We start from the raw sequence: 144,179 nt of genomic DNA, 5'->3' as shown, positions 1-144,179 counted from the left end.
TTGTTTGGCCCCCTGCAGCCTACAAAATTGTATTGATTGATCTATATAAAATTGATTTGTATAAAACATTTTATATATCACTGCTTATAATTGTTTGGCCCCTGCAGCCTACAAAATTGTATATATTTATATATATAAAATTGTTTTTTATAAAAAATTTTATAGACCACTGCTTAGAATTGTTTGGCCCCTGCAGCCTAAAAATTGTATAGATTGATCTATATAAAATTGATTTGTTCGAAAATTGTATAGATCAATGCTTACAATTGTTTGGCCCCTGCAGCCTACAAAATTGTATAGATTAATCTATATAAAATTGATTTGTAGAAAAAATTTTATAGACCACTGCTTAGAATTGTTTGGCCCCTGCAGCCTAAAAATTGTATAAATTGATCTATATAAAATCGATTTATACGAAAATTGTATAGATCACTGCTTAGAATTGTTTGGCCCCTGCAGCCTAAAAAATTTTTTATATTTATCTATATAAAATTGATTTTTATAAAAAATTTTATAGATCACTGCTTAGAAGTGTTTGTCCCCATCAGACTACATATATGTGTAGATTGATATGTATAAAATGGTTTTTTTTAAAAATTTTTATAGACCCCTGATTATAATTGTTTTGCACAAGCAGCATAAAAAATGTATTGATTGATCTATATAAAATCGATTTATACGAAAATTGTATAGATAACTGCTTAAAATTTTTTGGCCCCTGCAGCCTACAAAATTGTATAGATTGATCTATATAAAATTGATTTCTAGAAAATTTTTTATAGATCACTCCTTAGTATTATTTGGCCCCTGCAGCCTACAAAATTGTGTAGATTGATCTATATAAAATTGATTTTTAGAAAAAAATTTATAGATCACTGCTTAGAATTGTGTTGCCCCCGGAGCCTACAAAATTGTATAGTTGATCTATTTAAAATTGATTTGTAGAAAAATTTTTATAGATCACTGCTTAGAATTGTTTGGCCCCTGCAGCCTACAAATTGTATAGAGTGATCTAGATAAAATTGATTTATACGAAAATTGTATAGATCACTGCTTAGAATTGTTTGGCCCCTGCAGCCTACAAAATTGTGTAGATTGATCTATATAAAATTGTTTTTTAGAAAAATTTTTATAGATCACTGCTTATAATTGTTTGGCCCCTGCAGCCTAAAAATTGTATAGATGGATCTATATAAAATTGATTTATAGGAAAATTGTATAGATCACTGCTTACAATTGTTTGGCCCCTGCATCCTACAAAATTGTATAGATTGATCTATATAAAATTGATTTGTAGACAAAATTTTATAGATCACTGCTTAGAATTGTTTGGCCCCTGCAGCCTACAAAATTGTGTAGATTGATCTATATAAAATTGATTTTTAGAAAAATTTTTATAGATCACTGCTTAGAATTGTTTTGCCCCCGGAGCCTACAAAATTGTATAGTTGATCTATATAAAATTGATTTGTAGAAAAAATTTTATAGATCACTGCTTATAATTGTTTGGCCCCTGCAGCTTAAAAATTGTATAGATTGACCTATATAAAATTGATTTGTACGAAAATTATATAGATCACTGCTTAAAATTGTTTGGCCCCTGCAGCCTACAAAATTGTGTAGATTGATCTATATAAAATTGATTTGTAGAAAAAATTTTATATATAACTGATTAGAATTGTTTGGCCCCTGCAGCCTAAAAAATTGTAAAGATTTATATATTTAAATTTGATTTTTAGATAAAATTTTATAGATCACTGCTTAGAATTGTTTGGCCCCTGCAGCCTAAAAATTGTATAGATTGATCTATATAAAATTGATTTATACGAAAATTGTATAGATAACTGCTTACAATTGTTTGGCCCCTGCAGCCTACAAAATTGTATAGATTTATATATATAAAATTGATTTGTAGAAAACATTTTATAGATCATTGCTTAGAATTGTTTGGCCCCTGCAGCTTACTAAATTGTTTAGATTGATCTATATAAAATTGATTTGTAGAAAAAATTTTATAGATCACTGCTTAGAATTGTTTTGCCCCTGGAGCCTACAAAATTGTATAGTTGATCTATATAAAATTGATTTGTAGAAAAATTTTATAGATCACTGCTTATAATTGTTTGGCCCCTGCAGCCTACAAAATTGTATAGATTGATATATATAAAATTGATTTATACGAAAATTGTATAGATCACTGCTTACAATTGTTTGGCCCCTGCAGCCTACAAAATTGTATAGATTGATCTATATAAAATTGATTTGTAGAAAAAATTTTATAGATCACTGCTTAGAATTGTTTGGCCCCTGCAGCCTACAAAATTGTATAGATTGATCTATATAAAATTGATTTGTTGAAAAAATTTTATAGATCACTGATTATAATTGTTTGGCCCGTGCAGCCTAAAAATTGTATAGATTGATCTATATAAAATTGATTTATACTTAATTTGTTTATATCACTTCATAGATTTGTTTTTCCCCTTCATCGTGAAAAATTGTGTGGAGTTATCTATATTAAATTGATTTTTAGAACCATATTTATTTATAAATGCTTAGAAGTGTTTGGCCACAGAAGCCTACAAAGTTTATCGATTTTTCTATATAAAATTGATTTGTAAGAAAATTTTATAGATCACTGCTTACAATTGTTTGGCCCCTGCAGCCTACAAAATTGTATAGATTGATCTATATAAAATTGATTTGTAGAAAAAATTTTATAGATCACTGCTTAGAAATGTTTGGCCCCTGCAGCCTACAAAATTGTATAGATTGATCTATATAAAATTGATTTGTAGAAAAAATTTTATAGATCACTGCTTAGAATTGTTTGGCCCCTGCAGCCTAAAAATTGTATAGATTGATCTATATAAAATTGATTTGTACGAAAATTGTATAGATCACTGCTTACAATTGTTTGGCCTGCAGCCTACAAAATTGTATAGATTGATCTATATAAAATTGATTTGTAGAAAAAATTTTATAGATCACTGCTTAAATTGTTTGGCCCTGCAGCCTAAAAATTGTATAAATTGATCTATATAAAATCGATTTATACGAAAATTGTATAGATCACTGCTTACAATTGTTTGGCCCCTGCAGCCTAAAAAATTGTATAGATTGATCTATATAAAATTGATTTGTAGAAAATTTTTTATAGATCACTGCTTATAATTGTTTGCCCCCTGCAGCCTACAAAATTGTATAGATTAATCTATATAAAATTGATTTGTAGAAAAATTTTTATAGATCGCGGCTTAGAATTGTTTGCCCCCTGCAGCCTAAAAATTGTATAGATTGATCTATATAAAATTGATTTATACGAAAATTGTATAGATCACTGCTTAGAATTGTTTGGCCCCTGCAGCCTACAAAATTGTATAGATTGATCTATATAAAATTGATTTGTAGAAATATTTTTATAGATCACTGCTTAGAATTGTTTGGCCCCTGCAGCCTACAAAATTGTGTAGATTGATCTATATAAAATTGATTTTTAGAAAAAATTTTATAGATCACTGCTTAGAATTGTTTTGCCCCCGGAGCCTACAAAATTGTATAGTTGATCTATATAAAATTGATTTGTAGAAAAATTTTATAGATCACTGCTTAGAATTGTTTGGCCCCTGCAGCCTAAAAATTGTATAGATTGATCTATATAAAATTGATTTATACGAAAATTGTATAGATCACTGCTTACAATTGTTTGGCCCCTGCAGCCTACAAAATTGTATAGATTGATCTATATAAAATTGATTTGTAGAAAATTTTTTATAGATCGCTGCTTAGAATTGTTTGCCCCCTGCAGCCTAAAAATTGTATAGATTGATCTATATAAAATTGATTTATACGAAAATTGTATAGATAACTGCTTACAATTGTTTGGCCCCTGCATCCTACAAAATTGTATAGATTGATCTATATAAAATTGATTTGTAGAAAAATTTTATAGATCACTGCTTAGAATTGTTTGGCCCCTGCAGCCTACAAAATTGTGTAGATTGATCTATATAAAATTGATTTTTAGAAAAAATTTTATAGATCACTGCTTAGAATTGTTTTGCCCCCGGAGCCTACAAAATTTTATAGTTTATCTATATAAAATTGATTTGTAGAAAAAATTTTATAGATCACTGATTATAATTGTTTGGCCCCTGCAGCCTAAAAATTGTATAGATTGATCTATATAAAATTGATTTATACGAAAATTGTATAGATCACTGCTTAGAATTGTTTGGCCCCTGCAGCCTACAAAATTGTTTAGATTGATCTATATAAAATTGATTTGTAGAAAAATTTTTATAGATCACTGCTTACAATTGTTTGGCCCCTGCAGCCTACAAAATTGTATAGATTGATCTATATAAAATTGATTTGTATAAAAATTTTTATATATCACTGCTTAGAATTGTTTGCCCCCTGCAGCCTAAAAATTGTATAGATTGATCTATATAAAATTGATTTATACGAAAATTGTATAGATCACTGCTTAAAATTGTTTGGCCCCTGCAGCCTACAAAATTGTATAGATTGATCTATATAAAATTGATTTGTAGAAAAAATTTTATAGATCACTGCTTAGAATTGTTTGGCCCCTGCAGCCTACAAAATTGTGTAGATTGATCTATATAAAATTGATTTTTAGAAACAATTTTATAGATCACTGCTTAGAATTGTTTTGCCCCGGAGCCTACAAAATTGTATAGTTGATCTATATAAAATTGATTTGTAGAAAAAATTTTATAGATCACTGCTTAGAATTGTTTGGCCCCTGCAGCATAAAAATTTTATTGTTTTATATACATAAAATCTATTTGTAATAAAATTATAGAGCTCACTGCTTTAAATTGTTTGGCCCCTGCATCCGACAAAATTGTATTTATTGATATATATAAAATTGTTTTTTATAACAATATTCATTTATAACTGCTTACAATTGTTTGGCCCCTGCAGCCTACAAAATTTTGTAGATTGATCTGTATAAAATTGATTTGTAGAAAAATTTTATAGATCACTGCTTAGAATTGTTTGGCCCCTGCAGCCTAAAATTTGTATAGATTGATCTATATAAAATCGATTTATACGAAAATTGTATAGATCACTGCTTAGAATTGTTTGGCCCCTGCAGCCTACAAAATTGTGTAGATTGATCTATATAAAATTGATTTTTAGAAAAAATTTTATAGATCACTGCTTAGAATTGTTTGGCTCCTGCAGCCTAAACATTGTATAGATTGATCTATATAAAATTGATTTACACGAAAATTGTATAGATCACTGCTTACAATTGTTTGGCCCCTGCAGCCTACAAAATTGTATGGATTGATCTATATAAAATTGATTTATACTAAAATTGTATATATCACTGCTTAAAATTGTTTTGCCCCTGCAGCCTACAAAATTGTATAGATCGATCTATATAAAATTGATTTATACTAAAATTGTATAGATCAATGCTTACAATTGTTTGGCCCCTGCAGCCTAAAAATTGTATAGATTGATCTATATAAAATCTATTTGTACTAAAATTTTATAGATCAATGCTTAAAATTGTTTGACCCCAGCAGCCTACAAAATTGTATCGATTGATCTATATAAAATTTAGTTGTAGAAAAATTTTTATATATCACTGCTTATAGTTGTTTGGCCCCTGCAGCCAAAAAATTGTATAGATTGATATATATAAAATCGATTTGTACGAAAATTTGTATAGATCACTGCTTACAATTGTTTGGCCCCTGCAGCCTACAAAATTGTATAGATTGATCTATATAAAATTGATTTGTAGAAAAAATTTTATAGATCACTGCTTAGAATTGTTTGGCCCCTGCAGCCTACAAAATTGTATAGATTGATCTATATAAAATTGATTTGTAGAAAAATTTTTATAGATCACTGCTTAGAATTGTTTGGCCCCTGCAGCCTAAAAATTGTATAGATTGATCTATATAAAATTGATTTATACGAAAAATTGTATAGATCACTGCTTACAATTGTTTGGCCCCTGCAGCCTACAAAATTGTATAGATTGATCTATATAAAATTGATTTGTAGAAAAAATTTTATAGATCACTGCTTAGAATTGTTTGGCCCCTGCAGCCTAAAAATTGTATAGATTGATCTATATAAAATTGATTTGTAGAAAAAATTTTATAGATCACTGCTTAGAATTGTTTGGCCCCTGCAGCCTAAAAATTGTATAGATTGATCTATATAAAATTGATTTGTAGAAAAATTTTATAGATCACTGCTTAGAATTGTTTGGCCCCTGCAGCCTACAAAATTGTATAGATTGATCTATATAAAATTAATTTATACGAAAATTGTATAGATCACTGCTTAAAATTGTTTGGCCCCTGCAGCCTACAACATTGTATAGATTGATCTATATAAAATTTATTTATACTAAAATTGTATAGATCACTGCTTAAAATTGTTTGGCCCCGGCAGCCTACAAAATTGTATAGATTGATCTATATAAAATTGATTTGTAGAAAAAATTGTATAGATCACTGCTTACAATTGTTTGGCCCCTGCAGCCTACAAAATTGTATAGATTGATCTATATAAAATTGATTTATACGAAAATTGTATAGATCACTGCTTACAATTGTTTGGCCCCTGCAGCCTACAAAATTGTATAGATTGATCTATATAAAATTGATTTGTAGAAAATTTTATAGATCACTGCTTACAATTGTTTGGCCCCTGCAGCCTACAAAATTGTATAGATTGATCTATATAAAATTGATTTATACGAAAATTGTATAGATCACTGCTTACAATTGTTTGGCCCCTGCAGCCTACAAAATTGTATAAAATTGATTTGTAGAAAATTTTTTATAGATTACTGCTTAGAATTGTTTGGCCACTGCAGCCTACAAAATTGTATACATTGATCTATATAAAATTGATTTGTAGAAAAATTTTTATAGATCACTGCTTAGAATTGTTTGGCCCCTGCAGCCTAAAAATTGTATAGGATGATCTATATAAAATTGATTTATACGAAAATTGTATAGATCACTGATTACAATTGTTTGGCCCCTGCAGCCTACAAAATTGTGTAGGTTGATCTATATAAAATTGATTTGTAGAAAAATTTTTATAGATCACTGCTTATAATTGTTTGGCCCCTGCAGCCTAAAAATTGTATAGATTGATATATATAAAATTGATTTATACGAAAATTGTATAGATCACTGCTTACAATTGTTTGGCCCCTGCAGCCTACAAAATTGTTTAGATTGATCCATATAAAATTGATTTGTAGAAAAAATTTTATAGATCACTGCTTAGAATTGTTTGGCCCATGCAGCCTAAAAATTGTATAGATTGATCTATATAAAATTGATTTATACGACAATTGTATAGATCACTGCTTACAATTGTTTGGCCCCTGCAGCCTACAAAATTGTATAGATTGATCTATATAAAATTGATTTGTAGAAAAAATTGTATAGATCACTGCTTACAATTGTTTCGCCCCTGCAGCCTAAAAAATTGTATAGATTGATCTATATAAAATCGATTTGTAGAAATTTTTTTATAGATCACTGCTTAGAATTGTTTGGCCCCTGCAGCCTAAAAATTGTATAGATTGATCTATATAAAATTGATTTATACGAAAATTGTATAGATCACTGCTTACAATTGTTTTGCCCCCGGAGCCTACAAAATTGTATAGATTGATCTATATAAAATTGATTTGTAGAAAAAATTGAATAGATCACCGCTTATAATTCTTTGGCCCCTGCAGCCTAAAAATTGTATAGATTGATCTATATAAAATTGATTTATACGAAAATTGTATAGATCACTGCTTATAATTGTTTGGCCCCTGCAGCCTAAAAATTGTATAGGTTGATCTATATAAAATTGATTTGTAGAAAAAATTGAATAGATCACCGCTTATAATTCTTTGGCCCCTGCAGCCTAAAAATTGTATAGATTGATCTATATAAAATTGATTTATACGAAAATTGTATAGATCACTGCTTACAATTGTTTTGCCCCCGGAGCCTACAAAATTGTATAGTTGATCTATATAAAATTGATTTGTAGAAAAAATTGTATAGATCACTGCTTAGAATTATTTGGCCCCTGCAGCCTAAAAATTGTATAGATTGATCTATATAAAATTGATTTGTAGAAAAAATTGTATAGATTACTGCTTATAATTGTTTGGCCCCTGCAGCCTAAAAATTGTATAGATTGATCTATATAAAATTGATTTATACGAAAATTGTATAGATCACTGCTTACAATTGTTTTGCCCCCGGAGCCTACAAAATTGTATAGTTGATCTATATAAAATATCTATACAAAAAATTTGTATAGATCACTGCTTACAATTGTTTGGCCACTGCAGCCTACAAAATTGTATAGATTGATCTATATAAAATTGATTTATACAAAAATTGTATAGATCACTGCTTACAATTATTTGGCCCCTGCAGCCTACAAAATTGTATAGATTGATCTATATAAAATTGATTAATACAAAAATTGTATAGGTCACTGCTTACAATTTTTTTGCCCCCGGAGCCTACAAAATTGTATAGTTGATCTATATAAAATTGATCTATACAAAAAAAATTGTATAGATCACTGCTTACAATTGTTTGGCCCCTGCAGCCTACAAAATTGTATAGATTGATCTATATAAAATTGATTTATACAAAAATTGTATAGATCACTGCTTACAATTGTTTGGCCCCTGCAGCCTACAAAATTGTATAGATTGATCTATATAAAATTGATTTATACAAAAATTGTATAGATCACTGCTTACAATTGTTTGGCCCCTGCAGGCTACAAAATTGTATAGATTGATCTATATAAAATTGATTTATACAACAATTGTATAGATCACTGGTTACAATTGTTTGGCCCCTTCAGCCTACAAAATTGTATAGTTTGATCTATATAAAATTGATCTATACAAAAAATTGTATAGATCACTGCTTACAATTGTTTGGCCCCTGCAGCCTACAAAATCGTATAGATTGATCTATACAAAAATTGTATAGATCACTGCTTACAAATGTTTGGCCCGTGCAGCCTAAAAAATTGTATAGTTTGATCTATATAAAATTGATTTATGCAAAAATTGTATAGATCACTGCTTACAATTGTTTGGCCGCTGCAGCCTAAAAACTTAAAAAAAATTGATCTATATAAAATTAATTTATACACAAAATTGTATTGATCACTGCTTATGATTGTTTGGCCCCTGCAGCCTAAAAAATTGCATAGATTGATCTATATAAAATTGATTTATACAAAAATTGTGTAGATCACTGCATACAATTGTTTGGCCCCTGCAGCCTACAAAATTGTATAGATTGATCTATACAAAAATTGTATAGATCACTGCTTACAATTGTTTTGCCCCTGCAGCCTAAAAAATTGTATAGATTGATCTATATAAAATTGATTTGTAGAAAAAATTGTATAGATCACTGCTTACAATTGTTTTGCCCCCCGGAGCCTACAAAATTTTATAGTTGATCTATATAAAATTGATTTATACAAAAATTGTATAGATCACTGCTTACAATTGTTTGGCCCCTGCAGCCTACAAAATTGTATAGATTGATCTATATAAAATTGATTTATACAAAAATTGTATAGATCACTGCTTACAATTGTTTGGCCCCTGCAGCCTAAAAAAATTGTATAGATTGATCTATATAAAATTGATTTATACAAAAATTGTATAGATCACTGCTTACAATTGTTTGGCCCCTTCAGCCTACAAAATTGTATAGTTTGATCTATATAAAATTGATCTATACAAAAAATTGTATAGATCACTGCTTACAATTGTTTGGCCTGGCCCCTGCAGCCTACAAAATCGTATAGATTGATCTATACAAAAATTGTATAGATCACTGCTTACAAATGTTTGGCCCCTGCAGCCTAAAAAATTGTATAGTTTGATCTATATAAAATTGATTGATGCAAAAATTGTATAGATCACTGCTTACAATTGTTTGGCTCCTGCAGCCTAAAAGCTTAAAAAAATTGATCTATATAAAATTGATTTATACAAAAAAATTGTATAGATTACTGCTTATAATTGTTTGGCCCCTGCAGCCTAAAAAATTGTATAGATTGATCTATATAAAATTGATTTATACAAAAATTGTGTAGATCACTGCATACAATTGTTTGGTCCCTGCAGCCTACAAAATTGTGTAGATTGATCTATATAAAATTGATCTATACAAAAAATTGTATAGATCACTGCTTACAATTGTTTGGCCCCTGCAGCCTACAAAATTGTATAGATTGATCTATACAAAAATTGTATAGATCACTGCTTACAATTGTTTAGCCCCTGCAGCCTCAAAAATTGTATAGACTGATCTATATAAAATTTATTTATACAAAAAATTGTATAGATCACTGCTTACGATTGTTTGGCCCCTGCAGCTACAAAATTGTATAGATTGATCTATATAAAATTGATTTATACAAAAATTGTATAGATCACTTCTTACAATTGTTTGGTCCCTGCAGCCTACAAAATTGTATAGATTGATCTATATAAAATTGATCTATACAAAAAATTATATACATCACTGCTTACAATTATTTGGCCCCTGCAGCCTAAAAAATTGTATAGATTGAGCTATATAAAATTTATTTATACAAAAATTGTATAGATCACTGCTTACAATTGTTTGGCCCCTGCAGCCTACAAAATTGTATACATTGATCTATATAAAATTGATCTATACCAAAAATTGTATAGATCACTGCTTAGAATTGTTTGGCCCCTGCAGCCTAAGCTAAATAAGTGAGTATCTAAATAGTAAAAAAAAGAACAACAACATGCAGTATACACTTGAATACGGTAAAATATATTGACAAAGGAAAAATCCACACAAAAAACAGGCACTTTCTCAACCTTATATCTTGAAGCGAAAAAATGTACACTAGTAAATACACTCAGGGGGGGCTCGAAGCACTCAGGCCAGGGGGGGGGGGGTGAGAACCTTCTTTTAAACGACTTGTAGATCATATTCTACGACTCGTCATTACCTACAAATTTCATAGAAAATAGTGTTTTATCATTTATACTTATCTACGGGAACAAAGAAGGACAAAAATGGAACACTACATGCGCAAATACACAGCTAAGAAAAGCTTAAATCTGGATTCGCCTCTTCTTCAAAATGGACCAACGCTGAACAATCTTGTTTAAGTCTACACCATCGGTGAGGTCTTTCTCACTCGCCAACAACATGAGGGAATCAAGTCGAGAATCAAGCATGGCAGTTCTCAGTCAATTCTTCACAAACTTGAGTTTGCTGAATGTTCTTTTGGCAGCTGCAACTGCAACAGGTGCAGTCGCTGCCAATTTGCAGAGACGACTGGCTTGCTTAAGCTGACTGTTCCGGCGATGTCCTTCACCAAGGACTTGTCTGAAGCAAGCAGCGCCTTGGCAAAACTGGAACAAAACTTCAAGCTCTACTTGAAGAGCAGTAGCGTCTGGAGCTCTTTCCTGGTTTGGGAAAAACTTTGTTGCTTGCTCAATATCTGCAACTGAGATACTTTTTTTCAAAGGAGGCTGGAGTAAGTTGCAAAATAGCAGAAAATTGGCAAGGCAAGCTCTGAGATTATCTCCCATCATTGTAGTCAGCTTGTCAAGCAAGATTCTGAAATGTTGTCTATAGAACTGATGCATTGAGATATCGGCTTGACTTTGAGCTCGGCTGTCATAACGAGATGGTCCAAGTCTCCGACGATGGTGTCTGATGAAATCAGCCTCTGGGTCCACTTCCATCCTTTTGGCAAACTGTGCTGCACTGTCAATTAAACTGTTCATTTCCTCACAAGATATTCTTTCAAGAAGTTTCTTCGTAGCGTCTAGCATCTCAATTGCGTCAATGATGTTCATCTCCTCTTCTTCAAGCTTTTCAGTTGCAATCCTGGCCTTGTACATGATATTCTTCATGAATATGAGGCAGGCGATAAAATCGAAGTTGAGAATCCTTTTCAGGAGGCCGCTGGCTTGTGCTTTCGTCTTCGTATCGGCGTTCTTCATCTGTTTTATGTCGTCAAGGGCTGAGACTATTGCTTCAAACGAAGTAACCACTGCTTGTATGGTTTCAGCCCTTGCGGTCCACCGGGTCCGTGATAAGTTTCGGAGATTAAGGCTGTTTTCAATTGAAAAGAGTTTTTCTTTAAGGGCTGCAAAACGCTTTGTAGATGAAGAGAAGAACATATACATTTCTTTGAGGATATTGAAAAGCTTGGCTATCAAGAGAGATGAATTGCAACTAGGCTCTATCATTGTGTTTAGTCTGTGTGCCTGGCAGGGCATATAAGGTACATGACGACTGAGAAGTTCTGATAATTTCGGCTGGCCTTCATTAACCTGACCAGACATTGCACATACTTAGTCCTATAACTGAAAAGCTAATTCATTCAGCGGAATTCTTCTCCTCGTCAGTGTTCCGATAATAGATTCTGCCATACCCTGACCAGTTTTGTCATTTGCCTCACCAACATCTGTTTGTCTCTCTCTAGGTATCCCTTCGGAGCTGATGGTGTGGATTACGACTGCAAGCTTATCAGAATGTGAAGCATTGGGTGTCGTATCCACCATCACAGAATAAAATTCTGAATCCAGGACTTCGTCAAGGATCTTCTCCCTGACTTCTGCTGAAAGCAATTCAATAAACTCGTTCTGGGATATTTTGTGTAGATAGGTAACTTTGTATGGTATATACCGAGAATCGTTTAACCAAGCTTCAAGAGCAGGCATATATCTCGCTAGAAGTTGAACAAATTGAACAAAGTTGCCGTCTTGTTCTTCCGTTCTTCTAAATGCAATGCCTTGTCTCGCTAGGGTTCTTGCAACGTCCAAAAGAATTGTCACAATTTTTCTGTTTGTCTCTTCATCTTTTGCTTGCTGCAAAAGCTTAGCTCGATTTCTTTTATCAAGTAGGAAATCAAAATGACCATTACTGCTGACGAAGTGACAATGATCCGACAAAGCTGCTTTGTGTGACCCGGAAGAGAAGTGACTAGCTAGTTTTCCTTTCTTTGCTTTTTCTTGGCTCTTCATTTTGTGCCATCGCCGCACACCGTCTTACACCCAAGCGTTTTTGGACTGGTCTCGCCACGGACCACTCGGGAAAAGTGAGCAAGGCAGCATCTTTCTCTATCCTGTAATCTAATAACTAGTAATCTTCATCCCAGCCGGGGTTAAAACAACACTCTTTCTTTTTTTATACTGACAGATCAGCTGGGAACATACTCAGCTTTGGTTGATTAGGACCACATGGAATCAGGTATTTTCTTTTGTTTTCGCTTGAGATTGGCTTCCTTATTCCAGGATCCTTGTGAACTACACTTTTGGAGTCGTCACTGTGATTTTCGACAACAACTCCACTAGTTGCCGAAATGTTAAGAAGTTCTTCAGTGCAATCGACTGTTAGTTGCTTGCCCAGCTCAAACACAGAAGATGATGTACATTGTATTTCCACCAAGATATCTCTTGCATTCAACGTAAAATGTTCCCAGACAGTCTTAAGTATGTCATTGCAACCAACAACTAATTATATAATGTACTCCAGCTTGGCGACACATGAAAAGAGTTGTGTCTTTGATCGGAGACCTCTTGCCCTATGTCTGACTTCTTCTCATCATTTGTTGATGAGATGGCATGAAGTCTTCTCCGGTTTCGAATTTATCTCTCATTTCTGTCGCTAGGTGTTCTGTAAAGGTCGGTGTTCTAACGCCAAGTGTTTCCTTGGTAATTGTAACATGCATTTCCTGAAACAAAATTGTCAGTAAACACAATTTCGCCGGAGTCCGCCCCAAAGCCGGTTTTGGCCGGATTCTGGGTGAACTACTTGTCCGGTAAGAAATGAAGCTGAAAAACGGATTCAGAATATCTCCTTACCCCTATATCGACCCTCTAATAAGCTCCAGGAACAACTTTTACCTTCTTCCAAACCGTATTCCGGGCGAACTTAATGTTCCGGCGTCAAAATAAATTTCAGGTTTTGATTCAGCATGTCTACTTACCCCTATGTCGACCCTCTAATAAGCTTCAGGAACAAATTTTACCTTCCGCCAAATTAACGCTTTTGGCTTTCCGAGCGAACTGCTTGTCCGGTAAGAAAATGAAGCTGAAAAACGGATACAGATTGTCTCCTTACCCCTATATCGACCCTCTAATCAGCTTCAGGAACAACTTTTACCTTCTTCCAAATACATTCTTAGACCACACTGGCTATACATAACAAATGAAACTCAGAGAGGAGAGAAAGTAACAAAATGAAAAATAAAATAAAAAAGGATGAAAAAACGAGGATTTTGTCAACCAACGAATCATGAAGATGACAAAATATAAGCAAATATTTCGACAAGGACCTCCGCCAAGTCGTCCTCAGTGCTAAACAAAAAAGAAAAAAAAAACGAAAATCTAACCTTTCGAAGTTTACTATACAAAGACAGAACAGACACTGAATAAAAAACCAGGCAGGAATCAATGAAAATGAATTTACCAAGATGATTGGGCAAGATTTAGATTTTCGTTTTTTTTTTTTTTGTTATTTTTTGTTTAGCACTGAGGACGACATGGCGGAGGTCCTTGTCGAAATATTTGCTTTTATTTTGTCATCTTCATGGTTCGCTGGCTGACAAAATCCTCGTTTTTTCACCCTTTTTGATTTTATTTTCATTTTGTTACTTTCTCTCCTCTCTGAGTTTTATTTGACCTTCTTCCAAACCGGATTCCGGGCGAACTGCTTGTCCGGTAAGAAAATGAAGCCAAAAAACGGATTCAGAATGTCTTCTCACCCCTATGTCGACCCTCTAATCAGCTTCAGCAACATCCTCCAAATTTCCAGTTTTTGCCGGATTCTGGGCGAACCAATTGTCCGGCGTCAAAACAAATTTCAGCTTTTTATTCAGCATTTCTACATACCCCTAAAGTGACTATCTCATTGGCATTTAAAAAATATTTGTTTGCCCCTTAACTTGAAACCCCTCACACCCAAATATAGAGCTAGGGAGCCCATCTACGAACTTGACCTTTACTTTGACCAAAAGGCACCAAGTTTGAACAAAATATCTCAACCCCTTCGAGAGTTATAGTGCTAACAGACGGACAAATTGGTATCCGTCACTTACGTTTTGGGATCCAAAAAAAACGTCCACGGCTAAAATATAATATTCTTTCAAAGCGGATAGATTTAAGACCACGAAATTTTGTAGTGTGTCCTTTCTTCTTTTTGTGTTATATTTTATTGGCTTATTTGTGGGCTATATCAGTTGATCTCTCGTTTGTTTTCATGTTTGTGACATAACTCCTTGATCAGACTTTTCTGCGATATTTAGTTGATTGATTTTTTTTATCTGTCTGATTGGTTTTATCAAAGCATCAGACCCGCCTTATCTTAGTTACGTCAGATTCCGAGATCTCGAACTTCTTAGGCCATTCTTTTCCACCCTAACGGAACTACACTGATTTTTGCATTCTCCTTGTTCGACTCTTTTCGAGCCAGGTTAGGCTCCCGCTTTTTCTCATCCTAAAATGTTAGTGACGGATACCTAGCAAGGTATTGAGATATTTTGTTCAAAATTGGTGTGAGAATCCTTTGGGTCAAAGGACAGGTCAAGTTCGTAAATGCCAAAACTGGGAATTTGGTAGAATTAAAGTTTATTTCTAAAGTCGATTAGAGATTCGATATAGGGATAAGGAGAAATGCTGAATTCATTTTTGAACTGTATTTCTTTGACGGATAAGCAGTTCACCTGGAATCCTGCCACAACCTGAAATTGGCTATAGGCAAAAGTTTCTTTTAAAGTCAATTAGAGAGTCGAGTTCGGAGTAAAAATAAGTACTGAATCTGTATTAGCTAAAATTTATTTTTTTCACTGGACAAGGAATTCGTATGGAATCCTGCAATCCGGAAATTTGATAAAAGCTAAATTTAATTCTGAAGTCGTATAGATCTTTGATTTGGATTGCGATGCAGAAGTAAATTTTCAGGCGGTTTTTAAGGATAAATGTTAACATGTTTACGGAGTCTGGCGATGATTGGAAATCTACAAGACCCGATTGTCTGGAAAAGAAGTCTAATAAATATTCCACTTTTTGGGAAATACAGAAAGCATTGCTACTACTGCAACCTTTGCTTTAAACGACCTAGGATCACTAATATACGAGGCCAGCCCAGGACAAGACTGTATATTTTGAGGGAAACGGTGAATATCCTACGCAACTGGTCCCACATCCGCTTTTTCGTGCCTATAAGACTGTTCCTAAATATTCGATGCAAAATCTTAAAATTTTGGGATCCCAAACGTAAATGACGGGATATCTATGACTTTGTACAATTTGTCCGTCTGTAAGCATGATAAATCTCGAAGGGGTAGGCCTATAGATGTTTTGATCAAACTTGGTGTGAGGATTCTTTGGGTCAAAGTACAGGTCAGTTTCGTAGATGGGCTATGTAGCTCTATATCTAGGGGTGGGCGTTAGTTAAAGATATTTTAAAATTAAATAACATAGTCGATTTAGAGGTGTAAGGAGACATGCTGAATCGATATCTGAAACTAATTTTCTTGCTGGACAAATAGTTAGCCCGGAATCCAGCCAAAACCGGAAAAATGATTAACAGTAGAAGTTCTATCTGTAGTTGATTAGAGGTTCGATGTAGGGATAAGGACACATACTGAATTTGTTTTAGACCGTTATTTTCTTCCCTGACTAGTATTTAGTCCGGAATGCGTCAGAAACTGGAAATCTGGAAGAAATAAAAATGTGTCTGCAAGTCGATTGAAGATTCGGTACAGGGGTAAAGATAAATGCTAAATCTGTATCTGAAGTTTTTTTTGGGCCGGACAAGTAGTTCGCTCAGAATCCTGCCAAAACTGGAAATTTGGTAAAACGAAAACAAATCAGAAGTATAAGGGGTAAGGAGACATACTGCATTCGTTTTTAACCGGAAATTTAGCTTACTAGAAATAAAAGTTTGTTATGAACTCGATTATAAAATCGAAATAGAGTAAAATTGCACACTGAATCCATACTTGCTCATCCGTCACTTTATATTTTTACCGGACAATTGGTTTGCCCGGAATCCGGCCAAAATTGGTAAAAATATTTTTCTGATCTTAATTAGAATAAATGACTAGAATGACCCTCACCCCCCCCCCACTTCGATCCACCCCTGAATACACTAATAGATGACAAAAAATAGAGAAACCAAAAACCTGATCAGATCACAAAGAAGAAAAAAATAATTTATCTACTAGTGGCAAGAGTAAAAATTTAAAATTATTTCCAAAGATTTTCTTTAAAGGAAGTAGAGACAGATATGTTGATGGGGATGAAGTTTCAAAGTAGAATCGACGGAAAATGGAGCATTTTTGCAAAGGCGTATTTTAAAAAATTAGGAATAACTGAGAATTAGGAATAATGGTGGATTCAATTCGATTTTTGAATATTGGGAATAATTGTGAATTCAACTTAAGAAAATTGAGAATAATTGTGAATTCAACTTTAGAAAATTAGGAGTAATTGTGAATTGAATTCAGAATTAGAAAATTAGGAATAATTATAAATAATATTCAATTTTAAAAAATTAGGAAAAGTCGGAAATTCAACGTAATTTTTAACGACAAATACCTTTATGTGCAATCACACAGTTTTTGGTAGTAGCAGGCACTACAAAAAAAAAAACTTGGAAAAAATCAACCAATAATAATCGAGAAGCATATGAACCAAACACCTTAAGAAGGTAGCATTCCTTTGAAGATAATTGCAGATTAATAGAAGAATAGCCTACCGTGAAGAATAGCGTAGCGATAAGGAGTGAATGAGTGATTAAGAGATAGTAAATAATCAGTCGACAAAGGGCGGCAGAGTTCTGGTATATTGAGTAAGCTAAACTTAGGTTTCATTTAACAGCTAAGATACTGGAGTGATCACAGGTGCAGATTTTAGTCAAAGAGTGAAACCTGAAAAGGCAAAATGTGGATTCAACTGCTCTATATTGGCAAGACTTAAGAGAGAGCAAGAGAATATGACCATGCATTGAAACACTTCAGCATAGAGTAGGGTAAGCATTACATAACATGAGAGATTAGATTTTGTGCGGTCTAAGATAGACGTTTGTGTAAGGATAAGGGAGTGAATGTTGGTTGTAAGGTCTTAAATATTAAGAAATAACCAAGAGTTTAATATTTATCGACGATAGGATCAGTAACACCTACATTCACATCTCGCATGCCAATAGACTAGGACATGTGGCGCGGGCCTTTAAAATACACAATTGTAATTTTGTTGTTGTTTAGTATCATGAAAATGTCCTCATTCCTACCATTTACTGTGTCGATTAATTGCTGGGTTCTGGGAGTAGCTGAATGTAGGTAATTAGTGAAATTGCTGTCATCATCGAAGTGGATAAGTTGTACATTTGTGGTGAGTACGCCTTTATATATTGCAGAGGATCTAGGAAAAAGAAACTTCCAACTGATGCATGCTAACAACTTCTGTGCTGGCATGACTTGAACTAATTGTGAGGTACATGATGAACATCAAAAGACAAAAGATTTTTTAATACCAAATGAACAACCGTCCCAATTGTCTTAGGTGGCGTTCACTGGCATATCTAGCTAGAATCGCATGTCTAGATACGTGTCTGGCCAGAAATCAATGTCTAGGCAACTACCGTTCACAAGGAGAATTCAGTGCTTAACTAAAACTACTAATTTAGTTTCAACTAGATTACTGTCGTTATTTCTAACCAATCAAGAAACTTTATGCTGGCAAAACTTTAAAAATTGTAATCCCTTTTTTTATTTTCACTAGGATATTGGATGAGACCAGCCAAACAAATGGTTTATCATGCTTCATTACTATGTCTGATTTTGTATATTTGCTTAAAATGGAAAAAATGATTAATTAATAAACAAAAATTAAATTTTAATTTAAAATGTAAACATAGATGATGAAAATAGTGGAACTTGACACATTCTGATTGTCTGCAATTGAAAATCCTAGACTTTGAGTTATGGAGTATAGAACTAGATGCTTGGCTGTAACTTGTTTAGCCAAGCACCGAATTTTATTTGTGAACGGTAGTTGCCTAGACATTAATTTCTTGCCAGACACGTGTCTAGACATGGGTATTAGCTAGACACGCACGTGAACGCTCCTTAAGAGAAATCTTAGGACGTAGCGACCTTTGTCTAGATTAATGAACACAAAGCTATGTGCATTAATGAGAGCTTGTGGGGTTTAGAAAGAAGGTTGAAAACCTTACTGGTTGAACAAAAGAATGGGGCTACAAAAAGCAGAATTGGTCTTTAATACATGAAAGATAATCTTGTGTAAACCACTTTTGAAACATTTTTTTTACGCCGTTTGAAGGAGGGAATCAGCTCTATGACTTAAACCTCTGAGGCATCTAGTTTTTTGTATTATAAGGTAACTTTACCTACTTTATGAATTTTGGGATAAATATATGGTGTAAGGAAATCTGATGTAGTTAATCACATGCAAATTGAGCTCCCAAACCAGAGAAAACAAACTTTTGTGGGGGCATTTAAATCCTGAAATCTACAGACTGACCATCAGATTGAATAGAAACTATATTAGTACGTTAGTTTCCATTAGAAGAAAAAATAAACAAAGTAAGGACTGACCTGCTAAGGGGAATACTTCTAACCACCTTTATATGTGAGGCAGCTGCATAAGGTACTAAGTGCTAAAATCAACTAATACCGTTATTATCTTATGTATTTTCTTATTGTCGGGTACCATATACACACTTTCTCTTGTTGTACAAATAGATCCCATTCCCCTAGATCTGATCCCTGATAGATCCCCTAGATCTGACAAGCTTAGGTAGCTTCTTCCAATATTTCACTTCTTCCTATTCCACTTTTGGTTGCATCATTATATTTTGTTTTCATTTTTCAGTTTATCTGGATAAGGTTCTGGTATTATCAGAAAATTATATGAAAATTTCTTATTCGCCTCAACTAAGTTCAAGCTAGTTGAACTTCAATTTGGCTTGATCTAATTTTACAAGCTAGCTGAATATTAATTGTGAACGCGTTTGGCCTAATCTGGTTGTCAATATTAGCCCTACCTAAATGTCGGTATTATTGGAATCTTGGTGGGAATGGGCCTATGAACTTTTTTTTTAATTTAACAAAAAACAGCCAATCAAAAAGATTCATTATCAATCATTAGCTATAAAAAAATAAATAAATAAATAAATAAATGTTTAAGAACTCTGTTTAAGAAATGTTTATATATATACGGCCATATAGTGCATATTAACTATCTTGGCTAATCTGAAAAAGGTGGAAAGATAATACCAAAATAGTATATTAGCAAGATCTCAGAAGCGGCTTGGGGAATTGATTTGAATCTTTCAGAGATTATCGAGGGGCCAAATGGACATCTAATTTGGATTTTAGGGGACGGATGGAGGTAAATTAAAAGATGTTGTATGCATTCAGGGTATAAAAAAGCACATATCCAGTATTTTGGGAACGGCTTGGGGGATGAAGTGAAGTTTTCAGGGGTAGAGTCACTTGGAGGAAAGGGGTAGAAGGGGGATCTTGAGCTTTTTGTCTTCAATCTTTCTAAACGTTTATTGGGATAAGTCCCTGTGGAACCTAGAATAAATGACTGGTAATATCGCTAAGTAAATCATTAGACAATATAAGAATAACATATCTGCAAAATCTCAGTAATAGCTTGAAGGAAGTAGTTAAAGCTAAGAAGATTCAGATAAGGAGATTTCAAATTTGGTGATTTTTGCATTTTTTTCAAGGGGAGGTGAGGGTTTTTAGTGTCAATTTCGGTGGTCTTTTTTTATTTATTTAATAGTAGCACCAAAATTTAATTAAATTAATACCACATACTCACTGTTTCTCTTGTTGCACAAACATTCTCGAGATCTGACAAACTTAGGTAGCTTCTTCCAATATTTCACTTCTTTCTATTCTACTTTTGGTTTCATTATTATCTTTTGTTTTCATTGTTCACTTTATTTGGATAAGGTTCAGGTATTATCAGAAAATTATATGAAAAATTCTGATTCGCCTCAACTAAGTTCAGGCTAGTTGAACTTCAATTTGGCTCGACCTAATTTTACAAGCTAGCTGAATATCTATCGTGAACGCGTTTGGCCTAAACTGGTTGCCAATATTAGCCCTACCTAAATATCGCTATTATTAGAATCTTGGTGTGAATGGGCCTATCAACTTTTTTTTTAATTTGGCAAAAACCAGCCAATCCAAATGATTCATTATCAATCATTAGCTAAAAAAAAAAAAAAAAATTAAGAACCCTGTTTAAGAAACGTTTATATATATATATATATATATATATATATATATATATATATATATATATATATATATATATATATATATATATATATATATATATATATATATATATATATATATATATATATATATATATATATATATATATATATATATATATATATATATATATATATATATATATATATATATATATATATATATATATATACATATATATATATATATATATATATATATATATATATATATATATATATATATATATATATATATATATATATATATATATATATATATACGGCCATATAGTGCATATTGTCTATCTTGGCTAATCTGAAAAAGGTGGAAAGGTAGTATCAAAATAGTATATTAGCAAGGTCTTAAAAGCGGCCTGGGGAATTAATTTAAATCTTTCAGAGATTATCGAGGGGCCAAATGGACATCTAATTTTGATTTAAAAGGACGGATGGAGGTAAATTAAAAGATGCTGTATGTATTCAGGTTGTAAAAAAGCACATATCCAGTATTTTCGGAACGGCTTGGAGGATGAAGTCATATTTTCAGGGGTAGAGTCACTTGGAGGAAGGGGGTAGAAGGGGGATCTTGAGCTTTTTGTGTCCAATCTTTCTAAACGTTTATTGGAATAAGTCCCTGTGGAACCTAGAATAAATGACTCGTAATATCGCTAAGTAGATCATTAGACAATATAATAATAACATACCTGCAAAATCTCAGTAATAGCTTGAAGGAATGAGTCAGAGCTAAGAAGATTCAGAGAAGGAGACTTCAAATTTGGTGATTTTCGCATTTTTTTTTCAAGGGGAGGGGAGGGTTTTTTTAGTGTCAATTTCGGTGGTATTTTTTTATTTATTTAATGATGGTACCAAAAAGGGTATTTTTAAAGCAAAATATCAAAAAACTATTACGTTTGTCGAAATTCAAGAACGATATGCCATTGTAAAGTATAATAACGGAGGCCCAAAAGGATTTTTGACTGTGATTCGCAAAAAAAAGTTTTTTGCTGCGAGTCCCGTGTGAAACTAAATGAAGAAGCCAGCAACTATCATTTGAAAACAAAACTTTAAACTTGCTCATTTTAAGTTTATTTGACTATAAGAAACGGTATTGTATACTATAAAAGTAATAATATTAAATATTGATGATGAAAAAGATAAGAAAAAATTAACAGAGATTTGTAACTAAGATTCATCATTTTTTGTAATACAAATGGCAAACCATAAGATAAAAAATATTTTACCCTCTCTTATAGATGATACTATGCTTTTATTACCAGGCTTTAGGGTTAACATATTTAAAAGTTGCAAAAAAAAAAAATTAGAATAGCGGAAGTATTAGGAGGAATTTTTTTAAACGGCAAAGATAATAAATATTGATGATGACAAAACATTCATTTTTATAGAAAAAATACCAAGTTTCTCGTCTGAAAGTTGACGAAAACCGTCAAGCAAAATAGTTCCGTTACACCTTTTTTCATGGTTAGCCAAACATTGATTTTTGATATTAGCCTAGTTTGACTTATTTTCGTTCTTTCCTACTCTCTTCAGAAATCCAGAATCAGCATTTCTACAATTTCAGTGTCTGACAACCCAAATGACCAATGTTCCAACTTCACTATATTTGTTTTTTGACTATTTCTATGTTAATACCTTGTTGGAATTGTCGCATCTTGCATCTGAAAAACCCCCCAAGTATCTTTAAAGATATCAAGTTAGCAGCACATATACATTAAGCAGTCCATCTTTTCTAGAGCGATTCCTTAATTAGTCAACTGAACAAAAGGAAACTAAAAGCTGATTGAAGTTTACAAACAGACGAAAAGGCTATCTTGCTACGCTGAGACTTTGACGAGCTGATTTTCCGTTCAAAAGTATGTTAATTTTTGTATCTAATATCGTGGGGTAGTAGTGAAAACCTTCTCGAGGTGACACAGAGTTTTTTTAAAACAAAATTAGGGGTCTACTACTGCTGATATAAGTCATCATCCAGCCGCTGACCATTTTCCCCAGTCTTTGACCACGAGGCAAGGTACTTCGATCATAAAGCTTTCGAGACTGAACAGACCATAGTCACTAATATCTGAACTAACCCTGTCTCAGTATCAATCCCCCTGGCTATGTGAATGTCAAACCATGGTAAAACAAAAATTCTTTGAGATTACAGTCTGAGGAAAGAGAAAAAGCTCTGTTGCTACTAATAGCTCTGAGGATCAATTACTATTTGCTGCTGATGGCTGGCGAGACGTTGAATTTCACCCCTCCCTTTTGAGAGATGATTTTTTTCGGCCCAAGCCGGCCTGAGGCTGGTGGGTGGGATTCTTTGGATTGGGAAAAACAAAGGTGGACAATTTGACACTATTAAGAAAGGCTCTATTGCAAAGGTAAAGAAGAAATACTCAATCCCTACCTAAAACAAACCAGATCTGGAGGAGCACCTACAACCCAGAGGTTTTGTTTTTGGATATATATATATATATATATAAAAAATATATATATATATATATATATATATATATATATATATATATATATATATATATATATATATATAAAAATATATATATATATAAATATGAAAAAATATATATATATATATATATATATATATATATATATATATATATATATATATATATATATATATATATATATATATATATATATATATATATATATATATATATATATATATATATATATATATATATATATATATATATATATATATATATATATATATATATATATATATATATATATATATATATATATATATATATATATATATATATATATATATATATATATATATATATATATATATATATATATATATATATATATATATATGTATGTATGTATATATATATAATAAATATATATACATATATTATGACTAAACCTTATTCAAGCTAAGTGTACAGAAAACTATTTTCTTAAAATTCCTATTTATCTAGACATATGCGAGTGAATACGCTATATTATATATAATATTCTAGTCGAAGGACACGTGCAAATGTTTTAATATGAAAATATTTCAATTATACACATCAATAACTTTATAATCTTAGAAATTTGAGAATTTCAGATCTTACCAAGCAACAAACATAAAGGTTTTTGATTCCGAGAAAATACAATGATGTTGTCAAGATAGACTTCGGTACTTACATATTATCCCGACCCCACTCAAGAAGTTTGATCTGTATGATCTGAGAAAAACTGGTTTGTCTGGGTGCAGTAGGTTATAATAAGATTAGTCTCTTTAAGAAAAAACTACAATGTAGGTATATATATTTTTTTATTGAATATTGACTATATGGAGATAATTAAATTATGTATTTAACATAATACGTTCTGGCCGGTCTGGTTTCCATAATTCTCTGTTGTAGTTTGCATAATTTTGTTACCAAAGTAATACATTTTCATCATATTTTGTTATATTTCATTATGATTATCCTAACTTCACTTCTTGGGTGGGGTCAGGATAATGCGGAAGTACCTAGGCTTCTATGGATAAACAAATTTTGTCGCAAAGAACGTTTGCGAATGTTTTTTTTTATATGCTTCAGTTGTATACAACCAGTTAAAAATTTAACTCTGCCGTTTGAAGATAAATTTACATTTTACAAATAGAAGAGTTTCTGACAATTCAAGCCAAAGTAACAACATGTCCAATTAAGATGTTTTTTCCCAAGAATAGATTTATACAAGTCATTATTCTCAATTAGACAGTGGCATATGAACATCAATAAAAAAGACATATTTATAAAATAGCCTAATAAGTATTTTTGCAAAATAAACCATCCTTCAAAGATTAAACCATATACATGCGGAGCGTACAGTAAACCATTTTCTCAGAGTTTTATTTATCCACACACATGTGAGTTCATACGTGGTTACCGGTTACTACGGTTAACGTGAACAACCTACAGAACTCAATAATATTCAAAAGTAGATGGTCTTCAAATAGGATAAACATGAATGTGATGCAATCATTGCAATTGTAGAATAAAAATTAATGTCACAACAATAAAATGAGGGTTTGAAATGGATTTGATGACAACTTTATAGAGCCTAATCTTAATAGATTGGATTTCAGATTTGACAATAGAAAAAAGATGAGAGTTTTTAAGACGAACTGAAACTCCTTGAGAATGTGAGAAATTAAAAAGATGGGGTTCAATCAGCCGAAGAGGCAAGAAATGAGACCATTTCGTATTTACTAGGAATAAGCTTAAGCTCTGAAAGTCCTGTCATAGAAGAGAGGGATAAATCATTACAGAAAGCTCAAGGTAGAAAAGGTACCAACTCGAGTGCAAGAAAGTTTATGGGCACAACAAAAACCAAAGACAGAATATACGAATTACTAGAAAACAAGCAGGAACATTAAAAAGAAGCACTAAGATTAAACAAACATCCCCGTGTGATAACAGTTTATACTCTTCATGTTATAATAAAAAAAAAGTCAATATAAGAGACCCAAAATGCATAAAACACCATTTTTGACATCCACCAAGAGTACAATAAACAATAGTGCTAATTTTTAGCCCAATTTAAATCGAAGTTATATTGTAGTTCATCAGACATGATAAAATAAAAATGGATGCAAGGCCACTACATGAAGAAATTCCAGCGATAACTTGCTTTATAAGATATTTTGTTAATGAAAAATTATTTATATACGAAAAGGATTTCATTTGTATGTAAAGATAGACTTTACAAAAACGTCACATTTTGAATGAAGTTTAGGTATTTTAGAATGATGACAAAAAAACAATCCTTAGTTTTCAATATCCCATTTTTTTTTAACCAAATATTTTGGTTACTGCTATTTTTATAAGGACATGTAAAGTATGCCAACAAACTTGATGACTTTCGAAATAACTTCTTTAATTTGATTTTTTTTTTTATCATAGAATGATAAAAAAAAACGCTCTAAGCATTGTGTATAGTAAAGAGCCATAAGGCTTGAATGTATTATTATTTATTCATTATTCCCAACGGCCCTTCAAATGGAAGGGGGGGATCTTATTAACTTTGAAGGAGGCTCTTTTGATTGGAAATTGAAATTTCTCACTTTTAAACCTACAAAAGTGATAAGAGGGCAACTAACCCAATTCTATACCTTTTTTTCCCAAATACATCCGTTCAAATTTGATATAGCCATTTTGTTCAAAATAATCCATAAGTCAAATAACCATGCCTCCGGGTTTGACATTACCCAAACAGCATCCGGGGAAGGGTGTAAGTTATAAAAGTTGCCCATTATTAACATAAAGGTTTGCTTTATCGTGGTAACGAATACCCTAAATCGTTCCTTAGATATTGCTGATGCACCCTTTTGACAGCCAGAATACGCATAGCGCGTTTTTTATTGTGTTTAGCATCCCTCTCGAAAGCTGGAGGGGTTATGTCATCTTCATGGGCATAATTACTTGACCCTCAGACTATTTGGAACAAGATGGACTATTTCAATTTTTTTAAATCTCTTGAAGGGAGAGTAGCTAAAAAGGGATAGAAGGAGGGCTGGAAGCCCTCACACAATTTCTCACCGCTCCTCTCAACTTTTCATAAAAGCTACCGAATACCTCATCCATTCTGCAGATCTTCTTTTTGATAAACAAGATGTCCGTTTTGCATTTTGATTTAGTTTAACCCATCCCGCAAAATTCTCCACAGTTTCGGCTTAATACCCTTAGTCGTTTTGGATACACTAAAAATCAAACATTTCCCTTTTTCAAATAGTTCGTGGTAACGAACTGTAAGTAAGGAGTGATCCGGCTTAATAGTAATCAAAATTCTAAAAAATGGAGTTTTGATACCAATAGGTACATCAAAGGAATCAGACTTTTAGGCTGATTTCAAATATGTAAGTTTCATCAAGGTTAATATTAGCCATCAAAAGTTACGTGCCTGAGAAAATTTGCCTTTTTTTGAAAAAAGGGGGAAACACACTGTAAAAGTCATAGAACCTTAATGAAAATCGCACCATCAGATTCAGCGTATTACATTACCCCACTATAGAATTTTCAAGCTCCTATCTGTAAAATGTGGAATTTTGTATATTTTGCCAGAAGAAAGATCACGGATGCGTGCTTATTATGGACTTTTTCTTATGGTTAACTAACAAGGTAATTCGAAAGACATTATGTTTAACTCGGCTATCAGAATACATACCCACAAAATCTTGGGAATTGCTTGAGAAATCGAGTTGAAATTTTTTAGGAGTTTTGGGGAAGGTGGGGGGCCATTGAACTGCTACTTTGTGTTTCGGGACAAGTAAGAGCGCCAAAAAATTTTCTTCGAGATATTGTATTGCTCGAAAAGGGCCAACAATCTTTCGCATATGTATATGTATGTATGTATGTACAAAATTATTGCCAATCATAAATGTGAAATACAACACTGATGGAGCATAAGGAAAGAAAATCAAAAGAAACAAATAAATTCTGACAAATACAACCAAAACTAAAACAAAGAAGAACTGAAAGGAAAAAAAAAGAAAAAAAAATTACAAATAAGGGCAATCAAACAGTTCGTGGTAACGAACTGTAAGTAAGGAGCGACCCGGCTCAATGGTAACCGAAACTCTAAAAAACGGAATTTTGATACCAATAGATACAGCAACAGAATCAAATTTGAATTCTGATTTCAAATATATAAGTTTCATCGAGTTTAATTTTACCTATCAAAAGTTACGCGCCTGAGAAAATATGGCTGATTTTCGAAAAAAGGGGGAAAGACCCTCTAAAAATTATAGAACCTTAATGAAAATCACACGATCATATTCAGCGGTTTCAGAAAACCCTACTGTAGAGGTTTTAAGCTCCTATGTACAAAAATGTGGAATTTTCCATTTTTTGCCAGAAGAAAGATCACGGATGCGTGTTTATTTTATTTTTTATTTTCCCCAGGGGTGATCGTATCGACCCAGTGATCCTAGAATATCGTGGGAAGGCTCATTCGAACGGGAATTAAAAGTTCTAGTGCCCTTTTTAAGTGACCAAAAAATAGAGCGCAACTAGGCCCCCTCCCACGCTCATTTTTTTCCCAAATTCACCCGATCAAAATTTTGAGATAGCCATTGTGTTCAGCATGGTCGAAAATATTATAACTATGTCTTTTAGGATGACTTAATCCCTCGAAGCCCCAGGGGGAGGGCTGAAAGTTATGAACTTTACCCAATGTTAACATATAGTATTGGTTATTGGGACCCGGCTCAATGGTAACTGAAACTCTAGAAAACGGTATTTTGATACAAATAGATACATCGAAAGAATTAGATTTTAATGCTGATTTCAAATATATAAGTTTCATCAAGTTTAATCCTACCCATCAAAAGATACGCGCCTGAGAAAATTTGGCTGATTTTCGAAAAAGGGGCAAAGACCCCCTAAAAATTATAGAACTTTAATGAAAATCACACCATCATATTCCGCGTATCAGAGAACCCTACTGTAGAGGTTTCAAGCCCCTATCTACAAAAATTTGGAATTTTGCATTTTTTGCCAGAAGAAAGCTCACGGGTGCGTGTTAATTTGTTTTTTTCTGCCAGGGGTGATCGTATCGACCCAGTGGTCCTAGAATATCCTGGGAGGCTCGTTGGAATGAAAATTAAAAGTTCTAGTGCCCTTTTTAAGCGACCAAAAAATGGAGGGCAACTAGGCCCCCTCCCCGCTCATTTTTTTCCCAAAGTCACCTGATCAAAATTTTGAGATAGCTATTTTGTTCAGCATGTTGGAAAATATTATAAGTATGTCTTTTAGGATGACTTAATCCCCCGAAGTTCCCAGGAGAAGGGCTGAAAGTTATGAAGTTTACCCAATGTTAACATATAGTATTGGTTATTGGGAAGTATACAGTACAGACGTTTTCAGGGGAGATTTTTCCTGGTAGTGGGGGGGGGGGGGGTCGGGGGTTATGTGGGAGGATCTTTACATGAAGGAAGTTTTCATGGGGGAAGGGACATTGCTATGAAGGGGACGCCGGACTTCCCAGCATTATTTAAAAAAAGATCAGAAATTAAATATAAAAAAACAAGTTTTTCAACTGCAACAGCAGCAACATCAAAACTTTAAACGAACAGAAAATATTACATGTATGATTGGGTTCACCCCTAGTCAATACCTCACTCTTTAAGCCAGAGATTTTTTAGTACTTTCATAAGAGCTATTTATTCTAATTAACGGCCTTTGTGATTAAGTGGTCATTTTTAAAGAATTGGAACAGATTCGAACTTTCGCTTAATGAGCAAGGTATTGACTAGGGGGCGAACCCCCTAATATACGTATTAAAAATATATGAATATAGAAGTTCGTTACGTAAGTTAATTCGTAAGTTACGTATATTTATTACTATTTAAAACGTTCGTAAATAAAATGAAACAAGTTTCGAGAAAGACATTTAAGCAAATGAAAGAAAATTAAAATGAAAATTTTGTTTTAATTATTCATGTACTGTGAGCCAAGATCAAAACCTGCATTTATTTAAAAACGTTCAAAAATTAAATAAAAAAAACAAGTTTTTTTTAACTGAAAGTAAGGAGCAACATCAAAACTTAAAACAAACAGAAATTTTTCTGTATATGAAAGGGGCTGTTCCCTCCTCAACGCCTTGCTTTTTACGCTAAAGTTTGACTTTCTCACAACTCTATTTTTTTTAAACATTAAAACACTTTAGCGTAAAGAGCGAGGCGTTGAGGAGGGGACAGTCCCTTTCATGTACGGAATAATTTCTGTTCGTTTTAAGTTTTAATGTTGCTCCTTACTTTCAGTTAAAAAAACTTGTTTTTTTTATTTAATTATATATAAGAACAAACACATTATCAACGATGGGCGATTTCAGAGCTTCTTTCACCAATAATCTGGCTCCGATATCTCTCATTTCTTTTCTGCGCCGCGGACATTGGACTAGGAACTCCATGCTGCGAGGATAGTGAGCTGTTGTTAGTCCAGAGAGGCAGCCGTAGCAAATATTTCGCATACTTGTAGAAACATTTTCATATATCCTTAATATCTGAAGCAGTAAGAAGAGACCAAAACCGTGCAAGGGCAAGTAGATGCGGAACAACAAATGCATTATAAACGCTTAGCTAAGATATGGCAGTTAAATTTAAACTAACGCAACTAGTAAACCATACGCAATCTTAGCTTTTCTGGCAAAAATCTCTCAAAAGTTGACACGGGGAGCAAAGATTTGACCCAATGGGTACACCAAGATACGTGAGTGTATCTTGTGCTTGAATAACATGTTCACCTAACTGGACATTTGTCGGGGAATGTGAATGGTGATTGAGCACCAGGAACTCAGTCTTACTTTCATTAAATTGGAGATCAATACGTTTATACTCCCTATCGAAAATTCCAAAACTTTCCTTAATTCCAAAGGCTGTTCTACTAATATCAGGGATGACATCAGCATAGTTAGCTAGCAAAACATCAATACTATTAAATATACATGTGCTTTGAACGTTCTGTTGTGGCACAATGACAGTATTATCTGAAAGTTCCTATCGCCATGGGGATCCCTTAGCATAGAAGTGTTGGTAGAAGTTCTTTTCGTATGCCAAAATTTTTTTTTTCCAATTAGTCAAGACTTATTATTTTTATTAGCCCAGACAACAAGCGTTACTGGACTTAAAACGCCTTGGTCATTCTATTACAACAATGTAACAGATTTGTGACGTTCAAAAATGGGTCCACTAATTCCGTGCTTCTATTTTGCTTTACAACTAAATTTATGTGTTGCCAGGGGAAGTGGACCCAGTTGAGATGATAGGCTTGAAGCTTACAGGGCATGTAGACATGGCCTAGTAGATCTCTTTAAAGATAAACAATTTTAAAGTTTGTTCTCATCGATACATGGCTCATGAAACTTGGCCTGTAGTTTAGGACTTTTAGGGTATGACCCGGAAAAATTGTAATATAAACAAAAATGTTACCAAAATAATCAGAAAAAATTCTGTACAACATACTAAAAGTCCCCATAAATCCGAGTAGAGCGAGTACCTGAAAAACAGGGGAAAGGGGGGAAATGCGGGGAAAATTGGGAAAACTTCCAAACATGCCCAGAAAATAGTTCAAAGTGAGTTTTCTGGGGATTTCCCATACGCTGATCACGAAACTGACATCTAAAATTTAGTATAGAATAAGAATACTGCGGAAGACGGGGGAAACAGGAGGAAGAGGAAAAAAAATACAGGGAAGGGATAGAAAGCACTTTGAAATATGTTTTCCGGGGTCTTTCTATCTGCTGATCCCGAAACTGACATCTAAAACGAAATAAAGAACATGAACCCCACCAAAACGACGGGCAAGGGGGAAAGAGAGGTAGAAAAGGGAAATTTGGGTTATCTTTTTTTACCAATTGCGGCTTGATGCAATGATGTTCATATGGCTTATGTTTCTTCAGTATTTAGGAGCCTAAAAAAAGGAACAAGTCGCGTACCTGCAGAGCATTGTATAATTGAGTTTTTCTTTCTCGTTTTGTTTGTAATTTGTTCTAAGAGCTGATTTAGATCTTAGCTCCAGCGTTCGTCACTAAAACCACATGTATAACTCCTAAGTTTATGTCTGTTGCTTTTTTTTCGCTTATTACTCCGTCTTTTCCTTTTTGTATGACGGGTTTTCCAATAAATAATAATAATAATAGTTGTGAATCAATCAGTAGCTACTGCTATACTATCTATCTTAGGTATAGGAGCAAATAGTTGTAAGGTAATTTTGTGCTTTGCTCTAATTACAACCCCGCATTAATCAGAAACAGAGGAGGTATTGTATTCTTCCCATTCGCGGAAGTTATTGATCTTTATGAATTTGTCAGGGAGATCCAAGGTGATGATAGACACCAACAATTGACAATGGCTTTCAAAAATCCAAGCCCTTTGACTATCCCTTTGGTTTGCACCTTCCAGAAGGATGTTCAGTTCCCGCTGAAAACCTCTTTTGGGGTTCAAGGTATACAGTAAAGCAGCTTATCCCCCGAACAATACAGTGCTTCAATTATCAAGGTTTTGGCCACTTGGCTTTAAACTATCGTAGAGGTATAAAATACCCCGTATGTAGTGAACAACATAGCCTTGAGGAATGCCCCAAAGCCACTACAGCTAAAGAAGAATAGGTGCTTAAATGTCCAAATTTTAACAAAAAGCTTACTGAAAACCACAAGGAGTGTCCAATACTCATTGAGAAGAAAGCTGTTGTGACTTACTCTTCCACCTAAAATATCCCTGAGGACCGTAACGGAGGTCTTAAAGAAAGGGCTTCCAACTAATACAAAAGATGTTCCCTGTACATATAGATCTCTCACTGACATCTAAACCCCATCCAATTGATGATTTTGACGTGAAGTACTTGTCCATATTTGGGGTATTGTAAGCCAAATCTTAGATCTGACCTTGGTTGTAACATCAATTCAAACTGGTTTTGCAGGTACTTCCATTTAATGTTTAAAATGCAGTCCTTGGCCTGAATAGCATAGCTGATAACATCAATGGAGAAGGATCAAAATTTTCCACAAGTTTAATTGAGCTGAAGCCAGTAGCCATGGAAAAGTGGAAAGGAAAGTACTCTGTACCTAGCCCAGAAGGTGCTATGAATAAGCTACAGAGATCTATGTTAGCAAAGCCCCCATTGCACTTCATGACTAAAGGGCCATGAAACGATGATCAGCACCGCCGGTTTGTACTTTAAGAGTCTAGGGCCACATTTTTTACCTTTACCTAGGTTAGCCCTTTCACAGACAAATAAATACTTATCTTTCAGTGTTTCAGTTTAATGTCGGGGGCTCCAATCAAACTAAATGAAAATAATTTAAAAAATATATTAGTAAGGCATGCACCTGACATTGTTTTTACTCCGAAAAATGTTTTTAAAACGGGATAAAGCTGTTCATGATGGGACAGAGCTTATACGAAAGGTGGCGGGTTATTGAAAATTGTGAAAAATGAGCTTACCCTCAGAATAAATGACCTTAGGGAAATGGAGGTTGGTACATTTGAAATGAAACTATTTGGAAGAAGTAAGTGGATTAGCATTGCTAACTGTTAAGTACCTAAGACAAATAAATTCTACCTGAAACAACTGACTGCAAGTGCATGTGGACGTGTCAAGATAATCAGTAGTGACTTTATCCTACATCACAAAATGTGGGGCACTAAATCACATGAAGATTCAATTGAAACCCTTCTAACCGACTATATGCTGAACAATGTATCTGAATTGAAACCCAAGTAAGCTAGCGATTATATAAGGCACAGAAAGATCAAGTGATACGAACACACATTTTCTACTGATCGAATGAGTCAAACAACAACAACAAGCTATTGTTTTTTTTATGTTCTGTCTTTTATTTATTGCATAGTGCATTTGACTGCATAAAAGTATTGTATCTTAAACGAACAAATGCTCACATTCATTTTTGTGTCTGAGTACGTTTGGGTTTTCCACCTGAGTTCTAGAACTCTGCTTTACGTGATACCCCTTCTTTGGTCTCTCCCGTCTATAGAATATTCTGTACCCATTTTAAGTTGGCTGTATTTCTGTTGTAGTCTACAAATGGAGTTTTTCTTTAAATAAAAGGATTAGACATGTAGTCTTTCGTATCTGATTTATCTTTTAAGCCTCTGATTGGCTAAATTTGTTCGAGTGGAATTTTTCGGATGAAAATTAGCCCTCTTTCACTTCAGTGTTAGCGCCATTAAGGTGATGAAATTATTATTGCCAAAGAAAATTGAAGGAATGAATGATTGTACTACCTATTATAATAGACATAAAATGTCACATAATGGAATAGTTAAAAAAAAAAGCTATAATTAATCTGAACTTCATGAAGTAAGATTTGTTTTCCAACTTCACGCTGTCCAAATACTTTAATCCTCCCCTCTAATAAGCAAATATATAGGTAAATTTATATAAGTCCAATGCATTCTGTTACCTATCACTTGTCTCTGTGGCTATGAAACCGGTTTTCTCAGATCTTATATTAACATCAAGAACTTGAGCGAGTTTTAAAATAATTAACAAGTACTGAAAACAATTTAAAGGAAAGCTCGTATAAATGACGCACAAAGAGTTAACTAAAAATAACACAAAATACAACAATGAGTAAATAATATATTTTGAGACGCTGGATAATAGCTTGACAGAAGCTATATGCTTATAACTCAAAGAGGAAGAGAATCGAAGCTTTCGTAGCATAACATTCACGAAGTGTCAAACAGATTGTATTTATCTGAGATATATTTAGCTTCTCTTTAAATGTAAAAGTTTCAGATTAAAAAGAAAGGGAAATTTAAATAGTTATAAGTTATTATAGAAATGGAATTTCAAATCTTAATAAGTTTTTTTCTTTTTTATTTTGTACATCAATCATTTCTGTCTACTCTGTTGCAAAAATAACAACGCAGTAAATGGAATTCTAGGAAATCAAATGTATATCTATTGCAACCTTTGTTCTAAAATTCTATAAATTCTATTTTGTTTCTTCTCAAACAAATCATTATACTGACAAGATAAGAATTGTCAATTGGATTAGTCGAAATTAAAGGAAAGGACATTTAAAATTAGAAATCTATAAGCAGGGGAAGATAAAGTATGAGGTTCTCTCTAGTTATTCTTCTCGGCTATTTTATAGTTACTGGTTCTACTGAACCTATACCAAATGTTCGACAATCTCTGGGTGAGTTTCCTTCATAAGTTTATTACTTGAATAAATATGATATACTGTTTAAAAACAATTCATTTATCGCAATTTGGTCATAGATTTATTACCCGAATAGATAGCAGGTACTCCTTAAAAGCAAGTCCTTTTGTGCGTTTTGGTCATATGTTTATTACCTCTATAGATACGAGATACTCTTTAAGAAATCCGTTGAGGTAATTTTGGTCATAGGTTTGTTACCTGAATAGGTAATATATACTTTTTTAAAAACAAGTCATTCAGAACATTGTGGTGAGTTTTGGTCATTGATTTATCGTCTTAATAGATACCAAATACTGTTAAAAAAACAAGTCGTTGAGTGTCTTCAAAACTTGGACCTTAGCGAACTGTAGTTGAAATTTTTGTCAACTTCAACCGTTTTACCGTCCTTGGTCGCAGCCACTCTGATTGCTTTACTCTTGAATTCAAGTTGACTTTTCTTAACTCCTGTCATAGAGCAGAGTCAACATATAGGTGCTGAAAGTACCAAGAACATGAAAATGAAAACTTTTTGCCATTTGGACCCATCTTAGGTTCATCCATACCTGAAAACTAGAATTTTTTATGATTTTTCGTTTGTTTGTTATAAAATATTAAAAGTTAGTTTTCTTAAGAAAACAGCTTCACCAGTGTTTCCAAACCGAATCGTGAAAAACAATTTGTGGAAACTAATTTGAGTAAATTCGTAAATGCTTTTCGCACTTAAAATTTCAAAGATGCTACAAGAACTGCAAATAAATTATTTAAGGAAATGTCTAGTTTTCTCTTACGTAACATTTCATATTTATCTCCATGCAGTAATTCTAATTGTTTATTTGTATATTCTGCTAGCTAAACTAGCCAAGAGTGAAATAAAATGTGGTTTTATATGGCTTTCGTTATATTTGAGGGTGTCATATGTTCATTTCTTTTCTTGGTTTCTGAAGTGAAACAATGAATGTAGCATTTGAACTTTTGGTGATCTAAGTCAAGCAATAAAAGTGAGATTTTTGGAATAAATACTCGGAAAGGATTAATGTGACAAAATAGGATATTAGGTCTTTCAAAAAAGATAGGTAAGTCAACAGCTAATAATTTAATGCGTTGAATAATTTCAATAACGAGCAAATTAATACCTAGCTTAGAGTTTAGCTATTCCATGACAGATACACTTCTTTACAATTCCTATTTGTTAAGATGTTAGGGTAAGCCTATATTTACTCATCAAATCACTGAATTTTTACCCAGTTTACAGCCAATAAGTGGTTGTGTTTTCCTTCTGCTAAAGCAATCGGGAAAGTCACTTTCTAGATTTGCATGATGATACATTTTTGCACTAATTTTCTGATGATCTTTAGCACACTCTCTTTAGTTTTTTTTTTGTAATTGGTGGGTGCTTGTAAATAAAACAAACTTGAAAATGGGAGATCTTCTTTAAAGATTGAAATCCTAGTTTTTCCTATTTTTTGATACGCATATGGTTGTGTAAGTTTTCATTTAACCAATTTAAAGAATTATGATTCACTTACACATTGTGGAAACCTGTCCGAATTGAGCAATCCGTGCGGAGATTCCGTCCGTTTTCGTGCTTGATAAACTCTCTAGCTTTCCGCAACGATTTGGTCAAATAAGGACGGATTCTTGACAGAGTCTTTAAGTGAATAACAATATGACTATGGAACATCAAATCTTTAGTTGCTTCAGATTGAATTTCTTTAATTTCTTTTCGTTTTAGACGAATTAACCAATGATCTTCTTTTAGAACTTAGCTTCATGCACGCTGATGCATTTATTTGAAAAATTAGCCTTAAAACATAGCGTTTTCTGAGCCATCGTTCGAAATGATACGGACGGATTTCCGCATACATTCCCGCAATGTGTAAAGGAACCATTAGTTTTCACTTTTGAAACCAGTACTTGACACTTTAAGGATGTTCGATACTTTGCGTAGGGATGTTATGATTTTGGCAGCGGTGGTTAACTGCCTTAAAGACTGGGCACACGTAGCTGATTTCGGGAACTGATTTCCGAGCCCTATCATAGGAAGCGCGCTAGCGCTACCTAAGTAAAGAACGATGTGGGCACAATGTGTTTTTTTTTCTTTTTTTTTTTATTATTCTCCATACCCGGGCACTTCGTATCGAAGGAGTTGTCGTAGAAACTTCAAAAAGGGCTCATTCAATTGGAAATTGTAGTGGCTAGTGCCATTTTTAACAGTGCACTTTATTTGCACTTTACTGAAAAAATATAAATGAATGTGTATTATCAGTTTAATATACGTATTCTGATATTTAGTAATCAAAATGTTTATATTATTTGATTTATAAAAGTAATAAAAGTAAAAACGTTTATATTTTTAAGTGCAAATTTTGTTCTGGCCTTTGGATGGCATAGGGGTTTTACGCCCAATTTCTGTTAATTTCTGCTCGTTTTGCGTTTGACTCGGTTACTTATTGTAATTTCTGTTCGTTTTGGGTTTCATTTTTTTGTCGATGCTGATTAGTGGTAGTTTCGCGCTTGGTAGATTATTTTATTTTATTTTTGCTAATTTTTGTTTAATGGAGTTCTTTACTTTTCATTGAAAAACTTATTTTATGGGAAAAGTTTTTAAAATCAATTTCTGTTCGTTTTATATTGACATAGTCTTTTCAGGGAAAAAGAAAGTAATACTTTAAATCTTTTCGTTTTTCAAGACTTTATAGTTTGGCCTGCAAAATTTTGATTGGATGTGTTTTAGAAAATAGTGGGTGTGAGAGGGGCGTTAGTCGCTATCCAATCACTTTCAACAATTAAAAAAGGCACTAGCCCTTTCAATTTCCAATTGAATAAGCCCCTTTGAAGTTTTTACGACAACGCTTTCAATAAAAACTTTATATGGCCCAAGGCATAACTTAAAACCCTTGTCCTGAGGGCTGTGGGGGGAGGGGTTGTCATCCTTAAAGACCTAATTTCCAAAACTTTCAACTACGTTGAGTAAAATGACTATCTAAAAACTTGGATTGGATGTGTTTGGGGAAAAAGTGGGTATGAAACACGAGTTAATTGCCTTCAAATCCATATTGGCTCTCTTAAAGGGTACTATCCCTTTCAATTACCAATTATATGATCAACTTTTCTAGTGTGTACAATAACTAATTCAATAAAAACCTTCAATTCCTCAAGGGCACAACCTATAAACATTTTCCTGAGGGTTTTGGGGGAGTGTCCTCCTCTAAAATATATTTTCTATCTGGAAATCAACTACACTAAACAAAATTGCTATCTCAAAATTTTGATTGGATGTGTTTGGGGGAATGATAGGCGTGGGGGGGGGGGGGCTAGTTGCCCTTCAATCACTTCCGACTAGTAAAAAGGGCAATAGCCCTTTGAATTTTCAATCGAATGAGCATGTTTTGAAGTTTTTACGACAACGTTTTCTAGAAAAACCTTATGTACCCCCAGGGCATAACTTAAAACCCTTGCCCTGAGGGTTGTGGGGGAGTGTCCTTCTCAAAAACATATTTTCTATCTGGAAATCAACTACGCTGAACAAAATGGCTATCTCAAAATTTTGATTGGAGGTGTTTAGGGGAATGATGGGCGTGGCGGGGGGGGGGGCTAGTTGCCCTCCAACCACTTTTGACTGTTAAAAAGAGTCCTAGAACTCTTAATTTCTAATTGAATGAACCCCTTTTGAAGTTTCTACGACGAACCCTTCCATATGAAGTGCCCTTCTCTAAAGAAAAAAAAATAATACATAGTACATTGTGCCAACATCGTTCTTATATGCCGTCAGGGCATAACTTAAAACCCTTGCCTAATAAAAAGGGCACTTCCCCTTCCAATTTCCAATCAAATGAGATTTTTTTGGAGTTTTTATCACATCACTCTATAAGAACCTTATATGCCCCCAGTGCATAACTTACAACCCTTGCCCTGAGGGCTCTGTAGGGAGGGGGCTATCATTCTCAAAGACCTAATTTCCAGAACTTTTAACAACGTTGGACAAAATGCATATCTCAAAATTTTGATTGTATGTGTTTGGGGAAATAGTGGGCGTGAGAGGGGGGTTAGTTTCCCTCCAGTTACTTTCAAGTATTAAAAAGAGTACTAGCCCTTTCAGTTTCAAATAGAGTGAGCCCTTTTTGAAGATTTTACGGCAAAACTTTCTATAAAAACTTTATATACCCCCAAGGCAAAACTTACAACCCTTGCCCTGAGGGCTGTGGGGGGAATGTCATCCTCAAAGACGTAATTTCCGGAACTTTCTACTACGTTGAACAAAACATCTATCTCAAAATTTTGATTGGATCTGTTTGGGGAGATGTTGGGCGTTAGAGGAAGATTAGTTGCCCTCCAATCACTTTCGATTATTAAAAAGGCACTAGCCATTTCAATTTCCAATGGAATGAACACTTTTTGAAGTTTCTACGACTACGCTTCTTATGAAAACCTTATATGCCTCAGGTATAACTTACAACCCTTGCCCTGAGGGCTATGGGAGGGGGTTGTCTTCTCAATGACCTAATTTTCAAAGCTTTTAACTACGTTGAAAACAATGGCTATCTCAAAATTTTGATTCGATGTGTTTTGGGAAAGGTGGGCGTGAGGGGGGGGGGCGTTGCCCTTCAATCACTTTTGACTATTAAGAAGGGCACTAGCCCTTTTGCTTTCCAGTCGAATGACCCTTTTTGAAGTTTCTACGACAAAGGTTTCTATAAAAACCCTACATGTCCCCAGGGTATTACCTACAACCCTTGCCCTGAGGGCTGTTGGAGGAATGTCCTCCTCAAAAACATAATTTCTATTTGGAAATCAACTGCGATGAAAAAAATGGTTATCTCAAAATTTTGATTGGATGTGTTTGGGGAAATGGTGGGCGTGGAAGGGGTGTTAGTTGCCTTCCAATCACTTTCGACTATTAAAAATGGCACTAGCCATTCTAATTTCCAATCAAATGAGTCCTTTACAAAGTTTCTACGACAACTCTTTCGATAGGAAGTGCCCTGGTCTAGAAAAAAAAAATAATAAACAATACAGGTTCGAATAAACGATTTGAACCTGGCACCCGATTAATGTAAAAATAACTGACTATATATAGTAGTATTTTCTTTAAAAATGGAGCTTCCTGGTGTTCCTTAATTCCTTAAGACGTATATGATTGTGTAAGTTTCTACTTAACTAATTCAAAGAAGTGAATCTCATTCGAACTTGATCGGCAAACGCAGCAGTTTTACCAACTCCTGCCGTGATTTTACAGATAGTGCCACAATTTTCCATTTGGTAAAATAAAAATAGTGACATGATATATACCAAAATTTGAATCTCGGTTGGTAAATGCAGCGGTCTTACCGACTCGTAAAGTGATTTTACGTATTGTATTCGAAACCGAAATTATGCTAACTTGTGACAAAAACAGTGGTAAAAATGACCAGTCAGTAGATAAAATCTCTTGTACTCCCCCCACCCAAACATTTTGGCTACTAACACCCCTGATAAGGGTTAAACCATATTTTGATAAAAAATATTATTGGAAGCTCCACCTTATGCACAATGAGTTACACTCATGTCATTCATTTATTTAATGGCTATTACTGGCGAATGAGCTGCTATCCCGACTTCAGATGCCCTTGAAGCCCAAAATTAGCAAACTGCTACCGGGTAAGCCTATATTGCGTATTTCGGCATTGAGATTGTGGTTGCTGATCGAAGCATTTTTAGATTAAATTTGCAAAATAATATTCGTATATATTATCAATAGGGACTTATACGGTTGACCGAAATGGAATTACTGTGTCAGGATTGTCGTCTGGGGGAGCTATGGCTGTTCAGCTTCATGTTGCCTTCTCTGAATTATTCACCGGAGTAGGTGTATTTGCTGGAAGTAAGTGTTTTTGTTTTGTCTTTCATGGATCTTTTCCTTTTTCCTTTTCTTTTTCCTCTTCTTTTTTTTCATGGTTCTTTTTTTCATTTTTCTTTTATTATGTTTCTGATTCCTTGTAAACATTTCAAGCTTGATGACTCCAAGAGTGATACTTAATGTCAGCAAAAATAAATGTGGAGAATGAATAGCAGCAGTTTAGGCTAAATAGAAATTGAGCCTTAATTCTAGGGCGTTAGTATGAAGTCAGTTCAGAATATCAATCATTCTTCATTTTACCTATCCTAGAAAATTGTAAAAATCACTGCTAACATTTGTTTTTTCCTCGGAGCTCAACTTGTTGGTAGCTAAACTGAAAAACAAACTAAAAAAACACAACATCATAGAATACACAATAGAATAGACACTAGAATACGGTAAAATATGTTGCTGAAAGGAAAAATACACAAAAACAGACAAACCTGTTCAACATTTTGAAGAAAAATATACGCTATAAAGCAATAAAAAGACTAATTAATGAAAAAAACACAAAAAATAAAGAAATCATAAAATAAAAAGAGCACCTGATCAATCAGACCTAATCTGATCATAAAGAAATAAAAGTATTGACTAACGGCGAGAGTATAAAAGTTAAAAATGTTCATAGTTCATTTAAAAGAAAGTGAAGATTGAGATTCAAATTTAGATAAGATTGAGATTCAAAATTAGATACAGTTTCAAAGTCGAATTGACCGAAAAAAGGGGGTTCTTTGCAAAACCATAAACTGCCATGAAGGATATATGGAATTCATGAATGATTAAAACATAGTAACCTGACAATGGACATGTAGCGAAATGAGCTCTATTGTATGCTGGGTAAGCTAAACTTGTGTTTTTTCGTCTTTTTTTTAACGATTCTATGCTGGAATGACGATTTTTTGGCCTGCATGAATGAATAAATATTCAACTAATCAGGCATAAAAATGGACTCTTAGACGAAGGAAAAAACCTTTTTGAGCAGGGTTGCAATTAGTCTGCAACCCTCCTGCAAACCAACTTGGTTTACAGTTGCAATCTGTAAACCGACTTTCAGATAGATTAGAAACTATATTAGAAGCTTAATTTCCATCATTAATAAAAATAAGAAAGGAAAGACTGATCTTTTAGGAAAGTGGCCCTGCAGACACCTGCAGAAGCTACTAGTTACAAAATACTTGGTAGAAGAATTAGCAGCACACATTCTTTCTATACGGTTGCCGGCAGTATTCTATTGATGTAGTAGAGAGAGTGCCTCAAATTTCCTGCATGAAATGAGCTTCAGTAATTGTAGTTTATATTTGATGTAAGTTTCCTCGTAATCCTGGATCTTTGTGCAAAATTATGTCTTCCTTAAAAACCACAAAGAACTTGACAAAAGATGTTTGTATTGCATGCAACTAACTAAACCATCAATACTCCAACTCCAGTAGACCAAACTGAATAGATGCCACTTTTGGTTCGTGTTTTTTGAGGCAAATGACGCAAATTATTCATTGAAATTTTGAGTCTACGCTCTCGTTTTGGTTTTGCAGCGGAAAAATACCTGTTAATGTCTGTTAACGTTAAGAAATTAACGTTAAAAATGTTAAACGTTAAAAATTACTTTTAAAATGTTTAAAAATACCTGTTATCTGTTAACATCTGCAGGTGGCAACTAATCTGTTTGCATCCTCACTGCTAAGTACTGCTGGCCATTCAAAGAACTTTTAAGTCAACAAAAATAATGACATACATTCATCACTATAAGCCTGGAGAGTCGTCTCCACCTTGTTCTTCCATGGATGATTTCAAAGTAGAGGCTATAAAAACCAGGCAAATGAAAAGTAGTCTGGTAATTCTCTGATCCCAAAAAAATCAGGCCCTAAGAAAACTTAAACTCGAGAAGAAAAATGAATATTGGAGAGAAAAATGTTTTTCAATTAGTGTGGCAGATCCCTTGGTGGGATTTATTCTAGTAACGAATAATGCAGTTGGAACAAGATCAGAGGAAGAGATTACATCAAAAAGCGAACTATATGCATCATCAGATCCAAAGTTTATCAGGTTATAGTCAAAATACAAAAGAAATAAACGTGGTCTTAGTAAGAATCACCTTTACATGACAGTTAAGAAAAGATATTACGAAAAAGATCAATAGAAAAGGGAGGAGGTTGCTTATAAAAATGGTAAACTCTATCGCACTTCAAAGTCTCATACCTGTACATCTGTTGTCAATAAATATGCACTTGTTTTGTTTGATATTAGATTGATTTGATATTTGGATTGAATGGGTCTGAGGTCGAGTCTTTTAGTAAACGATTAGAAAAAAACTTCTTCCTGACGGAACATATTTGACCATATGGTGAATATTATTTATCTTAACTAGTCTAAATTAGCCAAAGAAACATGTCTCATTTTGAAAGGGTCTGATCTGAGCTAAAATTCGATATTAGATAAATCTTGGTAGCATTGAAATCTCGGTATTAACTTATTCTAACTGTGAAAGAAAGAAAAGAAGATGCCGTATATGCAGAATATTGTGGTTGCAGCCACTTTTCTTGATTTTCAAGCCAATATATTTTCCTTTTTTTTTGAAGCCAAGGGGCAGTTAGCTTCCTATATAGGGCTATTAGGCAATGCGGTTCTAACAGTGTACTTTGTTTTTTGATCTGATTCTAGTTTTAGGAGTTATGGTCTATTTTAATTTTTACTATGGGGCGTGATCGTCTTTTACTAGGCTGCTAGCTACCGCTGTAACTCGGATTCCCGGTCGGGGAGAACTTTTAATATATTGAATTTAAAGCAATGTCTTTCAAATTTCAAATTTAAAAAATGAATTTTAGTTATTTAAGTTACTATGGGCAAGAGTTCGTTATTTATTATAATTTTAATTAAGAAAGCTCTTTAACCCCATCAATTTACTTTAAAATGAGCCGTTAAGCAGCTACGATAATCCAGTACCCCGCTATCTGAGGAAAAGAAGAAGAAAAAAGATGACGTGTATGCCGAATATCGTGGTTTCAGCCACTGTTCTTGATTTTCAAGCCAGTTTATTTCCCTTGTTGTTCAAGCCAAGGGACTATCAGTTTCCTTTAAAGGGGTTTTTGGCAAGGCGATTCTAATGGTGTACTTCATTTTTGATCTGATTCGAGTTTACGAAGCTATGACCTATTTAATTTCTTACTATGGGGTGTGATCATCTCTTACTAGGTTTCTAGCTACCGCTGCAACCCATTTTGTGATCCGACTATTTTTAGGAGCTATGGGTTATTTTAGTTTTTATTATGGGGTGTGATCGTCTCTTACTAGGTTGCTAGCTACTGCTGCAACCCGGATGGCTAGCTACCACTGCAACCCGGATTACAAAGAGGGAAAAGCCTATGGATTTTTCTTATTTGGAGTAATAAGAGACGATCTTAAGGAAATGAGGCTTCAAGCTAAATCCAATATGTGCCATGGTTTGTTCTTTACTAAATTTCAGCCCTCTCTACAGCCATGATACAGATGCAACTTACATAATCCCCGTTTATAATTAACCAGACCGATTCCTTATACAATTTTTTTAGTGTATTAACAAATTTATTATCATGTCTTATATGTAACTTATTTTTTATAAGTCTCAGATGGTACAGTGATATGCATACCCACTTGTCACGTGGGTGACCAGGGTTCGATTCCCCGTTGAAAGGAGTTTTTAATATATTAATTTTAAACATAATGTACAAGCCTATACTTTAGTTAAGTTGCCTAAACAAGTTAGTATAGGCAAGAGTTCGTTCCTTGTTATAAATTATATCCACTGAAATTTACATAGTCCTATTTACAATGAACTGTATCTATCTTTTATGTAATGCATTAAACATTTTAGTTAGTATAGGCTAGAGTTAGTTCTTTATTATATGTAGTGGTAAGGATAGCTGGCTCTCACCCAGTTGGCCCGAGTTTGATTCCCGGTAAGGAAAATTTTTACCTATGATGATTTCTTAAGGAAAGTAATTAAAATAAATTTGTGTTATACTATCTTATCTAAAGATAAGTGTGTGTTGCATTATATTCTATTTAATGATTCCTTATAACACTTCAGTTACCTTGACTAGAGTTTGTTCTCTAATGTAAATATAGTAAAATATTTTGATCCTTTACGTAGTTTTAATATAATTTATCCATATCTGAAGTTGCTCTTTACATTAAACATTTCCGTTAGAATAAGCTAGAGTTCGTTCTTTGTTATAACAAGCCGGATTATTCTTTACTAGGTTTTGGCTATATGCACAGAAAGTTACGTAGTAAACATACTAAACATTTCAGTTAGCAGAGGCTACAGTTTGTTCTTTATTATAATTAATTAAAAAGTAATTATATATTGCTCATATATAAGGTTTTTATCAAAGAGGTAATCGTATAGACTTTGAAAAAAGTCTCATTCGGTTTAAATTGAAAGTTCTAGATCCGTTTTTTAAAGTCAAGAATATTCGGACAGTAAGCACCCCCCCCCCATGCCATAAAAACTTGAAACTTTTTGCAATCAAAAACAAACAAAAATTAATTTAAAAAAACTTTCCGAAAAAGAAGTTTCTCAAAGAAAAGTAAACGCCATTTTAAACTTAAGATCAGGAGATACAAATACCTGTTAAAATTCAAACTCAAAACGACCAGAGATTACGCAAATTAATAGAAAGCGCCTATGACGCAGTAGGTTTTAGGCTTCTGCAGTGAGACGATACCCAAACTCTTGTTTGTAGTTATTTTATTCGATTCAAACTTGATTTGCATATTTAATTTAAGTTTAACTCGTTTTAAGATTTATTTATTCATTTACATTGATATATATTGTATGTTTGTTTGCATTGATTGTTTATTTAATTTCTGTTCGTTTTAAGTTTCATTTATACTTTAATAGCAAAACATTTGTTTTCGTTTTAAGCTTGATTTTCATATTCAATCTAAGCATTACTCGCTTTAAGATCTATTTATTCATTTATATTATTACTCGTTGTATGTTTTTTGCTATGATTGTTTATTTAATATCTGTTCGTTTTGGGTTTAATTTATTCTTTAATAGTTATTTCTGGTCGGTTATGGTTGGAATTTTAACAGGTATTTGTATCTGCTGATCTTAAGTTTAAAATGGCCTTTAATTTACTTTGAAAAACGTCATTTTCTGAAAGTTTTTTTTTAATCATTTTTTGTTAATTTTTGATTGCAAAAATTTTAAAGCTTTTATGGTATGGGGGGAGGGGTGCTTACTGTCCAATTATTCTTGACTTTAAAAAACGGATCTAGAACTTTCAATTTAAATCGAATGAGACTTTTTTCAAAGTCTATACGATTACCTCTTTGATAAAAACCTTATTTATGAACAATAGAGAGCTTGCATAATTTGTGGACAGCGATTGACAACAACGAATGGATGGAAAAAATAGCTCCAATAAGGGGGTTTAGACCATTTCACTTGCTGATAAAAAGGGATCACGACTGTTTGGGATTGACCTCAATAGGAATTTGTGTGTCAAAGCAATTTTGCATCTATCACAGAGTATGTATCTAACCTTATAATTGGATTATTGTAATAGATTTTCTATGTGTTCTTCCCATACAAAACCCCTTCCCATGAGATAAAAACCCCTCTTAATAATTTATGCCCCAGGGCATAACTTAAAACTCCTACCCCTGGGCCCTGGTGGGTTGTGTCGACACCAGAGTTTTTTGTTATCAGAACTTTGAAATATTTTAACAAAATGTCTATCTCAGAATTTTTATCTGATGCATTGAGGGCGTGGAGGAGGGGGAGGGGCTAGTTACCCTTAAATCTCTTTTGGCTCTTAAAAAGTGAACAATAACTTTCAATTTTCAATCAAATGAGCCCTCTCTAAAGTTTATACGAGCATCTCTTCCATAACAAATAATATGAAGGATTAGGAGAATCCTTAAATTACAAACCTTGCCCTGAGTGCTTTGGGGGAGTTGTAATCCTCAAAGACCTAATTTCCAGAACTTAAAACTACGTTTAATAAAAGGGCTGTCTAAAAATTTTGATTGGATGTGTTTGGGGAAAAGGTGGGCCTAAGAGGGGGGTTAGTTGCCCTCAAATCACGTTCGACTATTAAAAAGGGCACTAGCTCTGGAATTTCCAATCGAATGAGCCTTTTTTTAAGTTTCTACGACATCTCCTTCTATAAAAACCTTATATGCCCCCAGGGCATAACTTAAAACCCTTGCCCTGAGGGTTGTTGGGGAGTATCCTCCTCAAAAATGTATTTTCTATGTGGAAATCAACTACGCTGAACAAAATGGCTATCTCCTATCATTTTTGACTATTAAAAAAGACACTAGAACTCTCAATTTCCAATCGAAGGAGCCCCCTTTGAAGCTTCTACGACGACCCCTTCCATATGAATTGCCTCTGGGAAAAAAAATTAAAAAATAAATAATAAAACAGTGGAGCCGTAAGGCCTTTACTATAAGCAACGCTACAGCGTTGCCTCTGATTAGCGATCCTGAACAAAAAACCTAAAATTAATTGAAAATTGAATTTTTTTTTATGGAAATACACATTAAATGACGTCGGGTAGTTAGATCCTAACAAAAAATAAAATTAATTTTTAAATTTTCAGACATTTTTCTAGTTTTAATTAAAAAATTAAAATTATTGCTCAGATACCATGAATGTTTTTGCAAGATAAGCGTGTATAAATATTGCATTCACTTATTACCTCATATATGGTTATTACCTATTACGATTATAAAGTCATTCATCAAGCTTTCACATGAAAATGCAGTTTTTTATCAAAATTGATTCTATTTTAAAAACTATTTTATTTTTAATTACAAAAGGCACAAGATGTAGCAATTTCCTTTAAAATGAGCCAATATAAAACTCTTTACGATTTTCCAGTGCCCAGCTAGCTGAGGAGGAAAAATATAGAAAGAAAAAAAGCTGCTGTATATGCAGAACATCGTGGTTTCCGCCAGGATTTTCAAGCTGGTATAATTTCCTTGTTGTCCAAGCTAAGAGACGAAAATTTTATATACAGGAGTTTTGAATAAGGCGGTTCTAATAGTGTACTTCTTGTTTTGATCTGACTCTATTTTTAGAAGTTATGGGTTATTTTAGTTTTTACTAAGGGGCGTGATCATATCTTTCTAGGTTGCTAGCTACCACTGCAGCCCAGATTAACGAGTTTATTATGATTTCTTATATGTAATTTATTTTTCATAAGTCTTCGATGGTACAATTGTAAGCATACTAGTGGTTAGGATAGCTGGCATTCATCAAGATTGGCAATAAAAATGCAGTTTTCAGTGGAATTTAAATAATAAAGTTTTTTTAATTTAATTAAATATTGATTTTTAATTGCAAAGGCAGTAGAACTTTTAATTAACGTTTGAATAATCCCTCTTGCGACATTCTAGGACCTCTTGGTCTATACGATTACCCCTGGAGAAAAGAAAAACAAACAAAGAAATAAATACGCATCCGTTATCTTTCTTCTGGCAAAAAATACAAAATTCCAGATTTTTGCCGAAAGGATCTTGAAACCTCTACAGCAAGATTCTTTGATATAATGAATCTGATGGTGTGATTTTCATTAAGATCCTATGACTTTTAGGGTTTGTTTCCCCCTTTTTTCGAAAATAAAGCAAATATTCTCAGGCTCGTAAATTTTGATGTGTAAGGCTAAACCTAATAAAACTTATATCTTTAAAATCAGCATAAAAATTTGATTCTTTTGATGTATCTATTGGTACCGAAAATCCGTCTTTTAGAGTTTCAGTTACTATTTAGCTGGGTCGCTCTTATTATACAGATCGCTACCACGAACTGCTTGATACCTCAAGCCCATCCTAAAAGGCATTTTAGGGTAATTTTTATACCCAAGCATATAAGCAAATTCCTCGAAAATTAAAGAAACTTTTCCACCAGGAAAGTTTGATCAAAACCACAAACAAGTTCTAATGCTACATTTGCTGAAAATGACGCAAAAAACATGATTGTTAAAAAAAAATGTTTACTTGTAAAAAACAGAAAATAACACATATTCTGATCGAAACATTTTCTTAAACGTCCTCAGTACAAGGATAAGCCAAAATTTAAAATAGAATACAATACTCAAAACAAAATAAATTCACCCCTTTTCCTAACAAAAAAGGGTCCCTTGATAGTTTATCTGTAATATCTCGAGAACAGGTTGGGAGATGGAGTTGAAACTATCAGTTTGATTTGAAAGGAGAAATTTTTTGATGTTTGGGGGAGGGAGAACGAGAGTGGCTAGAACATTTTCCATTTGATAAACTTAAATTTTTTGAAGAAAGGTAAATCACGAAACACCATATGTTGCCAAGCTGCCATATGGTGCCATATAGTGCCAGGTCATTAAAATATCAGATTTATAATATCGTAGGAATAGCGTTTGCCTTGCGTTTTCCTCCTATAGTCTTCAGAGCAAGAAGGAAGTTTGGTAATTGGAATGCTGATCAATTGTGATTCAGATTGAGGCTGAACTTGAAATATGCTAAAAAAATTGTTTGTGGTTTTGATTTTTGTCCTATACATCATTTTCTTCCAGCAGCATCGCTTTCCTCCTTATTAAAAGACAACATGCTGTAAATAGGAACAGGTGAAAACAAATTTTCACAAAAAAATATTGAAAATACTTAAATATGGTCTGCTTATTTATATCTTCAAGGAATGGTGATTAAGATATATGAAAAGTAAAAATTTTGGATTCAATTTGCTTATACTTACGTCCAACTGTTCTCTTTGCTCTATTTTTTTGTCAATAAAAATTATAAAACTATAAAATGATTATAACCATTAGATTATTTATTTGAAATTTAAAGCCACTAAAATTTTTGGACCCGCGACAAGTTCCCCCTGTTGCCCTTTGAAACCACCCTTGTGTCAAATTTCGAATTATATTGAAGTAAATGACCTTGGTGAACACCTAAGGACAGTCGTTAAAACCCCAGGAATCTCCCAAAAAATTATGATAACCTGTCTGTGATATAATGCCATTAGGACAATGTAATTCAAATAGTACCGAATATAATTTCGAATTATATTGAAGTAAATGACCTTGGTGAACACCTAAGGACAGTCGTTAAAACCCCAGGAATCTCCCGAAAAATTATGATAACCTGTCTGTGATATAATGCCATTAGGACAATGTAATTCAAATAGTACCCTGTTGGTAAAAGGTATTCACTAATAATCAATTCATCTCATTAATCTATTTTACTTTTGTTTTTTAGTCCCATATTACTGTGCCAAGGGCCAGTTTTTGCAAACAACCTATTGCATGGCGACACCGGGAGTAGTGAATGTTGACAGTTTGATAGAAGCAACTGAGGATTTTGCGAATAGTGGGGATATAGATCCAACTGTAAATATGCAAAACGACAAAGTCTATGTGTTTCACGGAACTGCTGATCGTACGGTGTATCCAGGTAAGTTTTTATATCATATACTTTCAGTCTGTTTTAAGTGCCATATTTTACGTGGGTATGTTAAACGAATAGATGTATCGTCATGGCTAGAAAACATACTATATTCATCTTCATGTAGATATTCGGTTTGAAAGAATTTAAAGTACTTCTCGCCTTTGAAAGATATGCAGCATAACAATCAAATAATTACCTGTTTTTTATATTTAAAAGACAAATAACTTTATTCTCAATGTATTTTTGAGGACTAGGCATTATAAAAAAAAGAAGTAAAATTGGGTAATCTTTTCTAAAAATCTATAACTTAGCACTCCTGCCCCTCCTTTCAAAACCCAGAAAGGGGGAAATAAAGTCACATCGTCGCCTCTTCATCAGTCACTTCACAACCTTCTGATCGAATTTAATTAAGAAAGTAAAACTTCTGTTTCGAGGAAATAAAGAGCAATGTTATGAATCAGAAGGGACCTCGATTATTCTGTATATGAAGTGGGATACTGCACCCTTCAATTTGTGCTTAAGCTTAACTAACGTCTAAATGAAAGTATTTAAGACAGCAAAATTACAGCGAATAGGTGCTTGCAAGTGTTTTGCTAATCAAGTATCTTATTAAGCATGTGAGATCAAGCTTTTATTGTTTAAAGCAAACGTTAATAAAAGAGCTTCCCCATTCTGGAGGCATTGTTAAAAACAATACCAATTTCTTATCACATTAGTCTTGCATTCTAGACCATTTATACTGAAGCATTGATATTCAAAAGTTTAACTTTAGCGTAAGGATTGAGAAGTTTAAAGGACGCTAACAGGACTGCCACCATCTTTATGCCTCTAAAATTCTCCCTCTTTATTCTCAATTTGGTAGCAGTTGAGTTTATGTCCTATTGTGAACTAGAAACTATGTGTAAGAAAAATTTTTGTTTATACAAATAAGTTATGACAGAATTTATACCCTAGCCACCAGAGCGCTGCTCGATGTGGCAGCATAGGGCGTAAGGTAGACCGTATAGAGAACATAAGAACGCATAGAGAACATATGGTACATACATACATACATACATACATGCGTGTATTTAAAAACCAGTGGCCATATACACGAAAACAAATAAACAAAAAACAATAAGGAAAGAACAATAACACTCAATAAATTGAAACTCCAGCTTCTTTCTGCGTCATGAGACTATTATCAATAAAACAACCTAACGCAATAATTAGGTCCCTGGAAGTTGTCCCCAAAACACCCGGGAGCAGCGGTAAATCCCCATGGAAAAATTTATCCCTAAAATTCGCCAAACTTTGGAATCTACTCAGAAAATGGTCCATCCCATCCCCAAACTCCCCACAAAGGGGACAGGCACGCCTACTTCCCGAGCCATCCTCATCATAAGACTCCCAGTATCCTTTACGCAGTGGTATGCAATTTGCCCGCGCCTACGACCAATACTTAAGGGTTCTCCACGGTAAGTTCAGCTTCAAATAAAACTCCTCCCCATACACATCTCTAATTTGTCTATAAAAATACAGGCTACTAGACTTTTCCAGACGCGTTAGCCAAACCTGAATCTCTTGGTCCCGAAGGCGCGATGCAAACTTACCGAGGAAATCTTCGGGTTTACCTAGAGGACCCTGTCCCTCATTCCATGCCCATGATAAACCAGCGTTATCCAACAGTGCTTTAACTTGTTTTGGCCATGCTGCCTTTTTGGTAAAACTCAACATCTCTGTGTAGACCGCTTTCACCTGGCGGTTATCAGGTAAGCGCGCAACCTATAACCAAAACTTAGTCATTTGTATAGTCCTCATATGACGTAGATCCTGCAAACCCAAATCACCCTTTAGGACCAAACTACTAAAATTATTTCGGAGGCCTATAACTCTTTTAAAATACATAAACTGCAGAGATTCCAGTTGTTTTACCGTAGTAGTCCCCCACAACTCACATCCATAATGGGCAACAGGTTTGACTTTAGTCATAAAAAGGTACTTGTGCATCATATTTTTGATTCCCATGATATTTTTTTGTCAAAGTAGAGCACAAGAAGCTGCCTTACCACTTGCAATCATCAATTTAATGTGGTCGGTCCGATTCTCATTTGCTGCGACCATCAATCCCAGATATTTATACTTTGGGTCACTTTTATTGCCTCATCTTTATAAGTAAAGGAATAATCCTGAGGTCCTTTGGCTTCCTACTTTTGGAGATGACGATCTTTGTCTTAGATGCGTTGAGCTTCAACTTCTTCGATTCTAGGTAAGATTCAGTTAAATTCAGAAGAGTTAGGAGTTCCTCGACTTATTAGTTAATCCTTCAAAGTAACACATCATCAGACAAAAATATAAGAACAAGTTAAGAGAACAAGCAGCAAAATACAAACCGAACAATATTGCGCAATAACAAAGTTTTCGCTTCGAATTTAATCGTAACTCAGATCAACAACCCCTCCCCCAATTCATGGCTGTGCCCCATACTTTTGATCGCAGCTTTGGCCATACTAAGGCATCAAGGAAAATGGAAGAGCTGAGATGTAGTTACACGGGAAGCGATTCTGGAAATACAATGAACAGAAATTTCCTGCACATTAAGAAGTAAGATTTGTTCTATTGTAGTGCTTAATTCAGAATAGGTTAAAAAGTTTAGTTCAGAAATAAGTGTTCAGTACATATAATGGGTTGTGGCAGTTTCCATCATTACGTCCACTATTTTTACTTTTAATCTTGCTATTTGCTTTAATTTGGAAACAAAACCTGCTTTGTACAGCTAAAATAGAAGGGACAGAAACATTGAAAGTGATGTATCGCATACACATGCAATATAATCTAAAGTAGACACTGAATCAGAAATTTATAAGAGAAAGAGGCCACATTTCAAGAAATTTAATACAAATTCGGCCACATTGTATAAATATTTTGAGAAATTGCAGGGAAATGGTAGAAGTATTAAATCTCAAGGGGAGAAAGGAAGAGAGTGAATGAATGAGTGAGAGTCCAGAGATGTCTTTTCCTTGTATGGATGCCTCATTGTACCTGTCAGTAATTTGAAGACGGAACTGGTCCTATATCTTTTTGTCTTGGTAACTTAGGGCCAATTTTATTCTATCTATCATTTATTTATTTATTTCTAACCCGTCACTACAAAAAAAAGCAAGAAGACGGAGTACAACATAATACACAAAAAAAAGAAAAGAGAAAAAAGAAACCAAAACAAAAAAAAAACAATACAGAATAAAAACTTAAAAGAACTACATCGACACTACTAACGCAGGAGGGACGACCACTCGTGTTACAGCCTTGTGTTAAAATTGTCAATCTGTTTTATAACGGCCTGACATGGTTCTGTAACTTTATATTGAAGGCTAATATACGAGTTACGCGTCCTCAAAGGTAGACTCAACAGATACTTTGCATAACGAAAGCAGTAGGACCGAATTTGCTTAATGTTTGATTTCTGAAGCATTCTCCAGCAAGGTGCAACATACAGAATATGCGGCAGCGTGGTTGCGTTACACAACCTAGCTAAAATCATGCAATTAAAACGGAGTTTTTTGGCCACAATGTTACAATATGACGCCAAAATACGTTTTTGCAGGTGCCTAATTATGAGCGAGTGGGTAGCTAGCACGGAAGTCCCGACAGGAAGGCCCAAATAAGTTAACGAAGACACTGGCTTAACCGTAATATCACCAAGTCTAATAGATACATCTGTCGAATCTTTCGACATGGATGAACCTTCTATGGATGAACCTTCAATTTGCGTTCATAGTTCAATAGTTCAATTTGAACTATGGATGAACCTTCAATTTGCGATTGTGGCTCTATTATTGCATTATTGAAAAAAATCAGCTGAAACAATAGATCCCTATCTCACCACCTTATAAACTGCTAAGACAACATAAATATCACTGATACCAGGAATATAAATACGGACCATGAAATTACCATATAAATTCCGATACTCAATTAAAAAATGTTCTTGCAAACATAACGCGTCGCAATTCCTCAAGAATGTCTTCAATTACAGGGCGCTTATTAAGAGCATGGCCATGTTTATTCCAGGAAATGACGCTAATTTCCATGGTTAGGCTTCTCTGCAATCACTTTGGTTTTCAGGGCATCTTACGTGATAGCAGGTGTGAGACGACGAATCACAAGCCACACAACGCATTGGCTTTGTACAGGGATTGTCTTTTGATGGAACATCTCTCGTTTCGACCACAGACAGCTCAATTTGTAGACGAAGCGGCTTTATGCCCATTTTTATGGCATTTGTAACACTTGAGAGGCAAAACAATGAAGTTTTTCACATTTATTCGTTCTATTCCAACCATTGGATGGCTGTCGATGGCAAGTTTGAGGTCAGCTGCGGTTTAGAAATAGATTAAAAATGCCTTGCAGTACCAAAACGTTTGACCTCAATTACGCCCATTAAGAGGGCCTTCAATTCCTCCTCTGTAACATCCCAAGGCACTTAAGTAACGATACCGATGTATGATGGGGCCTTTGCACGGGCTTTTAAGTTTGAACCTGACTTGGCTATTTTTTGGCGATGCATGTGGCGGCCCTTTTGTTCTTAACAAGTAGCTTAGATTCAGTTTTAAAACACTTCAGTTCAACAACTTCATCACAGTCATTTTCTCACAATTGGGTAATAAACTCCCGGCGGGATTTGGGAGTTTTTAATTCACGTGGAAAGTTTTTTATTACTACTGCAGCGTAGGATAACGGTTGGGGAGGGGGGAGGCGGAGGTTTTAGAAGTCTAGGTAAGTAGTTGACTGAATTTATTCTGGCTTTGTGACTCCATAAATCTGTCTACCTTTCTGCACATCTCATTGACACGGGTAATTGTGACTGCACTGATTTCGTCTGCAGTTGTAGGAACTTCTTGTAGGTCTACCATCACAAACTTTGAAAGCTTACATTTCTGATCTTTCACCGCCCAGACCATTGTACGACATAGTTCCTTAACGTTACCTTCATCTTTGACTTTCATAGACAACCCTTCGTTTGCACATTTGATTTCATGCAGCACAACTCGCGCTTCATTTATCCTTTCCTTGTCATATAACCTAACTTTGGAATCAGTTATTTGCGATGGCTTATTGCCATTACTCAGCAAACGGAAAAGAAAGTTCAACAGCGGCGAATAAACAAAAATTTTTCGCTCATAGTTTATCTGTAGTTCATAAGGCAAAACGTTATCAAATATCATTTGACAGGTAGCAGGTAAACACAAGCCGGAGACGGTCCAACTTCGTTATGAAATAAATTTTCTTTTACTTCACTGAGATTAGATTGCGAAACTTACTAATTTGATGATGTTCGTAAAATATCCGTTTTAGACAGGTATGATCGCTTTGAACGCTTTGAACTTTTGAATTTTCATCTGAATGTAAATAGCTAAATTATTATACTGGACATTGCCAAGCAGAATGATTATGGTAAAATTGAAGAGAAAATTTCCCATTAATGGCCGTTTTTTAGAGAACTTTGTCTGTTTTTACTAAACTTGTTTTAACTATATTTTCAATGTGTCAAAAAACAGCCCCAGAAAATTGTTTAGAATTGAAACCTAGAGCTCATTGGCAATATAGGTCTTGTATTTAGTTATAATTTTTATAATTCCTATGCAATATAAATAATTAATGCGTAGATATTAATATATTTGGAAGGAGATGATAAGTTTGAAAATACAAATTCAGGAAAATGTGAGAAATTATGAGTAAAACTGTAAAAATCATAAGGCTTAATGGGTGCCAAGGGGGAAAAGGCCCCTTTTTCTTACTTAACACAACGAAAAACGAATAATACGACTTCACAAGGTAACCAAAGGAAAAACACGAAACAATAGGTCAGTGGCTAAAGACTATATTCTCTTTATTCGTTTATATTTGTTACAGTTTGTACTCGTTTAGCTGTTTGATATATATCAAACAGTAAAACGGTTTATGGTATGATAAACAGTAAAATTGTTTATGGTAAAAATGATAATGATCCTGAGAGCCCTTGATGCGTAGGGGGTCAAATCCACGTTTCAGTTATTGAGTATATTTTACAGGGAAATGTTGCAAGCCCAACCTTACTATAGCGGAAATAGAACCCTGAGACCCATATTGCCCGACTGAGAATGAATCCACTATGCTACAACACAGTGATAGGGCTTATGAGAGCAATGAAAATCAACAGTATCAATAGTGTTGAATAAAATACTATCTATAAGCACTGCCATTACTAACAGCTAGTAGTAACCGTGTACGCACTTTTAACCCTACATTCAACCCTACAAGAAAATGCATGTTCCTTCCACGTGGACATTGCAAAAAAAGCTGGCAACCTATAAAGTGATAAAACATGTTTTGAAACCATGGTTGTTTGTTTTTTTTCTTTTTTTTTGGCAATTGACATTTTTCTGATAACAAGTACCATTCATTACGATCGTAGCTCTATGGTGTGGATGACATGAAAATAAAATTTTTAACGAGAAATGTCTGAAAAGTGCATGGATGCTACAATCAGAATTGTTTGATTGACCTTTGCAAAAAGGGGTAAGGGCTTCGCGAATTGGACTGTATGAACAATCTTATTCGAATAATAGGGGAAAAAAAGAGCTAGATAACATTCGCGAATTGTATCGTATGAAGGTTGAGAAAAAAGGGGGTGGTCTTATGACTTGACCTAGCTTTACTTCTTCGATGTGTACTGTATAATACACAAGTGGTGTTTGAACAGTGTTGTCAATTTAAAATAGAGTTTAACGTTATACTATACTAAAAAGTTGATACTAAGAGTTGATACTAATTTTAATAACGGATAGCTTTACTTCTTCGATGTGTTCAGTATAATACACAAGTAGTGGGGTGATGGGAGCGGGGTGTCTTAGAGCACTTATAGTGCTGTACTGTGGGTCGAGTTGCTAGCGAGAAACCCGTGTGGATGACTTGAAATAAAATTTTTAACAAGAAATGGCTGAAAAGTGTTTTGGGAGAGATGAGTTGATTGGCAGAAGGATGTCTTAGCGTAGTTATAGCGTGATAGTGGGGGTCGAGTTGCTAGCGAAAAACCCGTGTGGATGACATGAAATAAAAATTTTAACGAGAAATGGCTAAAAGTGTTTTGGGGGAGATGGGTTGATTGACAGAAGGATGTCTTAGCGTAGTTATAGCGTGATAGTGGGGGGCGAGTTGCTAACGAAAAACCGGTGTGGATGACTTGAAACAAAATTTTTAACGAGAAATGGCTGAAAAGTGTTTTGGGGGAGATGGGTTGATTGGCAGAAGGATGTCTTAGCGTAGTTATAGCGTGATAGTGGGGGGGGGGGCGAGTTGCTAGCGAAAAACCCATGTGGATGACTTTAAATGAAATTTATTAACAAGAAATGACTGAAAAGTGTTTTGGGGGAGATGGTTTGATTGGCAGAAGGATGTCTTAGCGTAGTTATAGTGTGATAGTGGGGGCCGAGTTGCTAGCGCATAAGGATGTTTTAGCTTATTTATAGTGGGGGGCGAATTGCAAGCGAAAACCACATGTGGCTGACTTGAAATAAAATATTTTAACAATATATGGATGAAAAGTGTTTTGGGGGTGATGGGTTTATTGGCAGAAGGATGTCTTAGCGTAGTTATAGTGGGGGGCGAGTTGCGAGCGAAAAACCCGAATGAAGGACTTGAAATAAAATTTTTAACGACAAATGGATGAAAAGTATTTTGGTGGGAGATGGGTTGATTGGCAGAAGGAAGTCTTAGCTTAGTTAGTGTGTGATAGTGAGGGGCGAGTTGATAGCAAAAAACCCGTGTGGATGACTCGAAATAAAATTTTTAACGAGAAATGGCTGAAATGTGCTTTGGGAGAGATGGGTTGATTGGCAGAAGGATGTCTTAGCGTACTTATAGCGTGATAGTGGGGGGGGGGGGGCGAGTAGCTAGCGAAAAACCCGTGTGGATGACTTGAAATAAAAGTTTTTAACAAGAAATGGCTGAAAAGTTTTTTGGGGGAGATGGGTTGATTTACAGAAGGATGTATTAGCGTAGTTATACTGGGGGGGGGGTGGGCGAGTTGCTAGCGAAAAACCCGTGTGGATGACTTGAAATAAAATTTTTAACGAGAAATGGCTGAAAGGTGTTTTGGGGGAGATGGGTTGATTGGCAGAAGGATGCCTTAGCGTAGTTATAGTGGGGGACGAGTTGCTAGCGAAAAACCCGTGTGGATGACTTGAAATAAAAAATTTTTAACAAGAAATGACTGAAAAGTGTTTTGGGGGAGATGGGTTGATTTGCAGAAGGATGTCTTAGCGTAGTTATAGTGGGGGGCGAGTTGCTAGCAGAAACCCGTGTGGATGACTTTAAATGAAAATTTTTTTACAAGAAATGACTGAAAAGTGTTTTGGGGGAGATGGGTTGATTGGCAGAAGGATGTCTTAGCGTAGTTATAGCGGGGGGCGAGTTGGTAGCGAAAAACCCGAGTGGATGACTTGAAATAAAAATTTTTAACAAGAAAAGGCTGAAAAGGGTTTTGGGGGAGATGGGTTGATTGGCAGAAGGATGTCTTAGCGTAGTTATAGTGGGGGGGGGGGAGTTTCTAGCGAAACAATCGAGTGGAGTATTGGAAATAAAAATTTTTAACAAGGCCTCGCTTAACGAAGTTTTGGGGGAGATACTTTTCGATACAGAAGTATGTCTTTGAGGTGGTAGAATTAGAGGTGATGTGCGTATAAAACACTGGATGTGATGACATGAAATAAAATTATAAGCCTAAAAATGAATTAAAAATATTTTGGGGTCGATAGGTGGATTGGCAATAGGATGTCTTAGCGCAGTAATAGTGGGGAGCGAGTTGCTAGCGAAAAACCCGTGTGGATGACTTGAAATAAAATTTTTTAACAAGAAATGGCTGAAAAGTGTTTTGGGGGAGATGGGTTGATTGGCAGAAGGATGTCTTAGCGTAGTTATAGTGGGGAACGAGTTGCTAGCGCAGAAGGATGTGTTAGCGTAGTTAAAGTGGGATGCGAGTTGCTAGCGAAAAACCCAAGTGGATGACTTGAAATAAAACTTTCAACGAGAAATGGATGAAAGGTGTTTTGGGGGGGATGAGTTGATTGGCAGAAGGATGTCTTAGCGTAGTTACAGTGGGGGCGAGTTGCTAGCGAAAACCCGAGTAGATGACTCGAAAATAAAATTTTTAACGAGAGATGGATGAAAGGTGTTTTGGGGGAGATGGGTTGATTGGCAGAAGGATGTCTTAGCGTACTTATAGCGTGATAGTGGGGGGGGGGGCGAGTTGCTAGCGAAAAACCCGTGTTGATGACTTGAAATAAAATTTTTTAACAAGAAATGGCTGAAAAGTGATTTGGAGGAGATGGGTTGATTGGCAGAAGGATGTCTTAGCGTAGTTATAGTGTGGAGGGGGGGGGCAAGTTGCTAGTGAAAAACCCGTGTGGATGACTTGAAATAAAATTTTTAACGAGAAATGGCTGAAAAGTGTTTTGGGGGAGATGGGTTGATTGGCAGAAGGATGTCTTAGCGTAGTTATAGTGGGGGGCGAGTTGCGAGCGAAAAACCCGTGTGGAATACTTGAAATAAAATATGTTACCACGACATGGCTGAACTATTTTGTGTAAGAACTAGGGGGAGTGGAAATAGTCGGTCTTATCTTCGTTATCGCGGGAGGCGATATGGGAACAAAAAACTCGAGTGAATTACTAGAAATAAAAATTTTTAACAAGAAATGACTGAAAATTGTTTATGATGAGATGGGTTGATTGGCAGAAGGATGTCTTAGCGTAGGTATAGTGGGGGTCGAGTTGCTAGCGAAAAACCCGTGTGGATGACTTGAAATAAATTTTTTTAACAAGAAATGGCTGAAAAGTGTTTTGGGGGAGAGGGGTGGATTGGCAGAAGGATGTCTTAGCGTAGTAATAGTGGGGGGGGGGGCGAGTTAGTAGCGAAAATCTCATGTGGATGACTTGAAATAAAAATTTTTAACAAGAAATGGCTGAAAAGTGTGTTGGGGGAGATGGGTTGATTGGCAGAAGGATGTGTGAGCGTAGTTATAGTGGGGGGTGAGTTGCTAGCGAAAGACCCATGTGGATGACGTGAAAATAAAATTTTTAACGAGAAATGCATGAAAGGTGTTTTGGGGGAGATGGGTTGATTGGCAGAAGGATGTCTTAGCGTAGTTATAGTGGGGGTCGAGTTGCTAGCGAAAACCCCCAAGTGGATGACTTGAAAATAAAATTTTTAACGAGAAATGGATGAAAGGTGTTTTGGGGGAGATGGGTTGATTGGAAGAAGGATGTCTTAGCTTACTTATAGAGTGATAGTGGGGGGGGGGCGAGTTGCTAGCGAAAAACCCGTGTTGATGACTTGAAATAAAATTTTTTAACAAGAAATGGCTGAAAAGTGATTTGGGGGAGATGGGTTGATTGGCAGAAGGATGTCTTAGCGTAGTTATAGTGTGGAGGGGGGGGGGGGGCAAGTTGCTAGTGAAAAACCCGTGTGGATGACTTGAAATAAAATTTTTAATGAGAAATGGCTGAAAAGTGCTTTGGGGGAGATGGGTTGATTGGCTGAAGGATGTCTTAGCGTAGTTATAGTGGGGGACGAGTTGCTAGCTAAAATCCCGTGTGGATGACTTGAAATAAATATTTTTAACAATAAATGGCTGAAAAGTGTTTTGGGGGAGATGGGTTGATTGGCAGAAGGATGTCTTAGCGTAGTTATAGTGGGGGGCGAGTTGCTAGCGAAAAACCCGTGTGGATGACTTGAAATAAAAATTTTTTAACAAGAAATGACTGAAAAGTGATTTGGGGGAGATGGGTTGATTGTCAGAAGGATGTCTTAGCGTAGTTATAGTGGGGGGCGAGTTGCTAACGAAAACCCCGTGTGGATGACTTGAAATAAAATTTTTTAACAAGAAATGGCTGAAAAGTGTTTTGGGGGTGATGGGTTGATTGGCAGAAGGATGTCTTAGCGTAGTTATAGTGGAGGGGGGGGGGGGGGCGAGTTAGTAGCGAAAAACCCGGGTGGATGACTTTAAATAAAATTTTTTAACGAGAAATGGCTGAAAAGTGTTTTGGGGGAGATGGGTTGATGGACAGAAGGATGTCTTAGCGTAGTTATAGTGGGAAGCGAGTTGCTAGCGAAAAACCCAAGTGGATGACTTGAAAATAAAATTTTTAACTAGAAATGGATGAAAGGTGTTTTGGGGGAGATGGGTTGATTGGCAGAAGGATGTCTTAGCGTAGTTATGGTGGGGGCCGAGTTGCTAGCGAAAACCCCCGAGTGGATGATTTGAAAATAAAATTTTTAACGAGAAATGGATGAAAGGTGTTTTGGGGGAGATGGGTTGATTGGCATAAGGATGTCTTAGCTTACTTATAGCGTGATAGTTGGGGGGGGGGGGGCGAGTTGCGAGCGAAAACCCCGTGTGGATGACTTGAAATAAAAATTTTTAACAAGAAATGACTGAAAAGTGTTTTGGAGGAGATGGGTTGATTGGCAGAAGGATGTCTTAGCTTAGTTATAGTGTGGAGGGGGGGGGGCAAGTTGCTAGTGAAAAACCCGTGTGGATGACTTGAAATAAAATTTTTAACGAGAAATGGCTGAAAAGTGTTTTGGGGGAGATGGGTTGATTGGCTGAAGGATGTCTTAGCGTAGTTATAGTGGGGGGCGAGTTGCTAGCTAAAAACCCGTGTGGATGACTTTAAATAAAATTTTTTAACAAGAAATGACTGAAAAGTGTTTTGGGAGAGATGGGTTGATTGGCAGAAGGATGTCTTAGCGTAGTTATAGTGGGGGGCGAGTTGCTAGCGAAAAACCCGTGTGAATGACTTGAAATAAAATTTTTCAACAAGAAATGACTGAAAAGTGTTTTGGGGAAGATGGGTTGATTGGCAGGAGGCTGTCTAATCGTAGATATCGTGGGGGGCGAATTGCTAGCGAATAACCCGTGTGGATGACTTGAAATAAAATTTTTTAACAAGAAATGGCTGAAAAATGTTTTTGGGGAGATGGGTTGGTTGGCAGAAGGATGTCTTAGCGTAATTATAGTGGGGGGGGCGAGTTAGTAGCGAAAAACCCATGTGGATGACTTGAAATAAAAAATTTTAACAAGAAATGGCTGAAAGGTGTTTTGGGGGAGATGGGTTGATTGGCAGAAGGATGTCTTAGCGTAGTTATAGTGGGGGGCGAGTTGCTAGCGAAAAACCCGTGTGGATGACTTGAAATAAAAAATTTTAACAAGAAATGGCTGAAAAGTGTTTTGGGGGAGATGGGTTGATTGGCAGAAGGATGTCTTAGTGTAGTTATAGTGGGGGCGAGTTGCTAGCAGAAAACCGTGTGGATGACTTTAAATAAATTTTTTTTTACAAGAAATGACTGAAAAGTGTTTTGGGGGAGATGGGTTGATTGGCAGAAGGATGTCTTAGCGTAGTTATAGTGGGGGGCGAGTTTATATCAAAAAACCCGTGTCGATGACTTGAAATAAAATTTTTTAACAAGAAATGGCTGAAAAGTGTTTCAGGGGGATGGGTTGATTGGCAGAAGGATGTCTTAGCGTAGTTATAGCAGGGGGGGGGGGTGAGTTGCTAGCGAAAAACCCGTGTGGATGACTTGAAATAAAAAATTTTAACAAGAAATGGCTGAACAGAGGTTTGGGGGAGATGGGTTGATTGGCAGAAGGATGTCTTAGAGTAGTTATAGTGGGGGGTGAGTTGCTAGCGAAAAACCCATGTGGATGACTTGAAATACAATTTTTTAACAAGAAATGGCTGAAAAGTGTTTTGGGGGAGATGGGTTGATTGGCAGAAGGATGTCTTAGCGCAGTTATAGTGGGGGCCGAGTTGCTAGCGAAAATCCCATGTGGATGACTTGAAATAAAATTTTTTAACAAGAAATGGCTGAAAAGTGTTTTGGGAGGGATGGGGAGATTGGCAGAAGGATGTCTGAGTGTAGTTTTAGGTGGGGCCGGGTTGCTAGCGCAGAAGGATGTCTTAGCGTAGTTATAGTGGGGGCCGAGTTGCTAGCGAAAAATCCGTGTGGATGACTTAAAAATAAAATTTTTAACGAAAAATGGATGAAAGGTGTTGTGGGGAAGATGAGTTGATTGGCAGAAGGATGTCTTAGCGTAGTTATAGTGGGGGACGAGTTGCTAGCGAAAACCCCCAAGTGGATGACTTGAAAATAAATTTTTTTACGAGAAATGGATGAAAGGTGTTTTGGGGGAGATGGGTTGATTGGAAGAAGGATGTCTTAGCTTACTTATAGCGTGATAGTGGGGGGGGGCGAGTTGCTAGCGAAAAACCCGTGTTGATGACTTGAAATAAAATTTTTTAACAAGAAATGGCTGAAAAGTGTTTCGGGGGAGATGGGTTGATTGGCAGAAGGATGTCTTAGCGTAGTTATAGTGTGGAGGGGGGGGGGCAAGTTGCTAGTGAAAAACCCGTGTGGATGACTTGAAATAAAATTTTTAATGAGAAATGGCTGAAAAGTGCTTTGGGGGAGATGGGTTGATTGGCTGAAGGATGTCTTAGCGTAGTTATAGTGGGGGGCGAGCTGCTATCTAAAAACCCGTGTGGAAGACTTGAAATAAAAATTTTTATCGATATCTAGCCGCACAGTGTTTTGGGGGAGATGGGGGGCGTGGCAACCCGATGTCTTACCGTAGTTATAGGGTGAAATGACATTAATGTAAGAACCCCTATTTAGTGGCTTGAAATAAAAATTTTTAACAAGAAATAGCTGAACATTAATTTGGGTGAGATGGGTTGATTGGCAGAAGGATGTCCTAGCGTAGTTATAGTGGGGGGCGAGTTGCTAACAAAAACCCCGTGTGGATGACTTGAAATAAAATTTTTTAACAAGAAATGGCTGAAAAGTGTTTTGGGGGAGATGGGTTGATTGACAGAAGGATATCTTAGCGTAGTTATAGTGGGGGGCGAGTTGCTAACGAAAAACCGGTGTGGATGACTTGAAATAAAATTTTTAACGAAAAATGGCTGAAAAGTGTTTTGGGGGAGATGGGTCGATTGGCAGAAGGATGTCTTAGCGTAGTTATAGTGTGGGGTGAGTTGCTAGCGAAAAACCCATGTGGATGACTTGAAATAAAAATTTTAACAAGAAATGGCTGAAAAGTGTTTTGGTGGAGATGGTTTGATTGGCAGAAGGATGTCTTAGCGTAGTTATAGTGGGGGGGGGGCGAGTTGCTAGCGAAAAACCCATGTGGATGACTTGAAATAAAAAATTTTAAAAACAAAGGGCTGAAAAGTGTTTTGGGGGAGATGGGTAGATTGGCAGAAGGATGTCTTAGCGTAGTTATAGTGGGGGCCGAGTTGCTAGCGCAGAAGGATATCTTAGCGTAGTTATAGTGGGGGCCGAGTTGCTAGCGAAAAATCCGTGTGGATGACTTAAAAATAAATCTTTTAACAAAAAATGGCTGAAAGGTGTTGTGGGGAAGATGAGTTGATTGGCAGAAAGATGTCTTAGAGTAGTTATAGTGTGATAGTGGGGGCCGAGTTGCTAGCGAAAAACCCGTGTGAATGACTTGAGATAATTTTTTTTTTAAAGAAATCTCTGAAAAAACATTTTTGGTTCAAATGTGAAACTTAAGTCCAGTTATGAATCGAAAAATAAACTATTTCTGTAGTATCTGAGCTAATAAGGGTTCTTGGCCATAAACTCTAGTTTCTTTTAAGGAAATTTTGGAATAGTCATTTGACTGGTTTAGAGGTAAAACTTAAGTTAACTTATAGGTGGAAAAACAAAGTATTTCTGTAATATCTGAGCTAATAAGGGTTTTTGACCGTAAACTCTTTTTTTTGTAAGAAAATTATGGAAAATACAATTCTCTGGTTCAAATGTGAAACTTAAGTCTATTTTGGGATCGAAAAATAAAACTATTTCCGTAAAATCTGACCTAATAAGGGTTATTGACCGTAAACTCTAACAAGACCATCTTGTGTAATCTATTTATCCATTAATTTAAATCTAGGGATGTTTCTTGGTTTATAATTTTCATGTTGTTTTGTTTTAACATTAACCATGGCCAATAACATTTTTTAGTGTTAACATTTGTTATATGCTATCATCCTTGTCTTAGAACCAAACCATTCTGTCATTATTCGTCATTCTTCAACCACACCATTCTGTCAATATTCATTATTCTGAATTCAATCGTTCTTCAGTCTACGCTATCGTCATTGGTCTTAGAATTAATTAAAAAAAACTGTCAGAAAATTTTTTTTTTAAAAGAAAATTAAATGCCTTTTTAAACTTCTGATCATTATAAACAAAAACCTTTTTAATTAAAAAAACAACACGACCAGAAATTACTAATAAATAGTAAAACGAACAAAAATTAAATGAACAATAATAAGAAAAAACATACAACAAATAATAATATAAATGAATAAATAGATCTTAAAGCGAGTAATGCTTAGATTGAATATGAAAATGAAGCTTTTAAACGAAAACAAATATTTTGCTATGAAAGTATAAATGAAACTTAAAACGAACAGAAATTGAATTACAATCAATGCGAACAAACATACAATATATGTTAATGTAAATGAATAAATAAATCTTAAAACGAGTGAAACTTAAATTGAATACGCAAATCAAATTTGAATCGAATAAAAATAATTACAAACAAAAGTTTGGGTATCACCTCACTGCAGAAGCCTAAAACCTATTGCGTCATTGGTGCTTTACTGAAAACAATTATTTCATTAATTAAGATTTTAGGGAATAAATATCAGCATATGTATATTAAATTGACAATGCACATTTTTTTTCAGTAAACTCATTTAAATTTTTTGCAGTAAAGTACAAATTATATTCTGGCTTTTAGAAAGCATAATTTATATGATAGTCCGGACGCCATGTGTTGAAAGTGTGAATCAAACCACGACGGAATGGGGCTGCTACGAGAATTAGCCTACACTCCATCCCCTAAATTGACCATGCAGATTCAAAAATATCAATGGCACTTGCTTTTGAGTGGTGGAACACTCCGAAACTGGACATTTTATTATATTTTGGTGTTTCAAGCAAGAAAATGCATGTTCCACAAAGTTTGAGGTTCAGTTTTCCGCTCAAATAGAAATGCCTGGAAGCCATAGAACGTTTTCATAACAAACCAACACGATTAGTTAATAAAAAATGGCAAAACTATATCAGTCTTGAACAGTCTTGGAAAGTATAAACAAAATCAAATTGAATGTTAGATATTCAGTTGAAAGATCCATCAGTTCAAGATTATTTTCTCACTGTAATTTTATTTTCATTTTCAATGCTGTAAGAACTAGAAAATAATAAATTTGTAATATACGAGTAATTCGTTTTCAGTGAAGCACCAATGAAGCAGAAGGCTTTAGGTTTTTACAGTTAAAGAAGGGGAAAGTATCCAAATTTTATTTGTAGTGAAACTATATTTGTCTTGACTAATCTTGAAAAGAACTAATAAATTAAACTGAATATTTGATGCATAATGATATTAATTGATAAAACGTCATCAGTTCAAAATTTTACTGTAATTTTAATATTTATTTTCAATATTAAGTACAAAAGAAATCATTTGTAATATAATTCGTTTTCAGTAAAGCGCCAAAAACGCAGTAGGTTTCAGGCTTCTGCAGTGAGGCGATACCCAAACTCTTGTTTGTAGTTATTTTTATTTGATTCAAACTTGATTTGCTTATTCAATTTAAGTTTCACTCGTTTTAAGATTTATATATGAAATGAAGCTGAAAATGAATATGAAAATGAAGCTTAAAACGAAAACAAATATTTTGCTATTAAAGTATAAATGTAACTTAAAAGGAACAGAAATTAAATAACAATCAATGCGAACAAACATACAATATATATTAATGTAAATGAATAAATAAATCTTAAAAGCTATCGTCATTGTCTTAGAATTAATTAAAAAAAACTTTGCGAAAATTCTTTTGTTGAAATAAATTCAACCGCAATTTCATAATTCATAACTGCAGATACAAAAACCTTTTTATGTTAAAGAACAACATTACTAGAAAGTACGATTCAATAATGAATGAGACCCGAAAGAAACCGAAATTAAATAAATAGTAGCAACAGAATACATACTATAGCTAATAACATAAATGAATAAATAAATCTTAAAGCGAGTAATGCTTAGATTGAATATGAAAATGAAGCTTTTAAACGAAAACAAATATTTTGCTATGAAAGTATTAATGAAACTTAAAACGAACAGAAATTAAATAACAATCAATGCGAACAAACATACAATATATGTTAATGTAAATGAATAAATAAATCTTAAATCAAGTGAAACTTAAATTGAATACGCAAATCAAGTTTGAATCGAATAAAAATAATTACAAACAAGAGGTTGGGTATCGCCTCACTGCAGAAGCCGAAAACCTACTGCATCATTGGCGCTTTACTGAAAACAACGCATTCATTAGTTAAGATTATAGGAAATAAATATCAGCATATGTATATTAAATTGACAATGTAAATTTTTATCCAATAAACTCATTTGAATTTTTTTCCAGTAAACTAAAAATTATATTCCAGCATTTAAAAAGCATAGATTTATATGATAGTCCGGACGCCATGTGTTGAAAGTGTGAATCAAACCACGACGGAATGGGGCTGCTACGAGAATTAGCCTACCCTCCATCCCCTAAATTGACCATGCAGATTCAAAAATATCAATGGCACTTGCTTGTGAGTGGTGGAACACTCCGAAACTGGACATTTTATTATATTTTGGTGTTTCAAGCAAGAAAATGCATGTTCCACAAAGTTTGAGGTTCAGTTTTCCGCTCAAATAGAAATGCCTGGAAGCCATAGAACGTTTTCATAACAAACCAACACGATTAGTTAATAAAAAATGGCAAAACTATATCAGTCTTGAACAGTCTTGGAAAGTATAAACAAAATCAAATTGAATGTTAGATATTCAGTTGAAAGATCCATCAGTTCAAGATTATTTTCTCACTGTAATTTTATTTTCATTTTCAATGCTGTAAGAACTAGAAAATAATAAATTTGTAATATACGAGTAATTCGTTTTCAGTGAAGCACCAATGAAGCAGAAGGCTTTAGGTTTTTACAGTTAAAGAAGGGGAAAGTATCCAAATTTTATTTGTAGTGAAACTATATTTGTCTTGACTAATCTTGAAAAGAACTAATAAATTAAACTGAATATTTGATGCATAATGATATTAATTGATAAAACGTCATCAGTTCAAAATTTTACTGTAATTTTAATATTTATTTTCAATATTAAGTACAAAAGAAATCATTTGTAATATAATTCGTTTTCAGTAAAGCGCCAAAAACGCAGTAGGTTTCAGGCTTCTGCAGTGAGGCGATACCCAAACTCTTGTTTGTAGTTATTTTTATTTGATTCAAACTTGATTTGCTTATTCAATTTAAGTTTCACTCGTTTTAAGATTTATTTATTCATTTACATTAATATATATTGTATGTTTGTTCGCATTGATTGTTATTTAATTTCTGTTCGTTTTAAGTTTCATTTATACTTTAATAGCAAAATATTTCTTTTCGTTTTAAGTTTGATTTTCATATTCAATTTATGCATTACTCCTTTTAAGATCTATTTATTCATTTATATTATTACTTGTTGTATGTTTTTTGCTATGATTGTTTATTTAATTTCTGTTCGTTTTGGGTTTCATTTATTCTTTAATATTAATTTCTGATCATTTTGAGTTTGAATTTTAACAAGCATTTGTATCTCTTGACCTTAAGTTTAAAATGACCTTTACTTTTCTTTGAAAAACTTATTTTTCGGAATTTTTTTTTAATTTAATTTTTGTTCGTTTTTCTGCCGGGTGAATTTTTCTTAGGCTAAGTAATAAACTAAGTAAGCTATAAAAATAATGAGAAAATCAAAAGTTTCCGCCGTGGAATTTTACGATCGCATCATCTGAGCCGTTATAGCTTATCTCGTGCCGTTGAGGGCTGCACCAGCTGTAATGGGGGGGGAATAGATAAATGGGTGACCCTGCCACTCGCTGAACGTGAGAAAATAAAATACGTAACTATGTAATTGTAATCTCTTTTCCTTGAGCATCTGGAAATCAGTTACCTCTAATGTAATGTAGAAATCAGATTTCTTAGGGAAAGTTACCTGTGGATACCTACGAACTAGTTACCTGCTGTGCGATTAGATACAGACATATAAATAAAACAAATACAAATAGAAAAGCAATGGTTTTATTGAGACTTACATTTAGGTGTACAACAGTGCTTCACTTCAACTGACGACAAAAGTGGCTGAGATAACAATAATGACCAAATCTCTACAATGACTGCGTCATAATGATAATTCTGACAAATTAACCGAAAAGATTATGACAACTCAATGCCAATAATAATAATTCTGATCTAAGAATGCTCGCATCAAAATGCCTCCATAATAATAATAATAATAATGACTGAATTGCAATGCCTGAATGCCTCAAAAAACACTTTTCTTCACTATATCAAACTAATCCTGCTTCTGCGCCCTGAGAGCTATTTCACGATTGGCCGAGGTCCTTTGGAGGTGGCCGCTACCTTGTTATTATGTTTACCAACTCACTTCATTATGCTAACCCTTCATCCAATAATTTGTTTTCAATATTTTCGATAATTTAAACATTGATACTGCTCTTATAACTTAAGCTTCCTGAGAAACTTTGTATCTAGCATTTTTTTATTACCAAATATCTTAGCGAAATTCAAAACCGAATAGCGTCGTTGTTTGGCTGAGGCTAAAACGCAGTTTCTCTTTTTGCTGATTAAGAATTTAGACTCTTGGAAACGGGATTTGAACTTAATTAGAGGAAGTTTAATTTATGGCGGAATTATCTTTAGAAAGAAAGAATTTTATTGTTTTTTGTATTTTAAATATATCACATATTACTCACGGTACAGATTACCCTTCCCATTATTTAATGACCTCCCGTCATTAGGACTTGCTTGCCCTTGGGTTTTTGAAATATTCGCGATTTATTTACTATTGGTCCTACGTAATTTTAATTGACATTGTATTATTTTATACTTTTATATAAGCTTAATCAGGAGTGCTAAAAATTTTTTCTATTACTTTTATTATTTTATTATACATCCCTATCTAAAGTTCATCTACCGGACTGAGATTATTTTTGGTTCTAGCCTAGCTACTATACTAAAGATTTTTTTTACATCTAAAACTGATGACTTTTATATTTCCAGCAAGGTTGAGGTTATTCTACTTTTTCTATGAGGTTTTTTTGAAAATTCAACTTGTACAAGTTTTTATCCTTTGCTAACTATAAGATAACTGAGCTTTCCATCTACGCTAAATTAAATGAATAGCACTAAAACGCTACACATAATTCTATCCGAACATCTAACACTACATATAAGAACGATTTAAAACACACAATATAATGTTTACCACGTTCACTGGTAAACATTAGAACACTTTCATTGGGAATGTTTGCTATGTGATATTAATGATAGGATATTGGAATGTTTAAGTTATCGAAGTTTTTAAAATATAACATATGCAAATTTACACCTATTTCATCACCATTGATGTCTTTTAGCGTACTCACTCCTTCCGTTATAGTTTATGGTCGTTCACTCTTTCTGTCTTTTTCAAAAAAAATTTTAAACACATACAATAGCTTCTTCACAGAATAGTTCGAGTATGGTTTTGTTCATCTTGGACGAAACGCTTTCTTTAATTGTCAAACGGGAAATGATACTCCCAGGTACAGGTGTGTGGAATTTTGATAACAGAGTTCATTCTCACCTGCAGTTTTTTGGATAGACCATAAGGTGCCTTATCGTTAAGGGGTTGAACACTGGGACTGTTGAGACTTGGGACTTGATCTATGATCAACACAGTCCGGATCGGGTTGATTTTTTTCTCAACATATCGTTCTTGGGATATTTTAAAGTAAATAGAGAATGTAATTCTCGTATAAAATTGTTCGTTTGTGCACTTAGAGATTAGAGTTCTCTTATAAAATTGTTCGTGCCTGGCTTGCGTCTATTAACTTTTGCGGTGATTCTTTGGTTAATCACAGGGGAATTGATGTTTGGATTTGGAATGGGTCGACATCAAACTTTAGTGACTCCTTCGACATATTGTCTTTAACTTGTGGGACGGGTATATTGTCACTGAGGGGTTATTCACTAAGGTTAATTTTGGTTTCTGTAATTCAATGGCTGGTTTCCAGGTCCATTTTTCAGAAATTATCTCGTAACATTCATGGGATAACAGAGATATGAACTTTTCGCATGTGATAGAGGTGAAAGGATGGATACCGAAAAATGGTCGAAAGCGGTTTGACCCGTGAGTCTGTGACACATAATTAATTTTTGGGATCATCTGATATCATAACTATACAGTAGTATGGTACATGGGTCCTTAATGATTATCAAAGGTTATATTTATGTACTCATATCTTGTACTGATAGATGGGGTTCTCAGGATTTATGCGATTATATAGTTCGATAGTGCACTGGAGACTAAGATTCAAATATAGTGCTACCTGATACGTAATAGGGTTTGTGGTCGAGGAAACAACGATCAAAGATAACTATAATTTTCGTAAACGAAGCTGGGATGAAAATTGCCTGGAGGTTATGGTGAGTACTCTTCGTTGGTTGAGGTATGATGAAAATAGATGATATTACGTTGTATCTGCACTGGACAACGCATTTTAATGATCGATTTCCAATGTGTTATTACAATCCCCGTAGTAGAGATACTAAGGTAGAATTCCACGTTTTTCAAAATCAAGTAGTCTAAATACCTAATAAACCATGCTAATAAGTGCATTTTAGGGTGGATATTACCCTAAAAGACAATATTCAATCTATCCACTAATATTATTACATAAATATTGATTTTAATAAAACGACATTATTATCATGTTGGTTTCGGATATAATAATTCCCATTGGTAAATCTGAAAAATATATTTATTATAAATTTTTTTGAGAAAGGAAACGACGATACAAGGCTTATTTAATTCTTCGGCGCTTATTTTATTCTCCCTTAGCTTTAAAAAAACCCTTTAAACATAAGCTACTGTACAACATTAAATTTGAGGTCTCAGTTTACAATATATTTCATGCCTTCATTGTTCACGAACGTCCGTGCTGTTTAAGAAACGCATGTTGCAGCGTCGTAGCCACACGGTTTTACGTAAACGACACTTACAATGAGAGAACAAGACATAGCAAGGAAGATTGGAGACCTCTATACCCACTCGTTTTCTAATGTCTTCCCTTTTTCTTGGCTTAGACGTTCTCATGGGGTTCCGGGTTTAACTTCTGCATTTCAGCCGTTTCCCCGTGTTCTTCCTTTGGGTTTTGCCTCCTTAGTCTCAGGATTTTTCCATAATTAAAAGTCAGTAAGATTCTCATGGTCAGGGAAATCGCGAACACGAAACATACGGTCAGTAGTATGTTCAACCAAAAAATGGTTGAGAATAATCCGTATCTATCATCCACTTAGGTTGATCTTTGGTCTTCATTTGAAAATAGGGGAATTTGGGAGTCTAATACTTCTCTTGTTTTTGTAAGCCTTAATGTCCCTTTATTTTTTTCTATTTTGGACCATAACGAGGTTTTCATTTCCTCACTTTCTATATTGGGAACACTGTACGACAGGTTAATTGGCTTGAAATTGATTATTTTGGGACTTATTATGTTTGCGCTCGTGGTAATTAACGGCATTCGAACAGTTGACTCTTTAGTTACAAGTCGACATCCTTGTTTTATGGTTAACGTACCCACATCTTGTAACAGTAATTCTGTCCTGTAACTTGGATTTATTCTTTCTGTATTGTTATAGCAAGACAAAGTTCCAACAGTTTATCTTGGAACGGAAAATAACCAAGGGTCATTTCTAAGATTTATGAATTTCTCTTGTTTATTACTTTTTAGTAAGACTTCTTTCAGCTACACTGAATGCATCTTACTTGAATGGTACGGGTTAACTTTTTATATTAAAGGAAATTATTCAAATGAATTATATGCAATGTGACTTTTTAATTAGAATTCGTTTTCGGGAACTGATATATGTTGAACAGACGGTTTCAGACGGTTTTGATTCGTGCGAAGCCTTGATATATGTTGAACAAAATTTTTCTACTGCATTTTTATAATTGTATTACTTTTACTTGTGAGCTAAGAGTTTTTAAATTATTATTCCTTTATGACGCCTATCCATTAAAATATTTTTTTTTGTATTTTTAAGGGTATTTTAATTTCTCCAGTTTCTTAACCGTTCTACCTGACTGTGTCGTTACTTTTTCTTCTGTTTCTTGCGGTTTTTTGTTTTTTGGTTTTTCTAGCGATATAAGATAAAATTTCTTGTATTGTTTATTCAAAAATTCTTGCCCTTTTATTTTGTTTCTTTCGCGTTCGCGGCCACTGAAGTCGGTTTTGAATTCCCTATTTCTTTATCTACTATATGGTCTGATTCGCCGTCAGACTCTTCGGAACTGGTTTTCGATGATTTCCGCATTAGAACTTTTAGAAGTGGCACTTCGCGTTTTTGAGGTATCACGTGCTCTTCCTTCGTAAATTTGTACTCCTCTGGAAGTAGAAGGTTTATTCTCTAAGTCCTCGCTTTGAGTTTTCAACTTGGGAGATTTGAAAGATTCTTGAGAGCTTGAGAGGAATCAAAAGTTTTTGCGGGGTTCCGCCATTGTTTAAATGCCATGTCTTCATGGGGATGGGGCATTCTTTGCACTAATGTTTCCCTCCATGAAGTCCACTGTTTAGGCTTGACCTTGGACACAGTTATATCATGATATTGTCCTTTCTGGTCATCCTTGGGAGTTTGATTCCTAGGCAAGGTACTTTGACTCTTTTTTATTGGGATATTTATTAAATCCATAGCTTCTCGCAGATTTGTTTTAATTGAATCTTTCGGAGGAGTTTTCTTTACAGTAATACCCGGAGTTTCGACAGCTCTATTCAGTTCCTTCTGTAATGACAAGGGTCTCTCAATTGGTGTTCCGGGGGAAACCATATCGTCTGGAAATCTTTTGGGGGGACAAGAGGTCGAATTTCTATCAGGGAAAAATTGGGTTTTTGCAGATATCGTATAATCCAATTCTCCTGCGCTCTCCGATGATGAACTTTTTGGATCTTTCGGCGTTTTTATTCGTAATGGCATAAGGGATTTTCTTTTGGGAATAACAAGATTTTTCATAGCCAAAAATTATTCAAAGTTTTCCTCGTCACTATCATTCTCGAAATAGTCTTTCTTGAAATTAAAGGGTTTTAGCTCTGACAATCTTGATTTAGGGGGCTCATTTTCTGCATCTGACGAATCGGTAGACGGGGGACGCGATACCCATCTTTCTGGAAATTTGGCTGTTTTTATTCGGCTAACATGTACCTTGTAAGTTCTTCCACTATCGGGGTTCAGCATTTTAAAAGTATAATCGTTATCGTACTTTTTGACTATTCTTTACGGTCCAGAATATTTGTTGGAAAGTTTTTTGCCTTCCGTATTTGCCGTGTTCCTTAGGTAGACGCAATCTCCTATCTTGAAATCTATGCTCCCCTTGACTTTGGGTTGTGTTTCTTAGCTCTTGGTTTATTTTAAATTTTTCCAACTCTTGCCTAACTATATTATAAGTTTACCTCATCCTATTTATGAATTCTTGTTTGTAATCCTCCGAGTTATTGTAATATTGCCGGGACTCAATAATCGGGATTCTAAAATCGCGACCAAAATAGTAAATAAAAAGGGTTTTCTTTGGTTGTTTCTGAATAAGCAGTGTTGATTACGTTAGTTAAATAAGGTAAGGATTGATTCCAATCGTTTCTGTTGTCTTTTGTATAAATGCTTAATACATTTGAAAATATTTTATGCCTATTTTCTATTTTACCATTAGCTTGTGGGTGACATGGGGAAGTCATCAATTTCTCTATGTTAAGAAAACTCATTAAGCCTTTTGTTACTTTTGAAACAAAATTACTTCCGTTGTCACTTAAAACCTTATTTGGAATGCCAAATTTTAAAAATAATTTCGCTAACGCCTTACTCGTGGCGTAAGCGCCTTGATTTTTTAATGCTTTTGCAAAAGTAAATCTGGAAAAGTGATCTATAACTGAAAGAATACAAGTGTGGCCTCTGTTGGAAAGAGGTAAGCCTCCACTGGTTCCATATAAATCAAATGAGACAATATCGAAGGGGCATCTCGCTACCGGGACTATTCCCATTGGAGGATTAGGATAAGCTTGGGGATTTTTCCTTAAGTTACACGCTTCACATGTACTTACAAATTCCTTAAGTTTTGTTACTGCCGACGGCACGTAAAAATATTATTTTAATTTATGGAAAGTTTTCGCTACTCCTAAATGTCCACCTATATCTGAATGAAAATATTCGAATAAAGGTGTTATTAAGTTTTGTTGTAATACAGGTTTTATTGAGGTTTGGTTTCTAGCTGCCTCAGCAGTCACGATTCTGCATAGTATTTTCTTCATCAAGATCATAGTAAAAATTATCTATCTCTTTTCTGAGAGTTTTGAATTTATCTGGTAACGCATCATCATTCACAAAATGATTAATAAGTGCTACACACATTTCGTGCTTTTTTATTTCTTTTATATTTTCTAAAGACAAGGGACAATAGTTACCCTTATTTTCTTTTACTGTGTCTTTGACATTGTTTTTCTTACATTTATGTTTACTCTTAGTATTGATAGCGTTAACTTCATTTTCCTCGGCTTCCGACGGCATATTTTCTGGGAATCAACTCAAAAAGTCACAAGCTGCATTTTGTTTACCTTTTAAATATTCAAATTCGTAATCTAGATGTTTTATATTCATAATCCATCTAGCTAGAATTCCCGTGGGGTTTTTAAATGTGCGCAGGTACTGCAAGCTTTTATGGTCTGGTCGTAGTACAAATTTTCTACCGATTAAATAGTGTCTAAATTTGTCCAAGTGGTGGATTATAGATAATAATTCTAAGTTTGTGGTGGAATAACTACTTTCACCATTTGATAAGGTTCTACTCGAATAGCATACAACTTTTTCTATTTTTCTGTTTAGGCGTTCCGTCTAGAGGATTAGGGTTTTCTACCGGGATTTATTTGCGAAAGTATAGCGCCAATGGCCTTCGAACTAGCATTGGTTGTGACCACAAATTGCCCGTTTTCGAAATCAGGCAGTGATAATATTGGTTCAAAAGTGAGTGCCTTTTTGAGACGGTCTAGGGAAGTTTGAGCTTCCTGGGACCAGATAACATTTTGGGAGTTCCTTTTAGTTAATTCCGTGAGGGGTTTCGTAATTTGGGCGTAACTGCGCACGAATTTTCCAAAGTAACCAGTAAGACATAAAATTCCTCTTAATTCTTTCATAGTTCTAGGGGGTTTGAGGTTTTCAACACATTTTATTTTATCTGGGTCTTGATATATCTCTCCTTGCGTCACCACTACTCCTAAAAAATTAATTTTAGGTTGAAATAAATATACTTTTTCAGACCGGCATTTTAAATTGCCCTGTCTGAATTTCTAGAACACATTAGCTAATGTTACTAATTTTTGTTCAGTGTTTTCTTCCACGCATATGATACCGTCTACGAAGTGAATGATAATTTTTAATCATCTTAACAGGTGTAACAAGGGTCTACATAGCGTGCTTGAACTTGTTGTAAGTCCAAAAGGTACTCTTAAGTATTCATATGAACCACATTCAGTCGCATAAAACGCAGTTTTATAGACATCTTTTTCGGCTATTTTCACTTGGTGGTAGCCTTGGGTAAGATCTAAATAAGTAAAAATTTTGATTTTGTTGAAATTTTGAGTCAAGAATTTCATCTATTCTTGGTAAAGGAAATTTATCACTAACTACTTGTTTGTTAAGGGCTCTATAATCTACTACAAGTCTTAGATCACCATTCTTCTTTGGTACCAAGATCACTGGTGCACTATACGGATTTATACTGGGACGTATAATTTCATTTTTTTCTAATTCATGAATTTTATTTTTAACCACTATTTGTGCTTATACGGCACACGATATGGCTGCTTCGCTACAGGATTACCAGTCGTTAAAATTGAATGTTCATAAAATTGTATAAGTCCGATGTCATCTTAAGATAAGGAAAATAAATCTTTAAAATTACATAATATTTGGCATAATTTTTTATTAATTTATAAGTCCGTAATATGATCCATATTAAATTTGTTTAAGAATTGCGAGTTAGTTATAGAGTATTTGTGATTTGAGGTTTTAATTCCATAACTAGGTTTCTTTTTGGAATTCTAAATCATTCTCCGAGATAATTTGGATTTGCACTAAACACGTCCCCTTTTTTATTGTAACTGTTTAATTTCGTGGTTATTAGTTATCAAAATAAAACCTTCTTCTTTGCCGTAAGATATAATCTGTTCCTCGCATAACAGATTTTCAGGAATTTCATTTGATGGGATTGCAAGACATATTTCAGATTTGCTATCTACTGGTTCAATCATCTGTGATATTTTAATTCTTTGCATTGTTTTGGGAGGAATCTTTGTTTTCCGTATCACAAACCCGTACAATTTCTCTTCACTATTATTGTCTATTAGATTCATACTGGCGCTATGCTGCGTCATTGCGGCATCTTCCGGCGTCACATTGGGTTTAATTATGTTTTTCCATAATTCCGCTATTTTCTTGATTTCGTTTGACCTATACTGTCACATATCTCCTATTTTTATTTTTGAAGATTCAATATACTTATTATTTAAATTTACTTCATTTTTGCAATGTCTCTCAGAATAATTGAACAAATTTCTGATTATGCCTTGTCCTCCTTGCGAGACATGAGGTTCAAAAGATTGCGACATTATACCGCTAGAAATTTTATTTACTGTTACGTTCTCTTCGTAACCTCTGTTACAGTTTATTAAGGTAGAAATTCCTTCCCCCACCTTAGCCGGGTAGACAAGCCTTTCGTTCGCCGCGTCTAATAGTACTGTATTAGACCTTAAAAAATTTGCGCCGATAATGGCTTCATACTGAAAGTTATTGCATATTATAAAATTTGTCGGAAAAATTCTATTATCCCTTTTTATGTCCAGGCGAATTGAACCTCTTGCATCCAATTAATGCCCTGTCACGCTAGTTAAATTGGGATTATTAGAATTTCTTTGTTGCCTAAAATGCGGAGGCAACATATTAAATATGCATGAGTTTATGATGTTCGCCGTGGCATCCGAGTCAATCAGGGCCTTAAAGTAAACATTTGCCACACAAAAATCATTAAATATAGGTAACTTGCTATTACTCTCACTAAAGGACGGTACTATTATTGGGTTGGACCTATAAAATATTCTAGGCGCCCTCTGGGTGCAATCTATTCTTCTGAGGGGTCTGACGCGTTTCCCCGTGGATTTATTTCATACGTCTGTGTCTGCATTAGAGATTCAGACATGTGAGATTCCGTAGGCATATCTAATTGATTTACATTTGTCTGGCTTCACCATGTATTATTACGGTAGTTTGGATTTCTTGCGTCAGTGTCGGGTGCTGGCGTTGACTGCCAATGCCGTTGGCTTTAAAAATTTTCATTTCCCGTTGGCAAATTTTTAGAGTTTTCATATACCATTCTCGCATTATATTGGCTTTGGCAAGTATTTGGATTTTCAAATCGGTAATGAATTTGTCTATTGGGGGGACTTTTATACAAATTTGCTTGGTATGCGTCGTAAGGTACTGATTTGCGCAATCTTCCCTGGTTATGACCTAGTGCACCACTGGCGCTAAAATTTGTTCTTTCGAACAAATGGTTGCCATAATTTTGCGCTTCACTGACGGCAATCCTTGGTCTGCGATTGTGGACATACCAGCACTCTCTCGCGATATGCCCAACACGATTACAAATATAGCATCGTATTATTGTTGGGTTATTTTCATAACTAATTTGTTTGATGGGCTGAAAACGTACTGTTTTCTGCCTAGCGGGTTCTTGTGTTCTATTTCTTTGTGGCACTGGGGAATTATCCCTTGAAAAGAAATTGGGAGATGCCTGATCGCCCTTGAAGGTCAGGCTTGCGTTTGATTCGCCTAGGCTATTTATTTTCGTTTTACTGTGATTTGCCACTATCGTATCGACTTCGTTCAATCGCCCTACCTCCTGAACTGCAAGATCTAACATCTGAATTTTTTTGGATATTACCATTCTATATAGTTTTTGGGGTAGCCCTTGCAAAAAGGTATGTGGTATGACTTTTTCATACAGTTCTCCGGAACCTTTTCCGTAATTTGCTTCTACTGATATCCGTATATTATCAAGATATTCTCTTACGTTTTGTGAATGGTCAAAGCACACCATTCCGTGTTTTAATTTATTTGTGGAACTGGTTTCGATAAATCCATCTTTAAATGCCGTTAACAATTTGTCTACCGTATTTATTGGCAAGCTGACGTCATCACCTATAGTATTTTCAATTAGTATTAGGAAGGTTAAGGCCTGCCCTTTTAATCTTAATAGGAGCATGCTGACTAACGTTTCTAGCACTGATTTTGTTATTTCTACAAACTGGGCCAATTGGATATTAAATTCGTCGATATCTGTTTGTCCATCGTATTGCGAGTAAGACTTTGCCATCTCTACATTCTTCGCGACCAACTTTTGCGCGATTAATAGTTAGCTTAGTGCTTTTAATATTTTTGCGTTTAAATAGCTCAAAATAAATTTATTTTTTCACCTAACCTATTTTGGAGAAGGCTATTGTCTCCTATGATATATTTTAAAGGGTTTTCCAGTTTTAGCTTAGTGATTATAGGCCTAATCACTTTTTTCTATAAGTCTGTATCTCTTCAATGATTAAATTTAAATTGCGAAGTTTGTAGCATAACTGGTTCGTATGTTTTCCTCCAAGTTTACGACCGCGCCAGTTCTTCCGGGTGAATTTTTCTTAGACTAAGTGATAAACTAAGTAAGCTATAAAAATAATGAGAAAATCAAAAGGTTCCACCGAGGAATTTTACGATCGCATTACGAAAGTAATGCTAAGTTTCTTGAAGGCAACACAGCTGCCACTACAAACTCACTTCCTCTAATATAAGCTTTTGCTTTCCCCTACGGAGTTTTTACCATCCTTAAATTGTTTTTAAGACTCCTTCACAAACTATTTGAAGTCGTCTTGCTTTTCATATAACCTTAGTTCTATTTCCAAAACGGCTAACATATGACAACTTGTCCTCCTTCATCTGTTGAATGTGATTCATTGATCTTAGGCTTTCGTATACTATAGATCCAGAGAGTGGGATCAAACCACATTTTTTGCAGAACTTTATTTTAAGTTTTTTTGGCCAAACAAGTATTTAAAACTGTCGTGAGAGGCTTCCTCATGTCCTCAAATTTTTGAGGCAATTCTTACCTCTTGGTGACAAGAGAAAGTATTTTGAAAATGTGAATTAAAAAATGGGTATTTACATTTGCCCAGTCCGCAGAGACAGGGAGGATGATTTTTTTTGTAGGAATTATATTGTCCGACGGAGGAAAAAATTCCAGGGCAATTACAAGGGAGGAATAGATGGATATAATATTAAACAATAGAAATCTCATGGGGATCAAGAAGTTGGTGATATTTGCAAGGACAGGTCAAGGACAAGACCATCTTGTGTAATCTATTTATCCATTAATTTAAATCTAAGAATGTTTCTTGGTTTATAATTTTTATGTTGTTTTGTTTTAGTATTAACCATGGCCAATGACATTTTTTAGTGTTAAAATTTGTTATATACTATCGTCCTTGTCTTAGAACCACACCATTCTGTCATTATTCGTCATTATTCAACCAAACCATTCTGTCATTATTCATTATTCTGGATTCAATCGTTCTTAAATCTATGCTATCGTCCTTGTCTTAGAATCACACTATTCTGTTATTATTCATTATTCTGAATTCAATCGTCCTTCAGTCTACGCTATCGTCATTGTCTTATAATTAATAAAAAAAAACTTACCGAAAAATAATTTTTTCAAAGAAAAGTAAAGGCGATCTTAAACTTAAGCTCAGGAGATGCAAAAACATTTTAAAATTCAAACTCAAAATGACCAGAAATTACTATTAAAGAATAAATGAAGCCCAAAAACGAACAGAAATTAAATAAACAATCATAGCAAAAAACATACAACAAGCAATAATATAAATGAATAAATAGATCTTAAAGCGAGTAATGCTTCTATTGAATATGAAAATCAGGCTTAAAACGAAAACAAATATTTTGCTATTAAAGTATAAATGAAACTTAAAACAAACAGAAATTAAATAACAATCAATGAAAACAAATATACAATATATATTAATATAAATGAATAAATAAATCTTAAAACGAGTGAAACGTAAATTGAATATGCATATCAGGTTTGAATCGAATAAAAATAACTACAAACAAGAGTTTGGGTATCACCTCACTGCAGAAGCCTCAAACCTACTGCGTCATTGGCGCTTTACTGAAAACAATTCTTTCATTAATTAAGATTTTAGGGAATAAATATCAGCATATGTATATTAAATTGACAATGCACGTTTTTTTTCAGTAAACTCATTTGAATTTTTTTTCAGTAAAGTACAAATTATATTCTCGCTTTTAGAAAGCATAGGGGTTTTGAACCCTACTCGTATTAATTTATGCTCGTTTTGAGTTTGAATCTAATATTTATTTTAATATTTGTTCGTTTTGTGTTTCATTTATTTATTGATACTGATTTGGGGTAGTTGTATACTTGGTAGATTATAAGATAGTCCGGACGCCAGGTTTTGAAAGTGTGAATCATACCACAACGGAATGGGGATGCTACGAGAATTAACCTACCCTCCAACCCCTAAATTGACCATGCGGATTCAAAATGCCAATGGCACTTGCTTGTGAGTGGTGGAACACTCCAAAACTTGACATTTTATTATATTTTGGTGTTTCGTGCAAGAAAATACATGTTCCACAAAGTTTGAGGTGCAGTTTTCCGCTCAAATAGAAATGCCTGGAAGCCAATGAATGTTTTCATAACAAACCAAAACGATTAGTTAAAAAAAATGGCAAAACTATATGAGTCTTGAACAGTCTTGGAAAGTATAAACAAAATGAAATTGAATATTAGATATATAATGATATTAATTGTTGAAAGATCCCTAAGTTCAAGATTATTTTTTCACTGTAATTTTATTTTCATTTTCAATGCTGTAAGAACTGGAAAATAATAAATTTGTAATATACGAGTAATTCGTTTTCAGTGAAGCTTTAGGTTTTTACAGTTAAAGAAGGGGGCAGTATCCAAATTTTATTTGTAGTGAAACTATATTTGTCTTGACTAATCTTGAAAAGAACTAATAAATTAAACTGAATATTTGATGCATAATGATATTAATTGATAAAACGTCATCAGTTCAAAATTTTACTGTAATTTCAATATTTATTTTCAATATTAAGTGTAAAAGAAATCATTTGTAATATAATTCGTTTTCAGTAAAGCGCCAAAGACGCAGTAGGTTTTATGTTTCTGCAGTGAGGCGATACCCAAACTCTTGTTTGTAGTTATTTTTATTCGAGTCAAACTTGATTTGCATATTCAATATAAGATTCACTCGTTTTAAGATTTATTTATTCATTTACATTAATATATATTGTATGTTTGTTCGCATTGATTGTTATTTAATTTCTGTTCGTTTTAAGTTTCATTTATACTTTAATAGCAAATTATTTCTTTCCGTTTTAAGCTTCATTTTCATATTCAATCGAAGCATTACTCGCTTTAATATCTATTTATGCATTTATATTATTACTTGTTGTATATTTTTTGCTATGATTGTTTATTTAATTTCTGTTCGTTTCGGGTTTCATTTATTCTTTAATAGTAATTTCTGGTCGTTTTGAGTTTGAATTTTAACAGGTTTTTGTATCTCCTGAGCTTGAGTTTAAAATGGCCTTTACTTTTCTTTGAAAAACTTATTTTTCGGAAAGTTTTTTTTAATTAATTTTTATTCGTTTTTCTGCCGGTTGAATTTTTCTTAGGCTAAGTGATAAACTAAGTAAGCTATAAAAATAATGAGAAAAATAAAAGGTTCCGCCGGGGAATTTTACGATCGCATCATCTGAGCCGTTATAGCTTATCTCGTGCCGTTGAGGGCTGCACCGGCTGTAATGGGGGGGAATAGATAAATGTGTGACCTTGACACACCCTGAACGCGAGAAAATAAAATACGTAACTATGTAAATGTAACCTCTTTTCCTTGAGTATCTGGAAATCAGTTACCTCTAATGTTAAGTAGAAATCAGATTCCTTAGGGAACGTTACCGATGGAGACCTACGAACTAGTTACCTGCTTTGCGATTAGATACAGATATATAAATAAAACGAACACAAATAGAAAAGAAATAATTTTATTGAGACTTTCATTTAGGTGTGCAACAGTGCTTCACTTCAAATGACGACAATAGTGGCTGAGATAACAATAATGACCAAATCTCTACAATGACTGCGTCATAATGATAATTCTGACAAATGAATCGAAAAGATTATGAGAACTCAATGCCAATAATAATAATTCTGATCTACGATTGCTCTCATCAAAATGAATCCATAATAATAATAACTATGACTGAATTGCAATGCCTGAATGCCTCAAAAAACACTTTTCTTCACTATATCAAATTAATCCTGCTACTGTGCCTTGAGAGCTATTTCACGATTAGCCCATGTCCTGTAGAGGGGGCTGCTACCTTTTAATTAGGTTTGCAAACTGACTTCATTATGCTAACTGCTCATCTAACAATTGTTTTTTAATGTTGTCAATAATTTAAACATAGACACTGCTCCAATAACTTAATCCTCCTGAGAAACTGTTTCTATAGCATTTTTTTATTACCTAACATCTTAGTAAAATTCACAACCAAACAGCGTGGTTGTGTGCCTGAGGCTAAAACGCAGTTTCTCTTTTTGCAGATTAAGAATTTAGACTCTTGGAAACGGGATTTGAACTTAATTAGGGGAAATTTAATTTATGTCAGAATTATCTTTAGAAAGAAAGAGTTTTATTTTTTTTTGTATTTTAAATATATCATATATTACTCACGGTACATTTTTGATTGCAAAAAGTTTCATGTTTTTATGGCATGGGGGGGGGGGTGCTTACTGTCCAATTATTCTTGACTTTAAAAAACGGATCTAGAACTTTCAATTTAAATCGAAAGAGACATTTTTCAAAGTCTATACGATTACCTCTTTGATAAAAACCTTATATATGAACAATAGACAGCTTGCATAACTTGTGGACAGCGATTGAAAACAATTACTATTAAAGAATAAATGAAACCCAAAACGAACAGAAATTAAATAAACAATCATAGCAAAAAACCTACAACAAGTAATAATATAAATGAATAAATAGATCTTAAAGCGAGTAATGCTTAGATTGAACATGAAAAAGAAGCTTAAAACGAAAACAAATATTTTGCTAGTAAAATACAAATGAAACTTAAAACGAACAGAAATTAAATAACAATCAATGCGAACAAACATACAATATATATTAATGTAAGTGAATAAATAAATCTTAAAACGAGTGAAACTTAAATTGCATATGCAAATCAAGTTTGAATCGAATAAAAATAACTACAAACAAGAGTTTGGGTATCGCCTCACTACAGAAGCCTAAAACTTACTGCGTCATTGGCGCTTTACTGAAAACAATTCTTTCATTAATTAATATTCTAGGGAATAAATATCAGCATATGTATATTAAATTTACAATGCACATTTTTCCAGTAAACTCATTTGAATTGTTTTTTCAGTAAAGTACAAATTATATTCTGGCTTTTAGAAAGCATAGGGGTTTTGAACCCTACTCATATTAATTTATGCTCGTTTTGAGTTTGACTCTAATATTTATTTTAATTTTCGTTTGTTTTAGGTTTAATTGATTTATTGATACTGATTTGGGGTAACTGTGTTCTTTGTAGATTATATGATAGTCCGGAAGTCATGTGCTGAAAGTGTGAATCATACCACAACGGAATGGGGCTGCTTCGAGACTTAGCCTACCCTCCACCCCTTAAATTGACCATGCGGATTCAAAAATACCAATGGCACTTGCTTGTGAGTGGTGGAACACTCTTAAACTTGACATTTTATTATATTTTGGAGTTTCATGCAAGAAAATGCATGTTCTACATAGTTTAAGATGCAGTTTTCCGCTCAAATAGAAATGCTTAGAAGCCATAAAATGTTTTCATAACAAACCAAGACGATTAGTTAAAAAAAATGGCAAAACTATATGAGTCTTGAACAGTCTTGGAAAGTATAAACAAAATCAAATTGAATATTAGATATATAATGATATTAATTGTTGAAAGATCCATCAGTTCAAGATTTTTTTTTCACTGTAATTTTATTTTCATTTTCAATGCTGTAAGAACTGGAAAATAATAAATTTGTAATATACGAGTAATTCGTTTTCATTGAAGCACCAATGACGCAGAAGGCTTTAGGTTTTTACAGTTAAAGAAGGGGGCATTATCCAAATTTTTTTTGTAGTGAAACTATATTTGTCTTGACTAATCTTGAAAAGAACTAATAAATTAAGCTGAATATTTGATGCATAATGATATTAATTGCTAAAACCTCATCAGTTCAAAATTTTACTGTAATTTTAATATTTATTTTCAATATTAAGTACAAAAGAAAACATTTGTACTATAATTCGTTTTCAGTAAAGCGCCAATGACGCAGTAGGTTTTAGGCTTCTGCCGTGAAGCGATACCCAAACTCTTGTTTGTAGTTATTTTATTCGATTCAAACTTGATTTGCATATTCAATTTAAGTTTCACTCGTTTTAAGATTTATTTATTCATTTACATTAATATATATTGTATGTTTGTGCGCATTGATTGTTATTTAATTTCTGTTCGTTTTAAGTTTCATTTATACTTTAATAGCAAAACATTTGTTTTCGTTTTAAGCTTCATTTTCATATTCAATCTAAGCATTACTCGCTTTAAGATCTATTTATTCATTTATATTATTACTTGTTGTATGTTTTTTGCTATGATTGTTTATTTAATTTTTGTTCGTTTTGGGTTTCATTTATTCTTTAATAGTAATTTCTGGTCGTTTTTTTTTTGAATTTTAACAGGTATTTGTATATGCTGAGCTTAAGTTTAAAATTGCCTTTACTTTTCTCTGAAAAACTTATTTTTCAGAAAGTTTTTTTAATTAATTTTTGTTCGTTTCTGATTGCAAAAAGTTTCAAGTTTTTATGGCATGGGGGGGGATGATTACTGTCCGATTATTTTTGACTTTAAAATTCGGATCTAGAATTTTCAATTTAAATCGAATGAGACTTTTTTCAAAGTCTATACGATTACCTCTTTGATAAAAACATTATAAATGAACAATAGACAGCTTGCATAACTTGTGGACAGCGATTGACACCAATGAATGGAATGAAAAAATAGCTCCAATAAGGGGGTTTAGACTATTTCACTTGTTGACAGAAAGGGACCACGGCTGTTTGGAATTGACCTTAATAGGATTGTGTGTGCCAAAGCAATTTTACATCTATCTCAGAGTATGTATTTTAACCTTATAATTGGATAATTATAATAGATTTCCTATGTGTTCTTCCCATAAAAAACCCCTTCCCATAAGTTATAAACCCCCTTTAATACGTTATGCCCCAGGGCATAACTTACAACGCCTCCCCCCGGACCCTGTTGGGCTCTGTCGACACCGGAATTTTTGTTATCAGAACTTTGAACTATTTTAACAAAATGTCAATCTCAAAATTTTTATCTGATGCATTTAGGGCGTGGAGGAGGGGGAGGGCTAGTCACCCTCCAATCTCTTTTGACTTTTAAAAAGTGAACAAGAACTTTCAATTTTCTGTCAAATGAGACCTCTCCAAAGTTTATACAAGCATCCCTTCCATAAGAAATAATGGGAAGGATTCGGATAATCCTTAAATTACAACTCTTGCCCTGAGGGCTGTGGGGGAGTTGTCATTCTCAAAGACCTAATTTCCAGAACTTAAAACTACGTTTAATAAATTGGTTGTCTCAAAATTTTGATAGGATGTGTTTCGGGAAAAGGTGGGCGTGAGAGGGGGGCTAGGGTCCCTCAAATCACTTTCGACTATTAAAAAGGGCACTAGCCCTTTGAATTTCCAATCGAATGAGCCTTTTTTGAAGTTTCTACGACACCACCTTCTATAAAAACCTTATATGCCCCCAGGGCATAACTTAAAACCCTTGCTCTGAGGGTTTTGGGGGATTGTCCTCCTCAAAAATATATTTCCTATCTGGAAATCAACTATGCTGAACGAAATACCTATCTCAAAATTTTGATTGGATGTATTTGGGGGAATGATGGCCGGGGGGGCTAGTTTGCCACCAATTACTTTCGACTATTAAAAAGGGCAGCATCCCTTTGAATTTTCAATCGAATGAGCCTTTTTTGAAGTTTCTACGACAACGCCTTCTATAAAAACCTTATATGTCCCCAGGTCATATCTTAAAACCCTTGCCCTGAAGGTTGTGGGGGAGTGTCCTCCTCAGAAACATATTTTCTATCCGGAAATCAACTGCGCTGAACAAAATGGCCATCTCAAAATTTTGATTGGATGTGTTTGGGGAAATGATCGGCGTGGGGTGGGGGCAGGGGGGTTAGTTACACTCCAATCACTTTCGACTATTAAAAAGGGCACTAGACCTTTAATCTCCAATTGAATGAGCCTGTTTTGAAGTTTCTACGACAACAACTTCAATAAAAACCTTATTCATTATTCTGGATTCAATCGTTCTTCAATCTATGCTATTGTCCTTTTCTTAGCATCACACCAATCTGTCATTATTCTGGATTCAATCGTCTTTGAATCTATGCTATCGTCCCTGTCTTAGAACCATACCATTCTGTGATTATTCATTATTCTGGATTCAATCGTCATTCAATCTATCTTATCTTCCTTGTCTTAGAACCACATGATTCTGTCATTATTCATTATTCTGGATTCAATCGTCCTTCAATCTATGCTATTGTTCTTGTCTTAGAACCATACTATTCTGTCATTATTCATTATTCTGGATTCAATTGCCCTTCAATCCATACTATCGTCCTTGTCTTAGAACCACACCATTCTGTCATTATTCATTATTCTGGATTGTCATATGTCATGATTCTGGATTCAATATCCTCTTTTTATTATTTTCCTACTCTTCCAGCACTTTTTTATACTACAAAAGAGTGATATTAGTGGCCATTTGATTTTTCCTTTACTTTATTTAATATAAAGCTGTCGATAATTTTAACAATATTCATTTTTAGGAATTGGTGAAAAAGTAGTGGACTACTATACCAATTATGTCAAAGCTGAAAATTTTATGACGGAAATGACTACTACCAGTGGACATGGATTTGTGAGTCTCCTTCTGTTTCAAGTTAATCTTGAATGCTAGCAATATATGCACAAACACACAATAGACGAGAAGAATCACTCCCACACAGTAAACTCCATAGCCTGAATGACACAGAAGGAGGAGAGGACATTAAAGACTAAATCAAACGATGCAAAATAAAAAGAAGAGCCTGATACCAATTATCACCATCAATAAACTTAAATAAGGTTATAGGACACTCCAAGGACCCAGCAAAAAAAATATACAGAAGGAAATGTTGAGAAACAAATATGTGTGTTTTCCTTTTTCAAGTATGCAATCAACTAATACCAGTCCTATTATAAATTGAAAGCAGATGAGCTGCTTTTGATCTCTATTAACTGTAACGACTATAAAGATATATTTTACACAGACCCTCCATGTGCTATGCCTAGACAGAATAATAAACAAAATAAATAACATGCATTCAATAACCTTAGAAAGATATATCAAATTTACCTAACATAATATTAAAAAGTGTATATCTAAGTAAAATAATGCTATACAAAATTTCATGAACACTCTGTAAAAATCACTACCAATAATCAATGGCCATCCAAAAAACAAACCTTGCCGTCTCGTAGTCTAACAACTTCTGCTGCTTAATAGGTTTTTGGTCAGTTCAGCATCTCTATTAAGAGGATTATGCTCACCAGACATTTTAAACAATTATCGGGTGTAATGAAAGTTGTGTTATAGTCAGAAATATAACTGAAGTTTTAGGTAGACTTTGAATCACCACCAGGAGGACAAAGGTCACTAGTGATCATAAATTATTTCATATGCCAGAGATGTGGGTCTAATGAGAACCAATGCACAGTGCCTAATAGTCTCAGCCGTATCATGGTCACGAAATATGAAATTTTCCGTATATTTAGCATCTCTGTCAAAACAACAGTCATCATCCATCTTGAAGTTTCACCTGATGAAAATTCTGGTTTAATAAGAACAGTTGCATAGTTTCAGCTGTCTAATAATCCTAAAATCTTGAGTTTTTGTTAAATTTGGCATCTCTATCAGGAGGAGAACTGTCTTGAGAGATCCTGAACAACTTCTTCTGCATCAAATTCTGGACAAACGAGATCAAAACCATGTCTTGATGCAACCTATGCCAACTGCAAAATACTTGATAACTTCAATTCAAAATCAACGGACTTCAATTCAAACAACCACTACTGGTAGAGGGGTGTAAATATGAGGGGATCTTGCAAATTTACCTATCAATCAGAAGCTACTGTATGATAATGACGAAAATTTGTCTCTATAGATTTTGGTTCCTAAGTACAGGTGGTAAACCAAATCACTGAATCCATTTTTTTTCGAGAAACAATTATCTACTTAGTAATCTGCTAATTTCTAAGCCCAAATTTATCCGAATTTAGAATAGCAGCTAGATATCTCTAGTACCCAAGGAAAATGGCTTGATATTATCTGCCGATATAGAAGATACAGAAACCATGGATACTTTTTACCAAAAGCATCTGTAGAATTCTGATAAATTTACGTCTTTGGTTCTTAGAGATGGGGTCTGGAGATTGTATAATAACAAAGAGCTGTCCTCAAATATACTCCTTCTACATTCATTGTTTCTGCTTTCCTAGAGTGATGGTTGGATGCGACAATCACGCTGGTACCATGGATACACTATTTTACCATACACATGTTAGGGGTGTCCCTGTGGTGCATATATTCCCTATTAAACCGACACACTCAATCAATCGGCACAGCACACTTTCCTATCACTTGTTTACTTGTCAGAATACCTAGAAAGTGTTTTTTTTATGTGTGTTATAAGCAATTTTCTAAATGTGGTAATAGTTGGAATTTTATATCAAAACAGTGTTTGCCTGATCTTAAATCCCAGAATAAAATTCACTTCGTACAATTAAAAGACCTTCCTACGAATTCTCAGTTTGGTGAGACCTTCCTACGAATTCTCAGTTTGGTGGTATTCTAAGAACAATCAGAAATTGTCGTAAAACTGACCTGGAGAATACTTTGGAAGCTCCCACGTACATTGGATTTTAATTATACTGATTTTTTCAAACTCAGATTCAAATTTCGTCAGGTTTAAATCAAAATTAAGTCGTTTTGGAAGAGTCCAAAATCCCCTGGTTGAATTGCAGGTAGCCAAAAAATGTTTTCAAATTTTTGGGCATAGCAAACTATGATTCTTTTTAAGGACTGATGTACGATTCAAATGCATTTGAAAATTGTAGGCTTCGAAAAATCTATTATTAGTTGAAACAGCTGAAAAATCCAAAGGGCTACAAGTCTAAGTACAGTTTAAAACAGAAAAAAAGATAAGAACAAACAAATTAAAAGCAGCCATAGGAAAAGATCCAAAACAGATTTTTATAAGATAAATTTAACAAAAAATAATATACTCTTTACTAAAAATATGCGAATTTACACACCACTCGGTGAGTCACCTGATCCTGAAGGAAGTGAGTTCTATCAGCTAAGAAATTGAGTTATGAGATTATAAGCTACGAGATCAAGTTTTGAGATTATGAGTTAAGAGATCAGGTTATAAGATTACGAATTACGAGAAGAAGTTATGTGAGCAAAATAACTTAGTATCTAGTCTTTGGGGATGTGGAGCATTTGTATTGTGTAACATACCGCTCTCTGAAATACCACATTATTTCATATGGTGTTGTTACTGAATCTTTACATACAAATTCCTAGGCCTAGACCAAAGCAATATACCCTCTACCAACAATGTGCTAATCTATGCATCACTCTAAGAGTCCTAACATCTTGAGAGAATTGAATTCTGACCTACGAGATCGAGTTTTAAAATGTTGAGACACGAATTCGTGTTTTGAGATTATCACTTACGGTTTTCGATTTTGAAATTATGAGCTATGAGATCAAGTTTTGAGATTACGAACTTGGTGAGATTGTTATATGAGCGTGATCTATTTAATAGTTAGAGTTTTGGGGATTTAGAGTTTTTGTGTCTAGTAAAATACCGCTTTTTTAAATACCACATCACAAAAAAAGTGCTGCAACTATATTTTTAACTAGAAATCCCTAAATCCAAACAAAAAAAACTCTATCAGCAATATGGTAATTTAGATATTACTCTGCGAGTCCTAAGGTCTTGAAGGAGTTGAGTTATGAGTGCTAGGAGATTGAGTTTATTATATTAAAAACTACAAGATTGAACTATGCGAGAATGAGATATCTAAATTTTTTAGCTTTGGAGATCCTAAGCTTTTGTGTTGTATAGCAAAACGCTTTTTGAATTAACACACCACTACATGGCTATACAGCTAGATTTTTGAATAAAAATCTCTTAATCTGAACCGAAATAATAAAATTTTTACCAACAGTATGCTAATTTAGACATTATTATGAGAGTCTTAAGATCTTGAAGGAATTGAGTTATGAAAGTTACGAGATAGAATTATGAGATGGAGTTTGGAGATTATGAGGTAGGACATCAAAGTAAGAGACTACAAATTAAGAAAGCAAGTTTTGTGAGCATGAGCTATTTAATATTTATAGTGTTAAAGATTTTTTTGTTGTATAGCGTACCTCTTTTGAAATATCCTATTATTATAAGGTGCTGCAACTAAATCTTTAAATACAAATACCTAAATATAAACCGAAAAATTAATCTCTCAACTCCTAATATACTAATATAGACATCACTCTAAGAATTATAAAAAATTGAAAGACTTGATTTATGACATATGAGCTATAAGATCAAGTTTCGAAATTGTGAGTTACAAGGATGATTTATGAGATCATGATTTATTTGATACTTGGAGCTTTGCAGATTTGGAACTTCTGTCCTGTGTAACACACTGATTTTTTAAATACCGTGTATGAAGTTTTTATGAAGAGCTGCAACTAAATTCTTATTATTTCAAGATTTTTGAATACGGTTTAGGTGTAAAGACAGCTTTATCAGATATTTTATTATAAAAGACGTTTACTTTTCAGCCAACAGACAGCTATGGAGTCGCATGCGACACCACTAAAAGCCCGTTCATAAACAGTTGTGGCTACAATGGTGCTTATGAAATGCTGAATTACTTATACGGTGGGAATCTTGTTAGGCCATCTGGTAAGAATTAACTCTTCTTTTTTAATTACTTTTTTAATTACATTTTAAATTACATTTCAATTTATTATGATTACTTCCTTCTTTTTAATTAAATTTTAATTACATTTTTTTAATTACTAATATCATTATTTTATGAATGTAAATTGAATGATCACAGATCTTCAATCATTCTTCAGATTTGAGATACCATCTAAATTTTAACTTTTATGTAGCAGATTCTTTTTTATATGTTTAATTCAAATGAAAGGATAATCGGTACTTGTTCCTTTTATTTGGTAAGTACATTTTTCATAACAGAGTATAACAGGCTCGTCAAGATTTTTTTTATACATATTCAGATAAAAGTTGAGGTTTTTTCAGTTTATGCCCGGAATCCTTTATCAACGTGGAAAAAATAAAGAAGAAACGGTTTTTGGACGTGGAACTATAATGCCCTCAATCTTATTAGCATGTTCACAGTTTTTATTTCTCAGTGTCGACTAAATTAAATAAAAATGTTATCTGTTTTCTACATTAGATTCATTTCAATTTCAAACTGCAGACCACCCGTGTCTTATTATTCGTTTTTGACTTATATATAGTTGTTGATTATTTTGTGGTGTCGGTGTTCTATTAATCGAAATGTCTTTTTTTTTCTCCATTTTTTTAATGTTTCGTCTTTTTTATGTTGATGGTCATAATAAATATATTAAACTGGTATGCACAACCAATGTGCAACTGATATAACTCAAAAACTTAAATTAGATTTAACTTTTTATAAAGAAAAATACAGAAAAACTAGACCAATAAACTGTATAACATTTAAACAATGATCCAGTGAATTTATAGCGTACTGTAAGGGTCTACTTTAAATACTCTTTTGAAGTAAAATGTTTAGTAATAAAATATATAATAAAACTTCTAATGATTGGAATTTTTGAGGGTATCAAATTAGTAATAAAATTACATTACAGTAAAAATTCGTTTTTATAATATAAACTCGACTAAAAATAATAGTTTTGCAAAAATATTAATGTCAGAAAGTAGAATTTCTAAAAGTTGAGCAGTAATTAATTTTTCTAATTATATAGTGAAAACAATGTAAAATATATATTTTGTTTTCAGTAAATGGGAAATAAAGCACTACCGTTTTGGATTATTTGAGGTTTTGAGGTTTTTAACTTCAGTCATATTCGGTATTTAATCCTGCTTTTCTATAGAATTTTGTTTACAAGCATTTGAGTTTTACAGATGGTAAAGTGATGTGACGGCAACCTCTTTAGAAAACTCAAAAATTAGAATTCTTGGAGCCATGCAAGGCTGATTTTCTGACTGAATATAAGCAAAAAATTCCAAAGCGTTTATTGTATTTTGTTGAAATTCTAACAAGGGCTAGATAAAATAGTAAGAGCAAAAAGATAAGCAACTGTTGGATTGAAAAGCCCAAATCATCTATTATTTATTGCCTTAAGTATCTTCATTATTTGCTAATAGTCGTTTATTATTAATAACAATTGTTATTTGTATTTAATTTATTTATTTAGTTGATTGTTTTTATTAATAAAAAATAGTTTGAAACTTAAAATAAGATAAGATATAATTAATATATGGGGCTATATTATAATATTCGTTTTGTGCATTTTCTTTAGTTTGGTATTATAAAGATGATGCTAAAAGCAAACTGTGTTTCTTTTCATAAATCTGGGATGGACCAAGAAGGGCTATTTTTGTGTTGAAACACCCCTAACTAACTTTTTTTTGTCATAGGAGCTCCTGGTTCTTCCCCTTTGGCAGGGACATTTTACGAGTTTGATCAAACACAATTCATTTCTGGTGTAGCTTCTTCTAGCGATATGGATACCATTGCATATGCATACATTCCATCTGCTTGTTTAGATGACGGTTCAGTCTGTAAGCTGCACGTGTCTCTTCATGGGTGTCTTCAAGGAAGGTGGGTTGTTTTAGAGGTCAAATAAAGCTCACTGTGTGCTGACACGGATATTTTTTACGTTGTATATCTGCTTTTTGTTGCAGAAGTTGCAGAAATTTTAAGCTTTGAGCCAGTAAAAAGATAAGAAAGCTTTGAGCTGCAGAAGTTTCAGAAATTCTAAGCCAGTAAAAAGATAAGAAAGCAGAAGAGTTGCAGAAGTTTCTTTACACGTACTCTTTCTAGTTTTGTTTATTACACTTAACTGTATCACACTATGCCTATTACTCTGGTCTCCGTAAGGTTTGTACAGTATGTAACCTTGTCTCTGAAGAGTGGATTACTTTGAGAGTACCAATCAAAAATTACTTTATATCTGTAACTTTGTGACAGATTGGCAATACAAAACACAAGTAAAAAAAGACAATTCTTTTGGATTTTGTTTCTGCTTGCTAAATGCCTATTCACTTCGTTGAAAATTTTAGATTGTAATCACCTTTCTGATTGGTAATTACATTCACCAATCAAAGATCGTTGTACATTCTTAAGTTGCTTTTGCTACAAGATGGCAATATAAAAACACAATTAAATAATGAAAATGATGATTCTTTTGGATTTTGTGGCCATCATTTAAAGACCGATTCATTGCATTTAAGATAAAAGAATATTTTTGCGTAACCAACTAAAATTGTTCTATATTTCTCCATTCAGTAGCTTATGTTATAGAATGACAAAGTAAAACCACAACCAAAAGGGAAAAAGAAACTTTTTTTGTGTTTCCTTTCTACCCAGTGAAAACCTAGTCACATCATGAAACATAGTGGAGTATAATCATAATAGAGTCTTTCAGCACTTCCAACCTAGAGCAGGTGTGTCACTAGCATTTTACCTTTCGGGGGGGTGGGGGAGTACGTCCAAAATGTTCCGACGAATTCGGGTAGGTGCACACGACAACAAACATTTCTTACTTAATTTATTTTCATGTGTTAAAATAATGTTTATTAGTAGCAAAAAATTGTCATACATTGTAGAAAAAAACTCAGGTATAAAAGCAAAATCAAGACAAAGAAATTTTAAGGAAACTTTAAGGAAAACTCAAAAAATTTTTTTTTATTTTTCTACAAGTAGGTTAAGGTGAATTTTTTCCTGTTGTTTTTTTTCTGACATTATGACCATGAGATCACCTACGGCCAATGTCACTGGAGTAGTTTTCGCAAAAGTGAATGTTCTGTAAACTAAAGGTATTCCTCGTCTGTTCTTTTTCACTAGAGAGAAAAACTCGCCGAATTCAATGATTGTTCCTGGGCTTTTGCAAATCTCTGCGAAAAGAACTATAATGATCCCTATGTGGGATAGGCATCTGAAGCATTGAATATTTCTTCCTAACTTTTTGGAAATGTGAGCTTGTGTGCCCTCGAAGCGTCCACTCATGTTACTCGGAAAATTGTAGCATTGAAACGCCTGTTTTTCTTCATTGGTACGAGCCTTCCACAAAAATCGTAGAATTTCTTCGGCAATATCGGCTCCTTTCTTCGACTCATAATCCACAATGATGATTAAACGCTCTTTAGCGGCCCCCTCTCTATCAATGTACCGTATATCTAAAGCTAAGAACTCTTCATGGCTGATAGTGGGTGTTCCGTTTGCAAAGATGCCAAAGAAGTCTGCTTCATTAACTTCTGCTGTGATTTTTTTAACTGGCTTTGTTCCAACAACCGTAATTAACTAATTTTGCTACTACCCTTATGCCTACCCTTAGGACAACCTGACCCCAGGTTCTTGGGTCGGTAGTGAGTAAAATGTATTGTCCTTGTGTGTGTTAATAAATTACTATTACTATTACCAACAGATAGCTGGTGACATTCGGCTTCTTTTGGTTTTTCATCTAATGGCCCATTTTGATGTTGTGTCTCGAAAGCAAATTGGCTAGCTCAACATGATTTTCCGCGTCATGATCCTTCCCGTGAAATGCCAGCCCTTGTCTACCTAGAGTGGTGGTAACATTTAGCAACATATATATAATGCGACGCCCTCTTTCCTTTTTTCTGACTCTATATCTTTCATCAGTTTCTGCTTGTTAACTAAACTTGGCAATGATTTATCTCTCTCTGTAAAACAAGTAAGATCGCCTACAGAATCCATGAGACCATTTTGTTGGAAGTGAGTAACGATCATTCCAGGCACGGCGCCGTTGCTTCGGCGCCGTGTTTTGTATCAGTTTTTAGTCCCTGTTATAAGTGAAGAATCTTTGTTTCTGTATTCGCGGCCAGGTCCAATACCTGGTCATTGTACGCGGCCAGGTCATTGTACCAGTTTCTAACAAACTGCAACTGGCGTTTGTAACTTTGGGATTAGATTTTCTCGTTTATTGGAAAATAGATTTTTGGATAAAATTGTCCTAGTTTGATAAGCTTCAGCTTTTCTGAGTCTGAAAGTTTTTTCTTGATCCCGAGATTGTGCTCGACTCTTACGATTCCAGCTTGCTGTAAACTTTCGGCATCAGATTCTACTCCTTCCATTCTTGAAACTTTCTGAGAAACGAATTTCGCTGACTGTCTAATAAGCCTAGTTCAATATTCGCTGATTGATCGTCCTATGTCTTGCGCTTGTATTACAGCGTCTAATTCGTTAGTGACGGAATCGAACTTAACTTCAAGTGTCAGTTTTTTTTAGTGCCACGGTACAGTCAATAATACAAGAAAGAAGAACGAAGGCAGCACTGATTCCTACCGTGTCTTCGTGATCAATTTCGGAACAGCGAACTTCTTCCAACGTTTTTTCTTTCACCAGATTCCACAGCGTCATACCTGAGGGGATAAGTAACTACGGTTTTTTCAGCCGCATATTTTTCTATTCAGACTACGATATGTGTCAAGGATGGACCAGGACGAACTTTCTCAAGAGATGTCTGAAATATTGCTTCGATTTTACCACAGTTGTTTGTCTGTTTTTATTTCACTCATTCAAAATATTGAAAAGCTTGATACAAATTACAAAATGTTATAAGAAAACCTGGCCATAACGTACTAAACTTGAAAGGTAATTTCAAAACTATATTGTTCTGTGCTTCTTGCAGACAATTTGGGACGCTTTAGTTCAGTTCAGTTCCATTTTAAAGTATGCCTCGAAAGAAAAGAAATTAAGAACCCCAAAAGTGTGGAGTATGCTTGAACTTGTAGAGATCTGCTGCATAGTAATGCCCCTATTTTTGTATATATATATATATATATATATATATATATATATATATATATATATATATATATATATATATATATATATATATATATATATATATATATATATATATATATATATATATATATATATATATATATATATATATATATATATATATATATATATATATATATATTTATATATATATACACACATAAATGTATATATATATATATTTATATATATATATACACACATATATATATATATATATATATATATATATATATATATATATATATATATATATATATATATATATATATATATATATATATATATATATATATATATATATATATATATATATATATATATATATATATATATATATATATATATATATATATATATATATATATATATATATATATATATATATATATATATATATATATATTTATTTTGAATCCATTCATGACCATTTCAAAGACTCTAGTTATGTATAAGTAGCTTTCACAATTGGTGCATCGTGTATCGCCTTGTAGATCATCAAGCTAGAACTTCAAGCACTTCAGCCGTATTCTTCATGTCGTCACTGTAGGCTAGTTTGAACTCTTGATTCTTGTTGAACTCCGTTGGACATATGGAATTAGAGTGTAAACGTGGAGATCGTTTACACTGTATTAAATGGACATCTAAATTAGAGTGGAAATTTTGGCGTAGGTTTCCTGTGATTCTGTAATGAAGGAGTTATGTTACGGACCATTTCTCCAAATAAGGTAAAACGCTTGTTTAAAATCACTAAAGAGCTAGTACAGGCTGTGGATGCATTCCAGATGTTTTTCCAAAATCTGGCACTGTGAAATGTTGGTCAATAGTTGATCTTGTGGGAATGGGAACTGGCCTGGTATTCTTCGAAGGCTCAGGACGACACAGCTCTGATTCACCGGAATATAGTAATGATCAGGATTTTTGCAGTATCGCTTGGTAGGCTTATAGGGACAATAATTGGAGCATATCACCCTTGAGCACATTTCTTGTAGTGAAACAATTGTGACTTGGTGCCGTAAAGTCGGGAAATGTCCTTTTTGCTAGGTAGAGGATACAATCTTGTGAAGATAGTAGTACTTGAATTTTTAGTGTGGGTAACTTGAAAGTTGAGGAGGGTAAAGAAGTGTCCACTACCACAAGGCAGCAGATAAAATCTGTTAGCCGTGGTACTAGAATCTTGAGTTCGGGTGATTTTAAAAGGTACTCGTTTAAGGAGTATATGGAACTGCTAAGAGTTGGGGCTAAATTTATCCTTCTGACAACATGTGTAATTAACGCTGTTTAAAACTATCGAATTTATTTTTTAAAGATATTTCAACCAGATGAAGAAATTTCATCGATAGACGATAGCGAAAAAAGCCACATTTACGGCTTATATTAGATATTTTAGTTTTCAAGGCACAGATGCAATACTGTTGTGGTTTATATTTCTATTTTTTTCAGGAAATGGCTCGATGATGAATATGCAAAAATGACTGGCTATAATGAAGTGGCAGAACTTAATAACATAATTGTAATTTACCCACAAGCAACGTCAAACTTCTTGGATTCGAATCCCAACGGATGCTGGGATTGGTGGGGATACCTAGACAGTCTTTTCGGAACTTCAGAATACAGTAAGATACAAATTATAGGCCTTACTTTGTTTAAATGATGCTAGTGAATCATTGTGGGGGAGCTAACCCCTTTCTATTCCAGATAACCTAAAATACTATAAGACTTGTGCTTAAAAAGGTTCCTTTATTGCTGAGAAACGGGAATTCCCCCAGAATTATTTCTTCCCCTTGACACCAGAGCTCATCCTGGTTGCCTGCCATATTTTGTTTATGAATTTCCGATACTGAACTTTCTATAACGTTTCACCTTTTCTCTATTTGTATTGCTCTGTCTTTTTTCTTTTTTATCTTAACAAAAGACATATGTAACTCTTTTTCAGTTTTTAGTCTGTAAAATATTTTTTTTTAACCCAGATTAAGGCCTTTAGGGCTATCAGAATAGACTTAGAAACCTTCGGCAGTTCTTTAGGAGTGGATAAAAATAAGCTTTGAACAGGGTGAGATAGAGAAAGAATTTATGTAAGAGTGTCTGTCAGAGGTAGCATAACTGGGCGGTCAGGAAGAATTGGGAGCCGTTCCGGATTGTATGCGTAAAAGGAGTTGGGTGAATTTTGGTTGTGTGATCAAGCAGTATTAGCATAATTATTTTGTAGTGCATCTGGACTTTAAGGAATCCAAGGTGTGAAAATAGATTCTAAGAATATTGCAAAGAAAACTTGAATATGGTTTAAATGGGAATGAAGAGTGAATAATGGCAGTGAAAATACCAATAAAGGGGATAGCTTTACTTACCTAGGTAGCATTATTAGCCAGAAGAATGTTAAATACAGTGAAAATGAAAACCAATGCACAGGGTGCTGGGCCTAGTCCTATTATTTAGCTATTTAATGAATTCTTTATACCCCAATTTGTCTTCTTGGTCCTTATTCCAGACCAATTATAATTCCCTATTCTCACGTATTACACAACAGCACTAGAACTGAAATCCTCTCTGTGAGGGCAGGGGTTCGAGTGCTCTGGTTGCTGACTATTTAGTTTGGAAGAGGGGTCAGTGGTGTGTCTTTGTAAGCTCAACTGGAGTCGACCCAGCTCTAATTGAGTATCTGAAGAAATCAGAATCAGAATCATTTTAATGAAAACAGCTGTCATAGACACATTAAAAAATGCACTAAAAGGCGCTGTCTTTTACATGAAAACTTTTTTACATGAAAACACTTCTCTACATTTTATTAAAAGCACTTGTAAAAAAAGGAACAAAGGAGTTACTAAGTCTGTTTGTGCGGCACGAGACGGGCATAAGTTTGCTTTTGCTTCTGGTATTTGCGCGGACAGGCATTTTAGGTGGTAATATTGTCCTATGCACAGGACTAGACAATAAAAACTGGCCAAAACGAATCATCAGCTAAAAACGGCGATCGCGAAGGCTTGGTATTTCAAGTGACTTCAGAGCGGAGCTGTAATCTACATATTTGTCGCAAAGAATGATCTTTACAGCTCGTTTCTGGATCCCCTCCAAATCATCACTTAAGTAATCTTTGTGATGAATTTGTGGGCCCCAAACGGGACACGCATATTCAGGGATGGGTCGAATAAAAGTGAGGTACGCTGTTTTCAGCTGATACACTGGAAAACCTAGGCGGCGCATCGCCACCAGTGTCCGCGTAGCATAATGTCCCTTCTTAACCAGCTCTTGTACATGAATAGAGAACGAACAGTCCACACTAAAAGTGACGCCCAAGATAGTCTCACACAAAGCAGAAGGGAACAAAGTCGCGGGGTAGGTAAAATCGCGTTTAAGTGGGTTGAACCTCAAAACCTTTGATTTATTCTCATTAATTTGAAGACTGTTCGCAGTACACTGTGATTTAAACTGATCGAACAAATTTGAGTCGAACTGGGCTACAGCTTGCGAATCCTTTACGTGGTATTTAAGAAGCACAGACAAATCATCGACGAACTTAAAACGATCGTCAAAGTCAGAAAGTACATAGTTGATAACAGCCAGGAAAAGAAGAGCTGCTAATTTGGTACCTTGTGGGGCGCCACATGTAATTTCCACCCATTCCGATTCAATATCACCGGGAAAAAGGGCTTACACTTTTTGATACCTGTGACGTAAGAAATCAACTACTAATTGGAGGATGTGCTTACGGGCACCCATTGACTTGAGATTCTGGGCGGCAAGAGGGTGCTTAATCAATCTGGGGAAGGTAAACAGGAAATGTGTTCGAAAGCACAGGATGGCTACTCCCACCCCATCATTACACTTCCTGGTTGAAGGGCCATTAAACGGATATCAGCACGATCGGTAGGGACTTTAAAGTTCAATGCCGTATTCTTTACGTTTCAGTTTTTCATTTGTCTTTGTAGTGTTTGTCGATTTCTTCTTTGAATATTCTGAATGAATCCAGGATAGAATATTCTATTATTCTGTCGATATCTCCCAAACCAATTGATACTGATAAGTGATGGCTCTTTGTGCTTTTATTTAATTAAAAGTATTTCTTATATCTTCATGCTATCTATACCAAATTTTGTTTTAAACTTGAGCTTTTTTTTCAGCTTTGAAGTCTGGACCCCAAATGGCTGCAATCTACAAAATGGTTACACATATGAACAGTAAGTACGAACAATAGTAAAAGCATTACCCATATAAAAACTTTTTGTAACCATGTAGGCCTATCTCAATAATAGTAAAGAGAAAATTGATGCAAATTTATTTTACATTCCTCAAACCCCTTTATAAAAAAGAATTTTTTTAAAACTTAAAAATACGCAACTATTTTTGTTATAAATTAAAAATATACAATCAATTTTGCTTTGAATTAAGGTGCGGATCAAAGATGTTCTGAATTAAACAAAATAAAACGAGTTACGTTTCCGATCTTTTGTGCAATGCTGCTGAAGTTTATTCTCTTGGCACGCGGAAGAGGCACCTTTCTTTTCATGAAAATTGGTAGAATAGGCAAATTGCGCCCCAGTAATAAATTTATGTATGATAGAACTAAATGCAAGAGTTAAATTATAGTCCCAACTAAAGATAAAAACAAAATTACACACGACCACAGTGTCACTAATGTATTTCCGCGTAATTCGGAGAGCTGTACTATCTTCAACATTAAAGTAAGAGAGCCAATTAGGTTTAAACTTTCCACCCGAAATTTTTAATTAGAGAAGATTGAGGCTTGGACCAACAGTATATATATGCATTATGTGGGGATTTAGTATTACTAGATAATACTTAAAAATAAATTAACGCTGATAAAGGTTTTTCGAACCAAGTTTCACCGTTTCAACCCTCTTCTTACATAGTACAAGTTTTGCTTTAAAATGAATGGAAAACTCAGAAGAGTCATGTATATATGCATTATGTGGGGATTTAGTATTACTAGATAATACTTAAAAATAAATTAACGCTGATAAAGGCTTTTCGAACCAAGTTTCACCGTTTCAACCCTCTTCTTACATAGTACAAGTTTTGCTTTAAAATGAATGGAAAACTCAGAAGAGTCATGTATATATGCATTATGTGGGGATTTAGTATTACTAGATAATACTTAAAAATAAATTAACGCTGATAAAGGTTTTTCGAACCAAGTTTCACCGTTTCAACCCTCTTCTTACATAGTACAAGTTTTGCTTTAAAATGAATGGAAAACTCAGAAGAGTCATGTATATATGCATTATGTGGGGATTTAGTATTACTAGATAATACTTAAAAATAAATTAACGCTGATAAAGGTTTTTCGAACCAAGTTTCACCGTTTCAACCCTCTTCTTACATAGTACAAGTTTTGCTTTAAAATGAATGGAAAACTCAGAAGAGTCATGTATATATGCATTATGTGGGGATTTAGTATTACTAGATAATACTTAAAAAATAAATTAACGCTGATAAAGGCTTTTCGAACCAAGTTTCACCGTTTCAACCCTCTTCTTACATAGTACAAGTTTTGCTTTAAAATGAATGGAAAACTCAGAAGAGTCATGTATATATGCATTATGTGGGGATTTAGTATTACTAGATAATACTTAAAAATAAATTAACGCTGATAAAGGTTTTTCGAACCAAGTTTCACCGTTTCAACCCTCTTCTTACATAGTACAAGTTTTGCTTTAAAATGAATGGAAAACTCAGAAGAGTCATGTATATATGCATTATGGGATTTAGTATTACTAGATAATACTTAAAAATAAATTAACGCTGATAAAGGTTTTTCGAACAAGTTTCACCGTTTCAACCCTCTTCTTACATAGTACAAGTTTTGCTTTAAAATGAATGGAAAACTCAGAAGAGTCGTGTACATATGCATTATGTAGGGATTTAGTATTACTAGATAATACTTAAAAATAAATTAACGCTGATAAAGGTTTTTCGAACCAAGTTTCACCGTTTCAACCCTCTTCTTACATAGTACAAGTTTTGCTTTAAAATGAATGGAAAACTCAGAAGAGTCATGTATATATGCATTATGTGGGAGTTTAGCATTACTAGATAATACTTAAAAATAAATTAACGCTGATAAAGGCTTTTCGAACCAAGTTTCACCGTTTCAACCCTCTTCTTACATAGTACAAGTTTTGCTTTAAAATGAATGGAAAACTCAGAAGAGTCATGTATATATGCATTATGTGGGGATTTAGTATTACTAGATAATACTTAAAGAAATAAATTAACGCTGATAAAGGCTTTTCGAACCAAGTTTCACCGTTTCAACCCTCTTCTTACATAGTACAAGTTTTGCTTAAAAATGAATGGAAAACTCAGAAGAGTCATGTATATATGCATTATGTGGGGATTTAGTATTACTAGATAATACTTAAAAATAAATTAACGCTGATAAAGGTTTTTCGAACCAAGTTTCACCGTTTCAACCCTCTTCTTACATAGTACAAGTTTTGCTTTAAAATGAATGGAAAACTCAGAAGAGTCATGTATATATGCATTATGTGGGGATTTAGTATTACTAGATAATACTTAAAATAAATTAACGCTGATAAAGGCTTTTCGAACCAAGTTTCACCGTTTCAACCCTCTTCTTACATAGTACAAGTTTTGCTTTAAAATGAATGGAAAACTCAGAAGAGTCATGTATATATGCATTATGTGGGGATTTAGTATTACTAGATAATACTTAAAAATAAATTAACGCTGATAAAGGTTTTTCGAACCAAGTTTCACCGTTTCAACCCTCTCCTTACATAGTACAAGTTTTGCTTTAAAATGAATGGAAAACTCAGAAGAGTCATGTATATATGCATTATGTGGGGATTTAGTATTACTAGATAATACTTAAAAATAAATTAACGCTGATAAAGGTTTTTCGAACCAAGTTTCACCGTTTCAACCCTCTTCTTACATAGTACAAGTTTTGCTTTAAAATGAATGGAAAACTCAGAAGAGTCATGTATATATGCATTATGTGGGGATTTAGTATTACTAGATAATACTTAAAAATAAATTAACGCTGATAAAGGCTTTTCGAACCAAGTTTCACCGTTTCAACCCTCTTCTTATATAGTACAAGTTTTGCTTTAAAATAAATGGAAAACGCAGAAGAGTCATGTATATATGCATTATGTGGGGATTTAGTATTACTAGATAATACTTAAAAATAAATTAACGCTGATAAAGGTTTTTCGAACCAAGTTTCACCGTTTCAACCCTCTTCTTACATAGTACAAGTTTTGCTTTAAAATGAATGGAAAACTCAGAAGAGTCATGTATATATGCATTATGTGGGGATTTAGTATTACTAGATAATACTTAAAAATAAATTAACGCTGATAAAGGTTTTTCGAACCAAGTTTCACCGTTTCAACCCTCTTCTTACATAGTACAAGTTTTGCTTTATAATGAATGGAAAACTCAGAAGAGTCATGTATATATGCATTATGTGGGGATTTAGTATTACTAGATAATACTTAAAAATAAATTAACGCTGATAAAGGTTTTTCGAACCAAGTTTCACCGTTTCAACCCTCTTCTTACATAGTACAAGTTTTGCTTTAAAATGAATGGAAAACTCAGAAGAGTCATGTATATATGCATTATGTGGGGATTTAGTATTACTAGATAATACTTAAAAATAAATTAACGCTGATAAAGGCTTTTCGAACCAAGTTTCACCGTTTCAACCCTCTCCTTACATAGTACAAGTTTTGCTTTAAAATGAATGGAAAACTCAGAAGAGTCATGTATATATGCATTATGTGGGGATTTAGTATTACTAGATAATACTTAAAAATAAATTAACGCTGATAAAGGCTTTTCGAACCAAGTTTCACCGTTTCAACCCTCTTCTTACATAGTACAAGTTTTGCTTTAAAATGAATGGAAAACTCAGAAGAGTCATGTATATATGCATTATGTGGGGATTTAGTATTACTAGATAATACTTAAAAATAAATTAACGCTGATAAAGGTTTTTCAGAACCAAGTTTCACCGTTTCAACCCTCTCCTTACATAGTACAAGTTTTGCTTTTAAAATGAATGGAAAACTCAGAAGAGTCATGTATATATGCATTATGTGGGGATTTAGTATTACTAGATAATACTTAAAAATAAATTAACGCTGATAAAGGCTTTTCGAACCAAGTTTCACCGTTTCAACCCTCTTCTTATATAGTACAAGTTTTGCTTTAAAATAAATGGAAAACGCAGAAGAGTCATGAATCATGGCTTTTTATCAAAATTATTGGCTAAAATAGGCTACAGCTAACCATAACACTTCTTATTGACCGGCAGTTTGGTAACTTAAGGAAACCTTCCACCACCCATTACCTTGTGCACTTAATGCATACCATCGTAAGTAACCTTGATAAACCAAATGTTTGGCTGAACCTTGTCTTAGTTGATTTCCAAAAAGCTCTTGACCTGGTTGACCACACAATCCTAATTCGCTCACAACTGGTTAATTTTGAACTTGTTCCGTTGCCAGAAAATATTCTTATATCTTTTCTTTCGAATATATATGAAACTGTTGAATGTAAAAAAATTTTCCCTAACCTCCTGTTTCTATATACTGGAGTCCTTCAAGGAACTTTTAATTTTAGTTACAGTTAATGATAGTGGTAGGGATTTTCCCCGAAGATGGAAATACATGGATTACTTGTTAACCTTTGAAGTTTGCAACTGGAATGCTAAAGGTAATCCCTTCGGAGTCCTCACCCACACTTCAGTTGGAGTTAAGAACCTAAATATGAAAGTACATCCCACCAAATAAAATATAATGACGATAAGTTTTTTTAAATCCACTCCCGCATTTGACTCGAATCCACCCAAAATGCGTGTGAAGCTTTTTAAAGTTTTTGTTATAGCCATTTTAAACATCTTTAGGTGAGGTGAGCGAGTTTCTTAAATTGTCCAAAAATTGAACGCTTTATAACCTACTTCGAAAATTTCGAGAAAATTTAGTTACCTCCGAGTGCAGTCCCTCAGTGTCTATTTATCATTTATCAGGCCACTATTAGAATATACAACTATAGTCTAGAAGGTACATTTTCAAGCAAACTTAGTGAAAAAATTAAGTCAGTCCAAATGCGTTCACTCAGTATCATGAACAAAGAGAGCAGAATTTCATACTCCTTCCTCCTTAAATCTGTTTGCATTATAGCATTAAAAAAAAGGAATGCAGAAATTTGTTTGCGTTTTGCTAAGTCTACAAAAGAAATTCCTTGTACTGAGGAAACTTACCCGTACGTGCATAACCAAAATAGTGCCTATCTCCCTCGCTTTGCGTCCTTAGTAATTCTAACATATTTAACTGTCAACGCTATTACTTATATGTACCGGAAACGTTTTATCTGTTTGATAATGGCATACCTCAACACTTTTCCAACAATACCCTGTACCAGACTTATCTCTCCCGTACCTTACTTTATCTGTTGTGCATTCTCAAATTAACAATGTGTCATTTTTTTCTCTTTATCTTTGTCATTTTTTTTTAACTTTTGTAGATAATTATTTATCTTGAGTTTCTTTTCTGACCTTTAATTTAAATTTTTTTCCTTTAATCGAATTCCTGTCTTGAATTGTAAATATTTCTTTTGACAACTAATTTGTCTTCATTTTAAGCATTTTTTCTTTAATATTATGCATTTGACCTGGAATATGATTTTAGCAATGTTTTTCTTCTTAACTGTCATTATCTTTTATCCCTCACCCCTTCTTCTCCTATTTTTCTGTTTCTAATCTAGCCATTTGTTAAATTATTATTAACCATTTTGATGCTTGATAGATGCTTCTTTTATTGTTGTGTTAATTGTTTCTTCGTTTTGCTTTGTCTATTTTTTTTTATATATGAAGTGAATTCAGCTCTATTAGAGCTTGTGATAGCCTTTGGAAAATAAATATTATCTTATCTTATCTCATAACACCTGAGTCATTTACCAATAACCGTTTGTAAAGTTTTCTATGTTTAATTCTGGTTAAACAGATTTTGTTCAATTCTCATACAGAATTTCATGCTTGACCAGTCACAGTAATGCAGGGCTCTCACAGCGCCACCAAAGTTGATAAGGTGTTCCATTAAATTGTGCCTTATAAAGTTTATTCCGCTCACACAAGAATTTCATCTTTTTGACTTCCCAGGATTTTTCCAAATTATTAAATTAATCAGACGTAGAGCTGAGAAAACCATCTTTTTAAGCATTTTTTTCCTTTTAAAATGTAAGGTTTAGACGGAAGTATATTATTTAGTCACATCATTATTCCTTTAAAAGGCAAAATATTTAAAAAAAAGTGTACTCTATAATATGCAAAGACACTTATTTGTGCGTGGTTTATTTAAAATTTCCTTCATCTCTTCTTCTATTCGCTGAACTTTACGGAGTTTCTTTAAAAAACTTAAATAAAGTACAACTGTTTTCTGACAGAAATAAAGTAAACAAAGCTGTGTCAGGAAAAGGATCTATCCACTTTTTGGATAGCCTTATTAACTTTATTGACGCCATGGGAGCCCCTCATAAGGACTTTGGGTACATTTTGAATTTTGAAAATTTTTTAACTTCGTAATGAAATATCCTAATCTACTGGCTAGATTAGATTCAAAATGTAAAAGTAGAGCAATAACTAAAAATACCTTTACTAAATTAATTAAAATAATTAGATAACTGAAGTTAATAAATTAATTAGAAATGTCTATTAACAACTGGTTGAAACACCTTAAGTAACTCTGTTTAAACAAAGTATTTGGCAATTTAACTATTTATTTAGCCACCGCAGTTAAAATCCATAAAAAATAGGACCGTTCATGAATTTAAATATTTTACATAAAGGACTATACTATGACTTACTAAAAAGTTATCTTATTTAATCTCTATTATTATGTCTCATGCAAAATTCTTTTGTGGTTTTAGTTGTTGATTCAGCACCATCTACACCGAGGACTACCACACTTGGATCTGGAACCGGAAGTCCATACAATTGTCCATACGCTAACGGATTTTTCCCCATTCCTGATTATTGTGGACCAGACTACCTTTCATGCGTGGATAGTATTGCATATGTCCAGGTATAGCTTTTGTGTTGTCATTCGATGATCTGTACATAATATTACCGACACCCGAAAATACCATTAAAATTGAGCTTTACATTTTGCCGTTGTCTATATGCTAAATTGTTAACTAAGAAAAGTAATAAAAGTGTACAGCCAGTCAAAGAAACAAGTTTCGGTTCAGATGATTTTTGATGGGTCTATGGGGTTGCATGTTGTAAGCATGGATTCTTATTTATGTCTGCAAATCTCGGAGTGCTGTAAACACCAAAAACACTACTTAAAGCCGTATCCATCTTATGGTGTCAATCCAAGAAAATAAGGAAGGAAGGAGGGGGCACAATTTTAGTTTTCAAAACCTGGGGGATTCATTTCAATCTGTTTCCGATGAAAATCCCCAAAAAATGTTTTTTTCAATGAAAAATAAAGTGAAAGGAATTTTTCAAATTAATGGGTGGGGGTGGGGGGGGGGGCTATGGAATATTTTCTCCCTAATTGACGCTACTGTCTCCATGTGTTTTTGCTTGTCTGCAGAATATTTATGTCAGCTACAGGCCCGTTTACTATAACAACCTAAATTTTCTCCTTAGGTTTCTAAATTTTCCACCTAGGTTTCTAAATTGTATATTAAGGGTTCAATAATGTATACTTACGGTTTAAATATTTTTTAATTAGGTTTCAATATTTTCTACTTAGGGTTAGATATTGTATCCCTAGGGTTCAATTTTGGATTATTAGGGTTCAATATTTTCTACTAAGGTTTAAATATTTTCTACTTAGGTTTCTAAATTTTTCACTTACGGCTTTCTAAATTTTCTACTTAGGTCTCCAAATTTTCTTCTCAGGTTTCTCAAATTTTCACTTAGGGTTCTAAACTTTCTACCTAGGCCTCTCAAATTTTCCACTTAGGTTTCCAAATCTTCCACTTAGGTTTCTCAAACTTTCTTCACTTACGGCTCTCTAAACTTTTCACTCAGGGTCTCCAACTCTGTCTACCTAGGTTTCAAAATTTTCTCTCTTAGGTTTCTAAATTTTCACTTAGGCTTTCTAAATTCTTCTACTTACGGTCTTCCAAATTTTCTACTCATGATTTCAAATTTTCTACTTAGGTTTCTAACCTTTCACTCAGGTTTCCAAATTTTCACTTCAGGTTCCAAATTTTCTACTCAGACTTTCTAAATTTTCTACTTAGGTTTCTAAATTTTCTACTCACGGTTCTCTAAATTCTCTCCTTAGGTCTCAAATCTTCTACTTAGGTTTCCAACCTTCATTGGCCTCTAAACTTTTCTACTCAGGTTTCTAAATCTCTTCAATCTCAGGTTTCCAAACTCTTCACTTACGGTTTCCTAAATCTTCACCTAGGTTTCAAACTCTTCACTTAGGTCTCTAAACTTTCACTTAGGTTTCTAAATCCTTTCTACTTAGGTTTCCAAACTTTCTACTTAGGTTTCTAAATCTTTCTACTCACAACTTTCTAAATCTTTCACTTAGGTTTCTAAACTTTCAGCACTTCAGGGTTATAAATTGTCTACTAAGGGTTCAAAATTTTCTACTTAAGTTTATAAATTTTATTCTTAGGGTTAAAAATTTTATCACTACGAGTTATAAATTTGATCATTAGGGTTCAAAATTTTCTTCTAACGGTTTATATATTTTATACTTAGTTTTAAATATTTTATAATTGGGTTTCTAAATTTTTTATTTAGGGTTAAATATTTTCTACTTACGGTTTATAAATTTTCTACTTACGGTTTCTAAATTTTCTACTTACGGATTTAAATTGTCTACTTAGGTTTCTAAATTTTCTACTTAGGTTTCTAAACTTTTCTACTTACGGTTTCTAAATCTTTATACCTTACAGTTTCTATATTTTCTCCTTAGGGTTCAAAATTTTCTACTTAGGTTTCTAAATTTGCTATTAAAGTTTCAAAATTGTCTTCTAAGGTTTCTAAATTTTTTACTTAACGTTCAAAATTTTCTACTTACGGTTTCGAAATTTTATACTTAGGGTTCTAAATTTGCTACTTAGGTTTCAAAATTTTCTTCTAAGGTTTCTAAATTTTCTACTTAGCTTTCTAAATTTTCTACTTACGGTTTCTAAATTTTCTACCTACGATTTCTAAATTTTCTACTTAGGTTTCTAAATTTCTACTTAGGTTTCGAAATTTTCTACTTAGGGTTCTAAATTTTCTACTTAGGTTTCTAAATTTTCTACTTAGGTTTCTAAATTTTCTACTTAGGTTTCAAAATTTTCTACTTATGGTTTCTAAGTAGGGGTCTTTTCTTCATTGGCAGAATACGGAACAAATTTGCGTGAAGCTTTTGCGTGAAGATTTCTTATGGCCACAAAGGGCTCTTATGTACGTCCACCAAGACCTTAGAAAACTCTAAATACTATTTAAAACGATCGATATACGTACATTCTTGTGGGCAGAATACGCCTTATTTAGAAAGATATCAGATAAAATATAAATAAAGATCACAATATAAAAATACAACTAATTTTATACACTTTTCTTACCGAAAATGCAAGTAATTTCATGTCTCTATATTTAGTTTTATCAACACATATAGTCTAATAATATAACGCCTTTAATGTCAAACTAATTCCCTCAAGATGATTTCAGTGCAATATAGGTTAATAATAATAATAACTATTATTATTATTTTTTTTACCCACACTATACAAAGGTATAATACGTGGAGTAACGCGAAGAAAAACACATAAAAATACAACGTAAATCAATATAGAAATCAAAGGAAAGCAGTTACAGAGTAACACAAAATCTGTAAAAGACACTAAGACAAAAGAGAAATAACATAAAAGGAGCGGAAAAAGAAGAAGAGAAAAAAATGATTCACAACTTGCAGAATCTATTAAAGCAGTAACATAGAGAAATATGGACGCAAGCTGTATTTATTGTTATCATTATTTGATTTTACTCACTCTTTACAATACTAAAAATTGTGGAGTAACCAAAGAGAGAAAAAACAAACAAACGAATTAAGGAAAAATAACTTACGACAGAAAAAACCTGATAAGGTGGTGGTGCGAAGAAAAACAGATACATGCACTATTTGAAAGCTTTCTTTGTAGTTCTTCCACTTTTACAGTAATATCAGGAACAAGAAATTTATTAATAAGAACCCGGTTTTAGTCCAAGGTGGAAAAAACAACAAAAATTTAGAAAATCTAAAATAATTAGTCCGGATTGTTTTTCATTCTTTTTTCTTAAGAGTAGAAAAAATAAATAAGGTGAAACATGGTAATTATTTAGAAGATTCGCCCAGTTTTATTCCCATTATCAGGAAATCCTAATTTTTGAAGTTAAATTAATATAAGCTATGGAATAATCCTTGAATTAAAATATAGTCAATTTCTTCTTTCTTTTAAGACAACAATTTTTTACTAGATACTTTTATTGAAGTTTGTTCGCCCGAAGCGGTTTATTTAACATTTTGTAGTCAGCATTTGGTCTTGTAGTTAATTTGCAATATTCAATATTAATTAATTTACAATATTTCGTCAATTCAATTGTAATATTTCGTTTACAATAAAATTTCGTCAATTCAATTTCAATTTTCAAGAAACAATCAGTTTTCATTAAACGTTTTTATTTCAATTTGTTTTTCCGAAAGGCTTATTTAATGCCTCTTGATCAAGATTTCATTTTGTAGTCCATTAGTAATATTGAAGATTCAAAAAGAACATAAATAAAATAGATCCTTTAAATGATATATTGTTAATTCTATTTTATAATTAAAAAGGCTATTAGTTTCTGCTAAACGGTTTTATTTAACTTTTCTTTGCTAAGGAAGTTTGTCTAACATCTTATAATCCATTCACAATATTGAATATTGCCACAATAAATCAATGCATAAGAGTAACTGAGTCTAAGTAAGGTCATTGAGGAGGAAGTTTATTCCTCCGCCACTATTTGGAGATCTCTAGTGCCACTAGAGTAATCTGGTGGTGCCAGCAGTATAAAAGTAAAATCGATGCCGTTACTGGCTTATGTTAGAGAACAGTATTGTAGCAACTGGTCCACTGTCTCTCGTGTACTATTCTGCTCTCAATGTTCGTAAGCCGATTTACCTGCAGGCTCCTCCCCGACACCCCTACTGTAAATCTTCTAGCCCTACCTTGCCATAATCATAAATAACGCGCCATGGATTTTCACACGCTCCGTCCTTGCCGATTTCTGAAAACTGTTAGGGATATGCCACTTGTAATTCTTGCCAAGGTGAATCTCCAGTATTTTCTTGGGGGGGGGGGGTTAAGAGGGGTCTATATGCAGAGAGTCAAGGGGTATTAGAAATATTTGATTTTTTTCTTCATATTATTAGGGGGCAGCTCCCCTGCCCCCCTCAAAACGACGCCCCTGCTTCCAGCGATATGCCACGCTAACTAGCCCAAGACACCACGCAAAGGGCCACATGCATTAAGCTCCACAAAATTCTCTTCCTTTCCCTCAGGAAAGATATCTTTCGTAGTACAAGACTTTCTTCCTGTACTACCAATCTAGTCTCGGTCTGTCTAAACTTTAGACCCTCCCTAGGCAAAATAAGTCAGAGTAAAAATATAAGAAAAAAAGTTTACTATTTACATTACAACGTTTCCCTTCAAACTCAGAAACAATATTAAATTAGAAATTAACACGGCCCTCAGTTAGCAGTCTCTCGAGCAGAGGTGCGTAGCCTTTGATCAAGGGACAAAGGAAAATTCAAATGGTATATTTCCTAGAACCCTTTGCAGCATTGCAGCCATGTCTTTGTACATTTTACCTGCGTGAGTCATCGCTCACCTGCATTTTTAGACTTTGATTAATTAGCAAATCTTTCAAGGCCTCTCATAGTAATTTCAAAGCATATTGCAATTAAAGAAAAATGAAGTTAAGTTTACAAAAAGGGAATTTATCTGATAAAAAGGGACCAAAGGTCTCAATAATAGATGATTCTTTTTCTTTTTGAAAAAGATGATCATTTTTGGCCATACCCTTCTATTTAGTTTTATTTGTTCAAAAAAAACTTATTTAGGGCCTTGTAATAAATATTTCGTCGTTCAGTTCATTTAATTGTATTTAATATCATAAAAATATATCCAATTAATAGTCAACTCCATTTCATTTTACAAGAAACAATCGCTTTTTATTGAAATTATTTGAAAAAACTACGTTTTCTAAAGAGTTAAAGAGGCTGAGTTACAAGGTCGAACCTTAAAACGTACAGGGATTAGGAGGCACAGTTGGGGGGCTGTCGCCCCCAAACGCCCCACTTTCGCAGCCTTTAAATAAAAAAAAAAAGTTTTTTTAAACTGAAAGTAAGGAGCGACATTAAATCTTAAAACGAACAGAAATTATTCCGTATATGAAAGGGTCTGTGCCCTCCTCAACGCCTCGCTCTTTACGCTAAAGTTTTTATTGTTTAAAAAAAAGAGTTGTGAGAAAGTCAGGTTTATTACTTATTATTGCTTGACTAACTGTTAGCTGTTAGCCCCCAACTGTGCCTTTTAATCCCTGTACGTTTTAAGGGTCGACCTTGTAACTCAGCCTCTTTAACTCTTTAGAAAACGTAATTTTTTTCAAATAATTTAAAAAAGAAACTGAGTTTCTTTTTTAAAATTTAAGTTCAGTATATAAAAAATTAGCTTTGACAGTGAATCGAACCCGGGATTTCCGGCTGACAGTCAAGAGTCTCGACCGCTGCACTAAACAGACACAATTATAATTGTTTTTTAGTAAAGTGAATCTATTTTTTAAAGCAAGCAAATCCCCATAAAACTTGATATTTGGTTTTTGGAAAACAGGGAAGGAGTGATCAGATTGAGCTGAAATTTCGAGGATAAGCTTCCAAACCCCAGGAGAAGTTATCCTCTAAATGTCAGCCCGATCAGACAACGTTAAAGGGGGGTTGTGGTGGGATAAATTAACATAGGCTATTATAGGAAAACGAGGTTTTTCGTAAATGTAAATTCGGGGGATAATTTTTTCGGTCTGAAAATATCAAAAGGCCCTAACAGGTCGAATTCTGCTTCGAATGAGTCCTCATTCACCCGGATCAGTTGCCAACTGTGGCCTGTAGGCGTGGATAACATAAAGAGAAATGAATTTTAAGTGGCTATATTTGGTTTTTTGAAAACAGGGAAGGAGTGATCGGATTGAGCTGAAATTTTAAGGACAAGCTTACGGGCCCGCGGAAAGCCTAACCTTTAAATTTCAGCCCAATTGGACAACGTCAAAGGGGGGACTGCGGTAGAAGGGTCAAAACTTCCGGCCCAGTTTACCCCATGAAGACAAAGTCGGAAGAGGATGAAATATTGAGCGTTTCTTAGTTTGAGCTTGGGCTACAAAATGCGATCACCGGCGTCTCTCTGCGGCCTCTGGGACCTGAAATCGCTTAACATTGTGGTGGGTGGCACAAGTGTGCATCCTTGATAAAGTCGGAGGGGGGTGAAATTTTGCACGTTTCTTAGTTTGAGCTTGGGCTACAAAATGCGATTACCGCTGTCTCTCTGCGGCCGCTAGGACCGGAGATCGCTTGTTGGCTCTTATAGGAAAACGAGCCCGCGTTTTCGCGGGCAAGCCCGCTTATAGCGGGTTCTTATAGGAAAACGAGGTTTTTCGTAAATGTAAATTCGGGGGATGATTTCTTCGGTCTGAAAATATCAAAAGGGCCTAACAGGTCGAATTCTGCTTCGAATGAGTCCTCATTCAACCGGATCAGTTGCCAACTGTGGCCTGTAGGCGTGGCTAAGAAAAAAAAGAAATGATGATGAATTTCAAGTGGCTATATTTGGTTTTTTAAAACAGGGAAGGAGTGATCAAATTGAGCTGAAATTTCGAGAATAAATCCCCGGGCCCCACGAGAACTTAACCTCTAAATTTCAGCCCAATCGGACAACATTAAAGGGGGGGTGTGGTGGAAAGGTCGAAACTTCCAGCCCAGTTTACCCCATGAAGATAAAGTTGGAGGAGGATGAAATTTTGCACTTTTCTTAGTTTGAGCTTGGGCTACAAAATGCGATTTCCGCCGTCTCTCTGCGACCTCTAGGACCTGAAATCGCTTAACATTGTGGTGGGTCGCCTCTTTATAGAGGCACAAGTGTGCCTCCTTGATTTTTTTTAATTAAATGTATTTTTCCGAAAGGGTTTATTTACTGCCTTTTGATTGAGATTTCTTTTTGTAGTCTATTAGTAATATTGGATATTGAAACAACACATCAATAAGAGGTCCTGAAAAAATGAATTGTCAATTCTATTTGATACAGAAGCGACAATCAGTTTCTACGGAAAACCGCTATTTGAAGTTGCTTTTCTAAGACAGTTTGTTGAACATCATAGAATATGTTCATAATATTCAATATTGTAGTAATATATCAGTAATAACAATCCTGAAATGAAATATAGTCAAGTGTATTTCTTTTTCAGAAACAGTCTGTTTTTCCAAACACTTTTATTAAACTTAGCCTACCATAGACAGTTTATTTAGCATCATATAATCAATATTTCACACACTTGCCATTTTCCAGTTCAAAGCTCCTTAATAACCGTTCTTTAGATCATCAGAACGTTCGGAGGGTTGTGCAAAGCTGAAATTTAAAAGATTTTTTGGTTTTCCTGCTGAACAACCTAAATTAGTTCTGCTGTAATATTTAAGAGTGAGAAAAGTAAAGGATCGCTTTCCTAAAACTGGGCAGCTTATTACAATGGGTTTTCAATTCACTCTTACAACACTGCCAGTGGAGTAAATAACATTAGAAAAAAGAAGCACGCTAGCAGCTAGAACATTTTAAGTACTCTGAACAATTTACACAATAAAATGTATTAAAAGCAAATTAATATGATAAACAAGACAACGGTGCTTAATTCTGACATGACCGCCAGATCTGATCAAAACAACCATATTACTGGGGGAAATGGACATATTCTCATATAAGCTATATCTTTCAATTTTGAGTGCCACTTTTATGCAAATTCAATATATTAGTCCCAACAATTTTGCAAATAATCTTAGTTTATCCCTCCAAGGTAGGTATATAACCATTTAAAACAAAGAAAATAAACAATTCCTATCATAAAATCACCAGGTGGGAATTATTGTTGGAATTCCGTCGATAGCTAACGTTTAAGAAAGAAATTGTCTATCCTCGCTAAAAAAGATGTAATTTGTCCTAATGTGTTAAGAATTAACAACAGTATTTCTTTTTAATTTTAGACATGCCCAGTTGGATCTGTTTTTAATCCCATAAAATTGTACTGTGATGATCCGGCAAACGTTGACTGTATTTCATTGAGCTGAAAGAGCTGATTCGTCTTGATTTTTTTTCTGTTTATTGTTAATGCCAGTATTGCCGTCATAAATAAAAAATTTCCTCAGTCAAAGTTGTTTTGATTTTGAATTATATTGCTCAGGGCTTGTACTACCAGATGAGAGATATTTGCAACTAACGCAGAAACTACATCAAAGAAGGAATCTTCTCTGAGAGTTGATAGAAATAATGAGTGTTTATTGATAATACGGATGATAACTATCCTCGTCACTGACCTTTACGTATCCTTGAAAACCCACTAAAACATCACTAGTTTAGAAACGAGTGATCATTTATTGATTGTTTCTTTTTTGCTCTTACATATCGTACAAGTCATTGTCTTTTTTTTCCCAGTTTAGTAACATCCAGATGAATTGGATCAGAAGTCCATTCACCTCACAAACTTAGAATACCTCGTTCTATAAGACTTTATCACACGTATTAACCTCCTCTTTCACTCCGGAGCTGAAACTATCCCCAAAGCCCAGGAACAAGTGTTGTAAGTTATGTCCCGGGGGCATATAAGGTCTAAAGTAAGAGATGGTCATATAAACTTCAGAGGTGGCTAATTTGATTAGAAATTGATTTCATCACAATTTTGAGAACGCCATTTTCTTTGAAATAGTCAAATGATCAGATGAAAAACTTTTAGGGTCAACATAATCTCCTAGAGCCTAGGGGAAGGGTTCTAGCCTATGCCCCAGGGGCATATAAGGTTTTATGGAAGAAATGGTTGCATAAAGTTTCTAGGGGACTCAAATGATTAGAAAGCACGAGTTCTAGTTTTCTTTTAAGAGTCAAAAGTGATCCGATGGCAACTAGCTTCCCCCCACCAGCCCTAAGGCCATAAAAGTTCAATGTTTTATTTTTTCCCCACAGGCACTTAATGTGGAATGGTTGATCGTATTAACTTCGGAAGAGGTTCATTTGATAGGAAATTGGAATTTATCGTGTTCTTTTTAATATTAAAAAGTGTTCAGAGAGTAACTTGCCCCCCCCCCCTCATGCTCTGTTTTCCTCAAATGCATCCAATAAAAAATTGAAATACTTCAAAGATCAGATAACGAAAAACACCACCCCTAAGGCCCAGGGACAGGTGTTGTAAGTTATGCCCTGGGGGCATATATGGTTCTTATGGCAGTGGTACTCGTATAAACTTTATTTGATTGGAAATTCTAAGTTCATGTTCACTTTTTAACAGTCAAAAGAGATCGGAGGGCAACTATCCCCTCCCCAGGCCACTTTTTCTCCAAACCTCTACGGTAAAAATTTTTGAATACCCATTTTATTAAAAATAGTTCATACACCAAGTGAAAAAAACTCCGGTGTCGACATACCCCCCCAAAGCCCAGTGGCAAGTGTTTTAAATTATGCCCCAGGGCATGTAAGGTGCTTATGCCAAAAGATGGCTGCATAAACATCGGAGATAGTTCATTTGATTGGAAATTGAAAGTTATAGTTACCTTTTTGAGAATCAAAAGTGATCGGAGAGCATCTACCCCTCTGCCCTCACACCCTCTTTTCCTTAAATGCATCCAATCAATTCTAAATGGTCATTTTCTTGAAACAGTCCAACGATCAGACAACAAAAATTACTGGGTGAATATATCCCCCCTCCCCTATGAGCAAGGGGGAAGGCTTGTAACTTATGCCCTGGCAGCATATAAGGATTTTATGGAAGAGGTGGTCTTGTAAAGGTCGGAGGGGACTCAAATGATTAGAAATTCAAAATTCTACCTCCCTTTTTGAGATTTAAAAGTGATCCGATGGCAACAAGCCCCCCACCAATCCTCTCTTCCCAAATGCGTCCGACCTTTTGTTCAATAAAGGCCAAAGATCACATAACAGAAACTCCAGGGATAACACAGCCCCTTACAACCCGGGGCAAGTGTTGCAAATTATGGCCCGGGGTCACATAAGATTCTTATGAAATGGATGGTAGTATAAACTTTGGAGGGGGTTCATTCGATTTTAAATCAGAATATCTAGTACTATCTTCAAGAATCAAAGGTGATTGTAGGGCAACTAGCCTCTCCCCCCAACGTCCTTTTGCCCCAAATGCATACGATCAAAATTTTTAGATATAAATTTTGTTCTAAATAGTTTAAAGATAAAACGACAAAAAATCTGGAGTCGACACAACCCCTCCAGAGCCATGGGGCAGGTGTTGTATGTTACGCCCGTGGGCATATAGGGTTCTTATGTGAGGGGTGGTCGTATAAACTTCAGAGGTAAGATATCCATTTTGTCCAAAATAGATCAAAGATCATAAAATAAAGGCTCCAGGGTGTACACAACCCCCCAGAACCCAGTGGCAAGAGTTGTAGCTTTTACACGGGGTGCATATAAGGTTTTTATTGAAGGAATGGTCGTAAAAAATTCATAGGGGGCTCATTATATTGTTATGTATCAATTCTAATACTTGGCCAACCTACCCCAGACTCCAGGTGGGCGTACCTCTCCAGAAGCTAACACACAATTATTTGTCCAATTTGAGAGTCATAGCTACTTCCGCCGTTCGCCTATGCCGTTTACCAAAACACTTGGAAAACTAAACACTGGGGGTCTCCCCGCTTGACTTGCAAGTCCAGGGAACTTTTCTGTGATATGTCAATCCTAAAACACGGTAGTCTGCGTGACACTCTAAGCTGGAAAGCCTATTAGGCTTAGGTACCTTGTTCGCCTGTGAGTCCAAGCAAATTCAGTCCCCCCCCTTTGCATACAAGTCTAGTCGACATTGTTCGTTATGAGTCAAACCAAAAATCCTCCCTTCGTTCTATGACTATCTACCTTATTTCTACCCTGGGATGGATGGATGGGTCATAGACAATATTTAACATTAAGTGAAATTGACCACGTTTTACATACTTTCCTGAAAAAAGCTTGTGCCAGCTTTGCCTCTCACTCAGACTACCTGTCTTGGCTTTGTCTCCAATTAGCTAATGGGTTGATGGTAACTTGATTTTATAATACTTGATTTTAGTTTTGGAGTAATGCTAGGATATTTCCCTCTTCCCGAAGCTTTGCAAATTTCCCCAAAAATCTAACAAAAACGGAGCGGTAAAAATGCTTGGGCCTAGAAGCGTCAAAGCTTTAAATATGGCCCTGAGTGAAACAAAATCTTGAGCTGTTGAACTTTCTGCAATTACTATCATTATATATCAAATATTCAGTTTAATTTTATTAGTTCTTACCAAGACTGTGAGTTTATTTTTAAACGAAATGTTGTTTCGAAAAAGTTGAAATTTTGGCAATCAGAAACGAACAGAAATTAATTTAAAAATCGATCCAAAATAGAAATCTCTTTAAGAAAGTGAAGACAATATTAGACTTAAAATCAGAAGAAATAGAAACCAACAATATTTTAAACTCAAAACGAACAGAAATTACTATTAAAGAATGAATGAAACCCAAAACGAACAAAAATTAAATAAATAATAATAGCGTAAAAATATGCAACAGGTACTAATATAAATGAATAAATAAATCTTAAAATGAGTAAAGCTTAAATTGAATATGGAAATCAAGCTTAAAAATATTTTGCCATTGAAGTATAAATGAAAAAAAACTACTGTGTCATTGGCGCTTTACTGAAAACGAATTATATTACAAATATTTTCTTTTATACTTATTACAACACTGAAATGAACCTAAAACTACAGTGAAATTGAATCTTAACAGATGAGCTTTCAACCATTAATATCATTATATATCAAATATTCACTTTAATTTTATTAGCTCTTTTAAAGACTGTTCAAAACAAATATATTTTCATTACAAACAAAAGTTTGGATACTGAACCCTTCCACAACTGCAAAAGTTCAAAGCCTACTGCCTCATTGACGCTTCACTGAAAACGAATTATATTACAAATATTTTCTTTTCCAGTTCTTACAGCATTGAAAATAAAAATAAAATTACAGTAAAATAAATTCTTGAAATGATGGATCTTTCAACAATTAATATCATTATGTATCAAATATTCAGTTTGATGTTGTCTATATTTTCCAAAACTGTTGAAGACGCATATAGTTTTTAGAAAAGAGCCAATGACGCAGTAGGTTTTAGACTTTTATAGTTGGAGAACTCTTTCTCTAACCCAAACTCGATACCTAAACTGTTTTTTGTAGTGATTCTTGTTCGTTTCAAGCTTGATTTGCATATTCAATTTAAGTTTCACTCGTTTTAAGATTTATTTATTCATTTACATTAATATCTATTGTATGTTTCTTTATATTGATTGTTTATTTAATTTCTGTTCGTTTTAAGTTTCATTTATACTTCAAGAGTAAAACATTTTTTTTCGTTTTAAGCTTGATTTCCATATTCAATCTAAGCATTACTCGCTTTAAGATCTATTTATTCATTTAGTAAAATTAGTAGAATTATATATTCAGTAAAATTGAATTTTAACTGAAGAGTTTTCAACCATTAATATGATTATATACAAAATATTCACTTTAATTTTATTAGCTCTTTCAAAGACTGTTCAAAACAAATATATTTTCACTACCAACAAAAGTTTGGATATTCCACCCTTCCACAACTACAAATATTCAAAACCTACTGCCTCATTGGCACTTCACTGAAAATGAATTATATTACAAATGTTTTCTTTTGCAGTTATTACAGCATTGAAAATGAAAAAAAAAAATACAGTGAAGTAAAATCTTTAACTGATTATCTTTCAAGAATTGATATCATTATATATCAAATATTCAGTTTGATTTCATTTGTGCTTTCCAAGACTGTTCAAGACACATATAGTTTTCAGTAAAGCGCCAATGACGCAGTAAGTTTTAGACTTTTACAGTGAGAGAAGGAGGCAAAATCTAAAGTCTTGTTTGTAGTGATTTGTGTTTGTTTCAAGCTTGATTTGCATATTCAGCCTATGTTTCACTCGTTTCAAGATTTATTCATTCATTTATATTAGTGCCTATTGTATGTTTGGCTGCTATGATTATTGAATTTCTGTTCGTTTTACACTTCGTGTAATACAATGAAACTTCAACTGGAGGAATTTTGAGTCCTTGAAGTTCAGACAATTTTTGTAATCTTATTTCTGTACCTTTTTTAATATGACTTTTAAAGCCTCTTATACCTCTAACAAAAATACCAATTCGAAAACATCCTCATCCTTTAAAGAAAATCTTTCAGGAATTCTTTCACTCTCAAGGACTGAACACGCATAATTGTTTTTCGGCACTGATTTCAGCAGCTTAGTGGGCAAACGGTAGCAGCACAAAAGCAATGTCCTTTGTGGGAGGTTTTCAAAACTAAACATCATGGAAACCAATAGTCAATTGCGGTTTATCAATAGCTGTTTGATTGATTCATGAGTTCTCAAAATTATAAACATGTTTTCTGTCAGCATACTTACATCTGTTTTAGTTAGATACCCTTTGCTTTGATTTCTTCTTTCTTTTACTTGTTTTTGATGATCAGGATGAAATCGTGATCAGGCACCGAAACCTAACAAATTTTTTAGAGCTCGAACCACTGCCAATTTCCTAACAATCTGTTTCCGATTTGGCAAATCAGTGCCTAAAGAATTTTCGTGCTGTCCAGTTTCACGAATTCGCATCCTTTTAGAAAAAAAGTCTAGCAGTGTGGAAAACGCTGGCACTGTCGAGATGATTACTTATACTACAATAAAAATAAATACCTCAAGCTGCAGATGATGAATTCAAGGCTCTATTGACCTAGTTAAATTGTAAATAGAATTTGTCTACCTTTTAAAATTGGAAATATAGGGAATATTTATAGAATCACAATGAAATTAGCATGACCAACACATACTCACTTCCACACGGATACCCAAGTAACAACTGTGAGATTTGAATGTAATGCAAAATTTTTTATAGCATCAAGATGACCTAGCGTCTTCTGGATATGAGCAGCTGTGTTGCCACTTATACAGCATTTTCCGGTAAAATACCGGAATTTGGAGAGAAATGCCGCACTTTTTTCTGATTATACCGCATACCGCAATTATACAACGAAATGACTTTTATCCGTGTATTTATACCACGAAATGACTTTTATCATTGAATTTATACTAAGTTATGTCACCGTACGGAAAAAGGGAACAGTTTCCTCTGTGCTGCTAATGAAATATATAGGTTACTGCATAGGCTACTGCATGGGTTAAAGGTTACTGGATAGGTTACTCCAGAAGTCGAAAGAATTCAAACTAGCAATTAATGTGCTCCCAAGAGCAAATATTTTATATATCAGTCAGGTGCCAGAATGAAAGTAATTTTCAACCATTAATATGGTAAAGGTGCAAAGAAACTGCAAATCAGAGTGAATACTAAAAAAAGAAAAAAGAAATAAAAGAAAACAATAGTACGAGACAAATATCACCAAAACGAATGAGATCAAATAAGAACGTCAATTATAAATAAATCAAAGATAAAATATGAACAAAATCAAACAAAGCAAAAGCAAATTCAAACATACATCAACAGATTCATACACAATTATATATATAAAAAAAAAGAAAAAAAGAAAAAAAAACAAAAAAGAATGAAAAAAAATCAACAACAGACGAAGTTATTGCACTAGAAGTGGGCCTAGCTCACGACCAGCTACTTTTTTATTATGTTTTTCAATAACTCGAGCGATAGCTTTTTCTGGGTCTGCAATTTTGTATGTTTTAACTATAGGTGAATTTCTGTGGCAAGGTGGTGGACGTAATAAATATTTTACAAAACGAAAAACAGCAAACGGATTTTTGACTTTTCAAATCTTGTAAATAATTTCCAAAATGGGGCGATGTACAATATATTGGGTAGGGCTACTGCATTCAACAGGCTAGCTAAGAGATGACGATTGAAGCGGAACTTGCAAGTGACAATAGAGGCGTAAGATGCTGAAATTTGACGGTTAAGATGCTCGATGATAAGAGATCTAGTGTGAAGTAAAGAGGACCTGATGGGGAGGCCTAAGTATACTATATGATCAGCAGGCTGAACTGTTAACCTCCCAAGTGCTATTGAAGGGGAGTAGGACACTTCCAGTTGAAAAGAAATATTTTGGACTTCGTCAAATTGAACTAAAGCCCAACCTTGAGTTATTCATCTTGAAGGATAGCAAAAATTTCACTGATCCGCGGTAGCTTACGACTGAGATTCAAAATATCATCCGCGTAGCACACAAACGACGGAATAGTAGATGCCAAAATTAAAGAGCAGGGGCATTGGTCTTGAGCCTCAAGGACGTAATCATTGAAAAAACTGGGGGAAGAAACTGCACTTTGTCGAGCACCCTTTAAGATTGATATGAGCCTTTTCTTAGGAATCGGAGGCAAACTTTTATCTGGCGGAAGTTAAAGTCGAATGGATAACCGTTTATACATATCCCTAAGTGTACAAATTACATCTTGATTCAGTCCACGCCTAACAGCTTTAAGAAACATTGCAGAGTGAATGAGTGAGTCAAATGCGCGTCTTACGTCGTAGCCAGCCAGAACTAGACTTTCTCCCGCAAAACCGACATCAATAAGATCGTTTGCCACTACAGTGAGAGCGTCAGCACAGCCAGTTCCTCGTTTGAAGCCAAATTGTTGTGGGGGTGTATAGCAATTTACTTCGAGTTCGTCCCTAAAGAGTAGCTCAAAGAGCTTACAAATAGAGGTTGCAACGCTGATGGGTCGAAACGAGGTACAATGAGGTACTGCTTTTCCCTTCTTAGGGATAGGAGTAAGGTCACCGATAGAGAATGTTGAGGGCATAGCGCATTGAGTGAATATCATCTGCATTAGCAGTGTGAGGTGTTGGGTTAAAAGAGGGCTTCCGTTCTTTAGATGCATAGCTCCCACACAATCAAAACCGCTGGAAGATTTCCACTTCAATTTTTGGGTTGCTTTTTCTATTCTTTGAGTTGTCACGGTGTAATGTGTTTTCGGCGAAGAAGCTACGAAGGCATCTAAATCTTTATCATGCTGATCCTGAAGATGGGGACCAGCCCGTGATAATACCTTTGCGATTTCTTCAGAAAGAAGCTGCTTGGCTCTCAGCAAAACGAAGGGTATGGCAACTCTCGGCAGAATACATGTCCAGGCTAAGGCGTGTATCTTTTTTCGATAAATTATCTGAAATCTGTAGAAGATGAAACGGTACTCGAATTTTATTTAGGATAAAATCCAAAGAAGACTTGAAAAGTTCACTTTTAATTTTCGACCAATCACTCGAAAGTGGAGGTGTTCCAGAATTAGTTTGGTGTGTATGCTGGGGCGGTGTGTGTGAATTATAATGGAAGATGAAATGGGAAAATGGTCCGATAGCTAGTATTCACTCAAAACTGAAACATGTTCCGTCTCGAGTTTGCAAGATATTGCGATGTGATCCAGGTTAGATGTATGAGATGAAGTATGAATGTAAGTAAAATCGAAATCTTTATGAACCACTCTTACCTGATCACCAAATATACCCCTAATGAGGATTGTTGGCGGCGATTCTTGGGTATCCCTTTCCATTAAATTACAATTAAAATCTTCAGCTGCTACACACGACAACCTTAAACGCTTAACTTTATCAAGACACGAACCTAATTTCTCACAGATATAGTAAAACGACGCTTGGATTCATCACAACAATCAGTAGGTAAATGAACATTAATAAATACACACCCTTCAACTCGGACGGCCAAGAAGTAATAACTTGTTTCGAAGAGGCTAGAGTGAAGGGAATCACAAACAAAAGTCCCGAGGACCCCTGACGGCCTGCCTCTCTTCTTACGCTGTTGAGCAGGTACACAGTAAAACGAAGACTCGTGCAGCTTAAGTAAATTTACTCTATACTTAGTTAGGAAATGTTCTTGTATAAAAATTACATTTTTATACGGACGAAAACCATTAAGCACAGGAAGTCTATTCGCAAAAGAGCCGTTGACGTTCCAGGATAGACACCAAACTGATGAGCTCATGGATTCACTGCCTTGTGATTTTTAGGACAACTAACGTTGTAGCATGAATGCCCAGGAACTTTACGATCTGCAGAGAAAGAACTCTTCTTGCGGGGAGAGTCAGAGCTCGACTTATGGCCACTGGCACCGGATTTAGAGCAGCTAGCACTGTTTAAACAATTCGCAGCTGCGTGGCCAATCATGTGGCAATTAAAACAGCGACGGGGCATGAAAACAAATTCTTGAATCGGTAGTCTCTCATATCCTATTTTCAGAGAGTCCCTTAGAAATTGATCTCGGTCAGCACGAGTTAGGAAATAAACTTTGAACGCGCGAGATATTCCGCAATGTCCAATTTTGCTACACTTTGGGATTCAGTCTTTAAGTGTTGTGTCATTTAAATCCCCTGAAACTTGCTTCAGAACGGCAACGAAGAGTGGTTCTTTGACAGAGAGATTCAAACTGGGATCAGAACGTTTTACAGTATCGGCTATTTGATTCGCAGCTTTCTTTGACAAGACGACGAGCTTCTATTCATCTTTTTGACGCCTGAGTTCACATATATCACCACCAGAAATAGGGCATAGATTGTCTATATATGCTTTACGCTCAGATGGATCCTTCAGGTCTTTTGGTGGATTTGTCAGAATCACTGCAAATAAAGGTTTGAGGGTCGGGTTTGGCTGGGAGGCTGAGGGGCTAGGGGCACTTGCTGAGGGACGACTGACGTTCGTAATAAAACCATCAAGTTTTCTGGACAGTTCACTAACTTTTGACACAACTGTAGAATTGGCAGCCTCACCAACAGTCGGAAAGTCACCTGGGTTGAAAATCACGAATTTTGGGATACTGGCATTTTGCTTAGCCTGTGAGACCAGGTTCTTACACATATCAAGAATGTTCTCTTAATCCCTAGCATGAATCACAACTCGCGATGTGACGCTTAACTCTATGTATAGAATCTTCTTTGTTTGTATAATTTGATCATGATCGAAAAACGCAACAGCTGCCTTCTGAATTGTCTCTTGTTTGATCCCATCAGTCAAAGACCGACTCAGGAATTCAAGACAGGGCTCAGAATCAGCTTTTCCGCCATAGCGCACAATTTAACTTGCAATCGCAAATAGTCCAAAGCACAATCCGTAAATCATATCCAATCAAGCAGGCAGTGACGTCACAGTGGGGTCTAGCTTTGTAGTCCGAGAAATTGTTTTCAAGGTCACTGAATTATTGAGATTTCAAAATCTAAAAAGATAATCTCCCACTGAATCTAGGTCAGGAATTACAATCACTATCATTCCTTATGAAATATACTTGGGTTGCGCAATAAATTATCCTTTTTGTCACTTCAAATATAATACGATTACGAATGCTATTTATTTGGTATGATGTTCACAGCACGGGAGCTGATACAAAACATTTTGATTCACAGCAGTGCTGCCACTTGAGGTTGCTTTACCGTTCACTTGAAGTACACGTTTAACAAGTCTCAGTTATTTATAGCCCCCCTCCCCCCTGTGTTGGCTTGACCTATCTTTTTGCTGATGGTGCAGACCACATTTTGCTTTTATTGTCAATGAAAGAGTTAGCAAATGAATCTGCTGACGTTTTATTGAACTAAGATGATTTTGCTGACGTTTTAGTGGACTAAGATGATTCTGCTGATGTTTTAATGAACTAAAATTATTTTGTATGTCATTTTTGACTTCCTCTAAAAAACAAAAAGGCGGTCGGCAATGACATTGGATATTGGCAATGAAAAAAGTATTGTATCAATTTTGAAAAGTTGGGAAACATTACTGCTCCAGTTGCAGATTTTAGTGCAAGGATGTGGCACCAATACACAACTATGGCAGAGTCGTCCAAACTTTCAAGATTCAAATCTTCAGATAAAGTTACACACGATATGAACTGCCATTCCTGTCCATCTTTGCCTAATTCCATGTGCTAGAGGTACTAAAAGAATTACTGATGACTAGGGACTCTTAGATCGTTACTAGAGGGGTCAGAAAATAGAGGAAGTCATTTATCTTTTTTGAGAAGTGAAAATGATCTAGAACTGGTTTGATGTTCCCTTGTGAGGGATCTTTAATAACAAGAGTCCCAAAACAATGTGTGAGCATCCCACAACTCGAGAATACGCCTTGTCGAGTTTTCAAATGAAAGCCCACAGGTGGGATCCTAAGCAAGGAATATGTGTTGTTCTACCTGAGTGAAGACTCAAATATATTTATTCCTGTATGCATCTTGTCCTTTTGCACTGTGTTAAAAGTGATTGCAAAATTGTTTGCATAAGTCTTAAAGACTCTTAGATCATTTTTACAATTATGACTTGCAACCGAGGGATATTAATGACAGCTAAATTTCACAGCTTTAAGCCAAGGTTATTTTTCTTCAACAAACCTCTTGACTAAGTGATTTATTCCCATTGGTGGTGCAATATCCAATATAGTTCTGCATGGGAACGTCCGTCTTCTTAACACAGTCCATCCCTCCAACAATTGTATGAAAATAAAAGATACTGATCCATGATTACACTCTAACAGAGAAAGTAAATCTACCAGTAAATCCATTATGACATTACAGAAACTGACACAAACAGAGTTGTTTGGCTATAGACTGATCTATTGTTTAGTCAATATCCACTGAGGAAAGGACAATTTTTAGGTTGACAAGAAGTTTTTCGTGAAAATGAAATGCCAGAGCCTGTCGAGCAATGTTGGTTGCTTTTATTCTAATCATACTATCATGGCTCAGCAATGCTTTTCTCATTTCTTGTTAAACTTGATATACCCTATTCGATCACTGACAACTTGCTGAAGCAGTAATGTTTTCAAACTTTTCAAAATTGATACAATACTTTTTTAATTGCCAATATCAAATGTCATTGCTGAGCGCCTTTTTTTTTAGAGGAAGTCATAACTGACATGCAAAATCATCTTAGTTCAATAAAACGTCAGCAAAATCAGCTTTATTCATTAAAACGTCAGCAGATTCATTTGCTAGCTCTTTCATTGCCAATAAAATCAGAATGTGGTCTGCTCCTTCAGCAAACAGTTAGGTCAAACCAAGACAAGGGGAGGGGGGGGGGGCTATAAATAACTCAGACTTGTTAAACGTGTACTTCAAGCGAACGGTAAAGCAACATCAAGTGACAGAACTACTGTGAATCAAAATGTTTTGTATGAGCTCCAATGCTGTGAACATCTAACCAAATAAATAGCATTCGTAATCGGATTATATTTGAAGTGACAAAAAGGATAATTTATTGCACAGCCCAAGTATATTTCATAAGGAATGATAGTGATTGTAATTCCTGACCTAAATTCAGTGTGAGATTATCTTTTTAAATTTTAAAATCTCATTAATTCAGTGACCTTGAAAACAATTTCTCGGACTACAAAGCTAGACCCCACTGTGACGTCACTGCCTGCTTGATTGGATATGATTTACGGATTTTGCTTTGGACTATTTGCGATTGCAAGTTAAATTGTGCGCTATGGCGGAAAAGCTGATTCTGAGCCCTGTCTTGAATTCCTGAGTCGGTCTCTGACTGATGGGGTCAAACAAGAGACAATTCAGAAGGCAGCTCTTGTGTTTTTCGATCATGATCAAATTATACAAACAAAAAAAAGTTTCTATACACAGAGTTAAGCGTCACATCACGAGTAGTGATTCATGCTAGGGATAAAGAGAACATTCTTGATATGTGTAAGAACCTGGTCTCACAGGCTATGCAAAATGCCAGTATCCCAAAATTCCTGATTTTAAACCTAGGTGATGTTGGTGAGGCTGTCAATTCTACAGTTGTGTCAAAAGTTAATGGACTGTCCAGAAAACTTGATGGTTTTATTACGAAAGTCACTCGTCCCTCAGCAAGTGCCCCTAGCCCCTCAGCCTCCCAACCAAACCCGACCCCCAATCTTTTATTTGTAGTGATTCTGACAAATCCACCAAAAGACCTGAAAGATCCATCTGAGCGTAAAGCGTATATAGACAATCTATGCCCTACTTCTGGTGGTGATATATGTGAACTCAGGCGTCAAAACGATGAATGGAAGCTCGCCGTCTCGTCAAAGAACACTGCGAATAAAATAGCCGATACTGTAAAACGTTCTGATTCCAGTCTGAATCTCTTTGTCAAAGAACCACTCTTCGTTGCCGTGCTGATGCAAGCTCCAGGGGATTTAAATGACACAACACTTAAAGACTTAATTCCAAAGTGTAGCAAAATTAGACATTGCGGAAAATCTTGTGCGTTCAAAGTTTATTTCCAAACTCGTGCTGACCAAGATCAATTTGTAAGGGACTCTCTGAAAATAGGATATGAGAGACTACCGGTTCAAGAATTTTTTTTCATGCCCCGTCGCTGTTTTAATTTCCACAAGATTGACCACGCTGCTTCGAATTGTTTAAACAGTGCTATCTGCTCTAAATGCGGTGCCAATGACCATAAATTGAGCTCTGACTCTCCCTGCAAGAAGAGTCCTTTCTGTGCAGATCGCGAAGTTCCTGGGCATACATGCTACAACGTTAGTTGTCCTAAAAATCAAAGAGCAGTGAATCCATGAGCTCACCAGTTCGGTGTCTATCCTGGAACGTCAACGGCTTATTTGCGAATAGACTTTCTGTGCTTAATGGTTTTCGTCCGAATCAAAATATAATTTTTATACAAGAACATTTCCTAACTAAATATAGTATAAATTTACTTAAACTGCAGGAGTCTTCGTCTTACTATGTACCTGCTCAACAGCGTAAGAAGAGAGGCAGGCCGTCAGGGGGCCTCGGGACTTTTGTATGTGTTTCCCTTCGCTCTAGCCTCTTCGAAACAGGTTATGACTTCTTGGGCGTCTGAGTTGAAGGGTGTGTATTTATTAACGTTTATTTACCTACTGATTATTGTTGTGATGAATCCGAGCGTCGTTTTGTTATACTGTGTGAGAAACTAGGTTTGTTTCTTGATAAATTTAAAAGCTTAGGGCTGTCGTTTGTAGTGGCTGGAGATTTTAATTGTAATTTAAAGGAAATAGATGATCAAGAGTCGCCGCGAATAATTCTCACTAGGGGTATATTTGGTGATCGGGTCAGAGTGGTTCATAAGGATTCCGATTTTACTTACATTCATACTTCATCTCATACATCTAATCTGGATCAAATCGCGATATCTTGCAACCTCGAGACGGAACAAGTTTCAGTTTTGAGTGAATACTAACTATCGGACCATTTTCTAATTCCATCTTCCATTATAATTCACACACACCACCCCAGCATACACACCAAACTAATTCTCGAACACCTCCACTTTCGCGTGATTGGTCGAAAATTAATAGTGAACTTTTCAAGTCTTCTTTGGATTTTATCCTAAATAAAATTCGAGTACCGTTTCATCTTCTACATATTTCAGATAATTTATCGAAAAAAGACACACGCCTTAGCCTGGACATGTATTCTGGCGAGAGTTGCCATACCCTTCGTTTTGTCGAGAGCCAAGCACCTCCTTTCTAAAGAAATCGCAAAGGTATTATCACGGGCTGGTCATCAAATCCTGATCTAGTTAGAGCATGGAGAAAATCAAAATTTTGGTTCAATCTGTGGAAAGATTGCGATAAACCACAATCTGGTATCATGAATGATCTACGCCTCAATACGAAAAAACAATTTTCGAAGGCTCTTGTTTTTCATCGGAAGATGATTGTCGATCGGAACTCTGCTAGAGCCAGACATGACCGTAAACTACTCTTCAAATTTGTTTCCCAGTCACGTAACCATGTCCCTTCTGTGCATCCCTCTGATATTCCTAACGATGAATGGTATACTCCCTTTGAATCGGAGTTTTCGTTTCCTGATCCCCATCTTCAGGATCAGTATGATAAAGATTTAGATGCCTTCTTAGCTTCTTCACCGAAAACACAATACAACTGTGACAACTCAAGCAATAGAAAAAGCAACCCAAAAATTAAAGTGGAAATCTTCCAGCGGTTTTGATTGTGCGGGAGCTATGCATATAAAGAACGCAAGCCCTCTTTTAACTCAACACCTCACACTGCTAATGCGGATGATATTCAGTCAATGCACTGTGCCCTCAACATTCTGTATCGGTGACTTTACTCCGATCCCTAAGAAGGGAAAAACAGTACCCCAGTGTACCTCGTTTCGACTCATCACCATCGCAACCTCTCTTTGTGAGCTCTTTCGGCTTCTCTTTAGGGACGAACTCGAAGTAAATTACTATACACCCCCGCACCAATTTGGCTTCAAACGAGGAACTGGCTGTGCTGACGCTCTCACGGTAGTAGCAAACGCTCTTATTGATGTCTATTCTGCGGGAGAAAGTCAAGTTCTTGCTGGCCACGACGTAAGACGCGCATTTGACTCACTCATTCACTCTGCAATGTTTTTTAAAGCTGGTAGGCTTGGACTGAACCCGGATATAATTTGTACACTTAGGGATATGTATAAACGGTTATCCATTCGACTTAAACTTCCGTCAGATAAAAGTTTGCCTCCGATTCCTAAGAAAAGGCTCATACCAGTCTTAAAGGGCGCTCGACAAGGCACATTTTCTTCCCCCAATTTCTTCAATAATTACGTCCTTGAGGCTCAAGACCAATGCCCCTACTCTTTAATTTTGGCATCTACTAATCTGTCGTTTGTGTGCTACGCGGATGATATTTTGAATCTCAGTCGTACGCTACCGTGAATCAGTGAAATTTTTGCTATCCTTCACAATGAATACCTCAAGGTTGGGCTTCAGTTCGATTTGGCGAAGTCTGAAATAGTTCTTTTCAACTGGAAGTGTCCTACTCCCCCTTCAATAGCACTTGGGAGCTCAACAGTTCAGAGTGCTGATCATATAGTATACTTAGGCCTCCCCATCGGGTCCTCTTTACTTCACACTAGATCTCTTCTCATCGAGCATCTTAACCGTCAAATTTCAGCATCTTACGCCTCTATTGTCACATGTAAGTTCCGCTTCAATCGTCATCTCTTAGCTAGCCTGTTGAATGCAGTACCCCTACCCCATATATTGTACATCGCCCCATTTTGGAAAATATCTACAAAATCTGAAAAGTCAAAAATCTGTTGGTTGTTTTTCCGCTTTGTAAAATATTTATAACGTCCACCACCTTGGCACAGAAATTCACCTATAGTTAAAATATATAAAATTGCAGACCCAGAAATAGCTATCTCCCGAGTTATTGAAAAAAACATAATAGAAAATTAGCTGGTCATGAGCTAGGCCCACTTCTAGTGCAATAACTTCGTCTGTTGTTGATTTTTTTTTTTCATTCTTTTTTTTCTTTTCTTTTTTTTCTTTTTTTTATATATAATTATGTACGAATCTGTTTAATTTTTATGCGTGAATTTTGTTCCTATTTTATCCTTGATTTATTTATAATTGACGTTCTTATTTGATATTATTGGTTTTGTCGATATTTGTCTCGTACTATTGTTTTCTTCTCTTTCTTTTTTCTTATATTTTGCTCCGTCCTTTTGAAGATTTTGTAGACGGGTTGTCAATTATTAAATAAAAGTATTCCGTCCAATGTAGGTTTTGACGGGGATGACCATGCTGTTTGATACCGAGTGACCTTTGTCTGCTTATGTGAATGATTCATTTTAACGTTTTAGTATCTTTTATGTGATAATTGTCATTAAAATCTAGTCGTGATCAAAGTAACGCTGTTTTACTAGCTATTTCGTCTTCTATTTTTTCATCTCATTTTTCAGACAATGCCACATCTTAGGATCATTATACACTATATCTCCCATAAAAGCTGAAAGAGTTACTTTTGGTACAAAAAAATGGCCTTAAGGTAACCACAAACCCCGTAAGTGCACATGAAGCTAGATGCAATCTTTTCAAGCCTAGTTCTCATGTCTCCAAGTACCTCCAACATTTGATTTCCATCAGTCATTTTCACTAGGGGTTTGTCCCAGTGATGGAGTCAAGCTTCGGTAAAAAAATGGGAGGGGGGGGGGTTCAATAAATATACTTTCAAACAATTATGTCTTGTCACCCTTGTCTACTTATGTAGACAAGGGTGTCACTACCTTCTTAACTTTGGGACGAGCGAAGGAATAAAGATATGTTGAATAAATCAAAAACCGAACCATGCTGAAGATTTTTTAAAGCAAGTGAATAATATGCTCTCTCGAAAAGTTGTAAAATTGTAGAAAAGCATCACTACAAATTTTATTATTCTTTAAATTATTTTTTTTGGAATATATTTTAAGGAAGTAAGTTGTGTAAAAACTGCTTCTGTAGCGCAAAGCGTCGAAAATTAAAAATCAAGGAGGCACACTTGTGCCTCTTTAAAGAGGCGACCCAATACAATGTTAAGTGATTTCCGGTCCTAGAGGTCGCAGAGAGACGGCGATGATTGCATTTTGTAGCCAAAGCTCAAACTAAGAAGCGTGCAAAATTTTATCCTCCTCCGACTTAATCTTCATGGGGTAAACTGCGAACGGAAGTTTCGACCATCCGACCAAAGCCCCCCTTTAACGTTGTCTGATCGGGCTGAAATTTAGAGGTTAAGCTTTCCTAGGAACCGGGAGCATATCCTCGATATTTAAGCTCAATCTGATCACCCTTCCCTGTTTTCCAAAAACCAGATATAGCCACTTAATGTTCATTTCTCTTTTTTTTTATTAGCCGCGCCTACAGGCCACAGTTGGCAACGGATCCGGGTGAATGAGGACTCATTCGAAGTGGAATTGGAATTGTTAGGGGCTTTTGATATTTTCAGACCGAAAAAATTATCCCCCGAATTTACATGTACGAAAAACATCGTTTTCCTATAAGAGCCCATGTTATTTTTTACCACTACAGCCCCCCTTTAACGTTGTCCGATCGGGCTGAAATTTAGAGGATAAGCTTTCCTGGGGCTTGGGAGCTTATCCTCAAAATTTCAGCTCAATCCGCTCAATCAAATTTCAGCTCAATCACTCTTTCCCTCTTTTCCAAAAACCAAATATCAAGTTTTGTGGGGATTTGCTTGCGTCAAAAATACATTCCAGAGACTAAAAATAAAATAACAAATGTCTCTGTGGTACAGTGATCGCTACTTCTGACTGTCAGGCAGAAGAACCTGGTTCGATTTCCCGTCGGAGGAAATTTTTCATACATTTAATTTAAAGTTTAAAAAAGAAACTCAGTTTCTTTTTTAAATCCAATCTATTAAATCCTTCGGCTCAACAGGCGTCTCCAGAAGAATATCACAGTCGGCCTTCAGGTTACAGGTAAGTCTCCACTGCTTTGATAACATGCCGTATACCCGCATGCTCGAAGACAAGTTGAAAAAAGAAAATCTTACTGTGCATTTGATTTGAGTATTCATGAATTAAAAGTCTTAACACAAGAATCTTCAAGAGCCGGGGGTTTGGGGTTTGGCAGCCCCCCAACTTTAACTCCTGGCACGATCAGCTAACAGTTATTCAAGCAAAAAAAGAGTTGTGAGAAAGTAAAACCTTAGCGTAAAGAGCGAGGCTTTGAGGAGGGCACAGCCCCTTTCATATACGGAATAATTTCTGTTCGTTTTATGTTTTAAAGTCGCTCCTTACTTTCAGTTTAAAAAACTTTTTTTTTATTTAAAGGCTGCTAAAGCGGGGGGTTGGGGGGGTGGCAGCCCCCCCAACTGTACCTCCTAATCCCTGTATGTTTTAACGTTTGAACTTGTGACTCAGGCTCTTTAACTCTTTAGAAACCGTAGTTTTTTTTTCAAATAATTAAAACTAAAAAGGGGGGAAAATGAGCATCTGCTTCGACAATGTCGTTTTGTATCCTTGCTGAGCCAGTAAAACTATTCAATCTAGCATTCTCGTCTTTTGGAGTACGTTAAACTGTCTACTTTCTAAAAAAACTGTCTACTTTCTATAGTGAAAGACTGGAAGTGTAGACTGGCACATTTGTCTCTTTTTTTTTGTTTTCAAGGCCGTTATATCAATGGAACAAAAAATATAAAAATTTGACAAAACGACAGTATACACAGTATTTCTGGAGAAAGAACCTAAAATGAAACAGATAGTGATAAAGAAACTTTTAATCTAGTTTAGAACAGAGAAGAGTAGATTATTCTGCTTCTAATTTTCTCGAGAACGGATGGTCTGGACGAGCTATTAGTGCTGAAAAACGGGTGAGAGTGCCAAAAAATGGGGAAAAGTTATGAATTCATCATTGGGGACTATTTTTCCCTTTTTCATATTGGGTGGGAATCTGGGGGATGTCTCTTTTCATTTTATTCTACCTTCTTTGTTCAATGTCCATGGCAAAGTCAACCATTTAAAAAAATAATAAAGGATAGTATCCCATTTGCTAGAAAAGTAGTAAGAAATTAATTAATCTTAAAAAGTAATTTTTTCGTTGAATTTAGAGATGACGTATTTGCATCACGGGTATCAGAATATATCATAAATTATACCGTGTTTCGGTAGAAAGGATACCGCAAAATCACTGCTTTTTCATCGACCGGCAGCGCTTTTTGGTATCGGTAGTATGAATGACAGTGCCAGTCATGACGGGAGTCCATATATGGGCATAGAATACTGACAGAAGCTTAAAACATTTCCGGATAAGAAAGGTACTATTTGGTACTTTAAAGCACCATTTTCAAGGTCGATTTATTTGTTGTTGTTCATCTAGGTGTAATGACTCCAGGGCAAAGTTTGCATATGCGCATTAACGAGGGAGAGATGTATTGATCGAGGACAAGAGTGAAAAGTGGATATCCGAGAAATTGATTTGCATAATCGAGGGGAATTATTGATCCACGAAAGGGAAATTCAAAAACTTTATAGCTTCTTTGATCTTTAGGTCTTAATGATAAATGGTCTTTAGTGACAGAGATAAATTAATATTCTATTTTTAAATATGGCTTCTCCGATCTTTTGGTCAGAGTGATAAATTGATATTCTATCGAAACCAAAATAATGTAGCTAGGAACATCTTAGAGATGAAGAGATTAACGCGGGAAAGGGTTTCCTAGGAATTTCAAATGTGACAGCGCAGGGAATTCCAGAAGAAAAGGAACACACAGAAATTACTTTTAAGGCATTGTTTGGGCGAAACCGTTTGAGACATTTTAGAAGATCATTTAGGCGAAACAGTTTGAGACATTTTAGAAGATGATTTTAGAAGATGATTTAGAAGATGATTTCGGGTGAAACTCTGTGGTCGTTATAATACACAAGTTCCATTTGAACAGTGTTGTGAGGTCCCCTACCCAGACCCCAAAGGGTCCCCCAGGCCCCAAAGGCCCCACGGGCCACCAAAGGGACCACTCCCCCTCCCACTGGGGCCCCCGAAACCCAAAAGCCCCTCCCCCAACCCAAAAGGCCCCCGGCACCCCAAAATGCCCCCGAATCCTCAAATGCCCCCGGGGCCCCAAAGCACCCCCCTCCGGGCACCTAGGGCCCCAAAGTACCCCCATTTTTTAATACTTTTTTATTTGCGCATTTTGAGACACAAAAGGGCCCCATCCCGAACCAACTTTTTGGCTCCCCCTCCCACCATTAGTCTTTTGTAGTGGTTTACCTTGTCACAGTTACCTTCTCTTGATTTTTCAAAGTTCATTTTGGATTTCTTTCGTTGAAATGCAAGAGTCGGAATATTTCAGTAGTGATTTGTCGTGGTTTATCTTGTCACAGTTACATTCTGTTGATTTTTCAAAGTTCATTTTGAATTTATTTCGTTGAAATGCAAGAGTTGGAATATTTCAGTAGTGTTTTGTCGTGGTTTACCTTATCACAGTTACATTCTCTTGATTTTTCAAAGTTCATTTTGAATTTCTTTCGTTGAAATGCAAGAGTTGGAATATTTCAGTAGTGTTTTGTTATGGTTTACCTTGTCACAGTTACATTGCCTAAATTTTTCAAAGTTCATTTTGAATTTCTTTCGTTGAAATGCAAGAGTTGGAATATTTCAGTAGTGTTTTGGCGTGGTTTACCCTGTCATAGTTCCATTCTCTTGATTTTTCAATTTCATTTTGAATTTCTTTCGTTGGAATGCAAGGGTTGGAATATTTCAGTAGTGTTTTGTCGTGGTTTACGGTGTCAAAGTTACATTCTCTTGATTTTTCAAAGTTCATTTTGGATTTCTTTCGTTGAAATGCAAGAGTTGGAATATTTCAGTAGTGTTTTGGCGTGGTTTACCCTGTCATAGTTCCATTCTCTTGATTTTTCAATTTCATTTTGAATTTCTTTAGTTGGAATGCAGAGTTGGAATATTTCAGTAGTGTTTTGTCGTGATTTACCGTGTCAAAGTTACATTCTCTTGATTTTTCAAAGTTCATTTTGGATTTCTTTCGTTGAAATACAAGAGTTGGAATATTTCAGTAATGTTTTGTCGTGGTTTACCTTGTCACAATTACATTCTCTTGATTTTTCAAAGTTCATTTTGAATTTCTTTCGTGAAATGCAAGAGTTGGAATATTTCAGTAGTGTTTTGTTGTGCTTTACCTTATCACAGTTACATTTTTCAAAGTTCATTTTGGATTTCTTTCGTGAAATGCAAGAGTTGGAATATTTCAGTAGTGTTTTGTTGTGCTTTACCTTGTCACATTTACATTCTCTTGATTTTTCAAAGTTCCTTTTTGGATTTCTTTCGTTAAAATGCAAGAGTTGGAATATTTCAATAGTGTTTTGTTATAGTTTATCTTGTCACTATTGCATTCTCTTGATTTTTCAAAGTTCATTTTGGATTTCTTTCGTTGAAATGCAAGAGTTGGAATATTTCAGTAGTGTTTTCTTGTGCTTTACCTTGTCACTATTACATTCTCTTGGTTTTCCAAAGTTCATTTTGGATTTCTTTCATTGAAATGCAAGAGTTGGAATACTTCAGTAGTGTTTTGTTGGGGTTTACCTTGTCAAATTTAAATTCTCTTGATTTTTCAAAATTCATTTTGGATTTCTTTCATTGAATTGCAAGAGTTCGAATATTTCAGCAGTGTTTTGTCGTGCTTTACATTGAGACAGTTACATTTTCTTGATTTTTTAAAGTTAATTTTTGATTTCTTTCGTTGAAATGCAAGAATTGGAATATTTCAGTAGTGTTTTGTCGTGCTTTACCTTGTAACAGTTACATTCTCTTGATTTTTCAAAGTTCGTTTTGGATTCCTTTCATTGAAATGCAAGAATTGGAATATTTCAATAGTGTTTTGTCGTTGTTTACCTTGTCACACTTATATTCTCTTGATTTTTCAAAGATCATTTTGGATTTCTTTCGTTGAAATGCAAGAGTTGGAATATTTCTGTAGTGTTTTGTTGTGGTTTACCTTGTCACTGTTACATTCTCTTGATTTTTCAAAGTTCATTTTGGATTTCCTTCGTTGAAATGCAAGAGTTGGAATATTTCAATAGTGTTTTGTCGTGGTTTACCTTCTCACTGTTACATTCTCTTGATTTTTCAGTTCATTTTGGATTTCGTTCGTTGAAATGCAAGAGTTGGAATATTTCAGTAGTGTTTTGTCATGGTTTACCTTTTCACAGTTACATTCTCTTGATTTTTCAAAGTTCATTTTGGATTTCTTTCGTTAAAATGCAAGAGTTGGAATATTTCACTAGTGTTTTGTATCTGGGTTGGTTTTTGCAAGTCCAAGAATTTGTCTTTGTTGGTTTGAATGTCTAAAGTGCATGTCTTTCTCTGTTTCTATGTCTTGATCTATGTGTTTACATGTCTGGGTTGGTGTTTGATTAGGTTAGGTTATCTAAGTTAGGTTAGGTTAGCTAGTAAATATTCTACCAGGTTTAAATTAGGTTAGGTTAGCTTATCATGAGCGCTCATGATAAGCTAACCTAACCTAACTTAAACATGGAGAAATGTTTACTAGCTAACCTAACCTAACTTAGCTAACCTAACCTAACCAAACACCAACCCAGACATGTAAACAAATAGATTCAGACATAGAAACAGAGAAAGACATGCACTTTAGACATTCAAACCAACAAAGACAAATTCTTGGACTTGCAAAAAACCAACCCAGATACAAAACACTAGTGAAATATTCCAACTCTTGCATTTCAACGAAAGAAATCCAAAATGAACTTTGAAAAATCCAGAGAATGTAACTGTGACAAGGTAAACCCCAACAAAACGCTACTGAAATATTCCAACTCTTGCATTTCAATTAAAGAAATCCAAAATGAAGTTTGAAAAATCAAGAAAATGTAACTGTGACAAGGTAAGCCACGACAAAACCCTACTGAAATATTCCAACTCTTGCATTTCAACGCAAGAAATCCAAAATGAACTTTGAAAAATCAAGAGAATGTAACTGTGACAAGGTAAACCATGACAAAACACTACTGAAATATTCCAACTCTTGCAGTTCAGCTAAAGAAATGCAAAATGAACTTTGAAAAATCAAGAGAATGTAACTGTGACAAGGTAAAGCACAATCAAACACTACTGAAATATTCCAACTCTTGAATTTCAATGAAAGAAATCCAAAATCAACTTTGAAAAATCAAGAAAATGTAACTGTGACAAGGTAAACAACGACAAAACGCTACTGAAATATTCCAACTCTTACATTTCAACGAAAGAAATCCAAAATGAACTTTGAAAAATCAAGAGAATGTAACTGTGACAAGGTAAACCACGACAAAACACTATTGAAATATTCCAGCTCTTGCATTTTAACGAAAAAAATTCAAAATGAACTTTGAAAAATCAAGAAAATGTGACTGTGACAAGGTAAACCATAACAAAACACTAATGAAATATTCCAACTCTTGCATTCCAACGAAAGAAGTCCTAAATGAACTTTGAAAAATCAAGAGAATTTAACTGTGACAAGATAAAGCACAACAAAACACTACTGAAATATTCCAACTCTTGCATTTCAACGAAAGAAATCCAAAATGAACATGGAAAAATCAAGAGAATGTAATTGTGATAAGGTAAACCACGATAAAACACTACTGAAATATTCCAACTCTTGCATTTCAACGAAAGAAATCCAAAATGAACTTTGAAAAATTAAGAGAATGTAACAGAGACAAGGTAAAGCATGACATAACACTACTGAAATATTCCAATTCTTGCATTTCAACGAAAGAAATCCAAAATGAAATTTGGAAAATCAAGAGAATGTAACAGTGACAAGGTAAAGCACAACAAAACACTACTGAATTATTCTAACTCTTGCATTTCAACGAAAGAAATCCAAAATAATCTTTGAAAAATCAAGAGAATGTAAGTGTTACAAGGTAAACCACGACAAAACACTACTGAAATATTCCAACTCTTGCATTTCAACAAAAGAAATCCAAAATGAACTTTGAAAGAATAAAGAGAATGTAACAGTGACAAGGTAAACCACGACAAAACACTACTGAAATATTCCAACTCTTGCATTTCAACGAAAGAAATCCAAAATGAACTTTGAAAAATCAAGAGAATGTAACTGTGACAATGTAAAGCACAACAAAACACTACTGAAATATTCCAACTCTTGCATTTCAACGAAAGAAATCCAAAATGAACTTTGAAAAATCAAGAGAATGTAACTGTGACAATGTGAAGCACGACAAAACACTATTGAAATATTCCAACTCTTGCATTTCAATAAAAGAAATCCAAAATGAACTTTAAAAAATCAAGAAGATGTAACTGTGACAAGGTAAACCAAGACAAAAAACTACTGAAATATTCCAACTCTCGCATTTCAACGAAACAAATCCAAAATGAACTTTGAAAAATCAAGAGAATGTAACTGTGACAAGGTAAAGCCCAACAAAACACTACTGAAATATTCCAACTCTTGCATTTCAATTAAAGAAATGCAAAATGAAGTTTGAAAAATAAAGAAAATGTAACTGTGACAAGGTAAACCACGACAAAACACTACTGAAATATTCCAACTCTTGGATTTCAACGCAAGAAATCCAAAATTAACTTTGAAAAATAAAGAGAATGTAACTGTGACAAGGTAAACCATGACAAAACACTACTGAAATATTCCAACTCTTTCATTTCAACGAAATAAATCCAAAATGAACTTTGAAAAATCAAGATAATGTAACTGTGACAAGGTAAACCACGACAAAACACTATTGAAATATTCCAGCTCTTGCATTTTAACGAAAAAAAATTCAAAATGAACTTTGAAAAATCAAGAGAATGTGACTGTGACAAGGTAAACCATAACAAAACACTAATGAAATATTCCAACTCTTGCATTTCAACGAAGGAAGTCCAAAATGAACTTTGAAAAATCAAGAGAATTTAACTGTGACAAGATAAAGCACAACAAAACACTACTGAAATATTCCAACTCTTGCATTTCAACGAAAGAAATCTAAAATGAACTTTGAAAAATCAAGAGAATGTAACTGTGATAAGGTAAACCACGATTAAACACTACTAAAATATTCCAACTCTTGCATTTCAACGAAAGAAATTAAAAATGAACTTTGAAAAATTAAGAGAATGTAATTGTGACAAGGTAAAGCATGACATAACACTACTGAAATATTCCAATTCTTGCATTTCAACGAAAGAAATCCAAAATGAAATTTGGAAAATCAAGAGAATGTAACAGTGACAAGGTAAAGCACAACAAAACACTACTGAATTATTCTAACTCTTGCATTTCAACGAAAGAAACCAAAATGATCTTTGAAAAATCAAGAGAATGTAAATGTTACAAGGTAAACCACGACAAAACACTACTGAAATATTCCAACTCTTGCATTTCAAAAAAAGAAATCCAAAATGAACTTTGAAAGAATAAAGAGAATCTAACAGTGACAAGGTAAAGCACGACAATACACTACTGAAATATTCCAACTCTTGCATTTCAACAAAAGAAATCCAAAATGAACTTTGAAAAATCAAGAAAATGTAACTGTGACAAGGTAAAGCACCACAAAACACTACTGAAATATTCCAATTCTTGCATTTCAACGAAAGAAATCCAAAATTAACTTTGAAAAATCAAGAGAATGTAACTGTGTCAATGTGAAGCACGACAAAACACTATTGAAATATTCCAACTCTTGCATTTCAATAAAAGAAATCCAAAATGAACTTTAAAAAATCAAGAAGATGTAACTGTGACAAGGTAAACCAAGACAAAAAACTACTGAAATATTCCAACTCTCGCATTTCAACGAAACAAATCCAAAATGAACTTTGAAAAATCAAGAGAATGTAACTGTGACAAGGTAAACCCCAACAAAACACTACTGAAATATTCCAACTCTTGCTTTTCAATTAAAGAAATGCAAAATGAAGTTTGAAAAATCAAGAAAATGTAACTGTGACAAGGTAAACCACGGCAAAACACTGCTGAAATATTCCAACTCTTGGATTTCAACGCAAGAAATCCAAAATGAACTTTTAAAAATAAAGAGAATGTAACTGTGACAAGGTAAACCATGACAAAACCCTACTGAAATATTCCAACTCTTACATTTTAACTAAATAAATCCAAAAGGAACTTTGAAAAATCAAGAGAATGTAACTGTGACTAAGTAAAGCACAACCAATCACTACTGAAATATTCCAACTCTTGAATTTTAATGAAAGAAATCCAAAATGAACTTTGAAAAATCAAGAAAATATAACTGTGACAAAGTAAACAACGACAAAACGCTACTGAAATATTCCAACTCTTGCATTTCAAAGAAAGATATCCAAAATGAACTTTGAAAAACCAAGAAAATGTAACTGTGACAAGGTAAACCACGACAAAACACTATTGAAATATTCCAGCTCTTGCATTTCAACGAAAGAAATTCAAAATGAACTTTGAAAAATCAAGAGAATGTGACTGTGACAAGGTAAACCATAACAAAACACTACTGAAATATTCCAACTCTTGCATTTTAATGCTCTAATACATTAATTACATGTTTTAAAATACATTGCAACATTGTAGCCTATATACATGCAAAAAGAAACCTATTGAGACCTCA

At 34.5% G+C, this 144,179-nt stretch overlaps 3 protein-coding genes across 3 annotated transcripts; 1 reads left to right on the top strand and 2 right to left on the bottom strand.

Moving 5' to 3' along the window:
* Window positions 1–11,296: 11,296 nt before the first annotated feature.
* Window positions 11,297–12,403, bottom strand: LOC148944958 (uncharacterized). Its single transcript, XM_089098906.1, has one exon. It carries the CDS (start codon window positions 12,401–12,403, stop codon window positions 11,297–11,299), a length of 1,107 nt encoding a protein of 368 aa, XP_088955032.1.
* Window positions 12,404–12,418: 15 nt separating this feature from the next.
* Window positions 12,419–13,084, bottom strand: LOC148944957 (uncharacterized). The gene has a single exon (XM_089098904.1). The coding sequence runs from the start codon at window positions 13,082–13,084 to the stop codon at window positions 12,419–12,421; it is 666 nt and encodes a 221-aa protein (XP_088955030.1).
* A 21,819-nt stretch (window positions 13,085–34,903) lies between these two features.
* LOC148944956 (uncharacterized) lies at window positions 34,904–117,420 on the top strand. Its single transcript, XM_089099250.1, has 10 exons — window positions 34,904–35,042; window positions 40,783–40,905; window positions 50,152–50,346; window positions 88,661–88,752; window positions 92,728–92,851; window positions 94,598–94,781; window positions 99,435–99,607; window positions 102,110–102,166; window positions 108,909–109,063; window positions 117,260–117,420. The coding sequence occupies exons 1-10, from the start codon at window positions 34,958–34,960 to the stop codon at window positions 117,341–117,343; spliced, it is 1,272 nt and encodes a 423-aa protein (XP_088955376.1). The 5' UTR covers window positions 34,904–34,957; the 3' UTR covers window positions 117,344–117,420.
* Window positions 117,421–144,179: the final 26,759 nt, after the last annotated feature.

Source organism: Artemia sp. Qi Xiang Cuo, chromosome 13, assembly GCF_049724085.1.
Source record: "Artemia sp. Qi Xiang Cuo chromosome 13, ASM4972408v1, whole genome shotgun sequence".
Lineage (NCBI taxonomy): Eukaryota > Metazoa > Arthropoda > Branchiopoda > Anostraca > Artemiidae > Artemia > Artemia sp. Qi Xiang Cuo.
Note: the sequence above shows the minus strand (reverse complement) of the source record. Positions and strands in the feature narration are given on the sequence as shown.

Coding starts and splice junctions, on each gene's coding strand:
- LOC148944958 (XM_089098906.1), bottom strand. CDS start 12,403: ATGTCTGGTCAGGTTAATGAAGGCCAGCCGAAATTATCAGAACTTCTC.
- LOC148944957 (XM_089098904.1), bottom strand. CDS start 13,084: ATGAAGAGCCAAGAAAAAGCAAAGAAAGGAAAACTAGCTAGTCACTTC.
- LOC148944956 (XM_089099250.1), top strand. CDS start 34,958: ATGAGGTTCTCTCTAGTTATTCTTCTCGGCTATTTTATAGTTACTGGT. Junction 40,906..50,151: donor AGTAGGTGTATTTGCTGGAA/GTAAGTGTTTTT, acceptor TTTGTTTTTTAG/TCCCATATTACTGTGCCAAG. Junction 99,608..102,109: donor TTTCGGAACTTCAGAATACA/GTAAGATACAAA, acceptor CTTTTTTTTCAG/CTTTGAAGTCTGGACCCCAA.